The sequence below is a fragment of the Strongylocentrotus purpuratus genome, unplaced genomic scaffold, assembly GCF_000002235.5.
Source record: "Strongylocentrotus purpuratus isolate Spur 01 unplaced genomic scaffold, Spur_5.0 spur5_scaffold_5, whole genome shotgun sequence".
Lineage (NCBI taxonomy): Eukaryota > Metazoa > Echinodermata > Echinoidea > Camarodonta > Strongylocentrotidae > Strongylocentrotus > Strongylocentrotus purpuratus.
The window spans coordinates 41467413-41611591 of NW_022145611.1; the positions used below are offsets into that span (position 1 = coordinate 41467413).

At 36.2% G+C, this 144179-nt stretch overlaps 4 protein-coding genes and 1 long non-coding RNA gene across 7 annotated transcripts in view; 3 read left to right on the forward strand and 2 right to left on the reverse strand.

Annotated features, from left to right (window-relative positions):
• Window positions 1–6813, forward strand: part of LOC115919079 (RNA-binding protein Nova-2-like) — a gene marked incomplete at its 5' end in the record, with an annotated part of 18091 nt that extends 11278 nt beyond the window's left edge. The window contains one exon of the mRNA XM_030999215.1: window positions 1–6813. This exon is cut by the window's left edge and continues 7 nt beyond it. Within this exon, the coding sequence (XP_030855075.1) occupies window positions 1–1157 (1157 nt within the window).
• A 31703-nt stretch (window positions 6814–38516) lies between these two features.
• Window positions 38517–65066, reverse strand: LOC585773 (vacuolar protein sorting-associated protein 54). The gene is made up of 26 exons (XM_030998517.1): window positions 64201–65066; window positions 62948–63225; window positions 62364–62457; window positions 61391–61422; window positions 60731–60838; window positions 59889–60031; window positions 58491–58590; window positions 57987–58129; window positions 57431–57554; window positions 56991–57098; window positions 56309–56367; window positions 56070–56166; window positions 53772–53971; window positions 53316–53448; window positions 52551–52682; window positions 50959–51008; window positions 50546–50625; window positions 50004–50042; window positions 49548–49614; window positions 49137–49242; window positions 48627–48714; window positions 42317–42438; window positions 41319–41399; window positions 40742–40849; window positions 39412–39506; window positions 38517–39001 (listed from the first exon to the last, which is right to left on the reverse strand). The coding sequence occupies exons 1-26, from the start codon at window positions 64841–64843 to the stop codon at window positions 38899–38901; spliced, it is 3333 nt and encodes a 1110-aa protein (XP_030854377.1). The 5' UTR covers window positions 64844–65066; the 3' UTR covers window positions 38517–38898.
• On the forward strand, window positions 43585–45304 carry LOC105439140. The gene is made up of 3 exons (XM_030998518.1): window positions 43585–44240; window positions 44719–45001; window positions 45259–45304. Exons 1-2 carry the CDS (start codon window positions 43928–43930, stop codon window positions 44973–44975), a joined length of 570 nt encoding a protein of 189 aa, XP_030854378.1. The 5' UTR covers window positions 43585–43927; the 3' UTR covers window positions 44976–45001; window positions 45259–45304.
• Window positions 65067–70220: 5154 nt separating the features above from the next.
• On the reverse strand, window positions 70221–85116 carry LOC115929730. 3 transcript variants are annotated; one of them, XR_004066700.1, is made up of 4 exons: window positions 85060–85116; window positions 84716–84941; window positions 71568–71618; window positions 70221–71123 (listed from the first exon to the last, which is right to left on the reverse strand). It is a non-coding gene; the product is annotated as an uncharacterized LOC115929730 (long non-coding RNA). The 3 variants fall into 3 exon arrangements; XR_004066701.1 differs by lacking the exon at window positions 71568–71618; XR_004066699.1 differs by having other exon boundaries at window positions 70221–71618.
• Window positions 85117–106860: 21744 nt separating this feature from the next.
• LOC578821 (cytochrome P450 3A24) lies at window positions 106861–118985 on the forward strand. The gene is made up of 13 exons (XM_030999507.1): window positions 106861–107114; window positions 110037–110130; window positions 110689–110741; window positions 111328–111424; window positions 112076–112192; window positions 112661–112743; window positions 114000–114148; window positions 114422–114552; window positions 114968–115147; window positions 115555–115775; window positions 116269–116406; window positions 116791–116953; window positions 117533–118985. Exons 1-13 carry the CDS (start codon window positions 107044–107046, stop codon window positions 117608–117610), a joined length of 1575 nt encoding a protein of 524 aa, XP_030855367.1. The 5' UTR covers window positions 106861–107043; the 3' UTR covers window positions 117611–118985.
• Window positions 118986–144179: the final 25194 nt, after the last annotated feature.

A 144179-nucleotide genomic window follows, 5' to 3' on the forward strand; every position in this document is an offset into this window, starting at 1 on the left:
TAGTTGTACCCAACAGTACAGCAGGGCTTATAATAGGTAAGGGTGGAGCCATGATCAAATCCATAATGGAACAAAGTGGTTCCAGAGTGCAGATCTCACAGAAGTCTGATGGCATCACCCTGTCAGAGAGAGTCATCACAATATCTGGAGAGAGTGATAACAACAGGAAGGCGATGTCTTTCATAGTCAACAAGATCCAGGAGGATCCCCAGAGTGGTAGCTGTAATAACCTCAGTTATGCCACTATTACAGGTCCTGTAGCCAATGCTAATCCCACCGGTTCTCCTTTTGCAGAGGGGGTCTCACCTACAGTGGCTAACAACATGGCCGCTGCAGCAGCAGCAGCAGCAGCAATGGGCAAACCACAGGTCTCAGTGGCTGGCCAGACCTTATCAGCAACTGCCCTTCCTCATCCCATCGGTGGTGGGCTGACCATTCCTTCCATGATGCTCAGCTCGAGGATTCCCACCAGTCTAGCAGCTCCTGTCCCCAGCCAAACAGATACCTCCAATTTATGCAGTGCCATGAGCAACTTTGCAGCATACAACTATCCAGGTCTATCCTCCATTGGCAATTTTCAAGGTCCCTTTGGTGCCACAAGCCCATTATTAGGTGCCACAGCTCCAATCCAGGCAGCCCCTCAGATGTTCTCATCAGGATTGCTAGGATCCTACCAAGTAGCTACCACCATGAGTCCTTCCAGCAAAACAACTCTGTCCAGTCCATCTCCCACCAGTACCGCCGATTCACCCTACTCAACCAATGGTAGTACAATGGGTATTTCCATCCCCAGTGCCCCTGAGACCATGGTGCCTGGACTTCCAATGATGCCACTTGGTGCCACCATGGCTGGCTTCCCTTCTATGGGTGGAATCACGATGGCAGCCGACCCACAGAAGGAATCAATCCTGGAGAGCGAGGTGCCGGAGACCCTAGTTGGTGCTATTTTAGGGAAGGGAGGTAAAACGCTAGTGGAATTCCAGAATCTCACCGGGGCCAAAATCCAAATCTCCAAGAAGAATGAATATGTTCCAGGCACACGCAACAGACGGGTAACGATAACTGGTCCAGTCACAGCAGCTCAGAACGCACACTTCCTGATAATGCAGCGGTTGGCCCAAGAGGAGCAGAATAGAGCCTTGAAGGGTACTACCTAAAAATCAATTTAGTGAAGAGTCGTGCCTCACTCTCACTCACTAGAAATCTTTCTTATTCACCAAAGCATCTTGGATGACCAAGATTTACCATAGTAATTATATAACAAGGAAAGTGTGCCTTGTGTGTGGAAGACATTTACAGATAGGCAGGATGATCATAGTCATGAAATCACTCATTTTTATGAGAAAAAGAGATAAGAAGGAAATCCAAATCAGGAAATTGAGATCTTTCTTTCAATCTTTCAGTTCGATCAGTGAGATTTTGAACTCATGGAACAATTCTAGAGACTTACCAATTGCATATGTGAGAAAGAAATTAAGAATGATTTGAAGAAATTTTCTCAATTCCTTGAGGACAGCAATTGTGTCTTTGATTAATTTTTGTTGCCTTGTTAGTCTCTACACATTGTGATTTCACTCTAATCATGGCGTTTTGTGCTGCTCGAGCGAGGACCCGCCCGCCCGCTGGTTATATTTTTGGATGTGCAGTTGATTTACGAAGGGGAGAGTGCATAGACAAGTAGTAGTGTAAGTATTCATATGTTGTATATTGAATATCTGATTGATGCTTCCTCCATTACTGAGAAAGAAAACAGATTATTTTGTGATTGTGTTCTTTGTACTTTGATTCTTCTCTGATCAGAAATTCTTCCCAGAGAATCTTTCTTCTTTGGTCGATGATAGACCTAGAGACCATCGATCACTACTGGGACTAAGCAATATGGTGCTGGATTTGATTATTGTAGTTGTTAGATTTGGGGGATGGGTTTTTTGAAATTCTTGTTAATGATCAACGATGATTTGATTTCTTTTCTCATTTGTCTACCAATTAATTTATTGATTTATGTTGTCATCCTTCATTTTATTTTAGTTCAACCATGTGTATTTGCAACTCTTTCATGTAGACTTTAGTAAACAGAAGCAAAAGCCTTTTGTTTGTATTTTTATCCATAAGAATTTGTTTCCTGGGGGAATTCTTTAAATCTTGAGGGAGTGTCTAGGGTTGATATTCATTGGGAAAATACCAAGAAATGGAGAAAAGAAATGTTAACGATGAACGCTTCCAAACGACCCAGCCTTCACAAAGCAACATCTCTCACATGTGCTCACAAATCCTCAACTCCAAACTTCAACTTCAGACTGTATTAACAACATGTATGCATGCTGCATTCCTTGTGGGAATAAACAATTCCTGACTCATTTACGTTGTACATCTTGTCCGTGTACGACTTGCTACGTACAGAGACGAAAACGTCGTTCTTCTACACCTTTATTTTTCTCCAGACATTATTACCTTTGACATTTCAAAACATCTTGTATTTGTTAAGCACCTTTTATTTCAAGACTGTAAACACTTCCTTTGAAACTAAGCATCAATATGATTCTTGTAAACAGTCTGATCATTATTCATCTGTAATGCTTTATTCTTCAAATCACTTGGCTCTCCAACTTTTAAGGATTTAGATCTCTATTTTCTACCGAATGTATTTGTGTGTTACTGATCCAGCAATTATAATCCCACCTATGTTTATTTTCTTCATTACGAAATCAAACTCATTTTGGGTCTAAACTTGTCTATTTTTTCTGCTTTCACTTTTAGTGTCATGTGATAAATTTTGCATTAATCTTGGTAATTTTATGCATTCACAAAGCATGTACTATACAAGGCCAAACCTTTGCATCTTCTATTCAATTATGATTTGGGTGCTCACTACATTATTGTTTACATTGAGACAAATGCATATTGTCTTCTGAATAAAGAGGAAAATGTTTTAAATGAGTACAGTTCAAAAATGGCTTTTCATTCAAAGGTATGTACCTTAGGAAGAGTGCTTTTGTGGAATAGCTGTCTCTAACGATCGAAAGACCTTGTCCAAATTGAGCTCCCTTCCTGTATGGTGAGACCCAGTGTTAGTTTGGCCAAGGTGCTATGTTTAAAGCAAGGTCTTGTTATACATGCGTTGTGAATGCAGGTTTATGTAATAACATCTCGGTAAATATATGCTGCATTTGATTAGACCATGATTCAAACCTTTGTGGAAGTAGTACTAAGACTTAGTAAAATATCATTTTGTATGTGACCGGAAGGTATTGGTATGTGCATTCTAACAGGATATCTGACTCAATCGTGTCATTGGACTCAACATGTCACCCTTGCTACTTAACCAAGTTTCATAGCTTAAAAATTGCTTTTCACTTTGTTTTTTCAGTGTTTCACTCTCTTTCAAAATACTTTCATAATCTATACCAAACATATTTCAGTCACTTTCAGGGGGCATATGACCAATAGAGTATAATATATATCTATATATATATCTATTAATGCATTTTGTTGCTTTTGTCGTCCATGTATAGTGAGATAATTTTCTATGAATAAATCTAGACAAGATAACTTCAAACATTACATGCATGTTGTTGACTTTGTATATTCATTTTATTTAATCATGGAATCACTCTGTCACACTTGCTTTATATGCACACAACAGAATTTAACCTACACCTTTTTGCTTCTGTTAGGATGAGTTCAAAGAGATTGTTTCCCCCCTGTCCTTACCCAGTCATTTCCAATAGCCTTTCAGTATTGGGGACAATGATTGTCAAATAGGTGCTTTTACACTCATGGTCATCTGCACTTACCATACCATCAGGGCTACTACACATACGTTGCATAAAAAGTCATTCAAATAGTCATTACTATGTTCTAATATTTCCCCTCCCATGATTATGTTGATCATGTAGAGTAGATAATTTGCTTCCCTTGTATAATACTTCGTTCATACACAATGTTACATTTTCTTGTACTCAGTATTTTAGCAGTTTGCTTTAGTCATTATCCTTCAATTGAAGTGCATGGTTGTTCAATCTTGCCCAAATTTGTTTATACTCTTAATATAAATTTAGGAACAACAAACCTTGGGTCTTTTAGTGAAGTCAAGCGATGTTAAATATGGCTTTGATATTTTCTGCCAAAATAAGAAGAAAAAAGAATAGACACTTTTAATGAGTGATTTATTCTTACTTAATAACCTATTGGTGCTGACACATCATTTTTTTTTTTTTTTTTTTGGGGGGGGGGGAGAGGTTGTATCCATTTATCATCAACTCATTTTGGAACTAGAATTGAACATCCACATCACATCATTGGAAGGTAATCGACCATGAAAATACATGTATTGACATTGTTGCTTGGTGATTTGCTACCCTTAATGGTATTTTTATCATGAAGTCTGGTTAGTTTGTTGCTTCAGATGGTATAAAAAAAAGAAAGAGGACAAGATTGCACATATGGAAAAACAGGCAACAGACTTTGACCATACTTTGGGTAACAGATAATGATGTTGACTGACTGATAGAGTATATTTAATAACACTGGGAATGGTTGAAGATTAACATAGACCTTGTTAATCATTAACTTCTATTGTCAACAATCACTAACCAAGCCATATGAGTGTGTGGTATCCATTCTCTTAATGTATATGTCTATTATTTCATGCTTTCCCACCCAAACCTTATAGATCTTAGAGCATAAAATTCAACTTATTTGTGTACATGTTGTGTAATGTGTTATCATGCCAATGTATACATGATTTGTTTTTTTTTCTTTCAAAGCCTTGTCACCATGCACATACTAACCCTCCCAATCATTTCAGGTGTACTTTGTATTATCATATTTGTTATGCATTTTGTTTCAAGCATTCAATCATGTTCAAGTATACATGGATATACCAAAGTTGTCAGGAGCACTGACAAATCTTCCAGAGCTTCTTTTAAAACAAATGTATGCTCTATTTGAAAGTTGTGTTTTTATTTTATGTGAAACAGAAAAAGAGAGTATATATCTTCCAGTAAGCATCTTGACAAAAAAGAGCATTATCTTATCATAAACACCTTTTTATAATTTAGGTTTCTTTCCTTGATTGATCACTTTTAAGAAAGAACTGTAGGCCATGAATTTAGATGCGGCAAAGTTTGTTCATTTTCTTTCACTCAGAAAATGTATTGTTTGTGTAACTTTGATTTATACTTTGTATATTTCAGACAATTATTACATCTTGACTATCCCACCAATTTTTTCTTAGTGTGGAAAATATGACAACTCATCTTGTTTCTTTGTCTTAAGAATAGAAAATTATATTTTTATGATGAAAGAAGTATATTTAAGCAAATGAATTAATATAAAGTATTTGTTTTAGGATAAATTTGATGAAGGAAATTCATTTTGTCGTATCCAGTATATTGTGTGTTATAATCATTTCAACTGCATGGTAAGTGTAAAATCATTTCCACTGCCATAAGAAAATGCAAAAGTTTATGATAAGTTTCTTACAAATTCATGATTATTTTAAGGTTAACGACTCGAAACAAATCATGACGATACATTATTTCAGATACTGCTTTAAGATTTGTCCCTTTTTATCTTCCTTTTACAGCAATTTCGTGCAGATATATAATCTCCAAGAATATTTTGTATTGTGCTTTTTCAAAAAACGACTTCTTCTGCTTTAAATTACTTATATTCTCAGAAAGGGAATAATCCAAATTTGTACAACTTCTATTTGAATGATAAGTGCCTGAGCAAAACTTTTTTTTTTGACAGGGGTGCATTGATTATGTCCCAAACCCCTTTTGTGGCTTCCCTATTATTAAAAGGGGGTTATTATATATGAAGAAAGAATCATTTGCTTTTGCAGTGCATATCATTACTATGTATTTGTGAATCTGTCAACATCATCATAAAGCATGATTGGTGCAAGTTTGTAGCTCATTTTATATCGGTTAAAATCCACCGAAAAATAGTTGATATCGAACGAGATGATTAGATAAATCTTCTGTTTTGTTGTATTTACGTATACATGTATAGATCTATATACATATAAATATATATATATTTCTGATGACAGTTTTTTTCTGTGTAGGTTTAAGATGGATTTTGTAATTTATGATTGTACAATGGTAAATTTTTGAGATTTTATCATTTGTATCTTTTATGGAAGCAAGACAACTTTCGTCCAGGGGCGACTTGGAGACTTTTCCCAAGAAAATAGAGTGGGAGAGTTGGGTGAATAAGGGTGCTATGATATAGTAATATTTTGAAAATAATGGGATATTTTCGGATATGATGATTTGTTGTTTGTATGCGTGTGATAGATTTCTTATTTAGTGGGATTATGAATGTTTTTCTTTTTTACGTAAGATAGTAGTAGTATTGTAAAGATGTAAGCTCTGTGGTTAAATGTTTTAAGTCTCATGGCCACTTTATGAAGAAAAAAAGAAAAAAAAGTCTTGAAGGTTTTATGTAGGTCTTTCCTAAGTTATTTTTATGTTTTCTCTTTCAGTTGTGTAGTCTTAGGAGAGCACATGAAGCTCTGTTTAAATATTGTTTAGCTATTGTATATTCTGAGGAAACGTGGCAAAATATTTCTACTTCCAAGACCACATATTAATACTTAATTGTTTTCATTTAGGTAAGCACAGTTTCTAGCATTTCAACTGCTAGGCAATCACTCATTGTTTAATTTTTCTCCTGTTTTTGTTTTTCTCTGATTTTTTTTTCCTGAGCACTTGTACATGAGCCATTTACCCATCATCTACATATGTTCTTTAAACCACATTGCATTTATAAAACATTGTTGCTCTCTTTTTTTCCTCAAATCCATCATCATTGTGTCTATGTGTTTCATTTTGACCTCTTCTTGCTGAGATGTGTACATTCTAGGCATTGCATGATATTTAAACAAGGTTGACTTGTCTTATATTTTCTCTCTTTCTATCTTTCTATCCTGACTTTTTAAACTCACATGTCACATCAATAAAACACAACTCAAATGCTCTGACTAAACTACAAACCCAAACCAAAGAAAAAAGGAAATAAATTGCAACTCATACTGTTAACGTTTTATTTTACTCATTATTCCTTTTTATACATCAGCTTCCAACCATTTTTTCCAATCTAATACGGTGAAGGTGTGTTTTGCATAGTGGATAGTCAACATGTAATAACTTGATCTTTTCAGCATTCCAGGGAAGGAACACTTCTTTCCTGATTTAAGTTGGTCTTTATCATGTTTCTTCTACTATTTTTTTCTTCAGTTACCAGACACTAACTTCATTGGTTATCAACCCCATCCCCCTTTTTTTTGCTGCTTGATGTGCACTTGTTCATGCCCCATCCCCCACTTGTGTTCTCTCATCTCATCCAGTTTAAAGTTAGTGCTTGTGCTTGCCCCCTAGTCCTTGATCTATTTCACAAGCCCCATATAAAGACAGTATGGTGGAGCGAGGTTAAAGTGCCCATATATTTACTTGCTCTTTACACAGGGAAATGTTTGGAGAGGGGAACCAACACTCGTCATATTCATTTCTTGTGAAAACACCCGCTAGGTGCTCTTCACAAGACCTCAGTCTATGAAGGGATCTATGTAGACCCTGTTTACACTAAATTCATCCTAGATGTTATCCCATCTAGGCATTTAGTGACTGGAGCTATCAACGCATTGATTTCTGGTTTCGATTTCTGTCTCAAGTTCCTGATGCCTTTTTAAGTCATTAATTCCCTTTTCTGGACTCCCTAATCAAACACCCTCTTCAAATTCCTCTCGCTTGCAATCCCTTATTGAGACCAATGGTGAGCCAATATCAAATTCTGTTCTGGGTCCATCCATCCATCCGTCTTGGGCAACAATTGAAATGTAATCTGAAGAAAATAGAACCTAATGAGCCCCAGCATCTGGGTTGATGATTACGGAGACTCATTTTCTACTCAGTCCACATGACATTGCTTGTTCAACCTCCATACCACATACCTTACTTACAAGGAATGGTGATGCCCACGTGCGTCCGATCTCTCTTACGGTTGTCACAAGGACATAAGTATACGGTGAGGGCTAGATGGGTCTTAATACCTGGGACCTTCTCAACCCCCCCCCCCCCCTGTATTACAGATGTTAATTTTAAAATATATTGAACACAAGTGGGTTTTGGGAAGTCCTCGGACAACAATGTCAAAATTGTCAAATTGTTCTTTATTACTGTTAATAGGAAATCAGAATTCAGAATTCAGTTTCATTTATCTTCCTAAAGAAAAAGGCAAGAAAGGGGATTTGTTTTTCCTTTGAAGAAATGTCCTCTATCAATGTCTGGTTTGTAATATTGCTATTTGAATATCTAGAATAACCCAGATACATTTAAATTACTTCAGAAAGTTGATATGCATTGTTCAGATTCAATATTTCATACACAAGATTCAAGAGGCAGAACAAATGAATGATCATGGGTTTTCATATAATACATTATCACACAGGGAAATTGCCAATTTACTACACAACATACAAATTTCTTTTCTTCATGCTTTCTCCATCACATCGTGTTCTTATCAGTTCCTTCTATAATATTTTCTAGAATATTTATGATTTAATTTGCTTGCTCCACAGAACATTGTAAGCAGATGATTGGTATAATGCTAGAAGACAATATTGTGTAGAGTATTATGTTGAGCATTATGTTACATGGATGTCACAGGATGATCTAAAAACATCATTTACAACTCATACACACATTGGATGTTCATAGAGCACTACATCAATGTCATGAGGGAATTGAAGAACCTACCTGTTCCCTGGTTGTTTGCTGAAAATTAAAATTGTATCCATATCGCCATGTTAGACATATATATATATCAATTCCATAGAACATCAGCTAATGACATTCTTTTTAAAAGGCGATCTCTGTGTTTGTAAAAAATACACTTAACAATGAGAATCGATCTAACCTGGTGTTGGTTTTAAAACATTCAGCCTTTTCCTCGTTACATCACTGATGCAATAGTCCTCATGGTTATATTTTTTCTCCTTATGTACTCTTGAAAATCTTAATTAACCAATGGGATCTGCTTGTCATCGTTGTTTTGTGCCTAACCCAAGCCGTATATTCACCATTAATGCATGCCGGAATGAATGGTCACAACAGTCGTCACTCTCGCTCGCTGTATCAACTCTGGAGAAAAACCACCGCCACCACCGAAAAAAAAAAAGTTCATAAAAATTCACCTGTACCAATATCCTATTTTCCCTGTATTAGTACTGCATTCACATCCAGATGCACACTATTCATCTTAGTTGAGGCAAAATTATACATCTCACCATCTTAATTTTACTTTCAAACATCGGTATGTTATGTATGTCTGTTGGAATGACTGTATGTATGGATGAATGTTAAAGATAGTGGAGGAGAAAAGAAGAACAAAAGAAAATGGACAGAAATGCCACTTCAAAAAATCATTTTAAATCAAAGTTGGCTATCTTTGGTATTATGGGCTAATTTGGATGGGATCATGAGAACCAAAATGATATATATCTTGTATTAACAGATTTTTTATACTTCTATCATTGCGAGAGTGAGAAGATGTGAGACGGATAAAAAGTGAAGTATTTGAAGAGGACATCTGGTCATGTATATGATTTTGTTTGTAACATGCATCGATGTTAATATATTTTGTTATATTATAGTCTCCGCACCAACATAATGGCAGTTTGCATGGTGTGACATTGTAGCCTCACAAACTGTAATTAGTCCATTCGCATCTTATATGTGTGGCTTATTTCCCCCTTTTCCCAACTGTCAATGTTTTAGCTACATTTAAAGGTAAAATAAAAGGTAGCTTTGTTATCATACTTCATTTGGAAGTTTTAAGCACAGTTGGGACATGCACTAATGTATTCAAATGTATCATTATGAACGTTGTACCCTCGCTACCCAAATGCCTAGAGGATGTAATGTTAGCTAATTAGATACAGTGATGGTTAGTATTTGAGATTTACAGCAGGGCTATTAAAAAAGTAACTTTGCAAATTGAATTCAAGAGATTTTTCAACAGATACCGGTAACCAATTATTATTATAGTGCATCAATATGCAATTATACATCATTGTTTGTCTATGTAAGAAAATAGCCTAGAACTTTGAATTATGAAGCATATTGCGAATATGATACCATTATTTGAATACATTAGTAACTTGAACTGTAGCTTTGAAAAAAGTAAAATAGTTTAGGAGAACATTCATTAGAACATTATTAATGATGGGACTTGCAGCTCACGAACACTTCACCATGTTGTACATGTATGTACCTCTACTTGTGCTCTAGGCCCTTCAATGGGTTATATGCAATCTGCCTTTAATACTAAGATACATTTCTAATCCTAATTCATCTTGCCAATCAAACAACAACAACAACAACCGCTATCAGTCCAACCTCTTTTCTCTCAAATCATCCCTGTTTTTCAGTTATTATTTTATTGGTTTTATTGTCAGAAGGGTGTTATGATGCTGTGATGAAACCAGTTGGGCATCCTTAACACCCTTCTGTCTCTAAAGCTGATTTATGACTTTTTACTTTTCTTCCCTATCAGCACCCATAAGTTGGAGATTAATGCATGGTTCTATGGATTTATATCAAACATCAAGCCAATAATTGACCCACATACACTCCAATCTTCAAATTTTCATGTACAGCTCAAATTCCGTCCATTATTACTGCATGAACTCTCCATTTTAAGCCCAAAAGCTGTGGTATCTTACATTAGTTATCCTTCCCCTTGCTTCCTCATCTCACTTATACAAATTGTCTTCCATGGTAATTGTTTATTTGGGGAAACCCACGGACTGCCATAACTTTGTTTTATCCATGATAAAGAACCCAGAATGAACATTACAGTGAATGGGCACACTAACAAACTATGCACTTATATATGCTTCTATATCTGGGAAAGAACAAAAATTTATTGTGATATAATGTTGAAGTGAGATGTAAATATTTTTATAGAGAGTATATATCTATTTTTATAGGATAACAGTGTCCTTTATAAAATGAATCGGACAGAAGTGAGATGTGCAATAAATTATTTATTTTTTATATGAAATTGATGCCAAAAGAAAACAGTATTCTAGACAGAGTCAGTGTGTATTTTGTTAAAGCTTTTCTTCACTTGATTTTTCTCCTTGTTTTTTGAAGTATTTTTTATGCAAGTGATTAATGTGATTCACCAGGGTTTCTACTGTCAGCATAATTTTTTTTTTAATCGAAACGTCGTTTATAGATGCTCCCTCGTACTCCTTTTTGATGTTAAATTGAACTTGAAATTTCATATTTGTTAAATTACAAGTTTGATTGGAGAACATTTTTTCAAGAACTGTATCTGAGCTCCTTTATAGAACCAACCTACAAGAGAGGCAGTTATTTATGTATATGAGTATGACCTACGTCATGATTAAGCAATATTGGCATGGTGAAAATCACACCCAGACAAGATGATCATTGAGACTTCAATACCTGTAATATTCTTTATAGTGTTATTCGAAGTCCCTAAATGATTAAACAATGATCAGAATATTATAATATCGGGCAATTCCACTTGAAAGAATTCTCATGAAACTAGGTGGGTGTTTTTAATGAAAAAGCCTCTCTGAAAATTAGTTTTCTGTAAAACAAATGTCTTCATCACAAAGAGAAGTATACAATCTTTTGAGAAAAAATTGTAGCTTAAGTTTTAGCAGAGAAATTCATTAGATTTTGTTTTTATTGCAAATTGAAACTGTTATTCCATTACTGATAAACTTCGTTTGACCTTCCAAAGTTCCATGTGCATAATATTATATCTTGTAACGATTATGTTTGTGAACTGCATCATCTGAACCTATGATGAAAGGCCTACTACTCGCAAGAAACATCAACATTTACAAACGATGCAAATGCCCCCCCCCAAAAAAAAAAAAAGGTGATATGTACATGCAATTATGTTCCTGCCCATTATGTTATAGCTCACATAGTATTTTTTTTTAACCACACCGAGACAAAATGGTAATAAAGAATTCAATACCTTAAACATTTTCAAATAGTGTTATTTAAAGACCCCAAAATAATGATTGAACAATCATCAAGAGCATGATATAAGCGTTCACATTTTTAAAAAGTCAATATTATACTCTCTGTGAAAATTTGTTTTCCATATAGCAAACGTCTTTATCACAAAGAGAAGAAGAACAATTTTTTTTTGTTAGCTTGTTAAAGATAAACTCCAGTTCTGGTAAAAAAAAAGAAAATTAATTCTCACAGAATCAAACGAAACTTACACTGAATGTTCAAGATTACAAATAAATGACATGTGCCAAACAATTTTGGAAGAAAATGTATTCTAGCTGAGTAATGAGCATAGAAAGACAAGGAAATCAAGGTAGTACTAGCCCCGACACCATGTGTGTTGTCCCATATATAGCTTTCTGTGTAGTGTGTACAGTGCTTGTTACTTAACCAAGACTCGGTAAAATTTATTATGATTTTGATGACTCCAGAACCTTGCAGTGCACACCAATACTTACATGCTACATGATCAACTGTTTCTGATCCTTTCCCCACCTTTTCTTTCACAATGCAATCGCATTACCAGTACTAAAGTTTATCTTTAAGTTTGAGCAGAGCGATTCATTGATATTTTTTTTTCTTCAGGTTGAAACATACATTATGCAAATTCTCTGTAATTCCATTACATATTTTAACGTTTGTGTTTGTGATAGTAATTGAACCTATGATGATAATATACCACTCAGCAGAAACATGTGCATTTACATACGATGCAAATCCCCCCCCCCCCCTCCCCCGCTCTTCCTCCCGTGAAAAAGTGATATGTACATGACTACATGTATTCTTTTCCAGGCAAATTCCAGACCATATGTACTAGCCCACATACAAAATGTAGGCCTATATTTGTTCAAAGTTATTGAAATCTTAAGTAAGATTTGTCAGTTTTTGCTGTCACGTATAAAAAACAGCATTTTCATATGAATAAATTACAACAGATTTCTGCTTGCACTCTTGCAGATTTATAAAAACAGACATTATATGCCTGCATAACCGTGCTTTCCTCTGAACATAAAATCTGGTTATCATGTACAAAGCAAGATGTCCCACTTGAAAATAAAAGGTTGCCTAATGAAATAAAACCACTCGATTTCCCAAATATGGTTGGCCATCAACCACACTGGCAGCCAATTGGAACTCACTAAATGCAGAAAATATCTCTATATATATTTTATCATGTATTTATATTTGATGCTGCTGTGATGACCGCAAGTGCTTGCTGGAGGTTGATCTAATAAATCAAAAATATTTGAAATAGGAACACCAAGTTACATTACTGCAGGAATAACAACTTATGAGAAACATGCAGCTGCTGAGCACAATGTCAACATCATTCTATGGTGTCCTTCATGTTAATATTAATTGCCGAATATGGCGAAGATAATGAGTAGACAAGTTCAAGAATTATAAATGTTCTGTGTATTCCAATTGTTAACCTTTATGTGAGGCAAGCCCTACAACAAAAACTAACATTATTAATTACTTGCACAATAACGTTAATTTATTCAAATTTAAATGAAAGCCTTAAATCAGTGAGAAGGCTGATGTGCCCCTTTTAAAGTTATCTATAATTCCATATATTTGTATCATTAAGTGATTATGTTAAATAGCTGTAGTGATTTCTACTAACTTGAAAACGAACACACACATCAACATAGTCTTCAATGCCCATGGTGATTTTTTGAAAGTAAAGTAATGGTAATTGTGATTTGTCAACAAACTTGTGATTTTTAAATTGCATATCACATACATATTATGATATGCATTTAACAAGGAATTTCAAGAGAGATTACCAAAGATAAAATTGTTTTGTTTTGTATGCAAGAGATTATTTTAATCATGCTTGAATGCAATTTTTGGTAGAAAATATATATTTAGTAACAAGGTTTTCTTACAAAAATAGAACACTTGATACAAATTGAAAAAAGGACAAGAGAACAGATTGTAAAACAATATATACATTATTGACCTATATATATATATATATACATAAGTCTTCGATATCATTGTATTAGTCATCAAATTGTGGTGCACTGTAGGCAACATACGTGATAGAAAAGATTTGGGCTAAAATGTGAGTGCAGTGCTCGCCACCTCCATACACTGATCTGTACAATAAACAGTACAACTAGTATATAGTTCAGTGCCTTCAGTTTCAGTTTTATTTTCATTTCCAACAGAACAGTAATTTTGACAAGAAATCAGATATACAATTCACTATTCAATAATATAATATATTTTACATGGGTTAAAATTGTAAAATAGAGTATACATAAATATCCAGTATAATAGTGCTTTGTTTTAATCTGTGAAAATGGAGGGATCCACTGTAAAGTAGAGCTTGTAAAATGTGGAACCCTCTAAATAATGACAATACCCCCTCCCCCCCCCCCCCCCCCCTCTATAGAAATATAACATCGAAATATAATGAAAGCGAGTACACTGCCTAAACTTCCCAGTTTCGAAAAAAAATTATTACATATAAATGCTAACAAATAACAAAATCTTTGAATGAAATTTAAAAAGTATTGAAGACGTACTCTATATTATGACGCAGTATAAATTTATTGAAAAATATAAGTACATGTATGTATTCATTTCATATATATTTTTTATCAAATTCAAGAACGAAATGAGTACTATATACAACTCAACTATGTAAGCAATCTCTGTTGGCACGCAACATCTGTTATTACACTTTTTACGGATCTGTTTGGATGACTCTTTCATTTTTAAAATGTTTCGAAACATTCCAACAGTTTGCAAAGTCACTAAATGGTGAGGAAGTGGCAAGTTTACGTCGACAATGTAAAATAACTTGGGGAACGAATCGATTATGCTTTCAAAACGAAAATAAAACTAAACAAGCGGGAAGAACGACATAAAAAGAACGATGACAAAAGAAATAAAGAACTTATATAAGATGATAATGATCAATGGCGTAGATGCACTTGGCACAAGCCCCTTACCCCATTTCGCAAATATTTAAAATGAAAAGTTCATGGAGGGGGGAAAAGAGAGAAAGATAGAGAAGAGGAAAATAACGGGAAAGATGATGAAACACCCTGCCCCTTCCTCACTCACTTGCTTTGCCCTCTCGCATGTAACCTACTCAACAAGACCAGCGCTCCGGCAACTACTAGTAGTGCCTTTTTTAAAGTCTATCTGCACTAGTTTGGCCAGGAGGGATTAGACCTCCCTGCGTGGCCCTCAAAAAGGGGATCATGGGGACCAACGGGTAACGCTTCGTCATTGTTTGCTATATAGAGGGCGCAAGTTACTACAAGAAGTGCTGTTTTAACGGCGGGACCCACGCTACGTCATGTATTTTCCTCTCGGCATGATAACGTGTGCGTGAGAAAGACCATTTATAACATGTATTTCATGCTCATAAAATTTGGGGCAATTCGTGATATTTATTGCTAATAAATTACCATTTGTTTTATTGCAGCATGACAAACCCTCCAGAATATTGCAAATCTTGCAAATTTTAAACGATGATAAATCATGTTTGTTTCCCAGGGATAATCGACCTTTCATCCTTACATGTTGGTACATGTATGCCTATAATATTCAATAAACTCTAGTATAGTCTTTCCATAAAACGACAACCAAATAGGCTTATAACATAGACAATTAACCCCCAAAAATATTTAAATACAGTTATAGGAACGTATGATATGCATGCATGTACTTTTGAGATATTGTTTCTGTACCAGAGACTAATGATTGGTTATGATAAAAGTAATCGAGAAAAGCAAGTGGACTCATGGAAAACGACTCATAAGGAAGGTTTTCTGCCTCTTTCTAGTTTCTACACTGTTTTCCATTCAAAATTTGACATGATGTGTTGTAATCACGTACATTTATTTTGATGGTATCGGATCAATTTACATTATCATAATATTATCAAGCCTACTTTGGCATGCAAGGAGCTCCGGTGCATCATGACTTACAAACTTTTTGACACGCCTTATTGAATAATGCCACTGTATTGACATAATATTATCAACAGTATTATGGCTCGATAATATGAGATATTCAATTAAGTAGGTCAATATTATCAGCATGTCTTAAATGGAAAAGGGTAATAGTACAATTATCGTTCAGGTCGTAGGAATTTTTCTTTATAAACTAAGTATTTGGATAAAATGGTGGAAATTCTATAGACGGGCATTTTGAGGTTAATTTCTTTTAGATTTGAAAACGAAGATTTTATTAAGGTTTTAACCCTCCCAGCAGACTGTTAAGGAGCCAGTTAGATTGATTAATTTTTCATTTTCGAGAAAAGTCTTTTACCTTTCCCAATATTTGTCTTACTCTCAGTCCCGCCCCCTCCCCCATTTGCTCACTTTTCAAATCCATGCGACGTCACTAAGACGGAAAGGGACAGCAAACCAAGGAAGAAATAGAACAATCAACAGTTTATTATGTAATATGATAGCTACATTAGCGTGAAATAAAGGATATTCCTGGCCCTGATGGCTATAGCTATCTCCGCGTCCAGGAAGAGTGTACGACTTCCGCCTTGGAGGTGCTTGGACTAGCTAAATCCGGAAACTACAGCTGCAGGAGGAAGAACTTGTTGGTGTGCTTGACCACTGGAAGTGACCACCAGGTTGAGTTATCTCATTATGAAGTGACTTCTATAATTGGATATTGATTCTAACTCAGGCGTGTAATAAAGATATACCACTCATATTATAATGCCTTCGATGGGAGTCGCTGATACCATGGACCCTACCCATACTGGTACAATTTGACGGGGGGGGGGGGTATCTTGTTAAACGAGAGATGGACATGAGGGAAGGGAGGAGAGAAGAACGAAAGGGATGGGGGAGTGGGAGAGAGAGAGAGAGAAAGGGGAGAGGCCCTAAAATTAAGGATACAAACAAAATCAACATTTTCAGAGAGCTGAGAGAGAAAAAAAATGAACCCATCCATTCCTAGCGACGCCCTTGAATGTAAGCCTGGGGTGTTTCACAAAGATCCTAAGTTGAATTTATCTCAAAGTTGGACTTAAATTAATTTAATAATTATGGAAAGCCGTTAGCATCTTTGAAAATATTTTGTAAATGTTATTTTAAAAGGTATAAAATGTTGATTCAAATCATTCAAATTTTCTATTATTATGAGAGATTTCATGTTCTTGATGTGGAATTTATGAAAAGTCTAAAATACTTGAATTTTTGCTTTTGAATATATTTCATTATAACGCTGCAAATGGCTCTCCATAATATCTAAGTCCAACTTAGAATTGATTTCGACTTAAAATCTTTGTGAAACACCCCCTGGACTTCGAGACGGGATGAATGTTAGTTTGATGGGAGTATGTCCCAAATTTTCGAGAGCAGAAAAATATAAATAACTCTACCATTCAACACTCGTCACTTCTATTGATGCACACACACATTAAATCAAATTTATCTCTCTTGCTGTAAATCTGCATACATGAATACAGATGAGGGTGTGACTGAACATTCAAATGCTTCCACATACCTTGACCCCATGTAAAATCATGTGCTATATAATAAACGACCTTCGTTATGAAATATTTTCCAAAGTTTTAATGTGTGTTTTTTCCTTGTAATAATGAAAATAAAGAAAGTTCAAATATTCTAAAAGTACAAATTCGAACGTGAATTCAAGGGAATTTGTACTTCCTGCGTCGTTCATCTGTCAGGTTTATAAATGACATTAATTTCCGAAAGGTAAAATAAATCGCCCATTAGGTTTGTAAATTGTGTTAAAGTAGCTCATGAACAATCATACCTAGATAATGTTATGGGTTGACATGGTTAAAGGGGGAGTCTATCCTGATAATTAGCTGGTATTTAATAAAAGCAGAAAACCAAGAGAAATTAATTAGTGAAAGTTTGAGCAATATATGATTAAAAGTAAGAAGACAGTAATGGTTGAAGGTATCATCAGTGAAATACAAATTAGCTAGCCTCAAATCGTCCGTCCCTAAATTAGGATATATACCAATCGATACGGGTTCTACCGTTTATTTACATTTGCAACTAAGCCTATACTAAATATGTAGTATCATAGTAATTGTATTTCAATCATTATATCTCATTTGAAATAATATATGGCCGAAAAAGAAGACAGTGCGCAATAAATTCAGTTTTGTAGCATAACCTTACAAAGTTTATCCTGTTGAATTCTTATCAAGCTCGTGATAGAAACAGAAGAGATGAAACAAATCGAGTCTATTTCATTGTCTCACCAAAAGTAGAACATCGAACGTGTTTCCACTCTAACATCCGAATTCATTCATATGTTAATGAACCATATTGGGGGGCAATACAACGCCATAACACAACAGTGGTTTGTTTCCTAATTCTAAGCCCCAATATTTGTTAACAAAATTACGTTGGAAAGAATAATAATCCGCGATAGTTCTTCGGTTTCAATTCTCTGTCGTTTGAAAGAGAGGTATTGTTGTCTGGTGGATTTTAAAGGCACTGTATACCAGGATGTATCAACTTGGTATGAACCTTATCACAAACACAAAAGTACTAATGAACTTGTTATGACATGTGATAGTAGGAAGAGAGAGGGAGATGGAGAGAAGAAGAAGAAGAAGAAGAGAGAGAGAGAGAATAAGTGGAAATGAAAACTTGACAGATGAGAGAAGGCCAGAGAGGGTGAGAAAAATGAAAAGGGGGCGTTTTCTGGGATTATTGCGGAAGAGACATGAAGGCAACAATACATCTAGAGGAAAGAAAGGTGTAAAATGATAAACATGTGCATATTTTTTTTTTTATCTTTATGAAATTATGAACCTACGAGATAGTGATTAACAACGATTAGCAACATATCAGTTTGAATGAGCTATAATTTATCCGTTCATTCCTAATCAGTAATATCTGGGCAAACACTTGGGGTCAAAAGGTTACCAGCTGAACTCTGGACTGAACATAAGCTTTGTTTTCCAAGGGCTGCTCAAAGTACAATAAACTCTAATAAAAAAAAAATTAAAAAAATTAAAATCGTTTCACTGAACAGAAAACAAGGGGCAATTGCACGTGATTGACATGAAATAGTGAAACTAAAGCTGGATTTACTATCAAAACGAAACAAAACGGATAAAAAACATTGATGCCGATTATTCAAGATGGTATGTTCAAAAGTTCAAACAATTCTGGTTAACTTTGTTTATTATTTAATAGACAAAATAAAGTAGTAAATAATATTTTGATACAACTTTAGTTCCAATTCATCAAAATCCGTGACAAGGGCAAATGTGAAATGCTAAAAGGCAATGCCCGTGTCGGTAGCGTATATAGACCTACAGATATAAGATTCATTATCAGTATAAGTTATTTTTGGGGGAATACACATTTGTAATGAGAACAAAATGACAACAAAAACCAACAGGACCAATAACAAACCAACACTTAAAATACACAAACAAATAGAACAAACGAAATCAAAATTAGATTGCATAATCTGATATTCAAAGCAGGGAAACTCGAATCAGAGTGGATATCATGACAAAAATTACTTCCTCTGATCTGTCACTTTAAAATCCCAGGTAACCTGAAATTAGTCGCCAAGTTATCTCCCAATCCAATTAAATAATTGGTGGGTTCAATAAAAACAAAGCTCAATGTCACATTATCTTCCGGCATTTGTAGTAAGGTCGGAAAAAGATGCATCCTGCAATTTAGAAAAAGCTGCCGTTATTTTTCCTGACAAGTTTATCATAGTTGTATTAACAGATGAAAAGTGGAGGCCGTTACTAATCGCAGATCATAATTAACTTGAGCACTGTAATGAGGCGTTTTGCCTGTTAACATAAGCAATGAACTTTGTAGGCAATTTGATGATTGTACAATAATATTACATGATGAGAAGTAAGTTAAGAAGAGTATAGCTCCTTGTCGATCATCACGACTGTTGTTGACTTAAAACGAAGGGCATATTTTGTATGCATCTGCGCAAAGCATGATTAGATAATTAATTCAAACTATTTTTGTTATTGTAATTGCTAACGCCGATGCTGCTTAGCATCAATTACAATGTGCTCAACTCCGCGACATTCAAACTCAAATTTACAGTCATGTCTGCAGACTATGTCTATATTTAGACTATGTCTCTCCCAAGATTCTGAAGATCCTCTTCTATAATTAATGTTACCCTAGTTTCTTTTTGTTTTTTGATGATAAGGTCCCCCACATGACGTCAGCCGATAGGGACTAATACTTTTTTTGTGTGCATAGCTTTGGGGCTCCTTATAATATGAGGCTGCTCATATGGGGCTAACAAACTCAGGCCATTAATTTATTCTGATTTTCAGGAGATTTATTTTATTCTTCTCAGCAAAATCTGGCAAAATCTCGTTTAACTCGTTGGTCTAGGCTATAACATATAGAATACCTGCCCAATGCTTCTTTATCTCCCACAATAGGTAATATGCTTTGAATATCAGATTGCGCAATCTAATTATGATTTTCGAGTTTGCTTTTATGACGATCGCTGTTTTGAAGAGCTCTTATTTTTGCCAGGCATGTACGCTAAGGGGGAGGGGCGTAAAAAAGAGAAGGGAGAGAGAGAGAGAGAGAGAGAGAGAGAGGGGGAGAGAGAGAGTGTGTGTGGGTGTGGGTGTGTGTGTTGGTGAGCAGAAAATGGCAAGGCTCTGCGGGATAATAGGATGCTTCTCACTGATACCCATCACAAATGATTTGAATTCGCATAAAATACGCTCGATATTGGTGAAGTCATTTTAATCGACGGATACAAATAATTTTTCCTGAATATCGGCTACTATGAAACAAAATAAAAATGGCGGATTTGGCTTATAAGACATGTCTATCTCTACACCTGTTTTTCACTACAGGTGCCTAAATATACCATCACTCATTTCATATGACCTTATGAAACTGAGATCTAAAAGGGTGGGGGGGGGGTATCTACTGCTATCGGGATCTACTGCTGTTGGAAACCACCATTATACATACCGTATATCGGAAAGAGTTATCAAGTTGACAATTAGCGACTCTGCGTCTTACAATACACATCCAATCAGGTAGCGCTAAATCTACTAAGATTATTTCGCGAACTTGTTATTTAAATCTGAATTATTTTGACTGTCGAAATTCGGCAACCCGACATTTGCTCCTGGGACGTGACGAATACTTAGAGCTTTATTTCGTCAAAGGTATAGAGGTAGGGTTGCAAATGAGTTGTAATATAGGGTTAGGGTTAGGGTTAGGGATAGGTAAAGTTTTTGGTCAAAGGTTGAAGTTACGACTTTGGGTAAGTGTGCGAAATTGACGCGAAGAAAGTGTGGTATATAAAGGAAGGTCCGTGGTCGTACAGCCCGACAGTCTGACGCAGAACTGTGATCTACCGAAAGGACTAGCTGAAACACTTTCATCCATAACACCCAACCATGGAGAATATAGGATGACTACAGCATGTAAATAACGTATATGGCTGGAACATTAAATGTCCCGAAGGGTATACAACTGAGATGGAGCATCGCTATAAAAGTTTAAATGGAGTGTTGAAGAAGGCATGGTAGTTGGAGAACATATTTTGCCTACATGGGGGGGGGGGGGGGGGGGGGGGAGGGGGAGCAGGAACCAGATTTAGAAAGGATATTAAGTGTACAAATTAAGCGACAAAATAGAATTTGCTAATTAAATGTTATTATATTGTGATGATATCCACACTTTCCTCGGGCAGCACCCCGAAGCGCGTAGGAAAATCATGAGAACACACTCAGCACTGTCGTACAGAACGATGTCTAGGCGAACACATAATTATATGACATAGAAATCAGCAATTAGAAATCGTATAATATTTATTTTTGTAGACACAATGAACTGTCCAATCAGAAGGATATTGGTGGATTTCAAGATAATGTTTAATCGTGAATTTAACCGAAACTTGGCCAAACTCCAAGTTAGTAGACTCTTAGTCGTCTTCGGTTGGATTCCAAAAACTAAGAACCAAGAAACTTAAGACGGAGAACACAAACTATTTATAATTGATGCTCACCCCTCAATCAATTTTAGATCTCTGAGCTAATAATAACGTCTACATGATCTATTCCATGCAATATATCAAGTTCAAAACCGAGCAGAGTTCACGTGAGGTCGATTCCAGTTATAAGGCCAAAGGTCAGGAGAGGTCTGAATTTACGTCAATACTCACAATCAAAATGGATCGAATACTGAACGTAGTATTATTTGCAGGTACATGTTTAGAATCATTTTCACACCACCCCCTCCCGGCAGCATTACTATGGTTACCAAAGTTTTTCCTCTACTCCAGATTGTTGAGGACGAATACCCACATTCTCAAAATACCCCTCCCCATCTCTCTCTTTTTCTGTCTCTCTGTCTGTCTGTCTCTCCCCCTTCTCTCCTCCCCCTTTCTCTTCTCTCTCTCTCTCTCCTTCTCTCTCACTCTCCTCACACTCTCTCTCTTCCATTCTCTCCTTCCCCTTTCTCTTCTCTCTCTATCCCTCTCTCTCCCTCTCCCTCTCTCTCCCCCTCACCCTCCCTCGTTCTCTCTCTGTCTCTTTCTCTCATGCTGTGTGTTATTATTTTGTCTCCATTGTACATGGACAAGCACCAGACAATCTCAGCAGTAATGTGTAATTCAATGATGTAATTTTATCTCAACTATTTCAAGCTCTGCATGCCTGACAAGTTCACGACGATCTACCAAATAAGGAAGCACATATTTACGATCCTCAACCCCCCCCCCCCCCCCCTTCAGTCGGCTATTTTCATACTTCTCAATTTTTCTTCATACCGGTAAATATAGATGAAAGGGCCGGGGAGAGAGAATGAATTACTCCCAATAAAAGTTCACTGTGGCGGCATGATTTAGAAGACAAATAGGGGAGAATTGTGACATACCTGAGAGGTTAATGGTCGTGACAGTTTCATCCTAGATTGGGGGTCAAAGTTACACCCCAAGTCCCCAACTTCACCCGTTCATATGAAAAATACACGCTTGCCTTTAGGCCAGTGTGTTTGGTTAACCTAATGACCTTGAATCCATTACGTGTATTAATTTGAACTGCAGCTTCAAAAGCCCAATACTCAAAGAGAACCTTACTAACATAATGTACATGAAATCAAGGAAACATCATTACGATGAACATTACCACCACCACCACCACCATCATTATCACCATCACCATCATCATCATCATCGTCGTCGTCGCCATCATCATCAGCCTAATCATCACCACCATCATCATCATTATCATCATCGTTCTCCATCATCAGTACAATACTGAGTCAATTTCATGAATATGTCGAAGATCCAACGATGGAAATGACCGTTCTTTCTCATTTTAATTCCTTGCACGAAGATGCATGGGCCACCACCGAAGCTCTCCAGACAGTCTATTTCTGTATTTCACTCCCCATTTACCAGGCCATTAATGTCGACTGAAATGAGTATTTCGTGACGAATGTGGAAAACCACAGTCAAATAATATCATGACCCCCTCCGAATCCTCCTGCCCACTTCCTCCCCAAGATTAAAGGGAAGTGATAGAAACGACAAGCGAATAAAACAAATCATTTATCATTCCTTATAAGGCGGTCTATTTTAGTACAACGAGTAGACATACTTATTATAGTAACAATTAACATCTTGATATATTCATAATTAGACGTATTCTGGATAAGGCTAACTCTCTCCTCCCCCAAATAAGAATTTTTAGTTTCCTACCCCGAGGCAATGAATGATCTGTCAGTACAACTTATACGATACAAGAAACAGATTAACCTTTTCTTGTCAGAGTAAAATTATATTACTGTGATAAATTAACCGAACAATTATTACTCCATATTTTCCCGTTTGTATTAAACAAAGAGATTCAAATTTTACAGCTTGTTGTAATAATTGAAAAGACCCACTGCATGTCAAAAGCAGACAAATCAGGCGAATTACTATCTATGCATGAAGGGGTGACCCCAAAAAAGAAAAGAATATGAGAATAACAGCATAAACAAAGAAATAAAATATTGTCTGCGAAATAAATCGATGTCCACATCATTTGCGGGTATGGGTTACTCATGGCTTCTTTACAATGGAAAGGAACATAAAATGACGCACAAAGTCTGAGATATAAAGACGTCATAAGGCTTTGTACCTTTTTGATAATATGAATATATAGTATGTTATGGTTTAGAGACATTCTCTGCTTTAGATTGCGAGAATTAGTATTCTATTTTTATAGATGGTTTCTCTTCGTTGGGCAGAATAGAAATATAGCAGCTTATATGGCTTCTTTTACGTAAAACACGCACCAACCCCCCCCCCCCCCATTATGACCAGTTTTATGGTGTTTCTTGTACATCTTCGCTGCTTGTTTCTTAATAATATTCGATGAGGATAATATCGAAGGGGTGGTGAAGGGGGGGGGGGGAGGGGGTTGGACGAACTGCATAACCTATAATGATTTCATTTTCTTTAGACCATATTATATAGGGCAGATTGCATGTATGTATTGTTAATCTGACCTAGGACTCCCTGAAACTTCAAATCATGATTATTATTTGATATGTCGGACGAACAGGCCATGGTCCCCTTTGTCTATCTTATATACTTACTGTGCCTTTGACACTCATTTATTGATTCAAATGCACAACATTCATCACATGCTTAGAAAATATCAAACATAGGCCGACTTGAAGTTAATGAAGTAAATGCACAAACATTAAAATTCCAATTTTGACAATGCATACAAAAGCAAAGAGCATGCTATATTTTTACTCTAAAATTTCGGTTTAAACTTTACCATCTACCTATTTCGAATAGCAAATGGAGAAACACAAGTTTAAGCCATGTGGAAATTTGACATTATTCCTCGCAAAAACATTAAACGAAATCTCATTTTCATTATTTAGTTTGTTATTTTACTAGTGGTTTGAAATGTCGGTTATTAGTTATGATAACCGTATATACTAAAACATACAAGCCTACTTGATTAAGTTGATTGATTTAAATTTTCTATTATTTTTTGTGTTGCTTATAATTTATTATGAGCTGTACTTGCTCATTTAGCTCCATAGTCAAGTGGTTTCAGGAAACACCTCTTTTCATTGTATCACAAACTGGAGTAAAATGAACGGTAGAAGAGTTACGTCTTGTCACTTGAACTAAACCTTGAGTAAGGCTGTTGCTTATAATATGTGGGTGTCAGCGGGGGTGTGGGCAGTCACACCATTACGATGTGGCTGCCACTGCGTTCAGCACCTTCTGACATACCCTGTGCTCCTTATCGCAGCATGCGCGTTCAAGTCAGGTTCAAGTCCGTTGAGACAGAAACGTGCAGAGTGCCTTACCTCCGCGCACCATGACAACGCATACGAAAGATTCGACGGATTTTGCGACGGTCGTCTGCAAGATGTGTGCCTGAGAGAGATGGCGGGAAGAAATAAGACTTTTGTCATGAACGAATGAATTTCAAGCCTCTCGTCATTAATCATCTTGTCTTTTCTGTAATATGTACATTTTTTTTTAATTAAAGTGCTGTCTCCCTAAAGTATTTCATTTTCATTTACACAAGGAGCCATGGTAACGTATGTTACATTATGCGTCGAAGGAGTATAAGAGACGCTAAAAAAAGTAACGTGTACGTTAATAGGCAATGGGGAAATGTTTAACTATCAAAATATTTTTACAATACAAAATGACGGTAAAGTAGCAGTTAATCGTAACAAATCATACAATTCTACTTCTACTTCTACTACTTCTACTACTTCTACTTCTTCTACTAATTCTACTTCTACTTCTACTACTTCTACTACTTCTACTTCTTCTAATAATTCTACTTCTACTTCTACTACTTTTACTACTTTTACTTCTACTTCCACTTCTACTTCCACTTCTATTTTTACTTCTACTTCTACTACTTCTACTACTTTTACTACTTCTACTTCTACCACTACTTCTACCACTATACTCCAACTACTCCTACTACTACTACATGTATTTCTATTACTGTTGCTGTTTCTGATACTATTATTCTAGTAAAGTAGAGTTTGTAACAATATTCCTTCAGCCTTCAACGATTTTTATTCTCCCTCTCTACAGTAAATGAGCTTCAGAATACTAAATCCCTTTACTCAATAGCTTTAGCATAATGTTCTGTAGTCACGTAACGTTGCAGGATATTATTGGAACCAAGGTGCGAGCGAAAGGGTAATAAATTTGAGCATGACTGCCGAAGAATAAATCTTAAAATATCGCGAGCAATTTATTTTGTTTATTTGCATTAATAGCATGTCATAAATAATGCCATGGAATTATGATGAAAGACGTGACATATCATCAATTCAGATGGAACTTCATGATCATACAATAGGGATATTAGAAAAGCTATTTTACTTCATTATTTCCTCTCATCAAATAAGTTCTGTATTATTTGTAATATCTGAAAACAAAACTGTATAGATGATTCTCTTAAAATTTCACAAAATAATGTGAAACCAAATGACAATCATTATCATTAATATGGTAATACCTCTGCTGACAGTGATATCGTCATTATCCATCGCAGTAAATGCAATACCCAACACACCCAAAGTGGGGATACGAATCAACCTATTTACGAAAAATTGCAGACGGATAATTGTGACTCGAGCATGACATAAATGTAATTTTCCCGTTTGAAATGTCATGAACGTGGGAGGAGTATAGTGTGATGGGTATGGTTTTCTATGCATCTTCAAATCATTTGTGATGGGTATCGGTGAGAAGCATCCTATTATCCTGCAGAGCCTTGCCATTTTCTGCTCACGAACATACACACCCACACCCACACACACACTCTCTCCTTCTCTCTCTCTCTCTCTCTCTCTCTCTCTCTCTCTCTCTCTCTCTCTCTCTCTCCTTCTCTTTGTTACGCCCCCCCCCCTTAGCGTACATGCCTGGCAAAAATAAGAGCTCTTCAAAACGGCGATCGTCATAAATGCAAACTTTTTACAATGTTTGCAGAGCACTTCTTATGTGGCTGTATTCCTCCCTCCGTATTAATTTCTTTCGTAGGCTGCCTCGTATCTGTTGTAGGGGAAATCAATTACTAAATCGTGGTGAAACTATAAAGATTGCCCTGATCTTGATGTTTAATCGGATTGATGTCTGTCCTGGTAATAACCGGCGTGGACTGGGAATATAGAAACTTGAGGGGATAATGAAGGGAAACTGTCAGGAATGATATGAGAACGGCGAATGTGTTTGAGGAAAGGATTATTTCGCTAAGACATTGAGTACATGGAAGGGTGACCCTGTATGAAAATAGGGGTAGAGGAAGACAACTAATGATTAATGAGAATGTTTATGACAAGCTCATAAAAGCTTGGAGATGAGAATAAACAGAGAAATACTTCAAATTATATTGCTATATGGGTGACGATTATGCAGACGACACAAAACGTAATGTTCAATCCGTATACGTAAGTGATTGTCTTACAGCAGTAGAAAGAGGCTTACAACAAAAAAAGCAAAATAAAAGTTGAAGATCTTATACATTGGAATTGTAATAGGCCTACTCGAAATTATTTTTCTAAAAAGAGGAAGAATTATTCTCTCTTGCATTATTTGCATACAGATATTTTTAATTAATCACAATTTCACCATTGCAATATCATAATCTTAGATGTAAAGGGAATATCACGATTTAATCAGAGCCTTGCATGGAGATGGAGAATCAAAGCGTAGATTGTAAAAATATAAAAAGGCGGGAAAGTATTTCTATCGCCTGCTCACGAATGTGATGTTCATGTCGCCTTTCTGTAGCGCGAATGTTATCGAAGGAGAGAGATACTGGAGCTCATCCATGCAACGCCATGTTTATGTTAGGAGTTGATGACCTTCTGTTGTATCGTGATGTTTACAGGAGATATCTACATCCATCTAGGCACGAATCGAGATAAGAAGGAGATAGGCAAAGGAACTATCTTCAGTGGCTTCTCTACAGACATAAGCACTGCAGGCCGGGGCGTCGGTACCGAGGGATGGGGGCACTGCATGGGGACGGTATTCCTTCTCCGATTACTGCATTTTGATGACATATCATAATGTAGTGTACTTCCTGAAATCATGAAAATTGATTATACAACGTTATAAATATTTCTTGTTTTGCTTTGAATAAATATATTTTCAATGTTGGTAGGTAAATGTTGAATTTAAATGTTGAGAAGGAAGTATGAACAAATGAATTAGCGCTCTCTGTATGTACTTTTGGTAGACTATCAATATACCTATCCATATCTATCCCTCATCTATCTATATATTTATATACCTATCTTTCTATCTATCTATCTATTTATTTATCTATATATATATCTATAATCTACCTCTTCACAGTGAACAAACTTCACGACTTTTCGAATTTATAACGCGTCTTCGATGTAATTCTCCTATTCGGATTTGAAAATCACTGCTTCAATAACTCTATTTCCAACGTCAATAATCGGTTGAACTGGGGCTTGATAAATCTTTTGCCAATCGATAGTGGCATAATACTATTATTGAGGGAAGTGCGTAAAGGGGGACTGCAAAGGAGGTAGCAGAGAGAGAATAAGACCGTTACTCTACTCTTTTGATTGCTATTATACACAGAGGAAGTCATCCAGCGGCTATGGGTTTCCTTCTGATTTCGGTTGTCATGAGCAACAGGCAACATGAAGCTGGATTGCCTCCGCGATTGTATACCCCTTTCTCCAACGAACGTCGTTTTCTTCTTCTTCTTCTTCTTCTTCTTCTTCTTCTTCTTCTTCTTCTTCTTCTTCTTCTTCTCCTCCTCCTCCTCCTCCTCCTCCTTCTTCTTCTTCTTCTTCTTCTTCTTCTTCTTCTTCTCCTTCTTCTTTTCCACCCCTCCTCCTCTTCCTCTTCCTCTTCCTCCTCTTCCTCCTTCGTCGTTTCTCTTCCTCCTCCTCCTCCTCCTCCTCTTCCTCCTCCTTCTTCTTTTCCTTTTTCTTCTTCATAACCATTACATTGTCATCATCTTCTTCTCCTTCTTCTTCCATTTACATCCTGGAGCTCATTAGAAGCAGATCATTTGTCGGTGCTTCTCCTCTATGTCATGTTGTATTTGTTTGTGCATTTGGCATGCTCTATTTTCGGCTGAGGAGGGAAACCATCATTTTTAAAATTGAAATGGAAAATCATCTCCAACTGACTGATCTGGGGATTAGAACGGAATACTGTATACATTATGATGCTATACGTCTAGCTCTTGAAAACGACAATTCTCAATGGCATGAACAAAGTAATGGCGGACAAGTTTATATATTGTGAGATTTTCACGATATTCTTATTCTAAAATACAGACCTGCTCTCTTTTATCACTCAAATAATATGCTCTTGTCTACCATGCGATATCCATGCATCAATGATAAATACTAGTATGTTGAAGAAAAATGAAAGATGCAAGAATTATGCCCGTACGAATGGATAGTTATGATAAAAGGGTTGATAATTATGATTCAAATAATAATAACAGACAAGATAATGTTGATTCCCCAATAAAATGTTGATGGTTAATTACTACCGTTCCATCCAAGCATGGGGTGCTGGCAAGCAAACGGAATAGCCCATAGACCCCCCCCCCCCCCATATTCATATTGGATGAGCTGGCTACGCCTCTGAGCAGCGGCAGCACAAGACATGAAACTCATTACCGAGACAGCGTCCCAATCAGAGAGGTCTCGGCCCTGCCTGCCTGCTAGGTAACGTTCTCTAAAGTGTTGACCGAGTACTGTGAGTAAACCTTGGTTAAACTTTAACTCGATCCCAGTGTACCTTTAGCCATCAGAGTACACAAAAACAGCCTTTTAGACGGCCATTAAAAGGACTTAAGCAAATTAATTCACGATAATGATTCACCCCTTCTTTTCATTACTCTACGAGTGTAATAAATAGGGTCTAGTTGCGATTCATCTAACACAAGGCGGCCGCCGTGCACATAGTGGTGTGAATGTAGTATCGGATGTGGAGCACAAACAGAATTATTTTTATAGTCTATTATTAAAGCTCGTATTCACGTTTTATTGTGTTTGGAGAAGTGGTTGTGTTTCTGCAAACAGCTTTTAATGAAAACAACCACACAATGCGAGAGCTGGAAAACCAAAAACACAAACAGGAGAACAAACTTCCATCATGTTTCCCATTGACATAACAAATAAGTTGCAAAAGAGCCTTATTTTGAATTAAAATGTTCCCATCTTGATAGGTCATTTCATGGTCCTACTATTCAAATTCACCTCAATATATATATATATATGATCTTTTAATTAGATAATCAGATAATTTTAAATTACATTGTGAAGGCCAACTAGCAAACCTGAAAAAAATTGAGTAAGATATCGCTTTTTCCAGTTATCTATAGAGGCTCGTCGAGTAGCATTTGAATCTGAAATAATACGACTAAACGCTCCATCGTGGAGTAAGACGAGTCTAAAAAAGGTGAATTTAGTCCGAAAACTAAATTTAATTATTTTCTAGATCACACACAAGACAGCGCGACCCATTTCCAGTGGGTCGGATATTCTTAAATGAACCTTACAATCGAGATAATACTATTCAAACCTGGATCATGTTACAAACTACAAATGTTACACTAGGCTGGTAGTTAAGAACATGATATCATTTTTCTAGAACCGTATGTTTATCGCGTTCTGTTCCTCAATTGCCAGTGCTTCAATCGGCCATCTTCAAATTACACATCCTCTTGTGGAGTGGTGAAACATTTGATATAGAAATCATAGGGACGAGAATTTTCTAAAAATAGGACAACCAGACATTTAATTCTAATTTCTTCCGAAAAGGTGTATTACATTTCACCTTGCTTGCATGCTGCATGGCGGCTAAAACGAAGCTGACCGATTTTGCTCAAGTTGGTTTAAATTTGAGTGAAGAAGTATGGATTGTTGATCTAAATTATTGTCTCATTTCCATATTCCATATGATATATTATAACGGATGTGTAAAGTGAAAAGAGGCACTCGCTTTGATGTTTCATATCGAGCCACCTTTGAATACATCCGTAAGTATGAATGTAGGCTACGCGATCAATAACTGCTTTTTATTCTCTCTCTCTCTCTCTCTCTCTCTCTCTCTCTCTCTCTCTCTCGCTCTTTTCTCCCCGGTTCTTTCTCTTGTCACATGACCTTTCAATGGCAAAAAACATCCTATAGAAACAGATTCACTGATTTCATCATGTTCATGATGATTTTGAAGAAAAAAAAATTACCTGTTCGGGTTATTTTTAAAGGTTTTTTTTTCTTCTTCACCTTCAATTCTTCAACACCACTAACGAGTTTTGGGGAACTATCCAATTTTCTAACCCTAATCTTTTTCATGAATATGGAAATGAAAATCGATCAGGAAATACATTTTCTCGCCTATTTTGTGGTCATGGTGGTGGCGTGGATCAAAACGAGAAATGAGATGTGACCGCGCTATTTAATTATTATGGTCGATGCATTTATAATTGTTTGTATATACGCTCAAATATTATTGTTTGCTTATACGTGCTATGTTTTCGTCCTATCACCACCGTCATCACTATGAGAAAACAAGAAGAACGAATCTTTAGGGAAGGAATGAATAACAAAATATGGAGACTTCATTGATCGTATTATAGGTGTCAATATTATCATGTCATTACATCTATGAAAAATGAAATACAGATTTAGTTCACATCCGGTTAGATTATCTTTCCAGTATATTGTATATGATATCAAATAAGCAATATGAGATAAGGATTTAGGAGTTGAAACGTCTAGCATAATTTTCATAAATCCCTATAAAAACCTATCAAAATGAATTGGGGATTATTACATGTCATTTTACGACCACAGACTACGGGATCATATTATTAAACAACATAAATCCATACTCATAGTAAAAATAATCAGACGATGATGGCAAGAGTATAATGTTGAAAATTACTAAGCAATAGTTATTGTAATGATGATGATGATGATAATGATGATAATGATGATGATGATAATGAAATGTGGTGATACTAATGATGATGATGATGAAGGAGGAAGAGAAGAAGAAGAAGAAAAAGATAACGATGACGAGATGCTGGATGCTGCTGCTATACTGATGGAAGAGATGATGACCAGGGGGAAGAATTAATTTAAGAAGGAGGAGGTGAAAGATGAGGAGAAGGAGGGGAAAGAGGAGGAGCGGTATGGATTCAAAAGAGGGCGCTAGTGCATTCATCGTAATGGTCCACGCTATATTCGTGATAAAAGGATTATTTTAAGGTTTCTATCACATTTAAAATCTCCGCTCTTTGTCTTCATTATGCTGAATTACTGATCAATTTTTTTGTAAAACGGCCCTCTGTCCACCGATGATATTGTTACGTAATGATAAGATCCATATATTCATCAATAATATTCAAACAATGCCTCTACAAGAAGTAAGCCAGAGTTCATTCTTCTTCTTTTGTCTCATCTTCTTCCTCTTCTGTTGATCCTCATAATGGATATGCAGCCTATCACGAGCATCTGTATTTGTTTAAAAACTATTTTAAAAAGAAAAAGAGAAGGATGACTAATGCAACTTTTAAGTAAACGTCATAACGCAGTGGTCAGTTTTCAGATAATACACCGTAGTACCCAGTAAAAAATTATTACGTACTTCTGGTCATTAATATTTGGTCAAGGACTCAATTATTCCAAAATAGGGTTTATTCATTATAAAAAGTGGTTCACTTCGAACTCCAGTCAGAAGAGGTCAGAGAACTATCTGTTCTCATCATCACACTTGCTTGAGGCTCAAGTTCATACTTGATTCATCATCATATCTTCAACTGTATTACTTAATATTTGTGAATAAATGCTATAGTTTTCCAACCTTTTGATTTACTTTGTATCAACCCTTAATTAATTTTACTCACCGATTCTCAAGAAAGCAAACTGTACAAAATAGAGAAGATTCCCCATACAACGATAATGATAAATGGTGCAGAAATTATAATCACGTTTTATGGACTTATTTTCATTTGTATCTCCCTGATTTAAATATAGTTTGTATCTACTGTATCGTTAATTTTCCTAAAATATCAAATGTCCGTACACTTAACTAAGAGAAAGAAACAAAAGTTTAATAGTCTAGGATACCATTCTGTCACCAACACGATCAAAACATACTTTAATACAAATCAACTTGGGCAACTTGCGTCATCCGAACATGATTTCTATATAATTATACAATAGGTTTCGAAATGGCCATTGATTTCTTGAAAGTCTTTGCGATTGTGTTTACCTTATATGGATAATAATGATAACTGGTAATATGGTATCATAGATCCGAAAATATCATCGACAACTTCCACCCCAATACCCCAAGAAAATTATAAAATTATAAAATTAAGCGGAGAATATATTCAAGATGTAGAGGTGAGCATATTTATAACATGTAATTATAACCACGTAGGACGTAGAAGAGGGCGTTTGGATCAAGGGGTTGTAATGGTTAACGTACTGCATGCATGGCGTGTTTAGAGTTCAGGTTTTCACACATCAGGAAGCAGCAAGAGGAAGTTTTTCTCCCACTGATAAGGATCGAAACTTTGAGCCACCCTAGAACCTGATAATCACCCACATGCCCCCGATGATTTCCCCCTGCTACTCCTGATTGTTGATGATATGATCCAACACATGGAGAAAGGACAGAGAGGAAGTTGGAAGGGAAAGGGGACACATGGAGTAAGACTGGATGGGGTTTTGAGAGCTAAGATGACGTAAATTGAGGGGGGGGGGGCTCTTTTATCTTATAAGAAGGGCTAGAAAAGGGATGAGGGGGTACATGGTGTGCAAGGTCATTCAATGCCATACGATGCTTATATCTGGTATGATTAACGTTTACAACTCTATGAAAAATACAGTTTAAAGAAAAGTCTGTTGGCCGTTGTCTGGCATCATAGAATGCATGACAACAACCTACGTAACTATCAGCAACTAAATTATGAAAGTTTACGGGCAAATATATCAGTAATGAAAGGCGAATGCTATTTTGCATGAATTGAATCAACACAAACAGATTAAATCAATAACATCCTTATTTACACACTACGCCTGTTTAGTGTACTAGAGAATTTTGTTGTAGTATTTGCCTCATAATCATGACTTAATAATAGCGCATTTTGCACTCATAAAAGGCGCCAACATCAGGTACATCAGGAATATAGGCTTGCTTCATGAACAACGTATCCTGACAGAGTGTAAAAAGCTCTGTATATATCGCAAGCTGGATAATTTGACGATAAAATGAACCGAAGATTATCAGTGAACAATCATTTTAAGCGGAACTAAGACTTCCCTATTGTGATCTGATAAAGTTAGGTTAGTAAGCATTTCCGGACCGACAGAAAACTATTGTGATTGTACTATCATGGACCTACTAATAGATCTTATCCACATCATACCACATACGATGAACTCATTCATGTATCGCCTGTTTGAAGCCAGAAGGGCGTTAACTCTGTGTAAAATGATATGACGTAACACTCTTTTTGGCTCCAAACATACGATTTGACGTATCTAAAATTGTATCACAAATACAAGCAGGTCAAACACAAAACTGATTTAGATTCATGTTATTATAGTGCCCCTGCATATCCAATTAAGGCAGAGATGATTGTAATGTCAGTTTCATATCATGTGTCACTTACGCATTCACATATGTAATATATCTATGAAACATAATACTACTGTGTAGCTCAAACGAGTAACAGCATTTCCCCCTGTATATGTCTTTCATTTATTTTCCTTTGAATATATTTGCATTGATAGAAGCCACCAAAGAGGAAATGGCAGAAAAAAAAGAAATATAAATATTCTGCGCTTGTATCTAATGAAAGGGCGCTTTATAAATGTGATATTATTATAATAAATGTATTATTATTATTATACAATGTTGCTGACTTAACTTTCCAATTTTTTTAATGGGACCTCGATCCTTCAGACTACTAATGTAACCCAATATATACAACGGAACTCAATAAATCATTCCCAAGCCCATTCGTACTAGTATTAATCATCACTTTACACGTACATTCAGACAAATTTCTCAGTTTGATTATAGTTTAGCATATATATATATATATATATATATATATGAAACTGTATATTAAATTGATAAATAGGTTGCCTTTAACCCTGCATCAACGGACACAAGAATAATTAATAGAAAATTATACACTAGCAATATCTATTCCCCCCCCCCCCCCCTTCTCTCTTTTTTTTCTCTTTCTCTCCATCTGTCTCTCTAGCACGATTCCCCTAACTGTATAGAGAGATAGAATTGATTTTCAAAGGGATACATATATTGTGCAAGGTTTACACAAGAAACACACAATAGTACCTAGAGTGAAGGAAATCTGATTTAATTGATTGCACATAATTCATTTATTCTTGATCATAATATAAACATCACATATTACAATGTATAACTAATAATGATGTTAGAAGAAAATCCCAAACATTCAAATTGTTTATGCCTACCATATAATTTTCATGAAAATAATAATCAACAATCAACATATTGGCATGCCATTATATGGATTATTTGAAGCAATGGGCAGTTGGCTATAAAATAAGCAAGATGCATTCATCCCAAACATAGGTAAATAGTAACACAATAATAAGTTAGACATTTATGGGAATGGCAACTACCTGAAATTGTTATTTCATGTTTGAAGCCTACAAAATAACAAGTATTCCCACTTTCTACTTCACTATAATGGAGGAATGTATGTGAAATAAAAGATGGAAACATTTATCAGTTTACCATGATGTGAATATTGATTGAGTATACTGCCTTTAAAGCCATGTTGAACAGAACAGAAGGCTAGACAAACTCACAAGGGAGAGCACTATTCATGGCTCCATAGTTTTGACATATGGCAGCTCTTGTATACGCACGTTTGCACTTGTCACAACTATATCTATCAATATGCTATGTGTTGACCCCTTTTAAGGTTACGGGAACATCCCTCATTCGACAGTAGATAGTCCTACCAGACCATCTGAGCAAACAATTCTGATGGATACATCAAATCTTAATAAATTGTAGATGTACTAAATCTCTTTTAAGCAAAGATATAATAGCATCCTTAAGAAACATACTAGACATTCCAAGTCATTCTTTGAATTTGCTACTTCTATAGCTCCTCGCATTGTTCAGTACGCTATATCAAAATATATCAAAAATAAAGTCTCCATGCTACACTATTGGTCATCATTATAAAATCATCCCTCTTTCATTCTCACTCAATCTCTTCATATATGTCTATCTTGAAAAGTAATTAGATGTACGTATAAAAGCAGGAAAATATGAAGGATATAGAGGTGTGTGATGGAATAGAAGCCAGTGCGAGGAGGCTTGATAATCTACCAGTCACTATGGCCCATGTTCCAATGTTGTAAGGATACATAGGCACATTCTACAATTATGAAGGAAAATTGTACCATCAGCTTGATAAAATCTTTAATCCACCAAAGGTTTCGCCTTAAATTGGCAACATTATATACTTTTTCCTTTTTCCCGTTGAATTAATTTTAAATAATGAAATGCACCTACACTTAATTTTAAAGAAATATTTATTTAAAAAATGCAGCATTATATAGCAATTTGAGAGATAATATTCTGTACTTGATCAACTGCTTCTTATTTAAATGTTAGACTGCCCATCTACAAACAAATGATCTAGTCAACAAATGCATTCCACACTGCAATATACACTGTGCAATGAGTTTTGTTCTTCCTGCCATGTTTGTTTTGAAATGTGTAGCATTCTTAAATATAATCAAGTACTAAAACACAGATAAGTGTCTTTTTGCACTGATGAGCAATAGGTAGTATATTTTATTTGCCTTGGTGTTCACACAGATTCACTGCATTTTGCTATAATTTCTGAAAATTCATAAGCAAAATACATAAAACCTCCTAGAAATGATCCTTGATTTTCTTAGCAGAACAATTAATTTAATTAATTTTACTCATCTAGAAAACATATCAAAAGGATTGCATCACGTGTATTGGAAAAACTATCTTTTAACCGTCGGGTCTAAAGCTCTCGAAAGTCACAGGAAAATAGAAACCTAAAATAATATAAAAGAAGTCATTCTTATTGCTAAATATTCCATTAAATCACAGACCTTTACAAAATCAAACATGAATATTGTACCTAGAAAAGAAAAGAATGAAATAGATCAGTTTACTAATGTATCTATATAATTTGCACTCTTTAAAGACAAAAGTTGCTCTTTTTATGAACTGCAAGTTTGATTAAGGTTTGCCCAACATAGTAACAATTAATTATGAAAGGCGAATTCCATTCGCTGATGATGATATTGTGTATAGCACGTTAATTACATAGTTCAAGAAGGGAATTCTTGGTAAGAGTATACATGAATTTGAATTATCAGTAGACTGATCTATGACATAACACTTTTCTATAAAATTCTTTTTCTAGTTCTGTTAATCGTGGTACAATATTTCAAGATGCCCATACAACATCAAAATATGATGTACTTCAATACTTTCTTTTCATATCACATCCAATATACATATTACCTTATTTGCACATTATAATGTGGATTATATACTATACAATATAAATATTATCTATCTACATATATGTAATTGATCTTAACCCTAAGTGGAGATAAATAAGCTGTGAAGGTGAACTGAAAATTAAATCCATGGATGACAGCTCTTTGTCACGTACCTGTAACATCATCTAATTTGGATCTGCATTTTATCGTCATGGGGACAATCACTACACCAATCACTGTTCCATCTTATTGGCAGAAGATTGAAGGTATTCTTGCTATCATTTCAGTAATGTTCCCATTTTCAAAATCGTCAGGAATTCTTCTTTATCTGTTAAATATGATTTCATTTTGGTGTAACACATACTTTCCAAAGACTCATTCCGGAAATATCTATGGCCTCGTATTAAACAGGCTCAATGTTAAAGGGATAGTTGAGTTCTGTTTTCAGACTGCAAATGCCTTCAAAGTGCATGGTTATTGCTCTTATTCTTATCTATGACATTTCTAGTGCCCTTTTAGAACCTAAAATTGCTATGAAGGTAATTTTAGACTCCAAAATGTGTGAAATTTAGCCAATAAGAGCATACCAATTCAGCTCCACTTAAAAAAAAACACGGTGACCGTTAAATAATTATTTAATTAAAAATAACAATACATGGGCCGGCTGGTTGTGCGTAACATAAGCAACACAAAAATGCCAACAAAAAAACGAACATCGGCATTGGCTGAAATACGCCGACATAAAAGGCGTTAATTCATTTCTTTCAACGTTTTTTTCAAATTTTTCAAATATCTAATATTTGTGGTGGTACACAAGTATTAGAAATCGTTATATTTCAGCCGTCTCTGAACCGATTTTGATCAAACAAAGATGATTTTGTCATTTAAATATTATGTTCTTTCAAATTTGACACTCAGTTTTTCATTATCTCACACAAAAATTCTTTTGCAACAGAACTCAACTATCCCTTTAATAGGTTTCCAATAGGGACTTGTCAGAGGCTGTTTCATCGGGTGCCAAAATCTACATAAAATACAACATGCACTTGGTAATCAAGACATACTGGTCAATTGGTCATCAAACTGAATTGCTCTTTCCTACTGTTTACTGTTACATGTCACACATACAGGTTTTAAATCACCACGACCGTTACATGGCTATGATCAGTCCACTTACAGAAACATATATCAATAGTTTACTTTAGAAGAAATGCCCAGGATATGGGAGATGGTTTACAAGGCGGCCGTGATGACTGGAAGTGCTACCTCCACGACCATATATCATTCATATTATCCACTATCTCTCCAAGACCATCCAATGATTGGATGAACTCTGTGTAGAATACAAGGTCAGAGGTCACCAACCTGAACATGGAAGAAAGAGAAGGAAAAGAAAAATTTAGAAAAAACAAAACAAATGGAAGGTGAAAATGGTGAAAGGGAGAGTGGATGTGCAAAGCAGAACTCGTCTTTTAAAGCTTTCATACTTCATAGGGCAAAATTGTACACATTCTTTGAGGACGAATACATGCATAACATGAAAGTCTTCATTCAAACATGTTTTATAAAATGAAGTGAAGAAATGATGGGATATACATCAGATACAGTTTAATGAAGCTGCAAACTGTTAATAGATCATTAAAAGATAGTATGAGATAAATAAGTGATATCCTCTATTTAGAAAGTGAAGAACAAAACAACCTGTGATTTCCACTATTACATTCCGCTACTGACGTAATAAAGAAATGTCTTTAAACATATGCATGTATATTCACCCCTGCTTTGGCCCTCCATCATTCTGAACATTGAGATGAAAAAGCTGCTCTTTGAGTCTGGTCTTGAATGATGCATTGAGTCTAGTGAACAACACCTGCAGAAAAGGTCACAGTGAAACATACTTCATCAAACGCAACACTACAATAATGACTTCAACTGAATTGCAGAAATGGCTAATTTGGCTTGAAGGATGAAGGAAAAAAATAAACCGCAGCATTGGTTAAGTTCTTGAATTTCATTAGAAATGCATGTCTTGGTGCATTTCTAACACCACCAAATTAATCAATCTCTTTGAAATGCCAACCCCATTACTTGTGGTTATTTTTTCTCAAAGAATTGATTCTGTGGGTAATCAAGGCAGCTAAGTCCTTGTAGATTTTCTTTGAAAATCAAGAATTACAAAAGAGTCAATAATCTCTTCCGAAATGTTTGTGTTTTACAGATACACCCATGAGAACAAATGATCTTTGAAGAGATTTATATGCCTTTAAACTCTTTCTTCATCTGAATAACGAATACCACAGAGATTACAGTCTGCATTACTATGTGTACTTGTATAATTGGAAATTTGTAATCTAACAATTCCCCCCTCCCTCACCTGTTATTTACCCAAACTGTTTTATCTTGAAACTAATCTTGCTTATTATATCTTAAAAAGAGAAAAATATATATGTATTGCTACAATCTGAAGAATTATTACATGTACGTAATTATCAATTAAAAATAAAACATAGCACAACATTATATTTCCAGTAAATCTAAACTTTTTATGTAACAAACCACTATAACTAATCAAGTATTACATGTATAACTCTTTCACAGAACTAATACTAAAACATCTTCCAACAAGGAGGGGACATTAGTCCACTGATGCGTTGTATATTTTATGTATGTTTCATTTTTTTTATACTTTATTTCCTTCGTACAATCTATGTTTATAACATTACTGTAAACACCCATTTGTATATATTGTAATATCCTAATTGTAAATTGACCACTTCAGCCTGTACTTCGAGTTAGTTTAATAAATAATTCGGATTGAAGCAGTTTATCAATGTTTACTTTAGCTGGTCTCTCTTTCTCTTTCCCTGTCCGGATAACCCCACTCCTACACACCCAGATGGCTACCAAGATGACAGGGAATAATTTTCCTCAAATATTTTGATTAGCAATTTCAGCTGATGGATAAATATTTCAAATGAAATTCTGTACATTTCTATGGAAGAAAACTGCTACACAAACAATATTTTGTATAGCAGTCATGCAAAAATGCATAGCAAATTGCGATGCGATACCAGGAAAATTATTCCCTGACTGATGGCTACCTACCTTGACTTGTTCTGATGGTAGAAGATCAGCAATGGCTTCATACAGCTTCCTGATCCGTTTACAGATCTCTCTGAAACACGACGAGGGTACAGGAGCTTTCACTTCCCACTATATAATAAAGAAGAATACAAATAATTTGGATGTGAGAGAAATCTTATCAAATTGCTTCAAACATGCAACATCAAATATAACCTACTAATAATGATACTTCTTCAAAATTAATATTATGACTTGAACTATTAATTGCAAATAATCTCATCATAAAACAGTAATGTCAAATATGTTAAAATTACATAAATGGATACAAAAAGTTGAAAGAATAGAGATTGATATAAAATATTTGGAGGAGCTATGCATCTTACTCTATCGCAAATTCAGTTCTGCAAGTAGCATATACCAACAAAAATGCAAACACATGAAACTAGATATCTAATACAAGTTCCAAAGTGTGCAGGGGATCAATTATATATGAGGGAGTTTGACTAACCACAATGCCACCAATATTTTTTGCAACTTTCAGCACCCAAACTAATGCTTTTACATTGTATCATTAGAAGAGCTCTGACTATCTACTGACCTGTGAGAGACATGATCTGAAGGAATCGTCCATGATGGCTACAAGCTTGCTCGAGATCTCCTGAACATGGTCATTGTAATCCTGATGATAATAAACAGGATAAAAATTACTTCAGTAAATTACTACTACTTAATGTATTCATCACTGCACAATGACTGTCTATTAAAGGTTTAATACAAAGTTTTGGTATGGGGTCATGAATTTTGTTCAAATGAACATATTGGAAGCATCTGCGATCCTACAATATTCAGTGATCGTTGTCGGGGTTGAAATCAAGTCTAAAGTTATGAAATTGTAAATAATAAACTTTTTATCTTGTATAGCTCCCTCTCAAGGTCAAGATATTAATTAAGCTACAGAACAACGTTTCTTGACTAAAATCGACCGATTAGCTATTCCCGTTTGGAAATTATATATCACAACTACATATTCTGAGATTTTCATGGTGACAGCTACCATTGTACGGCTGTAGGCGCTATTTGAAATTTATCAAAATTTACTGGGAGCACCGGTAAATTTTTATATTCAATTTTTTTCGAAAGCAGAAGTGTTTAAGGGGCTAAATTTTCTAGTGCTTATAATACATACACAGGGGTATCAAAATATATCAACATTGTAAAGAAATTTCCCAAAACTTTGTATTACCTTTAATATCTGTGTAGATGATAAATAATTTCTGTCATTTTAACCATCACACATGCATCTTCAACATTTGCTGACCATAATTTTCTTGGATGAGTATCTTTGTAGATTTTCTGAATTTGACTCTAATATCTTATAACAAAAATGTGTATTGTCCTGATTAAAATTTGGCATCCATGTCAACTAAAACACAGAAATCATTGCATTGGTTTTCACGTTAATAAGCCTAGCCCAATTAAATAGTGCACAAACTCAAAGCTTGATCTCAAACCGCTGACTTTCTCTTGTATTTCAATCTTTACCCCCTTTTGAATCCATCACAAGAGGGTTCAAAGGTGCAAATAAGCAAATAATACCTTGAGTATTTTGTCAAAGCTCTTGAGAAGGTTCTGCTGCTTCACTGAAAGCCGTTCTGTAAAGAATTCCTTGACGATTGGAATGTATAATGCCACCAGCTGCAAACATCGAGATGTAAGAGCTGTGCAAACAAGGAAACAAAACACAGGTTTGATTAATATTCATAGCAGACATATTGAACAAAGAAGGAAACACATGTTGGATAATATTCATAGCACACATATTGTGCAAAGAAGAATAGAAAAGCATCATACAAATTCTTTCTCAGGTATATGCATTTGTATTAAAAGAGGGTTGTCATTTTGGTTAAGAATCAACATGTCTGTTCGGAGCAAGAAAGGCATCAACTCTATGGAAATTGATATGATTTAAAAAGGAGGCATATATCGTAATAGGCTACTTTCGTAATGTAACCAAATTTAATGCATACAGTGTGTAAGTCTTTGTAAAGTGCCTCAATACAAATTATTTTATTCACCTGATAAGAATAATAGTATTTCAATAGACAGAATCCGAACTGCATACATTAGTTGTTGCCAGGTTGGACAAACATTATGGCTTGACCTACCTAGCAACACTTAATATATGCAATTGCATTCTGACTATTATTCTTATCAGGTGAATGAAATAATTTGTATTGAGGCACTTCACAAAGACGTATGCATTCAATTTGGTTACATTACGAAACTGGCCTATTAGGTGTGATTTGGGCAATTAATTTTTTTTTTTTTTAGCTCACTGAAAGAAGGAATGTCTGAAATGCCATAATCTAAATTTTCATGTTGAATAAAGCACTACAAGTTTGTTCAATTCAAGTTCAAAGGCAAGTATTCCATGGTAATTAATGACCTTGCATGCTTCCTTCATAAGAAAATCGCACTCAATAAGTCTTCATCTACTAAAAAAATCATTAAAAATAAAATTCTAAACCAAACTATAACAAATATGGTAGTATGACCAAAGTTCGCTATCTCAAAAAATCAGTAAGATTTTGAAAATCTGATTTCACCAATGGAAAGAGGAACATAAAATAATGCAGAAACAAAATTTTCTTTGGAATTGGGTGCGAAATTGTGAAAATATTGACAAAAGATCTGCAAATTTTGCATCATTTCCGAAAAATTATCAACTTACCGAAAAAACTGAAAATCTTCAATTTGAGAGCAGATTTCATCGAAATTGTAAGTAAAAAGTGGTACCAACTGATTGTATGATATCTTGCCTTGCAAATTACGATAATATCTTATTCTTGATGGATTGTAATTTTTAATAAATCAGCTGTAAACCCCCGTGCATGAACTTAGGTCTCGTTGTTTTCATGACTTTTTAGGTGCAACGCGCAAGCCGATCCGGAATCCTTTGACGATAATTTTTTTTTAGTTTGACCAATTTGTAGTTAAAAACTTTGCCGTCAATTTGGTAATAATTTTAATAAATAAAATTGTGTAGAATATGAGAAATAATGGATCGAATACCACATTTTATAATATTGTCAAAATCTGCGCCAACTTCGGTCACCCCTTCATAATGTATCAGCAGAAAGTGGATAACAAGGGCTGATTGCCTAGACTAGTTTTGTGCTTGTGTTATGCTGCCATCTAGTGGCCAAGATGGGAATAAAGTTTTACTACTCTGCTTGCTTGGTGTCTATTGTCAACCCTAGTCTCAACTCACTGAAAATGCCTCGCAAAACTCCAAAATATGTGAGGAAGAGGAAGGTGTTCAAAGGAGTGCAATACCAGGTATTACAGAAGAGGAAAATGAATGCTGGAGAGGTGCCAGAAGAAATAACAGCTTCAGAGAGGAAGCTTTCCCTGAATACTGGTCCCACATGTGAAGATCCGCGTCAGCTAGAGGGCTTTTACATCATTAGTGGCCCACAACTTGCAACTGCTTTGCAAAAGGCTCACGTGTGTCTGGGAGGTATGTACTTGCTATCAAACAATATCTTTGATAATTCATAGTTTGCAAACTGAAACTTTGAGATTGTATTGCAAGCTCAAGGGGTGAATGGCTCATATTCATAAGGCCAAATTAAAAGATTGATGATGAATCGCAGTAGACATGTAAAAAATAAGGATGGATGAAAGTGCAAGTTTGCCAATAGGGGTCTATATGATATTTGCACCTTGCTTGATGTCATTGTTCTTACCTGATTGTTGGGTTTGGGAATATATGAATGTCCTGATTAATTTTGCGGTAGACTCTAGATTGTAGAGACAAGTCAGAACAAAAATGAAACCTAGACACAAGCTAAATAAATCTTGTGAATTTAGTCTTGTTGATACCGTGAATAATTGTGTAATGTACTATGTCATAACCAGCACTATGTTATAATTTGGTAATCGTGCTTTTCAAAATATTTCCCTGTTCCATAAACTGTATTGGATATATTTTTTAGGGCATCTCATTCCTCTGGAGAATACCTCAAAGAAGGATGGGTTGAACTGCGCTATGGTCCTACGCTGCTCCATTTGCAAGAAGGAAGAGACATTCTTTTCATCAGAAAATGCATGCGAAGGACGTGGAGAGTCTGCAGAAATAAACCGCAGAGCTACTCTGGCAGCAACAGAGGTTGGTTTGGCACAGGAAAGCTTGTGCGACTTGCTGACCATCCTCGGAACAGCCCCACCAGTCAAAGCTACAACAGGCACATAGCCACTTTATCTTCCTTATCCCAAGAGGTTAGTCACCAGCCTGGTGTTTTCTTCATTAAATTATCTTAACTGTACCTACATTTACTCCAAACAGATTAATATTTGTTAGTTGTGGTCGATAGACACTATAATACATGTACATCAATATCCCTTCTTGTCAAATCAAGGGATGAAAATTAATCAAATCTAAACATTTGTAATAGGGTCTAATGGGTGAGAGGCCTGAGGGGACTTGACATTTACTTTTTATTTATTACATACTCTTGTTTTTTTTTATTTTGCAGACCAGTGAGGACGAGGCAAGTTGGCTCAGTCGGTAAAGCGTCGGCCTGTCGAACCAAAGATCCCGGGTTCGACTCCCACCCAGGCGGATGACTGAAGCCTGCGTTGTGTGTTAACGTGCCCCTTCCCTTGTTCATAGACTCAGGCTATGTTAAGTGGAAAACACTCCATCCCTTGAATAGGACGTTAAATGGAGGCCTGTGTAGAGAAGAGTCACTACCTTTGCACGTTAAGAACCCACTGCACTATTCGTATAAGAGTAGGGGGAAACCCCGGTGTAGTGATCCACCTGCACACCCCCCAGTATAGTACGATAATACTCTGTAAAGAGGTATGTACTCAAAATGGAAGAAGAAGCAGAACAAGAAGAAGGTGGCAGCATGCCTACGACAAAGGACCATGGACAAGGACTCGACCATCAGAGATGATGACTATGTGGACGTGGTTGTGTCCTACTATGGTACATGGCATAGGCAAGGTTACACATCGAATCATGGGGTGGGGTGGTAATATCAGTAGATACAGGGGGGGTTTTGGACACGGAGGTTCTATCAAAATCATGTAAACAGTGTGAGTATAGGAAGGGTTGGGATAAGAGTAGTGATAAATATAGGGATTGGGAAGCGAGTCATAAGGATGTATGTTTAGAGAATCATAAAGGGAGAAGTGGGAGTAGTGAAGTGTGACGTCATCAAAGTTCTATTTTTAGAATTTCTCAATTTTTTTTTCTTCATTTTCCGAAAGAGCATAAAAAATAATGTCCAAATGTCCAAAAACCAATTGAATATGTTAAGTATTGGCTGAGATATGACCATCTAAACAAATATATTTCCAATAGGAACTCAGTGTTATATGCTCTGGCTCCTAACCATTAGGAGCCAGAGCATATAACACCGAGTTCCTATAGGGAATATATTCATTCAGATGGTCATATCTCAGCCAATACTTAACATATTCAATATTTAGAATGAAGGGAAGGTGCAGAATGCTCAAATCTGGTGTGTAATATATCAGTGATATGTCTGCTACAAGTCTATTGGAACAGTTACAGGAAATCTTGTTTTGTTTTTTAATTGGTGACGTATGAATACATAATTAGGCTATCTTGCATGGATTGACAGGATTGGACTTTTCCAGATATTTTACGATATAATTTGAATAAGAAAGATATGAAAATGATGTGTATACAAAAAGGACTGTCAGACTTTTATCAAAATCTTCTTGTTGCATGGTCAGAATTTAAATATCGAGGTTTAGTTGATGTAACAGAAAAAACATGTAAAAACAGCCATATTAGATTAAAAAATTCTACATTATTGTTTTCAAAGTGGTACGTAGCTGGAATTTCTAAAGTAAAGCATGTGATTACAAATGGTATTTGGAAAGACTTGATTATGTTGAATAGTAAAGTTGGTATTCATCAATTATTATATGAGTTTGAATATGCAAAATTGAAGAAATGTTTCCCATGCTATTGGTTGAATAAATTATACATTCTAAAGAATGTTGAATTAATTAATTAATTCAAATTTAATTAAGGTAGCTACAGGAGATTTTGTTGATATATCTAGTTTCAAGACGAAACATTATTATTTATCCCTCCTGAAACAAAATCTTCAAAAACCAAATGTTACACGTTACTGGGAATATTACTTGAACTTACATGTTTCTTTTAAATGGCAGAATGTATTCAATTTTATATTAATTTCAACAAATGGGAAATAATATGATAAAGCAAGTTAATTTTAAAATATTGCATAATATATTTCCATCAAAACATAATTTATGCAGAGGGCATATAATGGAAAATGACCAGTGTGATATATGGTAAGAAACAGAAACTACTTTTCATGTCTTGTTAAAATGAAACAAGGTTAGAGTTTTTTTGGAAATTATTGAAAACTTATATTATAATTACTTTCATGAACAAATAAATATTAATGAAAAAGCATTAGTCATGGCGAAAACTTGTCGTTTAAAATTGAAACCCCCATTTGACTTTCACCACTCCTAGAGCTAAGCCTGAAGTAAACACTAGCGCTATACAATGTAATCTCCTTGCCGAGACCTTGATGGGATGATAGAGATAAGCATGACAGAGGGAGAGAGGAAGGGAGAAAGGGTGCTAATTTTCACAATTAAAATTGTTGTTATATCGCCAATTCTGGGTCTTTTTGCTTCGTTCTAACTTTCATTATGGTCTTCATCTAAATTATAAGTGACTTTTGGGCATGAAAATATCTTAAAACAAGTAAAATATATATTTCCTACTTCTCATTTCCTTTCAGGCAGAGCCCCAGTAAGAGTTTGTTTACACTATTACTTAAGATTATGAAGAGTACAGCTGCCATCTCTCATGCAGAGCTACAAGGCTCTGTCCAAGTTTTAACGAGAGAATTTAAATTGGACTTCTGATAACCCACCAGATTTACAATGGTGCCTGTGTTATAGTGGTGGGGTATAAGTGGCTCTGTCAAAGTTTAAGAGAGAGAAACGAAAGTGGGGTAGTAATACCTCACCTGATTTACATTGGTTACTGTTTTAACGAATGCTTTTCGTAATTTATAGGTTATTTTATTGAAAAAAGGGGAAAATTTGTGATAAACTTCTTGTTAATCTTAGGACAATACATAATAGACATAATGTATATTAAACTTCGGTGTGATGGAAAAGAGTACAATAGTAAAAGTCTGTTCATTAATTTCAAATTAAAACTACAATATTACCTAGCAAATAAACAAAGTTTTTTTTTGACGAAATACAAAGAAATTTTTCAAGAAATGTTAAGGTTATAACTATTTATTTAAATACTTTTGCCTTTTTTTTATTATGTTAAAATGTAAATTGATGTAAATATATATATATGAAATGTGAAATATGTAAAATAAAACACCTCAGTAAGAGGACAAGAGAAAAAAAATCTTGCATGGAATTTGTCGTATAAAAATTCATGAAAAATAAAAAGAGGGGATAAAAAAAAAAGCTCCATTACATTGGTTTATATACATCCATAGAACTAACACACAAAGTCTCAAAGCAATGAGATGAGTAGTTAGCCCTAAAGCTTGAGGGACCTGAATACTTATGTTTGTCTTATATGCAAATTAGGGATTAGTTCAACAATTTTTGTATGCACGTAAAATTACATGTTTAGGCATATACTATGAAAATGTAAAGATTTTACTGCGGTGAATGCCACGGCAAAGTAACAAAATGCACTGAAGCATAAATCTACCACATGTTCTTCTGGCTACAAACAGACAATAATACTATTCATAATGAAAGAATACAAGCACAAAAAAAATTGAATTACAGCACAAGAAAATATAAATGTAACAACTCGTAAAATAATGAGTGTACATGTATTTACCAAGATTTTTCGTAGTAATGGTCTTGAGTCCTACAAGCTGAAGGGCCCCGGCACCCAGGATGAGTTGGCAAGAACGGGAGTTGAACATCTGAAGAAAAACATCAATAACAATTATGATGCATTAGTACTTTCATTTATAAAAAAAAGATTAATAAAACACTTAACATTTGATATGATTTGGCTTAAAATTAAAAGGGACATTTACTCACTTGTGAGATATGTGAGTGAGAAGGAAAGAAAAAAGACCAAAGGAGTTTCTGTAATTCAATTCATGCAATAAGGCATATCATATTTTTATTCACTGTGCCATACAAACTTCTGTCACATTTAAAAACTTGTTTAATACATGGTAATGCCATAACACAATTCTATGATGTGAACGGCAACAAATTTGTCTTCACAAATACCATTACAATATGTTCACTGTTACTACTACCGTACATGCCTTTTTTGCAGATATAGAAAACAAATTCCCTGTTGCTTTAGTCCAGATTAAGATAGAAGTTTTACCTGTAAGAGTTCCATGAGTCTTGTTAGAAGATCCATGGTAGCTGTAGGCATGTCTTTCACACACTGACAATACTCAGCTACCATCTTCAAGAGTAACATTACGGTCCTGAAGTTAAAAAAAAATATATATTAATATTAATGTTTAGAAAGTGCATTTTCTTCCAAATAATAATATTTAAAGAAATGAACAAGGTTTAACATTAAATATATTTTCACCCACCTTTTCTCCCTGATTTTCTCATGCAGTACAAATAATCATGTTTTTTCTTGATCTATTATGGATTGAAATTACTGAAAATTAATACTTGGTAAAACAAAAGTATCTTAATGTGAACACTGAAAATGTGTTTGGAAATTTGTCATGCATCATTTAATAAATTGAAAATATAAAGACTAAATGAATGTACATACCCAACAACAGCGTATTTGCTTCCATTGACTTCTACACAGTCTAGAGGTTTCCTTTCTCCTCCATTTCCTGTAATAAAGACCAGAGTGAATGGGTTTAGACTTTAGAATGTAATCATATTGACAGACATTCTTCCTTAGATTCTTGTAGTGTGAAAGAAGGAGATATCAATAAACATCAATACATTTCTAAACTAATTTCATCTTTAATATTTTGCATAAACTCACAATTTCAAAATGAAAATATTCTTTTGGTTTATAGTAAATGTTCATCACAAGTTAATCAGATCTCTGCATCCAGTACACTTTGTTACATTTGCTAATCAAGGTCTACTTTCATAATGAACAAGACATAATCACTCCATGATCCAAACATTTTTTCTGAGAATCATAAAAATATTATTTACTAAAAATCAGAAATATATATTCTAAAATGGAAGAAGAAGGATGCAATCTTACCCATATCTGTCTTGGCTAAGAGATCCAGAGATATTGTACCTGTGTCAAGAAATTGGTACAAAAGTTTGAGTCAAGTCATTTCAATTACCGGTACGGTTTAACCACAGTAAGGATATGATAATCACAGACTGAGAAGATTGATTAGCAATACATACAAGGATATTAATCTTCTCTTCAGACGGGCAAATGTGTATAAACCAGGGTAAATTTTTTGTGGTGGTTAAGTCCTCATGAGAGCTTACATAATGAGCTACCACCATCTTGGAATTTTTTCTTCTTTTATTCTTTGATCTTCATGGTGAACCAGGTTTAATTTCAATATGAAATGGTTTTATTTACTAATTTAGTAACCAAAATGTTGGTAATATTGAGGGGATGAAAGTTGACACTTGATGCTCCATACATAAGTGGACTAGCTTTTTCACATTCGGTTGGGGTTTTGGCCTGGATGAAAGTTATTGCACACCTACCATAAACATATGTAAAGGATGTGGACATTATATTACGCTATCATCAAAGAAAGAAATCAAAACAATTCATACCATCTGAGAATGCACTGAGTAGATCTTGAAGTTCAGCTGGGACCTCTGCCTGTTTCCATCTCTCACTATCCAGAATCAAACTGTTAAATCATCAAATAAAAATCAATAAACCAAATATCATAACTTGACTCAATACCAACACTGCATGAATCAATGAGAGAGACAACTAATTCTAACTAATGCAAAACAAAATACATGTATGGTAAAATTGTATTCATACAAATAAATGTTAACTTTGTCATCTTTCTTTGGCATGTGACTTTATCTGCATATATAATAAAGAGATAAAAGCTGAATATAGAATGGGTTGAAGTATACTTGGTTCAATTATCAATTGCATTTTGTTATCTACATGTCCCAATATCCCTTTCATACCCGACAAGATAACATCATATTTTCCACACTTTACTTACCTAAGCTTATTCTTCCTCTCATCATGAAATCTACTGACAAACTTTACCGCCTAAAAACAAGATATACATAAAGAGAAAGGTGTAAATCTAAATGTATTATAAACATCTGTAACTCTAATTTTATAATTCAAATATTCTTAAATCACATATCAAAAGTGTGTTCATAGAAGTAACTGCTGCTTTGCATGTAACACGTCCAAGACAATAGAAGAATACTAAAGGGGCAATGGCTTTAGTTACACATACTGAGCAAGAATGTGATTGTGAAACATTAGATATGTAAACAAAGATGCATACACTAAACAAACTCTATGAGAAAATGTCCTTTTGTTTGAATACATTTTGACAGATATTTTGCAACAAAATTTGTTTGTCTTTTACATCTGTTGTTCCCTAATGTTCTCCTACATAATCATGCAACAATATACTTTCACATATATTATATCAAAATGATCTTGTTTGACACTTATAAATAAGAATGGGAAACATGCAGAAACAGGTATCCAGCTAACAGAAGAATGATCTCTATAGCTTGGTAAGTCCAAGGTATTTTGTCTAATACATCATCGTTTTCATCAAATATTATGATATACCTGGGTCCCGTCCTATATATAGAGTTGATATTAAAGAGAAGGTTGAGTTCTGGGAAGAGGTGAAAAATAATTTGTGAGCATTACTCATTCTTATTATGCAAGTGTGGAAGAACATCAGTTAAGACATGTTTCCTGAAAAGCATGGCTCTTCAAATGCCTTCATATTCTAAATATGCATGTAACATTGTAAAAATCGGGGGCCGGCTTTTTACGCCACGTGTTCGTGTAGTCCCATATACATCTTTCTGTGCAAGTGTTTGTAACTTTACCAAGACTTGGCCAAATTTCTTATCATTTTGATGATTCCAGAACCTTGCAATACACACACATTCTTATATGCTAGATGATCAACCTTTTCTGGTCGGTTCCACACCGTTTCTTTCATAATGCAATCGCATGACCGCAACTCAACTTCATCTTTAAAGATAAACTTGAGTTCTGGTAAAAAAAGAAAATGAATTCTCACAGAATCTAACGAAACTTACAATGAATGTTCAAGATTACAAATAAATGTCATGTGCCAAACAATTTTGGAAGAAAATATATACTGGCTGAGTAATGAGCATAGAAAGATGAGGAAATCAGGGTAGTACTAGCCCCAACACCATGTGTGTTGTCCCATATACATCTTTCTGTGTAAGTGATTGTTACTTTACAAAGACTGCCAAATTTATGATGATTTTGAAGACTCCAGAACCTTGCATTACACACCATTACTTACATGCTATATGATCAACTTTTCTGATCCATTCCACGCCTTTTCTTTCACAATGCAATCGCATTACCAGAACTCAAGTTTATCTTTAAACGCAACTTATTTGTGATTGATTGGAGGACTTTCGATTGGTTTGGATTAATGACAATCACAACTCTTTATAAGACGAGGTCCTGATGAATATATCAAGGAAAATGTCACTTGAACCCAACGACCAAATACATTGGACCTGCCCAGCTTTATTTTGTTGAATCTGATCATTCTTCTAATCTCTCCTCCCTCACCTGATTCTGTAGACCTCCAATGAGTGAAGTACTCCTCCTGCCACAGATCTCATCACAGTTACTCACAAAGACCTTGATAGTCCTGGAGAGTGTTAGGAACTCACTGGAACTCAGCCGCTCCAGGAAACCATCCTGAGAAAGAAAGCGAGAAATATAGTATTAGAGTGCAAACTATGAATACCTTGAAAGACATTACCTTTGTTTTGCAAATTGAGTTAACTTGTCGCTTATGTACATACTTTATGCACTTGAATTAAAAAAAAAAATTAAAAAATATCACATGTGATAAAAGGTTAACCTTTAAATCTCAACCAAAGAAAATACAAATATATGTCTACAAATATACGTCTACACATATAAATCAGAAAGGGTAAAATTAAAAAGAAAAAACCCATAAATTTCAAAATTGAATGATTTGTCAAATAAGTATACAAACATGTATGGGTGTCTTTTTTTAATATATTGCTTCGAAACAATCTAGATAATATATTTTACAATCTTTCAGTCCAAATGAAATCAAAATTTGAAAGCATGGCTAAGTTGTAATTACATACCATCTTACTACAATTCTTTTGCTATTCATCACTCTGCTCTATGAAGATTGTACAGAAAGATCATCTCATACTTGATATTTTAACTATACAACATTTTACTACATGATATTAAACTCCAGATTCAGCATTATTTCATGACAATCATATAAAACCTTCATAAGAGTAATCATACCCTGTACAAGCTATCAATTGACAAGACATAGATACATACCTTTCCTCTAGCTATGAGTAGTTTGAGACAGCGGTCATGCATGTAGTCACAGACCGATCCCATCAGATCAAATAAACCAGCGGTCAATCTCTGATGTTCATTAGGTGCAATCAGAAAGTCACCTTGGGGCAGTCTGGATGGAGTCAGAATCAATACATGATATTTGAAGTGTACGTGCTAAGAAAAGGTAAATATAACAGCTCCATAGTTCTCTACATTATTGATACAGCAGAATATATTTCAAACCATATTAATTTCAAAAGATTGTGATACAATTTGAAGAAATGATATTACAATTTTGGCAAACTTGGGTATAATAACAAACTAGGGCACAATCCCAAACAAGGAATTTTACCCTTAAAAAATTCTCTCTCAGTGCGATATTGCATGCTCAATGTTTAAACACCACAGACAAACACATTTTGTTGGATGACAAATTCTTAAAAGACGACTCACATTGCCTCAGCCTCCATACATTCTTCAATCTCTGCAAGTCTCTCATCATCACTAGTCTGTTCTTCAGATTGTACAGGACTCGATCTTATACCATTCATCCCTGTATGACCCTCACCGGAACCATTCTCAACCTTCTTCACTTCATCGTTGGTCTTGCCGGCAGCCATGTTGACCAGCTTCTGCATTATGCTGTGTGTGTACTACAGTGAGAGAGAGAGAGAGAGAGAGAGAGAGAGAGAGAGAGTGTGTGAGAGAGAGTGAGAGAGAGGGGGTGAGAGAGAGAGAAAAAGAGAGAGTGAGAGAGAGGGTGTGAGAGAGAGGGTGTGAGAGAGAGAGGGAGAGAGAGAGAGAGGGGAATTTGGAGATGTTAACATTCTATTGAATTTTACAGTATTTATCCTACTCTGCAATATCTAAATAGTACAACTTCATCATCATCATCAACTTCAGGTGGCGCTTTAAAGCGCTGCTGTGGCCTTCACGTGAGCACGCCATGCAACTCTTTCATCTGCCATTTGTGTTGCACCTTTCATTCCTTGTCCAGACACTTTTTTAATATCATCAGTCCAAGATATTGGTGGACGATCTCTACCCCGTTTTCCTTCGACTGCTCCTTGCAGTATTTGCTTCTCAATACCTTTAGATCTCCTAACAATGTGCCCAAAATAGTTAAGTTTTCTTTCCATGATTCTCCTTCTGATGGTCAAGTCTTGTCCAATCTTTTCCAGGACCCACACATTTGTTTTCTTATCTTTCCATGACACCTGCAACAGCCTCCTGTAGCACCACATTTCAAAGGCATCAACTACTTCAATGGCACATTAATACTAGTACAGAAAAAAGCTAACTTGCAATATCCCTAAGTGAAAGCATGAGCAGCTAAATTACTAAAATATTTCACCAACTATGAACGCTATCATCTACTTCAAAGAGCTAATTTACGATTGTTCAAAATGCACAAAACATAGGCCTTGTTGCTGTACTTCATTAAACGAAAGAAGAAAACTAGATGGAACTGAAGAAATTTTTCAAATTGAAGTTCGATTGTAATCCATTGCCAGGTTCTCAGAATATCGTGATTAAAAGCCATTTCTCATATACATGTATGACCCTTTGATCTTTGTCCTCATGACCCCAAAATCTACTCAGTTCATTGGCTCTACAAGATACATACATGTCCTGAGTTTCATGGTAATCTGTCCATCTGTTCTAATGATAATGTGATCACAAGCTATTTTTGCATACATAATGAGCCCTGTTACCTTTGACCTATGACCTTGTGACTTCAAAATCTAATCAATTACAGTAATTGGCTCTGCAAGATACACACATGACCTTAGTTTGGCAGGAATCCATCAATCAGTTATTGCGATAACGTGATCACAAGCTATTTTTGCAGACATAATGAGCCCTGTGACCTTTGACCTGGTGACCCCAAAATCTAATCAATTCATTGGCTCTGCAAGTTACATACATGACCAAAGTTTGGTAGGAATCAATCACGAGAACGTATGGACAGAGCTTCCAACCTTGTGCGACCAAAAAAAGGAATCATGATGGCAAAAAAAAGGAATTTCAAGCCAAAAAAAGGAATTCATAAAAAGAACCTTACAACCACGCGCGACACACTTCCAATGCAGAAATGTTCATTCATCATGCTGTTTTTTCCATACAAGCAGGTAATTTTTTTGTGGTTATTTTGGTATTATCGGCATTTATTTTCTTTTGAGAATATTTTTCTCTTCAAGTATGTTTTAAAATAAGTTTTCTATTGAATTTGTGATAAAATCACCATTAAAGGGCAGTTGTTTGACGTGTGGTATGTAAAAAAAAAAAAAAAATAAAAAAAAAAATAAATAAATAAATAAATAAAATAAATTTAAAAAAAAAAAATTAAAAAATTATTAAAAAACGTATTTTATGAAGAAAAAACGTAGTACCGTAATTTGGAGGAAAAAACGGAGTAATTCCGGCAAAAACGGAATGGTTGGCAGCTCTGTATGGACGTACGGACGGATGGACGGACGGACATACGGACAACCCGAAAACATAATGCCTCCGGCTACTTCGTAACCGAGGCATAAAAATGTAATCTGCATACAGCTTTCTACAACTGTAATTTGACACTGCTCAATTTTGAACGTTTATTGATGATTAAATGCTATATCAGAGATGCCACGACCAGAACCTCTGATGTTGCTCATGATAAGAAAACTTTTAAAGACTCTAATTCCGACTGCAAGTTCATGAGTTGGAATAAGTGGAAATATAGTACAGAGAAGGAATGTGCAGTATTACCTCTATTCTTGTAAGCAGTATCATGAGGTTCATGAAGACTTTGTTGAAGAGATCCAGCCATTGTGAGAAGTTGAGAAGTCTCATCTGTTCCGACAAACTGCAAGAAAAAGATTTTAAGATATTGAAAATATCAATCAAGCAAACAAAGGACAAACTGCAGAAGTAGCTTACTTTATAGCAAACAACAACATGGCAATAGGTTATAATCCAGAAGTTATTAGATGTTACATTTTTCTTACCTGGATGGGGTTAGTTCATTCTCAGCATTATCAGCCTCAGCTACAGATTCTACAACAGTCTGGATAGAACACAGGAAATTAAAAATAATAATAAAAAACATTAACATTTAATTCTCAGTGTTTGTAAAGAGAATTTAACTACCGGTACTTACTGAGGCTTTCCTTTGCACTGTAACTAGTATAATCATATCATACACAGTTTCTTTGAAAAATTGAGTAAATTTGATAAAAAAGTAACAAAAATCAGCAGTAGCACAAAATGTACTACTATTTTTTAAATTTAGTACCAACCAAAGTGATTATCAACACATTGCATTTATTCAACATAAATCTACTGCTGCCTCACTAGTGATTCTAAAAGTTCTGAGTGTAATTTTTTAATTTGTGAGATTTTAACATTGATAAATTGTTTACTGAGAGCCAGAAGAGTGCTAAACCAACACCCTTCTGGATCTCAGTAGACCAGAATAATTGATTCATTCAATAGCATATTTCTACAGTTTTCCAATACGCATGAAATTTAAAAAACGAAGAAGACACGATTTCCCAATATCTAACAAAATTAAAAGTAGTTTAGCACACTCAAGTCAATATCTTATAATCATCAACATCTGACTACATAAGAACAGCTGTAATGGTTGATCGATTCACAACGCTAATAAACAGATGTTGAGATAATTACCTGTTTGATAGCTGCCTTGATTGCACCATTAGTTTCCTCTTTATAAGCATCCAGAAAGATGAATTTCCTTTGTCGCATCATGCCCAAAACAACCGATGACAACTTGTCCTTATATTCAACAAGAAGATAGGAGCAAAAGAGCAGGAATAAGCATAAAATAAGAGCAAGGATTTTTTTCTTCAATGGAAAATGACTAGTAAAAGTATGTAGTTTACATTAGTGATGCTTTTTTATCAGTATAACTTACTAACTCAAACAAAAAGGCTTTTCGAGTAGCATGTATTTCATAAAAGTTCATGTTAAGAGATATAAAAAGGAACAGAGGTGAAATAAATAAACAACAGAATCAGAGAAAATTACTTCTATAAAAGTAGCAAACATTTTATCATAGTCCTTAATCACATAGTATTTTAAATAGTACAGACGCAGGAATCACATACTTCTTGAGTTGGTGTGGGGTCATCTAGAGGTCGATTAAGGTCTTGACAGGTGAACCTTGTGAACTCCTCAGATAGCATCTTATCGATCAGCTTCTCCATCTCTATCAGCTGAGAACTCAGATGCCTACAAACAAGACGGATGATTCCAATGAAAACTGTAAAAAATTCTACCATTACTACCTCCTATGGCTTATGCCTCAATTAAAACAATTTTTTCTCCATATAATACTCCAATGTTCTTAATCACCTAAACATAAAAAATGCATTAAAGTTCCGGAAGCAATACTCGTGCAGCTCTTCATGAACCATCCAAAACTTTTGTTACAACTTTTGTTTTTTAATCAGAATATCTTTTATGAACAAATTATTTGAGTCTAGATTTCCCATAAACCAGCTTGATCATATTCTACACATTGTTCACATTAGGTATAGCACACAATTCCTCTCCGATCAACTAAATCGTTAACAGTGCAAGATTTGCTTAATCCTTTATTCGTAGGATGAAAGATCATACAGCAATGCATGAAATAGATGAATAAATGAATGAGTCTCTAACCTGAAGCTCTGAATCCCTGCTAACTCCTGAGTTAAGATCTCATGAGTGGTGGAGATGAGATCGAGGGCTCCTACAAACTCAGAGTTAGACAGCAGCAGTTGAATGGTGGGCTGAGTTTGATGGACAGTGGCCATCAGCTTCAGCTACAAAAAGAAGAGTACATATATATACAAATAGAAAGCATAAATAATATTATATTTTCCATTCTCAAAGGTAAAATCATCAAAACTATCAAGCAAGTATATTTTCAATGAATAAACATAAAAAGAGAGTAATGCTTGTTGTTGGTTTTAATGGCGTTTTCCATTGTCGTTGGATGATTTTCGCAAAAAAAAAAGAAAGATAAACCCTGAACGATATTTTTTGCATGACAAACCAATCTCTTTTGGCTGGTTTTTCCTCAAAGTGTACAGTTTCTTTAACAGCAATTAAGATTATATTTAATGCTAGTGTGTGTGGGTAAATCCAGAAATGATAGAGTTATGGCACTGGCCAGCTGCTTACCTTGTTGTATACTTTCACATAGTTGACTCTAGATATCTTTAACCTCAAAACTTCTAGTGATCCTTTAGCTAATACTTGGTCTATGTTGTTGAGTTTTTCCCTGTGAATGAGACACCGAGTGAAAGAAAAAGAGGGGCAGAAGAACATTAATTCCATTTCTTTCTCTTCTCACATGATACACATAAAATCTGGATGCCAAAATGTAGAAATGAAAATGGCAATGTGAACAGTTAACTTCTTCCATTCTACAATATGTAGAAACAAGAAAATACACTACATACATCTTGTACATTAAAAACAGAGGATGTTATTAAACTGATAGTCAGAAAGTCATTACCAGGTCATACAATGAAACTAGGTCTATCATGATATGCGATATGCGAATATCCCGTATCCGTCGTAGTTGAATAAACAACAAACCAGACTGCTGACTCTATATTATCCTGAGTTATCTACCTTACTAAGACTCTCAAACTCATCAGTCTACTCTACTTTATTTAATTCTATTCATGTGTAAATGAAAAACCTTATATCCAAATCTCCAATAAATATTTCTAAATCAAGACATAAATGGAATGATTAGAGAGCTTCAAACTTGAATGAGACATTGGGATACTTTATGGTATAGGAGCTATTTGGTAGCTTAAACAAAAATATAATATTGTTTGCAAAAAGTAACTGAGTTCAGGAAATATCCATCAGTGATATCTATCTTTAATTTGAAAATAAATATTCATGAGTCTATACTATGAGCCAGTTATCAATACAAAGTAATGTTCTTACAATAACCTCTCTTGACCCATGTACTGACAACCTGTTTTAAAATGGTAAAATCACCTGAAAATGTATTTAACAGCAAAATTAAAAACAAATTGATTGTAAGTGAATGGAAACATGCAAAGTGGTTGGGGTAACATAAAAACTGTTCTCCTTACTGATGTGTGTGCTACCGTATGCATGTACATGTATGTGATTTACAAATCTCATTTTTTTCAGTGGTTGATTTTATTTATAGATGGTTTACATCACATGCCTGGTGGTAACATATGTTGTGGTCACTACTACATGTACATGTAGGTCAGGGTCAAATTGAACGAATATCCAGGATCTGGTAAAAAGTGAAATTCCTCACAATGCCTTGTATACTGCAAGATATCATGCTAGGATAACAAAGAACATTAACAGACCTCACCACACTATACTAAAGAAACCAGACAGTTTTATGAGCATCAAAACCTTCAAAAATGTTGAGAGTGGTCCATGCTGCAAAATAATTGATTTACAACACTGAAATTTTGCAGTGAAATTCAACAAAGTTTCTTGCAGCAAAAATAGGTGTCAGCAACAATTTGAGTTCTATGTCAAGACATCTTATATTTCTGCAGTGATTCTACCTACCTGAGTTCTTGTACTGCTTTTGTGGTTGCTACTAGGTCCTCTTGGAGTTTGTCATGAGATGCCATTGCACTGAAGAAGGCATTGGAACGCATGGAGATCTGACGAGCTATCTGAACCTCTACTATGTCAAGATAGTGGCTTAGCTGTGAATTTATGAAAATGACAGCTGAATTTAAGAACAATGCAATAATATTCATCTGACCACACTAAACCTTTGGACGAAATGACAATTATAATTGTTCAATCATAAAAGACATTGGTTGATCAATTTGAAAAGGTGGTTTTCAAAACTTGGTGCATTATGTGATCAAGATGACCTTTCAATTATGTCCTCTTAATTATCAAAACATCCTAAAATGTAAATGAATTCACACATACATAGTTCACTGCTACTGTATCAAAAGAGAGGTGAAAAGTGAAAACCCTTAACTACATCCGTTGTGTATATGTTTATTATGATAATATCAAGGACAACCACAACACATTATAACAATAAATAATAAATAATAAAAACGTTACTTATAAAGCGCTTACCACCGAAGTCTCTATGCGCTATTTAAAAAAAATTGTTATATCTACACTGTACAGGGAATAATTTTCCTGGTATCGCATCGCAATTTGCTATGCATTTTTGCACGACTGCTATACAAAATATCTTTTGTGTAGCAGTTTTCTTCCATAGAAATGTACAGAATTTCATTTGAAATATTTATCCATCGGCTGAAATTGCTAATCAAAAAATTTGAGGAAAATTATTCCCTGCTGTATACACAACAAAATCCATCAGATTTAATCATCACGATTTGATCATGTACCGCTTCTGAATGTTACTTTCTGATTACCTTTTCTTGTAGGAGCTTTGAAGACTGCTGACCTTTGAACTGTGACCATGGTAACACAGCTTCAAATGTGTCTTGATTTTCAAGGGCAAAATCGCTCCTGAAAAACATCTGAAATAAAAAGATAAAACATATACATGGATTTGATACTGTAATCATGATTTATAAAACACTTGAGATTGTCCTAAAGTACTTTTTCATACATCTGTCTATTCCTCTCTTCAAATTTTATATGGGTTTGTTCAATTATACCCACAATGTCTATGGCTAGCCATAGGCAGGAAATGGGTAATTAATTTGCTGTAATGATGCTAGCTTTTCATCATAACAGTCATTCCTTTTTATCTTTATTACTCTTGATACAATGTATTCAGAAATCTTTGTAACAGATAACCTGCATTTGTACCCATGCAAAATTCAGTTGGCTAAGTTTAATCACTTTAATGATCAAGAATCAATCTTCCACTTTAATTAATTGTCAATCATTCAAGCAGGTTTCATTAACACTTGAGCAAGGCATTTATAAGGGAATGTGTAATAATGATCATTTACTGCATCATTTTGTATGAATACACAGCATTAAACATTTCACGTTTCAAGACAAGATTTATAACAGTAAAAGGATTATAACAGTAAAGGAAAATGTTTTTATTTCTCTCTTACCTTTGGCACTTGCTGTAATTCAGGCGTTGAGTCTGTTTAATATGCAAAGGAAATTAGAATGAAATCAGCTACAACTAATAAATATAACTGATGACTGCGTGACAACCGTCATTTGACTTGCTCCAAGTTTGCGAGTGTGGGCAAAATGTTTGCAAATACTGTGAATGCAGTGTACTAATGGAAATATTCATGCCATTCCTGTGTAAAGTTACCATCATATACTTGGAGTCAATAAGCAATGCCTTGTAAAGAGCAGAAATTTCATGATAATAATCTAAAATGCCTTCTTGTATTAAACTATTTTAGTATGCAATTTCTATTAAACAGAAAAAACAACGTTGGTTATTTAGTGCTAGGAATCATGCAAAGTATATAAAATCATGAGACATTATGTAACAATAAAGGTAAAGAAAATAATTAAAATACACTGAAAATTTGTTGTATGATAATTAAGAGTGATATAAATATATAAAATTTGCAGTACATTTCTGAATTTTCCTTAGGTTGTGATGATCAACATCTATCACTAAACTATAACATTGGTAAGTTTGCATATTGTGATTATAGTTGTATACATGTAGCTGTACTTCTACAAATAGACTATTTGCATACTATTTCTGATTACCTAAAAAAAAAATCAGTATTTGTTTTATTGAGTCATCTTTATCCATTTTACAGTCTTATTTACGTGTCATAACTTGAAATTTTCCCTGGGTCATACCGGTATATAAAACTCAATCTTTGACAGGTTATGTGACATCTCAATGACACATAATTTTTTTATGGAGTTTATCATATTGTAAACAAATGCAGAATTAAGAACTTTGAACTTCACTGGAATTGATTTCTTATATAATTCTTTAATCATGCTGAATGAGATTACATTCAATGTATTTTATTTCGCAGTTACTACAAGCATAGACTACAATACAATCATTAATGTGCAGAATGGTGATCGATTGTTTTTGCTAACCTCTACTTCCAGTGGCAAGACTTGAGCTCTGATTATCATCGTCGCTTTGTGATGAGGTGCTGATTGCAGACGCTCTTCTATGTTGATGAAGTTTCTATATCATATAAAAGGTCATCAAATGAAATAAAAATAAAAAGAAGACATCAAAACACATACAAATATTCCAGTTTCATCACAAATGAGAAGTAAAAGCAAAGGTGAAATCTTTAAATTGGACCACAAGAATAATTTATGTGTAAAATGAATTATTAGGTTTTATGAATTATTTAATCAAAGGTACTGGTACTCGACTTGGAACATACATGTACATGTTGGCAAACATGTTGAGCAAGAAAGATACTTATAAAATTAAATAAATTACAAAAAATAATTCAAGGCATATTATGCTTAATGATAATCTAACTCCATGTAGTTACGTGTGCTATAAAAAGATGGCCTCTTTAACATCTGATTCTGTAAGACAACTTCCATCTTTCTTTAGGCCCAAGAAACCTACAACTTTTTACAGTGAATATTCTTACTAATTTCATGCAATTTACATTCACACAATAGTCAAATAGGGTGATTAACAAAGAAATACTCACACATGCCACCTGCCTGAGATACTTCTCAAAGTGGATTCTAGAAATGCGAGGGACGTATGGAGAGGAAGGAATTTCACTGTGGTCCACAAAGCCCTCGCCCCAGGTCTTAGTGAAGAAATCTGTTTCTCGTCTGACCTTTCTGGGGTCATTCAGGACGGCAGGTAAGTTGACCACCGAGGACAGGGGCGTCCATTTTTGTTGAACACTGACTACTGATGGAGCTGTTGACGTAGGAAGAGTGTCACTACGAGCTGCAGATTTTAATTTACTAGCAAAAGCTAGAGAGATATAAAAGATGGAGAAAAAAAAGAGCAGGAAGTCATCAAGTTTACTATTTTGTCAATTAAACGTCCACGTTACATGAATATATCTGGAATTGGCTATAAACTGTACATGCAAGTGTTACAATTGGAAAATTATCTAGCCACTAGCAATAAAAAAGAAAGACAAAAATAATTATAGAACAGTAACTAATCAACTTAGTTTTAATCCCTTAATTGCTACTTTAATCATTCTTCGAAATCTGCATTTGAAAGTTATAAAGTAGGAATCATTGGAATAAACTATTTAGAGAGTCCCAACTCCCAACTATTTAAATGACATACCATGACGCTGTGTGTATGGACAGAATGTGTATCGGTTGATTTGATTTGGTTGACAGTTGATTTTAAAACAGTAATTTAAAAAAGTTTACAAGCAATATTTCATACATCTTTTAATTTTTTTTAATCAATTTACAATCATTATGAAGAACAGCATTACGTTTCTAACGATTGCAAATTAAGAATTGCAAATTAAGAGTTGGAAATTTGAATACACGATGTCTCTTATCAGAGAAATTTTTTCCCTCCAGCATTAAATCTCCTCAAATCATGTACATACTAAATGTAAGAATAAAATGTAAACACATATGAAAACTGACATCGACCTAAAAATTAAAACAACACACCTTTCTTTAGTTTACTCGGCCTTGCATAGGGCCAATACTAACCATTATTACAACATATTTTTTATATAGACCCTATTTTGAACAAGTATATTTTCTCAATTTTTTTATTTCTGCAATCTTCCTCTACAACTACAAGTAGTCTATTTCATTAAAAGGGCATGTTCTCAATGACATTGGTTGATGGTTGATGCTTCCGCAGTTGAGTGACTTGACGGATCAGCCTCTGCAGAATTATTTCCTCTATACTTGCTTGGTAGCCAAGGCCAAGTCACTCCCAAGGACCCAAGTTGACGTAATATTTTACCTTCATCCATCATATGATCCTTCGCAACATGATATTCATAGTCAATGTCACTCACTCCATCCACAGGCAGGGTCGGGCATACACCATGAAGTCCATAACGACAAACGAATGATCCACCCTCTTTTGCACAATGTTTATCCCGTAAATGTTTGAGAAAGTCTGTTTGAGTTCTCATCGCAATACTACACAATGCGCACTTCCGCCATGGTGTTATCATTGGACTTTTACTTGTTCTTCCACGGATCATGGTTCTTTCATTTGCTTGACTTCCTTGACCTAAACGTTCATGTTTTTGCAGCTCTGCAGAATTGAACGAAGCTTGATTTTCATGATGAAGTTTTGATATGGAATGGTCCCTTGATGATCTACTCGATATATCCGAGGTCATGGCATTAACTGATAATTTCTCATTGATATTATCACACACTTGCTCAATTTCATTATTTCTAACACCTGATGGCAAATATTGCTCTGTTGACAAGCCTGCTTGCCGTTTGGTTCTTGTGCCGGTAGCCTCCTTTCCTCTCCCCTGCGCTTCCCCATCGCTAGTGGACGAGTGCGACCCTAGCGAGTAGCCGTGGGTAGCCGTAGTGAATGACGGATGTGATCTGGACGAAGGAATCGAGCGACGTCCCGTGCTCATTTTAATTGAAGTACACCGGCCGAGACTGTATGAAAATATGAGGCATGCCAAATATGATTTTCACCACTCTAGATCCATAACATACGCTGTATAATAATTGTTCGTATATAATAAAAGCATTTTCACTGGCATATCTATACTCAAGCGCCTAGCGGCGACGTAAAAGTCCACGTAACAGCTGTCTATGGCAATTTACACACAGAGAAAACACCTAGAGATGATACTTTAAATCAAATTGGCAATATGGACTCGACTAGACTCGAATTGAATTAATTTGTGTATATCAATAAAATAACTTTGAAAAATTCGTTTAAAAAAAATTCTGAAATTAAAATTTGTTTAATAAGTTTATTTGATATTTGTGGACAGAAAAATAAGTTATTATGACTAAATATTTTTGATCAGTAAAAAATAAATAATCACTAATTTCATTCTACTGTATCTTCAAAGCGAAATCATGAATCGTTTTGTTGGCTATGTATTTAATCCACCTCAAACATAATTATTATATAATTATATGGAAATCAGGTAAAAATGAAACGTTTGTTCAAGACAAAGTTCAAACATACCTACATCGGTTAAATGAATGGTTTAAATACTGGGGAATTTCAATATCTCATGAAAAAACAGTTTCGCTTCTATTTACAAATAGTAATAAAAAATGTGAACTGAATCTTGAAGGAGTACCCTTGCCTTTTGTACAGGAGCACAAATTCCTAGGCTTAATGTTTGATAAAAAATTAAGTTGGAGACCACATATTCAGGATATAGTAAAAAGATGTAAAATAAAATTGAATATTTTGAAGAAAATAACTGGTATATCATGGGGAAATGACTCCCACTCTATGCTTATTGTATATAAAGCATTAATACGTTCACTATTTGACTATGGATGTGAAGCATACGATTCAGCTTCAAACTTAGTAAAGAATACGTTGAACTCAGTACAATATCAGGCTTTAAAAATTATAACTGGTGGCCCTATTGGAACTTCATTACAATCCCTGCTTAAAGAAACAGGAGAAGAACCACTAGATATAAGGAGAAAAATGCTGACGAATAGATATTATTTTAAAGTGAAATCTACTCCCGAACACCCAGTCCGAAAATGTACAATCAACTGTTGGCAGTATGAAAATCTTAAAAAAAAGAAAGGAAAAAAGCCCTTTGGTTTTAGAATTCTAAACGAGAAAATAGTTCAAGAATCGGATGAAGTTGAAGAAAACAGACCAATACCATTTCCACCATGGCATTACATTCCACCCACCATCTCCACTGAATTACATACTTTAATCAGCAAGAATGACAACCCACACTATCAAAAAGCCAAATCTTTAGAAGTAATAAACACTAGATATAAAACACACCTACATATATACACAGACGGATCTAAAGATCCTAAAAGAGGCAACGCAGCAGCAGGCTTCTACGTACCAGCGATGAAAATTCATGAACAGAAACGATTACACAATGACACATCGTCATACAGGGCAGAACAAGTAGCCATTATTATGGCATTAGATTGGATTGAAAACTTGAATATTTATGTTGGTATAGTTATTCTTTCAGACTCTCTGAGTACAATAAATGCAATAGAATCGCAGATAAAAGAAAATTTCGTAATAGAAATACTGATAAAAAATAACACATCTTCATTATAGAGGTATAAACATAACGCTAAAATGGATCCCATCTCACTGTGGACTAGTAGGGAATGAAGTAGTAGATAGTTTTGCTAAGAGAGCATTAAAGAAAAACATAGAAATTAACAATGATCTTAATGTACAAGAACTGAAATCAATACTGAGTAAAAGAGTACGAGAAATTGGGGAAGAAAGATGGAAAACGATAGAATCACCTTTAAAACGATTTGAGAATCATTCATGTATATCAATCAAGGTAAACAGATACAGTGAAGTAATATTACATAGATTGAGAATGGGTGTTCTTCAACTGAACCAACAAAAGGCTAAAGTGGGTTTAAGTGAAACAGAATATTGTGATTATTGTAACATCAGTGAAACAGAAGAACATTTTATATTTTATTGTAATAAGTATATCATTGAACGAGCAATGCTTTTCTCAGATTTAGGCACCAAAACAATAGAAGAAACAAAAAGAATACTTTTCAAGTTTTCACAGAAGGCTCAATATGCCATCCTACTATATATCCATAGAACAGGTCGCTTCAAATAAAACAAGAGACCTAATAAGTTTACCTACAAGTAAAGTAAAATAAGCCAAAAGTACTTCTTTCCCCTATCGCTTCTTTAGGAGATTCTCATAAAGAGAATAAAAGGAGGAATAAATAAAGAAATATAATGTATGTAGGTATGTAATATATAGGCCTATATAGGCCATATATAATATTAAATAAAGACGTTAATTTTTCAATTGTTCTATTTTTATGCATTGATACTAACAAAGAGCCCACTTAAATGTTTGCTTACAAATAGTGATAATGTGATAAGATTTGTATATCAATTTACTTGAATGGATTGGAAATTCGGTTCCAGGAGCGCCACTGTACGATGTGTCTCAATTTATAGTGTTTCTGTGTTTCTGAGTGGTCTAGGCACCGTGCGTTATAAAATTAAAAGATCACTGCGCACGCACGCCGAGTAGCCGAGAAGCCTGTTTCACATCGGGCAAAGCTAGTTTTCCATGCCATCGAAACCGGGCTGACCAGATTAAACTTTAAAAAAAAGCAGAAACACGAAGTTGCAAACCATCCAGAGACTCCTAAAAAATTGCGTTACTTTTTAATTAGGCGAGGCGTCAAAAATATCGATACCAGCAGGCTGCCGCCTCACGTATTGGCGCATCGAGGCTGCAATTACGGCCGAAGCCTGGCTGGGGCAATTATTTTTCACTTATTAGCCCAGCCGGCTTGCGCCAGGCTGGGATCTGAGGCTCGGTTTCCTTTAGAAAGGCGGCAGCCGGCGCATGCTTTTGTTCGGAGACCATTATGATGACATCATGAGTTAATTGAGGGTCCTACCGCCAGCGGTAGCCGGCTGAGCTAATTTAAAAAATGCAGCCAAGACGCACAAGTGCAGTTAGCTGCCGCTGGCTGGTATATTTATTTTTGACGCCTCGCCTTATATCATTACAAATCTTTATCCTCAGTTTTCTTATTTATAACTGATTTTCCTTATAAAATTAAAAATAATTATGGCGTATATATTCAACATTGAATGAACGCCAATAAACAATTACCCAACAACAACAACATAATTATTAATACACCACCCAACTTTCAGCACTCTGAAGTTCATTTGCCCTTGCAATTTTGCAAAGGCCTGCGCGATCGTTGATGGGCACTTGGTTCTTTCAATGACTCACCATGTAATTACTTTATCCAAAGATTTTACAGTTCTCTGTGGCTATATCATACAAATTCAATAAAGGTGACATTTCGTAAGCAAGGCCGGTTGCGCCCCGGGAACTTTTGTTGTTGAAGGAACGGGGTGGGGGCCGGGGGTGGGGGCCGGGGGTGAATGGGGGGTTGAAATGATAAACACACTTTCAATGGCATAAACAGGGGGGCTGTGTCATTTACTAGCTTATAGGGTCACCAGCTGAACACTGATCGATCTAAACACCTTCCTAAAGAAAATAATTGAAGGTATTTTCTACGATCTGAGGCAACTGCATTCACCAAAGATAATATGGTCGAACAGGACCGCGGACTGTTTTTACGATACATTAACGGTTTAGGAAATTGCCCCGCATCTTGCATTGTAGGCCTAATGAGGAGATGAAAATGATATTTCACTTACAGTACAAAGCATCTATTCATAATCCAATCAAATTAATTTAATAGTTTGAAGGGTTTTGTCTTAGAATATAATTCGAGTATGACAAGCATATTGCATTATGTTCAAGACATACACATTCCCACCGCAACAATTTGTAACATTATATAGCGCAGCAACTACTCACCTCGTCTCTAGCCCTCCCACGACCATAGATGGTTACAATTTTCACTCTTGGGATTCCAAACCGGGGGGGGGGGGTGAGTTCATGCAAAACTCAATCTTAGCCTGTACCTTAACTTCATAACTTCAACCCCAACCTCCCCCCCCCCCCCAGAAGCAACCAGGCCCGGCAAATTTTAAAATGTTTCGGTGCTTTCTCAGATAAATTTTGTGCATTCCGATAAGAATATTGATGCAAGAGAATCATATAGATCGGCCAGGCGGGGAGGGCGGGGCGTGCCTATGGCTACATCTCAAGGGCTTAGGGCACCTAGCACAAAATATCACTTTAGATAAGAACAAAGAGACCCATTTTAGGAGCTTTAGGAGATTTAAATACTCATGGGCCTACCATAGCTGCATGTTCGCTTTGAGTTTAATTGTGATAGCTTAGAATAAGGTCGGACACTCCGGTTTTTAAGGGATCTATTTTACTTTCCTCATTTCCACCGCCACTATCATACACATCAGACATAAAAACCGACACAAAATAATCCTCTCTAAATTTATTCCCTTCATTTCGAGCAATTTAATTAAAAGAAAACTACAGCGAGAAATTTTCGATAAACAAGATCTTAGTGAATATGCAGACGGTATACCGCCCTCGTTCTTTCCACAATTTATTCCTGAAGGAATTTTGCTGACCCAAAGTTTAAAATCCTAAACATTTAAAATACATGCCGTTGTACTTAAAAAAATAGGGCATTGGCCTACATAATATTGGAGTTCGGGGGGGGGTGGGGCGGGAGCACACCCGTACATCTCCTCTAGCAATTTATAATAGGACCCTCTTCAGAACAACATCTATTTTGCAGAGTGTAACTGAAATACTATTATCATTATCTTAATTTTATCAATTCTGAGAATTCATTCAAATTGTACCATCACAATACACCATAAATCACTTACACCTCTGATAACTCTAAACATTCTTTCGAACATAAAATTCCCACATAATCATCTTTTCACTATACATCTTGAGACAAAAAGAAAGAGACTGAATAATTTTTTTTTTTTTTTGGGGGGGGGGGGGGGAGGGAGGGGGATATTTTAATTTTTCTTACACGGATTTAAGGGGGGAAATCGTATTTCCAGACTAAATCTCACCTAACAGAATAATATAAATAATAGTATTGTATACCCAGGGAAGCCTCATCAGCTTCAATGCTGTTCTCCCTGAGGGTCCTACAATTAGTATTACCCAAGCGATTGCCAGGTACCCATTTAAACCTGGGTGGAGAGTGACAAAGTGGATTAACGTCTTGCCAAACGACATTAGTGCCGGGCTGAGATTCGAATTCTCAAACCTTGGATTGAGAGACAATTAATGAACCACTATTCCACGACACCTCGGATACTATACTGACATAAAAATACAATTATGTTCCAAATATTTTAAGGAATTTACCATTTAAATTAAACTGTAATGGACACAGAGCTGATTGATAAAATAACATGCTGTAACAATGTAAATATTAATAATAAACATATTAAGTAAATGAAATGAGGCCTACATCTTTGTCGTGAGACTACGAGGGCACCGGAGACAACTCGGTAGTTCATTATGTTAGTTGTGTGTATAATGATCCATACTAACATTCAAGCCTATACTTTCAAGATTACTTTTCATTTTGATAACAAGTGTGTATACAAGGGAGCTCTATACCCTATATAATAGACACAGTCATGGTTTCTCTGGAGAACGAGGAATCGACAGCGTTGCCAGTTTTAGTATCATAATGCCGTTCCTGCTGATCTCCACTTCTTAAAAATGGAAGCCGTCTATGATTTGCTTTGTCAAATTTGTCCACATTATTATCAAACTAACTGCCATTGATTTGACCAATCATCATCGTTATTAGAATAAATACGATATAGGTTCATAATATATGTAAACAATACATTCTGCTGTTTTTTTTTTCATTCAATAGTTTTTTAAAGAATGACGATAACATTACGATACATTTATATTACAACTGCTTATACCAATCTAGTTACCTTTATTAATAGTTCAAAATAGTTTTGTACATACAAAATTGGAAAATTTCCCACCATACATCACGAAAGAATAAGAATGGAGATTTCCCTCGATTCTAATGTCCTCAACTCTAATGCCCATCTTTCTTATTGCAAGCACATTTTTTTTCTTGAATTTCCGATGAATTCCCTGTGATTTCTTTTACTAGCTCCTACCAATCCAAAGCAGTACATGTAGGCTCAATACACTTGGTGTTACCGTCCAACGATCTCCTTTGACACTGAAGTAGTGAATTTTTTATCCTTGCAAGAAAGATGTCTATCTGTAAGAATAAAAGAATACCATAAAAACACATGAAATGTCATTTTAACGTGAACATTAGACAACAAAATGTTATTAGCAGACCCACAGGAATGCAAAGTAAAAAACTGTATATCATATGAATTCTTGTTTTAATTTCACTTTTAAACATTACAAGTTAATCTAGAGATATCGTTGATTTAAAACGCCCATGTACTATTCAACGCAAAGCATTTCAGACATTACTCTGAATGGCCGGAAGAGGAAGACGAAGAAATTTAAACAGTACTATATTGTTACAATACTTACAATTTTCGAACGCACTTGATCAACATGTTGATAATTGTCGAATTATAATTGACCAGTATCCAAAGAATCATTTTGCTTTGTAACAAAATGTACATCTCACATAAACCGCTAACAATTCTACTTACCCGCAGTGTAAGAACGTAAAAACATACATTACCCGACTGATGTGGCTGTCCTTCGAGAAATGTACATGATTTGAAATACTACTCTAGAAAAAATAAAAATAAATGAAAACTGTAAAAATTAAACTGCATTTTTTGATGACATACACCGTTATACACATTGTTTCATAATTCTTGTTTCATACTTTTAGATGTTCTTCTCCTACTCTTTATAACAACATTAATGAAATGAGAATCGTTCTGGATAGAAAATTTGAAAACGTTAGTGTAGTTCATTTTAAAACTATCATGACTTTTCCAAAATTACCTTGTGTTGATAACCCCTGCTAACGCCCTCACTTATGTGTATTATTGTATACTATCGACTGCTAAATTTGGGATCCTAGTGAAAGGTTTCGACAATGATCAGGGTATAAAGACAGAAATGATGACCGAATTAAAGAAAATAGATTAAGGAGGGTGATTCCATGATGTTTCAAATTTATAAATTTTTGATAAATGACCAAAGCCATCCTAAAACAGACTGGCAAGGTATTTATAGGCTCTGTTGAGCAAGCATTCGCAAGATAAATTCATTTCAGACTTTTTGATCCATTCTCTGTAAAAATATTCATCCACAATTATTATTAATCTAAAATATTTTTTTATAGCATTGACAGACTAGAAGTGCCAATATTTATCATAAATATGCTTCAACCACAAAAAGTCAATAATGTGGATTGAAACAAGATAAAAATTAGATCCTTATTTGGACGTGAAATTTGATGAAAATCAATAAAGCACACGCACTAAATTATGTCTGCCTAAAACGTAATACTACTAGGTCGAGCGTACTCGAACCGATTTTACAAGCTTTTCCATTCAGTTCTATCCTCCATGATTTTGAGAGTTCTTTTGAGTGTCCTTTGAGTGTTTTTTTTTTACTACCTGGTCTGTGTAAGTCATTGCTGGGCGCCCTCTAGTGCGTTTGCCCCTTGAGGGCTCCCAGAGGAGCATATTTTGTGAAATGATTTCACTCTTACTCCTCCAGCAATGACCACTGGAACGGAGGCGGCGGTCTCTCAGTCTGTCTGAGATCGGTGTAATGTCCACATATAATATACAACTCTATATTTGTCATTATGGTCCTTCCAGTTGACATTTAGTGCTGCTCTCAAGAGTCGTGTACAGTTTCAGTTTCAGTACAGTACAGTTTCCACTGAAGCCCTTAAGAAACGGACTTTCAGTTGTCTACTGAGGTTTTATTTCCAAATGGCTGTCAGCTTGTTCAAAGCGGTCCAGGCTTTCGCCTTTCGAATATTCAGATCTTATTTTGACTGATCAACCTATGAGCCAAGGTACTGAAAGTCTTGGACCTGCTTCAACTTTTGTCCTGTCAGCAGTACAAATCTCGCCTTCACGAAGGTTGTACATCATGAATTATGTCTTAGTACTGTTTATTTGTAGACCGACTTGGCTTGCTGCAGACTTTACTTGTCCAGATTGTCTGAAATTAGTGCAATATCATCAGCACAGTCGGTATCTGTGATCATTACAGCAGGATATCTGCTACTTTTCCTTTCCTCTAGGGTGAAGCCTAGATCCTCGAACCCTTTAGTAGCCATTCTTAGAGCATAATCCAATGCTATGATGAATAGGCATGGTGCTAAGGTATCTTCTTGGAGCATTTCTGCTAAGATGGTAAAGGAGACATTCTCTCCATCTGGTGAACGTATTTGAGCTGTGGTATCTTTGTACATCACCCCTACACTGCTGTAACTATTGTGTGTGGTATTCCGTAGGCTCTTAAGATCTCTAACATCTTCTGCCTATTGATTGAATCGAAGGCCTTCTTAAAATCCACGAAAGTAAGCACTGCTGTCAGATACTTGCTTTAATACCTCCCACCAGTTTTCGCAAAGTTAGAATTTGCGCTAAGTTCCACTGGTTTAGTCTCTCTTAGGGTGTTTTACCTCTAAGCTGATCCACTGGGGTCGAGGCCTTTCCAGTGATCTCTTTCACAATATTCCATACTTTCCTAGTCTGCTGTTGGACTGCACCAATCTCGATCTCAGTGCACTTTTGAGCTATGTAATTTTACTGCTCTTCACCGTATGCATCCTGGAGATCTTTCTTGGCTTTGTCAAGTGTTTCTGCATGTTCGGCAGTTGGTGCGCCATTTCTTTTATTGTATGTTAGGCATTTCCGTTTCTCCCTGATCTTTTCGTTGTCCCAAGACACTCATTTCATATTGCCCTTTCTCTTTGGTACGTATATCGTGGCTGCTTCTTCAACAGTATTAGAATAGAATCGGAGATGGATTCACTATATCATTTTTTTTTAAATTGAAATAGTTGTAATGTTAACAATATTGCATCCAAGACCGTCTCCTTGGGGATTCCAACATCTCCGGTAATCTAGAGACCCTATCATTACCAGGCTCCGTTCTTGAATAAGTTTGGGGACTGGGGGTTGTGGGTCATGTTCTACATGTGCTCCATTATTCATTTATAACCAAGATTTGTCTGGAGCGGGGTTTGAATCATCATTATCTAGTCTTAAGTATCATTTGGTGCTGAACAACTTAATGCATTCAAGGACCTAGGGAATATCTACTTCACAAGTTTAAAAAGAAACCTATTTGTTATGAGGTATGAATCATAACTATTCATACGGCCTCGTTTCAGTTCAATGGTGTAACTTTCAAGATGGCTACTTTTAATCATCATCACTCACTTAACAGAATGTAGCCCCATATCATTATAGAGAATATGTATATTGGATGGCTGAGAAAATATTAGAATAATTTAATGTACCAAGTAAAAAAAAAAAAAAAACGTGTACGCATTGCTAGGCTACATGGGTCAAAACAAGTTCCTAGCTTGGAAACTGCAAAATACACCGACATAACATATATACAATACGGAAGGAAATGTGAAAGTAATGGTTGGGTTTTCTCATACTTTTTTGTATACACAATGCACCTTTCTTATACACTTTAAAACAAAATTGTTTAATAGTAATTTTGTTTTATTCCTTCAAGTGTGTAATACAAACAAAAACATACAATTGAATAAATTTACGTTTTCAATAATGATTGCTTATACATAAACATACTTAAACAGAAACTCATTTTAAGTATATAACTTAGCAACAAAGAAAACTTACAAGTACCTAAACATAATTTATATGTCAATTGTAAATATTATTCACTTATAAAAAAAACAAATCTAGAGGTTATTTTACCGGTACAATTCCTGCTCCTCCCTGCCCCCCTCCCTAAAACAACACCCCCCCCCCCACACACACACACACACACTCAGTGGATGTCTGCTAACATTCTCAACTCAAGAAAAATATACTAAATAAGTTAACAAGGCCGCAAAATTGAGTTACACTTTAACAAGCTTACACACATTCACACAAACAAATACACACACGCTCACAAAAACATACACATACATATTTATATATAGGCCTATAATGGTTCTTTTTAAACAATTGAAATGAAAATTCTTGAGAGTTCACTTCTTCACTATGACCGGTTTCAATTGGACCCGGTCATAGTGATGAAGTGAACTCTCAAGCAATTTTATTTAAAGTGTTTATATCATCAGTTCTATATCACCGTGATGGAGGATTATCAAAATGTGATTGTTATATCATTATAAACAAATAAACAACTTAAATTAAAATAAAAGAAAATGAATAAACATACAAATCTAAAAAAGTTTTAGAAAAACATGCTTTCTGCTCTCAGCAGAAAAAAAGCCAAACATGATTTCTTCTGACAGCAGAAAAAAGGTTAAACATACCTCTGTATTTATAACCTTAAATCAAAGAACACCGCATCACACATAATTGTAATAATCATATACGTTGTTATGGCAACATGACTTAGTTATCTTGCAAGGATTTTTGCATCAGGACGGAAATTCCGTCCCATCGCACCAATAAATTAAGTTGTCACAGGAACATAACGGTCTTCATTCCTATTCGGTTGTGGTCTCGTCATTTGACGTGATATTATGAAGTACATACAAGGAAAAATAGACCCACATTTTGGAGTTTTCATTCTATTCAGGGGGGGGGGGGGATGTGCCCCCTTTCCCCGCCACTGTTCGTAATAATATTACTGTTATTCTGTAAATGAGCGTGATGGAAACTATACAGTAAGACAAAAAGCAGCTTATAGCGAATGCTTAATAACAAAGAGAGAATTAATTTCGAAAAACAAATAACAAAAGATATCAAATATCTTAAAGTTAAATCTAGGTAAGAATACCCAAATACATTATATATGTATACATGGTTGTTATATTATGGAATTGAGGGAAACCTAGGCTAGGCCCTACAAGAGAAGAAAAGAAAAGAAGAGAGAAAAATCTACACCTGACTGGGCGTGCCGTTCTCCTACAATTTAAGGATCAAGGGCCCCGTAGGCTCATCATTCACAGGTCACCATCTCCCAGCCAGGCGATTACCTACACTTAAAGGCCCACTGCACTACTGGTAGCTACTTGCGCCCTCTATATAACAAACAATGCATAATTGGTGACCATTGGTCCCCCATGATCCTCTTTTTCTTATGTTAACTGAGAGCTGAGTTGATGAGATAACCACCTGTCCAGTGACCTTGCAGAGCGGTCTAATCCCTCATGTAAACTACGGCAGATAAGCTTTAATACAAATACCACCAGAATATATTTTAAAAAAATATACACCCTAAAACTACAACTAAAAATATACACAAAAGCCACACAAAAGCATAAAGCGAAATCTATTATCTTCAAAATGATTCATCTTGAATACTATCGCTACTATCACTACTACTACTATACTACTACCACTACTACTACCAGGCCTACTACTATTACTACTACTATTATAGGACTTCTATACAATGAAACAGTAACAATGAAAATAGCAAAACAAAATGATACAGAATGCTGTCAATTGTTTGGCGTTATGATCATAAATGTAGTCAATAATCCCTTACGTTGTTATGGCAACATGACTTAATCATCTAGCAAAGATGTCAAGTTCGGCCCATTGCACCAATAAATTAAATTGTCATAGCAACACAATAGTTATTATTCCTATTAGGTTGTGGTTTCGTTATTATTAAGTACATGCAAAGAAACAATCGACACACAGGTTTGGAGTTGTCATTCTGTTCAGAGGGAAGGGGGATGTGCCCCCTATCCCTACCACTGTTCGTGGTAATATTACTGCTATTCTACAAATGAGCGTGATGGAAACTATACAGTAAGATGAAAAGCAGCTTATAACAAATGCTCAATAACTAAGAAAGAGATATTCTCGAAATACAAAAATATATCATATAAATAAAGTTAAAGCTTGGTATGAATACCCAAATACATTATATACCTGGTGGTAATATTATGGAACTAAGGGAAAACTCATAAGCCCTACAAGAGAAGAAAAGAAAAAAAGAAAAGAAAAGAAGAAGGAAAAAAAATCAACACCTGACTAGGCGTGCCGTTCTCCAACAATTTAAGGGCCAAGACCCCGTAGGCTCATCATTCACAGGTCACCATCTACCAGCCAGGCGATAACCTACACTTAATACAAATACCATCAGAATACATAGGTAAATATAAACAAAACAACTACAATCTATGATAAAAATATGCACAAAAGCCAAAAAAAACATAAAGCGAAATCAAATATCTTCAAAATGATTCATCTTAAATACTATCGCTACTATCACAACCACTACTACTACTACTACTACTACTACTACTACTACTTCTACTACTACTACTACACTTCGGCTACTCCCACTACTCCTAAGAGGCCTACTACTATAACTACTAGGCCCACTACTAATGTTAATTAAAACAATTAAAAGAACAAAACAAAAAGATACAGAATGATGTCATTGGTTTGGCGGTATAATCATATATGTAGCTTAGGCTTCTACCAATTTTAAGAGTTAAGTATGCAAGCTTTCATCCACTCCTGTGACTTTCTCAAGCGATGTTATGATTTTTTCACACCGCAAGAAATTATGTGAAGAATCACTTGGCTTGAAGTCCACATGGAAGAAATGCTGTCTACCATATTGTAAGGTTGGTAGAAGCCTTAACTACGTGTAACCAAAATAAAAATAGAAAAATATAATAAAAAATCAGAGGACACCGCATCATACATAATTTCAATAATCTTATACGTTGTTATGGTAACATGACTTAATTATCTAGCAAATATTTCTGCATTAGGACGAAAATTCCGTCCCATTGCACCAACAAATTAAGTTGTCATAGCAACTAAATGGTTATCATTCGTATTTGGTTGCGGTCTCGTTATTTGACGTGATATTATTAAGTACATGCAAAGAAACAATCGACACACAGGTTTGGAGTTGTCATTCTGTTCATAGGAGAGGGGGATGTGCCCCCTATCCCCGCCACTTTTCGTAGTAATATTACTTTTATTTTATATAAATTATGAGCGAGATGGAAACCATACAGTTAAATAAAAAAAGGCAGCTTATAACAAATGCTCAATAACAAAGAAAGAGATAATCTCGAAATACAAATACCAACAAATAACTTTAGGCTGATGCTAGGTATGAATACCCAAATACATATATATATCTGGTGGTTATGGAATCAAAGGAAACATAATTATGCTAGGCCCTACAAGAGAAGAAAAGAAAAGAAAAGAAGAGAGAAAAATCTACACCTGACTGGGCGTGCCGTTCTCCTACAGTTTAAGGGCCAAGGCCCCGTAGGCTCATCATTCACAGGTCACCATCTCCCAGCCAGGCGATAACCTACACTTAATACAAATACCACCAGCATAAATAAATAAATATAAACAGAACAACTACAATCTATGATAAAAATATACACAAAAGCCACACAAACATAAAGCGAAATCAAATATCTTCAAAATGATTCATCTTACCGATAAATACTATAATCGCTACTATCACAACCACTACTACTACTACTACTACTATATTACTACTACTTCTACTACTACTTCTACTACTACTACTACTATACTACTACTACTATACTACTACTTCTACTACTACTACTACTACTACTACTACTACCACTACTATCGAAATTAAATATCTTTAGAATGATTCATCTTAAATAATATCGCTACTATCACTACTACTACTGAAACGAAGTAGCCTTTTACATTGTAGGTTTCAACGTCCTAAGAAGAGTCGTATTATATGTCAAACAAGGCCTTTAAATAATATAATCATTCACAGACGACCATCTGCCTACCAGGAACTGAACGCCAAGACCATCAAAAAATGAAAATATCCTTTAAAACATCTTAGTATAAAAAAATACTATGTAAACAACATCGAGTACAAACAAGTCCCAATACCAAAATGTTCATCCTATATAACAAAATCATCCTCTGTGTGTGTGTGTGTGTGTGTGTGTGTGAATTACATGCCACATGATAGCAAAAGACTTTCGAAAAATCAACCCAAGGCAATTTCTTTACCCTTGTTTATCTTGAATGTGGGAACATGACAATTACGTTATTGAGTAATCCGCATATTAAATATATCTGCATTACAGTATAGGGTATTGAAATTGCACTTGAGTTGATTTCTCGAAAGTCTTTGCGATCATGTTGTGCTAGTATAATATGATGTTCGACATAACCACATCCAAATAGACCGACAGCCCCTGAAATAAACATTTCCAAGTGGTCTATGAGATCGAAAGCCCACGACAAGGATTAAAAATCGACCCCCCCCCCCCCGAAAAAAAAACATGGAACGGTAGTAAGATATAGGTCTCGTGGGCTATCGGTCTCTCAAACCCTTTGAAATATGGATGTCCCTATCAACAACAAAAATTTCACCACATACGCATAAAATAAATGTTATAACGCATTTTAAATCACTCTACCCCCACAAAAAAGAAGTGGTTTAAGGTTTTGTGCTTAAATTCATTGTTTTGAAAATGAATTGTAAAGGATCTGATAAATTCATCATTGACATGAAAAGGGGATGCAAAAGTTTTAACATTTTGTGAAGAAAGAGATGATCATAAAGTGCAAATACAAAACTAACATGACATACATACTTTAGAAATATATAATATTTACACATAAAAAAATACTTAATACACGGTATATCTGGTGTTCATTGAATCTAGGATACCTATGCTAAGCAATACCAGGAAAGAAATGAAAAAAAAGAGAGGAACAGATAGAGAGAGAGAAAAAAACTACACCTGACTGGGCGTGCCGTTCACCCATAGTTTAAGGGCTACTTCACAGGTCACCATCTCCCAGCCAGGCATTAAGCTAAACGTCAAGACCATCAGAAAATAAGAATGAATTGACAATTGACTTAAGATATTAGAAAAATGCTTTCACTGTTGTCTTGAATAAACCCATATTTAGATTTTATGTGGAAAACTGATGATGTGACATGCAGAGTTCCTTGACCAGTTTGTCCTTGGATCGTTCAAGTTGAGATGAAGTTCACTTCTTAACCGATGAATCTGCACACAGTGTGGCTAACAGCTAGACGTATTGCGAATCATATTGCGCTCATATACAATTAGGAGCCTCACACCATAGGGTATCAGCCATGTCGATAGTTAGACGAGGGGGAAACAGACGGGTAAAATACCACGAAGTGATGCGACGTTCCTCGCGAGACTCAAGGGGCCACTATCGAATGTTCTTCAATCTTTAGCATGTTTATTAAGCGAAGCGGAATACTCTGTTCTGTAGTTCAACCCCTAACATCAAAGATGCGCCATACCAGATTAAATGAGGATGTATACCATAATAGGCTGGATGTATCTGCCCAGTGTAGAGAGACACAGACAGTTCTCCTACAGTTTAAGGGCCAAGGCCCCGTAGGCTCATCATTCACAGGTCACCATCTCCCAGCCAGGCGATAACCTACACTTAATACAAATACCACCAGCATAAATAAATAAATATAAACAGAACAACTACAATCTATGATAAAAATATACACAAAAGCCACACAAACATAAAGCGAAATCAAATATCTTCAAAATGATTCATCTTACCGATAAATACTATAATCGCTACTATCACAACCACTACTACTACTACTACTACTATATTACTACTACTTCTACTACTACTTCTACTACTACTACTATACTACTACTACTATACTACTACTTCTACTACTACTACTACTACTACTACTACCACCACTACTATCGAAATTAAATATCTTTAGAATGATTCATCTTAAATAATATCGCTACTATCACTACTACTACTGAAACGAAGTAGCCTTTTACATTGTAGGTTTCAACGTCCTAAGAAGAGTCGTATTATATGTCAAACAAGGCCTTTAAATAATATAATCATTCACAGACGACCATCTGCCTACCAGGAACTGAACGCCAAGACCATCAAAAAATGAAAATATCCTTTAAAACATCTTAGTATAAAAAAATACTATGTAAACAACATCGAGTACAAACAAGTCCCAATACCAAAATGTTCATCCTATATAACAAAATCATCCTCTGTGTGTGTGTGTGTGTGTGTGTGTGTGTGTGTGTGAATTACATGCCACATGATAGCAAAAGACTTTCGAAAAATCAACCCAAGGCAATTTCTTTACCCTTGTTTATCTTGAATGTGGGAACATGACAATTACGTTATTGAGTAATCCGCATATTAAATATATCTGCATTACAGTATAGGGTATTGAAATTGCACTTGAGTTGATTTCTCGAAAGTCTTTGCGATCATGTTGTGCTAGTATAATATGATGTTCGACATAACCACATCCAAATAGACCGACAGCCCCTGAAATAAACATTTCCAAGTGGTCTATGAGATCGAAAGCCCACGACAAGGATTAAAAATCGACCCCCCCCCCGAAAAAAAAACATGGAACGGTAGTAAGATATAGGTCTCGTGGGCTATCGGTCTCTCAAACCCTTTGAAATATGGATGTCCCTATCAACAACAAAAATTTCACCACATACGCATAAAATAAATGTTATAACGCATTTTAAATCACTCTACCCCCACAAAAAAGAAGTGGTTTAAGGTTTTGTGCTTAAATTCATTGTTTTGAAAATGAATTGTAAAGGATCTGATAAATTCATCATTGACATGAAAAGGGGATGCAAAAGTTTTAACATTTTGTGAAGAAAGAGATGATCATAAAGTGCAAATACAAAACTAACATGACATACATACTTTAGAAATATATAATATTTACACATAAAAAAATACTTAATACACGGTATATCTGGTGTTCATTGAATCTAGGATACCTATGCTAAGCAATACCAGGAAAGAAATGAAAAAAAAGAGAGGAACAGATAGAGAGAGAGAAAAAAACTACACCTGACTGGGCGTGCCGTTCACCCATAGTTTAAGGGCTACTTCACAGGTCACCATCTCCCAGCCAGGCATTAAGCTAAACGTCAAGACCATCAGAAAATAAGAATGAATTGACAATTGACTTAAGATATTAGAAAAATGCTTTCACTGTTGTCTTGAATAAACCCATATTTAGATTTTATGTGGAAAACTGATGATGTGACATGCAGAGTTCCTTGACCAGTTTGTCCTTGGATCGTTCAAGTTGAGATGAAGTTCACTTCTTAACCGATGAATCTGCACACAGTGTGGCTAACAGCTAGACGTATTGCGAATCATATTGCGCTCATATACAATTAGGAGCCTCACACCATAGGGTATCAGCCATGTCGATAGTTAGACGAGGGGGAAACAGACGGGTAAAATACCACGAAGTGATGCGACGTTCCTCGCGAGACTCAAGGGGCCACTATCGAATGTTCTTCAATCTTTAGCATGTTTATTAAGCGAAGCGGAATACTCTGTTCTGTAGTTCAACCCCTAACATCAAAGATGCGCCATACCAGATTAAATGAGGATGTATACCATAATAGGCTGGATGTATCTGCCCAGTGTAGAGAGACACAGACAGTTACAACGAACGCAACGACTTTCGAAATATCAATTCAAGGAAATTTTCATACCCCATTGTACATCCCATACAAACAAAACTTTCGGATCACAAAATCCGTCATTGTCTTGTTCGCACATAAAGGTGATTGCCAAGGCTATTGAAATTGCCTTAATAGGTTGACTTTTTGAAAGTCTCTGCGACAGTGTTCAGTGTCTTTCAGTCAACGATACATGAAATTATCTGAGACATGGGCGGTGTTTAAGAGATGTTACTCGGATCGGTTTTACTGCTTATACCCTGTAGTAATTCAATTGTCCATGAAAAAGATGAGGATGATTTGGTTTCGTTTCCCGCTAATAATCAATTCATCTGTTTGACAAGCATTGAATATGACACACCAGTTGTTGGCCCAAACTTGAATTATGTTCAAGGTTATCATAACCATTTGAAGAAAAAAAAAATATAAACACACACACACATTTTAACACAACAAAAACAACAATAACACACCGACATTGACATGAGGTCTCGACTTGAAAATAATGGATTACAAAAAATCACACTCCTTAAACTTCGCTCATCAAACAATAAGTAAATGAAAGGCCCGTATTCTGATAGCAGGTTTAAGTTAACCATGGGTTAAATAACTATACTTCAACCTCACTTTGGTCTAAGTGTAGTTTAAGTCACTTTCGTATTCTGTTAACCCCAGATTTAAATCTGGTTTAAAGCATAGATGGGATAAGGTAAGCCTGGCTATCAGAAAACAGCCTAAGGCCATCGAGCCCTTTTACATTCCCCTTGCAATTGGGACTTATAACATTTACAAAGTGAAATTTAAAAAAAAATACGAAATTGGGTCACTTAGCCCATCTAGTTACACCATTGATCTGAAATAGAGCCATATATGGAAATCTGAAACAGGCAGGCAGGTATGATATGATACTGGCAGAATCATAATCATACCACAGATGTGATTGTGCAGATAGCTACATCAACAAATTCGAGAAAAAATTGTATTCTCGGACTTTAAAATCTAATACACTAAACCGGAAATATTAAGAGAGGCTATAAAACTAAATGTAAGTTCAATGGGGCCTACCATTTTGCGGAGAATTGAGAGTTTGAGAAAAGTATAGTGAAATCTAAAGTTGGCAAAGGCAATTTTTGAGGAAAAGGACTAATCTTAAAGACGGAGCTCACCATCCTGGGCTCTTATTTCTGTTAAAGAATTACATGTCGTAACCCTGAAAACTTTACCTTGACGAAAATGAATTGGGCTCTTGAGTTAAAAAATTGGCCTCTTATCATTTTTTTCAAACTCGGCTGAATTATGAACACAGAAACACATGGTCCATAAAAAGTGATGTAGGATTGCCAGATTAGCAATCAATGATAACTGAAGCACAATTAGAAATTTTTAGAAAATTAGAAAATTTCTACGTCGATACTTGACATGATCCATAAGTCAGGATATAACGCCAACGTTACTGGGTTTGCAGGTGGACCACTACACCGGGGTTTCCCCCTACTCTTATACGAATAGTGCAGTCGGTTCTTAACTTGCAAGGGTGGTGACTCTCCTGTACACGAAACCTCAATTTAACGTCCTATCCGAGGGACTGAGTGTCTTCCACTTAACACAGCCTGCGTCTATGAAACAAGGCACGTTAACACACAACACAGGCTTAAGTCATCCGCCTCGGTGGGATTAGATCACGAGATCTTTTTGGTTCGACAGGCAGACGCTTTACCGACTGAGCCAACTCGCCTCCTATTTATACAAAATCTTGAGATATTACCAATTCATAATTCAAGACCATTTCAGAAATTTGATATCTTAATTGTTTCAGCTAGATTATGTAGTGGAGTGTTTGTATTCGTCACGCATTCGCATGATTTAGCTGCAATATTTAATTAAATTTTAAGTTAATTCTATCCATAAAAGTCATACGTGCAAGCAACACATTTTAACGTTATGAATTTGAGAATATCGGCCAAATGCCTAATAGTGTTACATTTCATGAGCATTATGAGCATTATGTAGTATGAAATTTCAACCAGCTGATTTCAATTTGAGCACATGAGCAAATCTTCTTCATCAACACTTAGTCTATTATGATTGAGTTTTGTACTCGGCTTCACCAATTCAAACTAATGTATACATACATAAAATACACACCGTGAGGAGTGACATTTACCTCTCTAGTCAATCAAGATATATAAACAAAAATATGTCAACATTACCATTAAGTTTTTGATCCAGTTAACGCTTGTATAAACTCTCGGGGGACGCATCGATCCTTCTTCCAGTACAGGGCCAATATGGCGCCTCCTTTTTAACGCCATGTTTGATGGTCGCCACTCCGTCGCCACTTCTGTCGCGGCGCGGCGCCACGATCGGTGTGTCCCCATTCATACTGGCCGAACACACTTCTGTCCGTTCGGTCTATTCTCGAATATACGCTGCTCTCTGGAAAGTAATGAGAAAACAACTTAATTTAGAATTCAGTTTATTAAAATAATTATATTTGGAAGGCGTTTAGTCACAAATTTGGCATCAAAATACAGCAAAAACTCTCACAATTTACCTTTCTCAACCCAACTTGTACAGCGGCTTGGGCTTTCTCCCGTCCCGCTTAAACATGGCATTTGCGTGCGCGCGGCGCCACGATCGGTTTGTAGCCGTTTTGGAATGCCATTCATACTGGCCGAACACAGATTGCTCTTCACATCAAATGTATTGTTTTGCTGAAAGGGGATAAAGAATGGGAAACTCGTGTAGGCATTCAAAGAAAGGAGTGATTGAAATCGGCTACGCATATGCATTTGTAATTATACAAATAATACACAAGCAAGCGCGGATCAAGGATTTGTTAGGGGGGTGGCGGCCCAAATTTGAAATTATGCAAACCAAATATTGGTACGTAAAGGTGACACCGGCAGAAGCGAAATAAGCAAAAACGTTTGGAGGGGTAGCAACAACAAAAAATCCGCATCACCCCACTCTTACATGCAAGCCCCGCTGAACGCTTCTCTAAGTAGGGGGGGGGGGGGTGGTAGGCATTTAATTACCATCAGATGAGCATATTTTGATACCTTATTTGTGACAATGGCAGGTCACGAATTGGCGTGGAATCCAGGGGGCGGAGTCCCCGAAAACTCAGAGCTTTTGGGCAATAAATAACGGTCAGATGAGCATATTTTGATACCTTATTTGTGACACTGGCAGGACACAAATTGGTGTGGGGTTTAGGGGGCGGAGCCCCAAGAAGCCCAGGGGCTTTATACATTAAATTATCGTCAGATGAGCATATTTTGATACCTTATTTGTGACACTGGCAGGTCACGAATTGGCGTGGGGTCCAGGGGGCGGAGCCCCGGAAGTTCATTGGTTTTGGGCAATAAATTACGGTCAGATGGGCATATTTTGATACCATATTTGTGACACTGGCAGGTCACAAATTGACGTGGGATCAAGGGGGCGGAGCCTCTGGAGGCTCAGGGGTTTTAGGCAATATATTGCGGTCAGATGGGCACCCAGGGGCCCCCCTTAGGGCCATTGGTTGGGTTGTGGTGGCAGAGCCCCGGAAGCTCAGAGGTTTAGGCAACTAATTACGGTCAGATGAGCATAATGAAACCTTATTTGTGACACTGGCAGGACACTAATTGGCGTGGGGTCCAGGGGACGGAGCCCCCAGTAGCTCAGGGGTTTTAGGCATTTAATTACGGTCAGATGAACATATTTTGATACCTTATTCGTGACAATGACAGAACAAAAATTGGTGTGGGGTCCAGGGGGCGGAGCCCCCAGAATTTCAGAGGTTTTATATATTAAATTACCGTCAGATGAACATATCAATTTTGATACCTTATTTGTGACACTGGAAGGTCATAAATTGGCGTGGGGTCCAGGGGGCGGAGCCCCCGGAGGCTCAGGGGTTTTAGGCAATAGATTGTGGTCAGATGAGCATCTGGCCCCCCCCCCCCCTTAGGGCCATTGGTTGGGTTCTGGGGGCAAGCCCCGGAAGCTCATGGGTTTAGGCATTTAATTACGGTCAGATGAGCATAATGATACCTTATTTGTGACACTGGCGGGTCACTAATTTGCGTGGGGTCCAGGGGCGGAGCCCCCAGAAGCTCAGGTTTTTTTTGTATTTTATAATGGTCAGACAAGCATGCGGGGGTCCGCCTAGGGGCCCCCTGTTAGGGTCGAGTGGGCCGAGCCCTGGAAGCTCAGGGGTTTTAGGCATTTAATTACGGTCAGATGAACATTTTTGATACATTATTTGTGACACTGGCAGGACACTAATTGGAGTGAGGTCCAGGGGTCGGAGACCCCAGAAGCTCAGGGGTTTTAAGCATTGAATTACTATCAGATTAGCATCCAGGGGTCAGCCTTAGGGCCCTAGGTGGGGTCCAGGGGGCAGAGCCACCGAAAGTCAAGGGGTTTTAGGCATTTAATCACGATCAGATGAGCATATTTTGATACCTTATTTGTGTCACTGGCAGGTCACTAATTGGTGTGGGGTCCAGGGGGCGGGGAACCCAGAAGCTCAGAGGTTTTAGGCAATAAATTACCTTCAGATGAGCATCCAGGTGCCCGTCTTAGGGCCCTAGTTAGAATCCAAAGGGCAGAGCCCCCGACAGCTCAGGGGTTTTAGGCATTTAATCACGGTTAGATGAGCACATTTTGACACCTCCTTATTTTGTGACAAAGGCAGGTCACTATTCTTTCTTTCTTTCTTTAGGAATTTGCTATTTTCCAACGAACGCATAAAAAAAGTATAATTTACTAAAGATTGAAGAAAAAATCTCAGAAAATTATGTCATTTCAACAACATTTGTAAATCACCGGTATCGAATAAGAGATAAATCACGTTTGAATTGTATTTAAGGGGCGTCTGTCACCTTCCAAGATCCCCCCTCCCTCATCAGTACGCCAGTGCCCCCCCCCCCGCGATCTACACCTTGTTGGCGGAAAAAAAACGCAACTGATCTCCCCTACCTTTCTTCTTTCTCATTTTTTTCTTTCCCTTTCTCTACTATTTTCTTTTCCCTTCCCTTCCTTCTCTCTGTTTTAGGTTTGCTGGCGGGAGGCAAGGGCCTTTCGCCCCCCCCCCCCTCCGATCCACACGTTGTTGGCGGGATTAATTGCAACTGATATCCCCTTCTTTCTCTTTTTCCTTCCCTTTATCTCCTCTTTTCCTTTGTTCTTTCCCTTTCCTTCGTTCTCTCTTATTTTTGGATGGGGGTGGGGGGGGGGGTGGGAGAGCTGACAGCCTGGAGGCAAGGCCCTTTTGCCCCCCCCCCCTCGATCTCCTTCTTTCATCCCTTTTCCTTTCTTCTTCCTCTTCCTTCTTTCCCTTTCTATTCTCTTTTCCTTTTCCTTCTTTTCCTTCTCTCTCTCTCTCTCTCTCTCTCTCTTTTTTTTTGCGGGGGGGGGGGGGCAAGGTCCGCTCGGCTCCTGGATCCGCGCCTGTACACAAGGTACATTTGGAACAGTCTAACACGCCCGAGGAGAAAACCGAGGGTGTTTGGACTGTTTCGAAGGTACCGAGTGTGGGTAATTTTATTAATGCCCGAACATAATGATGGGTATTATTGTTTTATAAATTTCATTTATTTTCACCTTCATATAAAAACAATAGATCATTACAACAATATACATTATATAAAAAATACATGCAATCATACAAGTTAACAGTATCAAAAGACACCAACATTTACTAGACGAAAATGAGAAAAGGGGAACTAAAATAAGGCCAAAGGGCCTTGTAAAATAAGTTCCCTAAAAGTATAAATTATCATTTGGTTTTTCAACTTATTCTGTTACTGAAAGACATGTAAACAAATTAAAAACAAACAGTGAAGATATAAGATGATGTTTTATTTGTTTTGTCAAATTGATGTGTTATAACATGATTTTACTAATGACCGGTCATTAGTAAAATTAGGTGTTAGGCAAAAAAGATGCCTGGTCAACCAATTATTTGATTAGGATCCGCTTCATCATCGTATAAAGTTTGATAACGAGATATAAAAATGGAAAGTTGCGATTTGTTATCATATATTTAATTCGTGTTGAGGTAATGTAACTTCAATATCTTGAAATTTTATGTTAAATCATATATAATTATCATTATTTTATTGCTTTTTGTGCATTGAATGAACAATAAAATATCTTTCAAAACAAACCGAAATATGCTAGAAATTTTCTAAAATTTTCTGAAGACAATAAAAGTTGATGTATTATGTGATTACGATGCACATTTTCGATAAACAAATCTGGAAAGAGAAAAAAAAGAGCCTAAAAAAAGATTGCGATATATATATATATATATATATATTGCTTTGTGTAGAAATACCGCGAGGGAGCGAAGCAACAGAGTGGCGTTTATGTAAGGGGTGAATTTAAGAATTCATAATTTAAGAATGCAAGAAAACCAAATATGTGAATTTCGCTCTCGTGTGCCTCTGTTTCCTTTTGGACATGAAAGCTACCTGGAAAATGTGCGAACCCTTTTATATTTTAATCTTTCTTTGCTTTTCAGAGACTATCCTGACTTGTGATCCCCTGGCGGAAAATCCTAGATTTGCCACTAGATGAGGAGATGATTTCAGCGATCTTTCAGTGTAACGCGAATTGCATTTTATGTATACATGTTTATATACAATTTTCTAGATCGTGTGACGACGCGTGACTCCTTTTTGCTCCAATTTGAATGTTGTGTTTATCTGAAATATCTATTAAAATCCTCATTTTGCGCTTCGTACAAGTTGAAAAAAAATCGACGAAACGGCTAGAATAGCAAAATTACTATTATTTTTCCGATTTAACTGCATTCTGTGCTGTTCATTGAATTTGTAAGTTTTCTTTCGATTAATATTATACAGTATTTCCTAATAAATATGAAGGACTATAGGGAGGGATACTCAATTTTACTCCATTTTACTCCATTCTACTTCGTTCTACTCCATTCCACTTGAACCATACACAAATCACAATACATTATATCGTAATGTCTATATTCATGTTTCTTTCCTGCTCTCTTTCTCTCTCTCTCTTTTTCTCTTTCTCTTTCTCTTTCTCTTTCTTCCTCACTCTCTCATATTCTCGGTAATCAAAGTCCAGGATGTATGTCAAATAGAAAGTTTGCAGAAAAGAAAAGAAAAAGAAGGACGAACTGTTGTTTTCACCTCTGCATCGTTCTGTATGAGTTGTTGCTACGTTGGAAAAGTTTCTGAAATGCATTACAATCGTCTTTAGTAATTATTGTTGTAGGGAAAAAATTAAATGCATTAAGTTTGCTTACGTTTGCATAAATTGATCTATTCTAATACCTGGATGCGACATGACTTTGCAAATGCGCTTGAAAGACATGTGTAATCTTTTCACAATATCCCATTTTCATAATCTATCCAAATCTAATGCATATGTCTATAGCCATGTTCAGACGGGGCTTCCTAGTCGGCGTAAGTTAATCCCTGCAGCAATAAATATTCCATACACAGTAAAAACGCTGTTTAAAAAAGTGATGTTCACTTACAGTTGTACACTATCTTAAACAACAGTTGAACAAATTGTAAACAATGTTGCTCGAAACGAAAGTAATTTTGTTAAACATTCGTTGTTTAAAATTTAATGACTGCTATATTTACTATACGAGAGCTTTTAGACAGTGTTGTTTACATATGACGTCATGTGTCTCGTGCCAGTAAAGTGCGCGCTGGCTAAAAGCTTTATTTCACATTGTTATGTTTAGAAACAGGTTCCTTGAAACTAACATGCAATTGAAATTAACATGCCACTTAGAAATGCAGTGCTGCTGTTCAGGCACAGCTCATTGTTATTCATATTAGATGCATACACACAATGCAAGTATATGCAAGGGTCTTCTGTTGACTACACAGATTGATACATATGTAAAAGCACATGGACATTGAGTCTGGATTAAACTACCAAAGCAACCACACGTGTTTCTGCAGGCTCCATATTGTTTGTCTCTATACTTACATTTATTTAGCTTAATAGTTTTTACTTTCCAACCCACAACACAACACACATCATGGCCGACCAAGCTACCGACGCGCTTCTAAGTGACTGGGGATTCAATGTCTTAATTGAAATCACTTTTCTATTAACCAATTTGAAGTTTTTAACTTATAGCGTAAGTTCACAGTTACAATTTTCAGTATCTGTACGCAAATGTCAGAATAAAGGTAGACTTAAAATCGTCGCGTCATGCAGTGCGGCACTGATCGCGCACTCGTTTATAACGTGTGCTAAATTCCTTGCCATATAGATTGCATGTATCCCTATATATGCAGTTTATACGTGCGTGCATGCGCGCTCATGCAAAATGGGCACTGTTTTGGCGCTAATTCATTAATTGCAGAATTACCCTACCATATTGTAGTCTTGTAGTCTTCATATACCTATATAGAGACCCAGAAGTAGTGGTGCACTTATTCAGAGTATCAAACCCAAATTATACCCCATTATACAACCCTTTTGTTGTAAACAACCCCCACTGAACAACAGCTCCTTTTTAAACAACTTTCTTTAAACAACCCAGTTGGTGTAAACAACCCCCACTGAACAACAGCTCCTTTTTAAACAACTTTCTTTAAACAACCCAGTTGGTGTAAACAATCCCCACTGAACAACAGCTCCTTTTTAAACAACTTTCTTTAAACAACCCAGTTGGTGTAAACAACCCCCACTGAACAACAGCTCCTTTTTAAACAACTTTCTTTAAACAACCCAGTTGGTGTAAACAATCCCCACTGAACAACAGCTCCTTTTTAAACAACTTTCTTTAAACAACCCAGTTGGTGTAAACAATCCCCACTGAACAACAGCTCCTTTTTAAACAACCGTCTTTAAACAACACCAGTTGTTTAAATTGTGATTTTAAACAAGTTGTTCAAAATGTTGATCAACTAAGTGTTTAAACTTTAAACAACTCGAGTTGCTTAACATTTTAAACAACTCTTAGATCAGGTCACCCGTTAATCAAGAGTTGTTTAAACTTTTAAACAACTTGTTCACAAAAATTTTAACTGTGTACACTATTTGACCATACGCTCTTCCACAGCCCAACTTGCCACGACCTTCTTCCGACCAATACTCAGCGTAACTTCTGGAAGTGGTGCCGCACGCACTACTCGATCTCAACCTAACCCAGCTTCCGCATCTAATGCTATATACGTTCACACATAGACGAGTTGGAAGTACGAGTTTGCGAAATCTAATTTTCATTCTCGATTGTAAACTAATAACCCTTATACCCAGATTTCTGCCAAAATGAGAAAAACGAGGGTAAAGTCTGCATTCCTTTCTACAGAATGATCCTATATACACTCAATTCCTTTTCATACAACGAATATAATGATAACTATATTGATGTATACGCTAATAACACTGCTGAATTACAAGAATAGAAATAAAACAACGAATGAAGTCTTTAGATAATAAATAATTTTTTAATAAATATATGATTTCCTTCCAGATTGGCAATATTAATATAATCTAATTTTGCATTTAACATAGAACAGGTAAAAGATATTGTAAGCAATCTGCCTTTTTCTCAGTACACTAGTAAAGATTTAAAGTTTAAGAGCATGTAACATTTCTAATCTTTATTAATTTCATATGGTACACTCTAGTACTATAAGTAAAATTTCACATTTTTATGACAGGCGTATAATATAAGGATTCTAGATGTTTGAAAAAGCTATTCAAAGGTTATGATATTATGTGGGGACGACATGATAAGTCTCAAATAAATCTGTTGTAAAAGGTACATTAAACGATTATCGAATAATTTTTGTGTATGATCCGTCTGCGTCCTTGATGTAGTGTACAGCAGAGAAGAAAAAGAGAGAGAGAGAGAAAGAGAGAGAGAGAGAGAGAGAGAGAGAGAGGGGATGCATGTGTGTCCGTTTCACTTTCAAATGCACAACTCAAAAGGGGCAAAGGGTTTATCCCCTCCCGGCTGGGTCAATCTGTCCCTCAAATTTCGACCAACTTGTACAGTGCTTTTCGACTGGGGCGCTTTTAGATATATTGTAGAATAACGTGAATTTCATGGAAACACCGTATCAGAAGCTGCAAGATGCCCAAATTATATCACTTTGGGTATTTTGATGGGAATGTAACATTTGAGAGATAGTAAAGTGTCTTTTCGGGCAGCGAAATCCATGAATATCGTAATAATTCGGGCAGCAATGCGCGTGAATGTATCCCTTTTTTTTAAATTGTATTTTCATATCGAAATAAAATTTACACCACAACAAACTGTCTTTTCTCCCCTCGTACGTTTTCTCAAAAAATGATAAATCAGGACGATTCCTCTTAATGAGATGACCAAACTCATGATTTAACATTTTATCTAGTGTATATTGATGACCCATCGACATTTTTTTGCCATGAAAAAAGTGTCATTTTTTGGCGCGCTCGCTTCGCTATTTCGCAACATTTGGGATCCGGATTATATATTGTTGGGCACTTAAGAGGCCTTAACTGAAAATGTGCCAGTACGTCTATGGAAACGAGGGATGGAATACAGATCCCTATGTTGGATTTTGGATTGGGTTGACGCGACGCTTTTTAACTCCTTAAAGGGTGCCGTGATTAAAATATGGTTGAAAACGATCTCGTAGACTAAACACTGGATGCACCCCCCCCCCCCCCATGACCGAGTCCACGCTACGCCATAGAGCGCCAGTAATGAGTGATTGCGGTATAGGTGGATCGGGGGAATGCCCCTACTTAGAAGTTCATTAAAGTTAGACATAAACATGTATAATACTAGTATGTAGGCTACAATATGTACACACAATGATTATGTATTTTCTTTTCAGAGCGTATGAGTACAAAACATAAATAACTGATATATAGGCGAATATGCATTGACTTTTATATAAATTATAGTTCACTTGAACATATTGTAAAACACGTCCTGCATTAATATGAGAACACGAATTGTTCGATATTTATTGCAAGTTGACAGCTCCATGATTCTCGCGGGTATGACGTCACAGTAAAGGTTTTCCCCGCGTAACCGAATAGTTTAAAATTAACAAGAATTGGTCAAAGAGCCCGACGGCTAAATAAACTATGCTCATATTATACATGTACTACTTTTACAAAGTTATTGTGATTATAGAGGAATTGCTCTGCAAAGTAAACAACTTTCCCCCTCTTATTTTCTCCTTTTTGTTTCTTTCTGCTTGTATTATTTACTTCACTGTGCCCCCCCCCCCCCCTCAGTGTTATTTAGGGTACGCGTATATGCTTGTTCCCTACCTTTGAAATCACCCCCTAAGTATATACAGTTTCTGGCGATTTTTGATAGGCGTACATTTTAATTTAACAAAAAACTGAAGAAGAACAACAAATACTGGATCCGATATCTTATTCCAAAGAGTCCGGGACAAGATACCCATCATCACCGACTTGTGACCTCCGACATGTGTAAGATTCATCATAATTTATTAGGTTAGGATACGCGTATTCGTGAGAGGATTGAACTTCGTCATTGTCAGAATATCCATCTGGGATGCCTTCAGATGTGTCGAAAGTCGCATGTTTAGCACTCCCTGCCTTTAGATCTGCGCATGCGCCATGATCTGATGTCCCAGCGACGGGGATCCGGTGACCTTCCGGTACCGTCTGGTAACCGACGTCTTGATATCCGGGTTGGATTATGGATTGCAAATTCATTCCTTGGTATCCGTTTGCTCCCCTCGAATCATCGATAATGTACGTTGAATATCGATGGGTTGAGTCGCTGAGGTGGGGAGATCGAGGTACTGCCGTTGAAGGAGGTCTTACTTCAAGACATGAACGAAGAGAAATCGTGATAACGCCAACAGCGATGATGAACAATGTGCCAAGAACTGGAAGTGCAATATAGATGGCAAGATGATATGGACCTAAAAATATAAATGAAGAAAAGTTTTATTAATCTACACTTTAACAATTATCTGGAAGGTTCATACATGCTAACAAATCAAGCTATCTTAAACTAAACAGTTGTAGGTAAGTTTTACATACCTGGGCTTTCCTTGAAAGGAAAATCTGGAATAAAAAGACACAGATAACAGGTATTACCGTTAGTCTACCAAGAACCACAAACTCCATAATCGTAAATTTCAGTTTGTACTTCGGACTTCAATCGTAAAGAACTCTTGAGAAATTATTTTATAGGACAAAACAGAACAGTGGAAGAGATGTCGTATGATTGATATCCGGGGGGGGGGGGGGGGGGGGGGGTACTCACATATTATTAACATACGGGGTGTGCCGCTCTAATGGGTAACTTTTACACAAAAATTCCCTACACATGGGTCCCACTTTGAACAAAAATATCATTAAACATGGGTCCGTTTTTTCAAATTTTCAAAATTTAACACCCGAAAATTGTGGAAAATGGGTCTTTTTCGAGAAAAATGCCCCCTAATAATGGATAGGGGTTTCGAGGCTTGAGCGGCACACCACCGTCGAAACCAAATCTGAGTATTCCCCCCCCCCCCTGACAACGGAAGTCGGTGTTGTCAGAGTCGTCGGGCTCGCGGGCCGCTGGTTTCTTGGGCTATCTTTCGGTCAGTAACGGGATGACCACTTGATAACGATGATATGAATTTTCTTTAAAATGCCCCCCTTAGTTAGGTAGATATATATTATTTCTGTTTTTGGCGTATTTTTGTTCCCGCGGTATGAGCACGATGAATGCATTCTTTAATTTGATTTACCTCCACATCATTTTGATCTGCACTTACCGGGGCACGGACATCGCAAAATTAAAAAAAAAGGATAGAAATCTTACCGTGCATATACACTTGAATAAATCCTTTTCCGCCGCATGTCTTGTACCTGGTCCGGACACCACTGCATGATACTCCACATTTACTATCGCATTCTGTGTCATTCCTCTTGCAGGTAAAACTCCCGCAATAACATGTATCTCCGTGGGACAGTGCTGCAGATTGATAGCTGTCATTTCTGCAACCAATGATGCATTCGTCAATACCCATTACGGTTGAGCGAGTCACACTCTGAAAGCACGTGTGGTTATAACAACCGAGGTACATCATATCTGGAGAAGAAAAAGTTGCGAATATTGCTCTGCTCACTATTTTCTTTTTGAATAAAAGATCTGAAATCAAGCTACGATGGTTACGAAAATGGTAGGGTTATTACTTAAAAAGATAGGTTAATTCGGTTTATGTCACTTTTAACGGTTGGAACACACGTTACACATTCAGTTTCTTTTTTGGCGTGTTTTTGTTACTAAGGTATGAACAAGACGAATGCATCTTTAAACTATTTAGGGGGATCTCAGGATTGATTATTTTATATGAAATTAATAAAGAATGCTATTTTTTCTAATCCAAATGTTCTTTGTCGCTTATTCCTTTACCTCGCATGTGCTTAACATTTTCCTTCATTGTGCTGTCTTTATAGCTTGCCTCCTGAGGCCCATTGCAATAATAGATTTAAAAGATAAGCAAAATACCCATAAAATGGATAAAATGTCGTCTAAATGTCTTTTCACCTCTTTCAAAGTGAGAGAGAGAGAGAGAGATAGAGAGAGAGGGGGAAGCGGGAGTGAGGGAGAAAGATAAAGAGAGAAGTAGAGAGAGAGAGAGAGAGAGATGGAGAGAAAGAGAGGGAGAGAGAGAAGGGGAGGTAGAGAGATAATGGGAGAGAGAGAGTGAGAGAGAGAGAGAGAGAGAAAACAAATAAATAGAGAGTTATGGTCTGCTATATTCTGCTTTAGCGCATGAAGATTTAAGAAAAGTAACTCTTCAAGATGAAAATCTAAAAATCTAAAACACTTCTTACACAACACATAAAATTCAATATAGCGTATAACTACATATAATTTTAAATTATAATTATTAAAATACATTCGTGTGTATGTTTTTTCACATTAAAAATTAAGTCCTTTAAATTTGCGTTTGTACTCAACCTTTTACTAGATGTCATTATTTATATTATATGGTCAAATGACAACTAATGACATTCATACTTCATCATATTATGATTTGACTGTTATTCATCAGGAGTAGCTTACATGAAATAAAATGCAAAGAAGATATTTGTGATATTGAAATGTGTTGTAGTTAAAATTATTATCACTACTGCTATTATTGATATTATCATTATCTTTATATTGGTATCATTATTATTATTATTATTTCCGCCTTTTATTATTATTTCTTGGAAGTAGTAACCATCTTCATTAAATAAAACTAATGTTTCCAATAAACGCAATTTACACTCGATTGCCCTTTTGCTTACATTCTGACGTTCTTGTGGCCCTTTCATCATCGCAGATCGGCTCCGTGGCATATCCCGAGTCCGAATCCACAGCAGCCAGAGGCAGTACCAGACATGCCAGGAATAAGAGGAATCTTTTGACACACCAGTTATCCATTGTCAAAGGCATTGTGATGATACTTAGTGCACGTCGCTTAGTTGGTGCATACAGTTAGAAAGAGAGATGTCTACAAAGTCATGTTCTCGTCCGTGAAAATTACATGTAGATGGCTGCTAATGAGAGTTTGAGAAGAGATATTTTATGATCTCACGGTTCGCACCCCTTCCCTATTATGATGATAATTATTCAAACACCTTCGTGGCAAATCCAATTAACACAATGTGAAACTTGAAGCGAGTACTAAACGTCCAGTTGAGGAAGTAATATGTATAATAAATTAATTCACTTACTATATAAAATATGTCATTACTGAAGACATATGGTTGCGAAGGCGGATCCAGATTTGTCTGAAAAATGGGGGAGGGGGTGGGGTCTGAAGAGCTTGAAAACAATATGATAACCACAAAAGTTTACGGTCTGATAGTAGTTTAACGTGCTATGTTTATAGCATTTTGGTTTCACTCTGGAAGGGGGGGGGTAATTTTTGTGTCTATGATTAGACAATGTGTTGAATGGCAAATACAATGAAACTATATTTTGTGGCGATCTTAAGACTGGCGCATGAACGGCTAGGGGATAAGTGCAGTTTATGAAGAATATGAAACCAGAATCTCAATATGTTATGATCATGATCTCTGCTAAGAGTAAAGTCAACAACAGGCTAGGAGCTGTTTTTCTACACGGGCTAGCAGCTCATGAGAGGTGTATTCCGTCATGATGAGCCTAAAGCTTTGATGTTTCATTAAATTATTAGATTAAGAAGACGATTCGTTGTACCAATCTCGACTCTTAATCCTTGTCTAAATTCAGTTTCTTTTGACGTTTCATTAAATAAGAAGACGTTTCGTTGTACCATTCTCGACTCTTAATCCTTGTCTGAATTCAGTTCCCCCTTCCCATGCGAAGCGCGGAAGCTTTGACATTTCATTAAATTATTAGAGAAAGAAGACGATTCGTTGTACCATTCTCGACTCTTAATCCTTGTCTGAATTCAGTCCCCCCCCCCCCCCCTTCCCGCGCGAAGCGCGGAAGCTTTGACGTTTCATTAAATTATTAGAGAAAGAAGTCGATTTCTTGTACCGTTCTCGACTCTTAATCCTTGTCTAATTTCAGTTTCTTTTGACGTTTCATTAAATTATTAGAGAAGGAGACGATTCGTTGTGCCGTTCTCGACTCTTAATCCTTTTTCTTCCAACGTCCTCTTCATTTCTTTTTTTTTTCTCTCTCTCTCTTTTTTGGCCGGCGTTTTTTTTTTTTTGGGGGGGGGGGGAGGGGGCGACCGCCCCAACCGCCCCCTGCCTTTTTTTGCGCTTCGCGCTTAACATTTAGCTCGTTGCTTTTTAACGCTGCGGCTTTGCATTTGGAACTGCATTTCTACTGTATGATGCTGTTGATTGAATAAATTGAATAAATTGATCAATTCCTGATGAAGCCGTATGAGCGAGAATTCAATTTCTTCTTGTCTCATATACGGTTGTCTCATTTACGAATGTATTATGAAAATGAGATAGCAAAATGTGTATATTTATGGTCATCTTGCGAGTAATAACCATTAACTACTATCATCGGGCCCTCATCATTAATTTTTCTCTTTATTTTTTTTTTGATGGTAAATTTTTTTTTTTGGGGGGGGGGGGGGGATCGATACCCATATTCCAGATACAATCCGAGTAATTATCAAAAATCCTCAACATTTCGAATCTTAAAAGAATCATTGCAGTAATTTACATGATAAATGATTAAATTAGGAAAGGTAGCTGTTAGTGTTAGAACTACAGAATTGTCAAGACATGAAATCGATCATCAAACTCATCGCATTTGTACCAAGCTTTTTCTGACGGGATAGCCTCGAACACTTGTACATCGAGAACTTTGCCGCAATGTCACATTTTTGTTTTTCTTTATTTGGTACTATGTAGGCTACCATTTGCAGGCCAAAGAAACAAAAAAGTTAAATTCCTACGGCTTCTCCCAAAGCAAAAGGGCTTGAACAAGTCTTTATGTGGGAAAATACCGACCGTTAATTAGTTGCCGAATCGAATTTTTCGAGCGCCTTCTTTCTTTCTTGATTTGATTTTGTTTGGCAATCAGTCATAGTTGACATTTGTTGCCACACACTATTTATATATATACATAATTATGTACAATTACATGTCATAAAGGACTATTTTTAGGATTCTATATGTTATGATCATGATCTCTGCTAAGAGTAAAGTCAACAACAGGCTAGGAGCTGTTTTTCTACACGGGCTAGCAGCTCATGAGAGGTGTATTCCGTCATGATGAGCCTAAAGCTTTGATGTTTCATTAAATTATTAGATTAAGAAGACGATTCGTTGTACCAATCTCGACTCTTAATCCTTGTCTAAATTCAGTTTCTTTTGACGTTTCATTAAATAAGAAGACGTTTCGTTGTACCATTCTCGACTCTTAATCCTTGTCTGAATTCAGTTCCCCCTTCCCATGCGAAGCGCGGAAGCTTTGACATTTCATTAAATTATTAGAGAAAGAAGACGATTCGTTGTACCATTCTCGACTCTTAATCCTTGTCTGAATTCAGTCCCCCCCCCCCCTTCCCGCGCGAAGCGCGGAAGCTTTGACGTTTCATTAAATTATTAGAGAAAGAAGTCGATTTCTTGTACCGTTCTCGACTCTTAATCCTTGTCTAATTTCAGTTTCTTTTGACGTTTCATTAAATTATTAGAGAAGGAGACGATTCGTTGTGCCGTTCTCGACTCTTAATCCTTTTTCTTCCAACGTCCTCTTCATTTCTTTTTTTTTTCTCTCTCTCTCTTTTTTGGCCGGCGTTTTTTTTTTTGGGGGGGGGGGGGAGGGGGCGACCGCCCCAACCGCCCCCTGCCTTTTTTTGCGCTTCGCGCTTAACATTTAGCTCGTTGCTTTTTAACGCTGCGGCTTTGCATTTGGAACTGCATTTCTACTGTATGATGCTGTTGATTGAATAAATTGAATAAATTGATCAATTCCTGATGAAGCCGTATGAGCGAGAATTCAATTTCTTCTTGTCTCATATACGGTTGTCTCATTTACGAATGTATTATGAAAATGAGATAGCAAAATGTGTATATTTATGGTCATCTTGCGAGTAATAACCATTAACTACTATCATCGGGCCCTCATCATTAATTTTTCTCTTTATTTTTTTTTTGATGGTAAATTTTTTTTTTTTTTGGGGGGGGGGGATCGATACCCATATTCCAGATACAATCCGAGTAATTATCAAAAATCCTCAACATTTCGAATCTTAAAAGAATCATTGCAGTAATTTACATGATAAATGATTAAATTAGGAAAGGTAGCTGTTAGTGTTAGAACTACAGAATTGTCAAGACATGAAATCGATCATCAAACTCATCGCATTTGTACCAAGCTTTTTCTGACGGGATAGCCTCGAACACTTGTACATCGAGAACTTTGCCGCAATGTCACATTTTTGTTTTTCTTTATTTGGTACTATGTAGGCTACCATTTGCAGGCCAAAGAAACAAAAAAGTTAAATTCCTACGGCTTCTCCCAAAGCAAAAGGGCTTGAACAAGTCTTTATGTGGGAAAATACCGACCGTTAATTAGTTGCCGAATCGAATTTTTCGAGCGCCTTCTTTCTTTCTTGATTTGATTTTGTTTGGCAATCAGTCATAGTTGACATTTGTTGCCACACACTATTTATATATATACATAATTATGTACAATTACATGTCATAAAGGACTATTTTTAGGATTCTATATGTTATGATCATGATCTCTGCTAAGAGTAAAGTCACAACAGGCTAGGAGCTGTTTTTCTACACGGGCTAGCAGCTCATGAGAGGTGTATTCCGTCATGATGAGCCTAAAGCTTTGATGTTTCATTAAATTATTAGATTAAGAAGACGATTCGTTGTACCAATCTCGACTCTTAATCCTTGTCTAAATTCAGTTTCTTTTGACGTTTCATTAAATAAGAAGACGTTTCGTTGTACCATTCTCGACTCTTAATCCTTGTCTGAATTCAGTTCCCCCTTCCCATGCGAAGCGCGGAAGCTTTGACATTTCATTAAATTATTAGAGAAAGAAGACGATTCGTTGTACCATTCTCGACTCTTAATCCTTGTCTGAATTCAGTCCCCCCCCCCCCCCCTTCCCGCGCGAAGCGCGGAAGCTTTGACGTTTCATTAAATTATTAGAGAAAGAAGTCGATTTCTTGTACCGTTCTCGACTCTTAATCCTTGTCTAATTTCAGTTTCTTTTGACGTTTCATTAAATTATTAGAGAAGGAGACGATTCGTTGTGCCGTTCTCGACTCTTAATCCTTTTTCTTCCAACGTCCTCTTCCTTTCTTTTTTTTCTCTCTCTCTCTCTTTTTTGGCCGGCGTTTTTTTTTTTTTTTTTTGGGGGGGGGGGGGGGGAGGGGGCGACCGCCCCAACCGCCCCCTGCCTTTTTTTGCGCTTCGCGCTTAACATTTAGCTCGTTGCTTTTTAACGCTGCGGCTTTGCATTTGGAACTGCATTTCTACTGTATGATGCTGTTGATTGAATAAATTGAATAAATTGATCAATTCCTGATGAAGCCGTATGAGCGAGAATTCAATTTCTTCTTGTCTCATATACGGTTGTCTCATTTACGAATGTATTATGAAAATGAGATAGCAAAATGTGTATATTTATGGTCATCTTGCGAGTAATAACCATTAACTACTATCATCGGGCCCTCATCATTAATTTTTCTCTTTATTTTTTTTTTGATGGTAAATTTTTTTTTTTTTTTGGGGGGGGGGATCGATACCCATATTCCAGATACAATCCGAGTAATTATCAAAAATCCTCAACATTTCGAATCTTAAAAGAATCATTGCAGTAATTTACATGATAAATGATTAAATTAGGAAAGGTAGCTGTTAGTGTTAGAACTACAGAATTGTCAAGACATGAAATCGATCATCAAACTCATCGCATTTGTACCAAGCTTTTTCTGACGGGATAGCCTCGAACACTTGTACATCGAGAACTTTGCCGCAATGTCACATTTTTGTTTTTCTTTATTTGGTACTATGTAGGCTACCATTTGCAGGCCAAAGAAACAAAAAAGTTAAATTCCTACGGCTTCTCCCAAAGCAAAAGGGCTTGAACAAGTCTTTATGTGGGAAAATACCGACCGTTAATTAGTTGCCGAATCGAATTTTTCGAGCGCCTTCTTTCTTTCTTGATTTGATTTTGTTTGGCAATCAGTCATAGTTGACATTTGTTGCCACACACTATTTATATATATACATAATTATGTACAATTACATGTCATAAAGGACTATTTTTAGGATTCTATATGTTATGATCATGATCTCTGCTAAGAGTAAAGTCAACAACAGGCTAGGAGCTGTTTTTTCTACACGGGCTAGCAGCTCATGAGAGGTGTATTCCGTCATGATGAGCCTAAAGCTTTGATGTTTCATTAAATTATTAGATTAAGAAGACGATTCGTTGTACCAATCTCGACTCTTAATCCTTGTCTAAATTCAGTTTCTTTTGACGTTTCATTAAATAAGAAGACGTTTCGTTGTACCATTCTCGACTCTTAATCCTTGTCTGAATTCAGTTCCCCCTTCCCATGCGAAGCGCGGAAGCTTTGACATTTCATTAAATTATTAGAGAAAGAAGACGATTCGTTGTACCATTCTCGACTCTTAATCCTTGTCTGAATTCAGTCCCCCCCCCCCTTCCCGCGCGAAGCGCGGAAGCTTTGACGTTTCATTAAATTATTAGAGAAAGAAGTCGATTTCTTGTACCGTTCTCGACTCTTAATCCTTGTCTAATTTCAGTTTCTTTTGACGTTTCATTAAATTATTAGAGAAGGAGACGATTCGTTGTGCCGTTCTCGACTCTTAATCCTTTTTCTTCCAACGTCCTCTTCCTTTCTTTTTTTTCTCTCTCTCTCTCTTTTTGTGCCGGCGTTTTTTTTTTTTTTTTTTTGGGGGGGGGGGGGAGGGGGCGACCGCCCCAACCGCCCCCTGCCTTTTTTTGCGCTTCGCGCTTAACATTTAGCTCGTTGCTTTTTAACGCTGCGGCTTTGCATTTGGAACTGCATTTCTACTGTATGATGCTGTTGATTGAATAAATTGAATAAATTGATCAATTCCTGATGAAGCCGTATGAGCGAGAATTCAATTTCTTCTTGTCTCATATACGGTTGTCTCATTTACGAATGTATTATGAAAATGAGATAGCAAAATGTGTATATTTATGGTCATCTTGCGAGTAATAACCATTAACTACTATCATCGGGCCCTCATCATTAATTTTTCTCTTTATTTTTTTTTTGATGGTAAATTTTTTTTTTTTTTTTGGGGGGGGATCGATACCCATATTCCAGATACAATCCGAGTAATTATCAAAAATCCTCAACATTTCGAATCTTAAAAGAATCATTGCAGTAATTTACATGATAAATGATTAAATTAGGAAAGGTAGCTGTTAGTGTTAGAACTACAGAATTGTCAAGACATGAAATCGATCATCAAACTCATCGCATTTGTACCAAGCTTTTTCTGACGGGATAGCCTCGAACACTTGTACATCGAGAACTTTGCCGCAATGTCACATTTTTGTTTTTCTTTATTTGGTACTATGTAGGCTACCATTTGCAGGCCAAAGAAACAAAAAAGTTAAATTCCTACGGCTTCTCCCAAAGCAAAAGGGCTTGAACAAGTCTTTATGTGGGAAAATACCGACCGTTAATTAGTTGCCGAATCGAATTTTTCGAGCGCCTTCTTTCTTTCTTGATTTGATTTTGTTTGGCAATCAGTCATAGTTGACATTTGTTGCCACACACTATTTATATATATATATACATAATTATGTACAATTACATGTCATAAAGGACTATTTTTAGGATTCTTTCTCTTTCCTGTCGTTCAATCAAATCGTACGTACGTACGTATGTTTTGTGCTGCGCAAAAATTGAATCAGGTTAATTTTGGCCATTACAAGAAGTGAGTTATTGATGTAAACTAGGTGCGTACACAGGGGGGGTTGGGGTTGAACCCCCCCCCCCCCCCCAATTTTGATTTTTTTTTTTTTTTTTTTGGTTTTTTTTTTGGTTTTTTTTTTTTTTTGGTTTTGTTTTGTTTTGTTTTTTGTTTTAATTATCAAAACAAACAAAAACAAAAAAACAAAAAATTATGCCAATGGGTGACCGAAAAAAGGTGACCTTACCCCCCCCCCCCAGCGAATTTTTTTTTCAAATTTTCAAATTTCGAGACCCCCCCCCCCCCCCCCCCCCCCCCCCCCAACAACAAAAAAAGTCTCCATAATTTAAGTACTAGGACACTGCTATCATTTATATTTCACATATAGGACATACGTGACATATTCATAATTCCTTCAAAGTTCTACATAATTTGGCATTGGCTGCAAAAGGGATGCACTACCTTTAAAATCTCTACGTAAGCAACGCAGTTGACCCACTGATCTGTACGGAACCCCCCCCCCCCCCCCCCCCCACCCACGTACAGATCAGTGATCAAGTTGACCCAGTACGCTTTACAAGATTTTATTTGGTGGAATAGAAATGTAAGATTGCAATATAGAACACATTTTTTCTATCCAGTTTGGTATGAAAGGGGTATTCATTCCATTTTTCAATTACATAATGGTTTTGGTAACCCCAAAACATTTGAAGACCTCGTAATTGAGTTTGACATTCCTATTAGAGACCAAAGAAAATATGACTCCCTCATGAATGGCATATTTTTGGAGTGGTTTGATAATTCTCTTAATGTGGATGAGAATATATTTAATCAAATTTTTAAAGATCTATTAAGTCAAAAGAAAATGTCTAAGTATACATAAAATATTTTGCTAAAGAAATATAGTTGTACTAATGCCAAAAGGGAGAGTAAATGGGAGGAACTCTTTGGCCATCAACCCAAAGAGAAGGATTGGTCGATTATTCATACGAGTAACTTTTGTTGCACAATTGAGACTCAGTTAAGGAGTTTTTATTTCAAAATTGTCCATAATGCTATTGGTTTTAATGCATTTTTGTTCAAGATTGGGAGAAAGGAGTCTGCTAATTGTTATTTTTGTTCAGATTTTCCAGAAACTTTAGATCACTTGTTTTGTGACTGTAGGAGAGTTGTACCACTGTGGGAAAAATTGGTGGATAAGATTAACACTGGCACTGATCACAGTTATAATCTGACTCTGTCAAAATTTAATTTTTTGTTTGGGATACAGTCAAGGGACAAATACGCCTCTTGTATAAATTTTCTCTGTTTATGTTTAAAATATTACATTTACTCATGTAGGTTTCAGGGAAAAGAACTTATTTTCGAAGCATTTGTTTCAATGGTAAAGTTCAAACAAAAAATAGAATATAAAATTGCCCAAAAGAAAAATAAGTTACAAGTCCATTTTAAGAAATGGTCTATCAAGTTTAACTGAAATTTAGGAGTAGTCTTGCAAAGCTCTGTTGTCATTAACATCTTCAATGGCTTTTTGAATTGTAAACTTGCCCTCTGGGAAAGTATATGAGTGTGAGTGTGTGTGTGTGTGTGTGTGTGTGTGTGCGTGTTTATGGGTGCATGAGTGCGTGCCTGTTTTGTAGTTTTAAGATGATATTATATTTTATATTGCTGCTTTTACTCTGTTAATTTTTCAGAAAAAACAATAAAAACAGAAAAAAAAGAAAAAAAAAGTTGACCCAGTACGCAATCACCTCGAGCTCTTACGTAACATTTGAATACTCAGAAGTGTATCTCTAAACAAATTTAATGAATGATTAGAAATTAATGCAGATCTACTTGTAATGCTCTCTATAAATGATGCAATATTTGCGAAACATGGTTTACGCGATGTGTGTAAGCTGGAGGGAGTACAATGTGATATCAATTGCGTTTTACTTTTAAGGGATATGAATATCGAGTTCTTCGGAGGACATACTATGTATGATCGAATCTCTTTGGATCTCATGAGAAATTCATTTATCGCTCAATCCAGGCATAGGGTACATTCTCAATCATTATTCCCAAACATAACGGACATGTATCATACATGATGATAAAAAGACCGGGTCATGCATAGAATTCAACATTATGACAGATGAGTCGTGGCGAAGTCCAGTGGCGGATCGAGCCGGCGGGAAGAGGGGGGCCCAATCCGTGAGAAAATATTAGTTGCGACTCAACCACCGGTGAATAAGCGGGGGGGGGGGGGGGGGGGGGGGGGGGGGGGGGGGGATAGGTGGTACTTTTTTTGTGCAATTTTTCAGGAAATATTTTAATTCGACTCAGCCAGCCGGTAAATAAGCGGGGGGGGAGGGGGTGGGTAAGACCACTTTTTTTGTTTTTTGGCCTTCTTCGTGAGAATTTTTTTTTTTTTTAAATAATTAAAAAAAAAAATTAAAAAAAAAAATTGCTGTTGTTGGCCAGTCAGCCCCCCCCCGTGGATCCGCGCCTGCAGAGGATCCATCCGGCGACAAGGGGGGGGGGGATTCAAATCTTAATACAACATTTAGCGTCGACTCAGCCGGCCGGCGAATAAGTCGGGGGGGGGGGGAGAGCACCTTTCTTCTTTCCCTTTTTTGATCGAGTTTTGGAGGAAAAATTTAGCGCCGACTCAGCCGGTCGGTGAATCAATTATTATTATTATTATTATTATTTTTTTTTTTTTTTTTTTTATATATTTTTTTTTAATTTTTTAATTTTTTAATTTTTTAATTTTTTTTTTATTTTTTTTTTTTTGGGGGGGGGCGCTTTTGTTTTGTGTTTTGAAAAAGGTTTACTTCACGTTATTATCCTATTTTTTTATCGCTTTGAGGGGCTAGGGGGGCCGGGCCGGAAAAATCGCTACGTGGATCCGCCCCTGGCGAAGTCGTACGAATATGCCTCTGTTTTGCGACCCCTTTTTATCCGTCACTAAGGCACCTTGTTGACTAAGCTTACGCAACAGCTCATTCTCATTGAGTAACTCAAACTGCATAAAACCATAGACCTACCACCACAAGCAACACACGGTTTATATCAGCAAGCTCCCTGGTAGTCTATGTGCCGGTCATATACATGAAGCAATGACTACTGTAACCGGTGAATGTGTTTAAATACTATCTGTTTGAAATCGTGTGTTTCCTGAACAAAAATGTCTTTCTCGATATTTGGATTCAATGTTTCACTGCCCCTGGTCGGAGCGATAGTTGCTATATTGGTGGGGTAAGTAGACTTTTCTTCTGACGAGCAATCAGGCACATTATTTTGCCTGTCGCCGACTTGGAAAATATATAATTATGATAAGCATAACAAGCCGGGAATCCCAGAATACGTTTATTTTCCAACAATATATATTTACCTTCTTAATTCAAAATATGATTAATGTAAACATTACACTGTTGTTATACAAAAGTCGCGAGACATTTTCCGCATTTCCCTGATAATTATCTAGCCCCGACGGGATACTAACCATAACACATTCACAAACCATCTACAGTACATAGTCAGAGAAATCGATAGCACTGCTGTTATCCCATCGAATTGAACGTTCCACCCAGGCGCGGATCCAGGATTTCTTAGGGGAGGGGGCCCAACTTTTTTTTTTTTTTGCTCCCGAAAATTTGAAAATCGCACCGGCCGAAAAGTCGCTCAGTGGGGGGGGGGGGGGGGGGGGGGGGGGGGGGGGGGGGGGGGGGGGTAAAGAGCACAATTTTTTTTTTTTTTTTTTTTTTTTTTGCTGCCGAAAATTTGAAAAACGCGCCGGCCAAAAATTCGCTCAGTGTGGGGGGGGGGGGGGGGGGGGGGGGGTAGTGAGCACATTTTTTTTTTTTTTTGATCCTCAAAAAAAAATTCTATTTGCACCCCCCCCTTGAGCGCCAGGGGGGGGGGCCCAACCCCAAAAAAAGGTAAAAATCACGTGATTTTACATGATTTTTTTCTCAAGGGGGGGGGGGGCCCGGGCCCCCCGGGCCCCCCCCCCCCTGGATCCGCCACTGGTTCCACCATAGACGTAATACAAATTACGTCTATGGTTCCACGCACAGCATTGACGTTCCACGTTTAATTCGGGTATATAAGCGCCCTTTAGAAATTTGGATCAATGAAGAGAATGTCGTGAAAGGAAAAAGAATCTCCTGATCTGTGAACAACAGTCAACAACTTGTGGGTCAAATGTCAGACATTGGGCAATGAATAGTTCACTTTTTAGATGGTTCTCATTGCATTCTGTTATTAAATATATCGACTACAGATTAAATGTACCTACACTCTTAGAAAAAAGGGTGCAAAAAAGGGTGCAAAATAAGAGTTTGCACCCTTTACATAAAAATGAACCCTATTGAAGGAAAATGGGTTAAAAAAAGGGTGCAATATAAGATTTTGCACCCTTCCCACAAAAATAAACCCTATCGACCAAAAAAGGGTGCAAAATAAAAGTTTGCATATTGCATGCAAATTCATGATTACTTTCCACGTGTTCACATAAAAATACATTTATCATGATTTTTTAAGCAAATTATGACAATGCACATAGATTTTGTGATTTTGTATTTTCCTTTGGCAATCACTAACCAATAGATTATTTTGTCTGATCATGTTACAATTACATTCACGTTTTAGCAATATATATATTGATTATATGATTACTAACCAAAACACATCATGCATGTTTAATATGTATTTGTGTACGAGCAAATTTTACCAGTATTCCTCGATGATGGGTGCAGGATTGCACCTTTTAAAGGGTGCAGGATTGAACCCCTAAAGGTGCTGCTATTGCATCGGTTTGCACCCCTAATGGAGCAGGATTGAACCATTAAGGGTACTAACATGTCTCCTAAAAGGTGCAATCTGGCACCCTCTTAAAGCGTGCAGGATTGAACCCATAAATGTGCTGCTAATGTTGTATCGGTTTGCATCCCTAAATGTGCAGGAACGAACCATAAAGGGTACTATTTCCCCTAAAAGGTTCAATCTGGCACCCTTTTAAAGGGTGCAGGATTGCATCTTTAAAAAGGGTGCAAGATTTAACCCCTAAAGGTGCTGCTATTGCATCGGTTTGCACCCCTAAAGGTGCTTACTTGCACCATTTTTTCTTAGTGTGTATATAGACACCCCCCCCCCGATTTTGTTAATGAAATTGCGTCAGAAATCATAAGCATTGTACATGTCCATGTACAACCTGTCTTAATAGATGGGAGGAGAGAGAACTAACCATGAATGTTCGCAAAGGGGTGTCTTAATGTTTATACAACAAATTACCGTAATTTGCATATTTCTAATCAGAAAGGTAAATATGAACCAGAATGACTTTATACTCTGAGTCCAAACTCTATGGCCCGAATTCTCGTACGTCATATGACGCGTTTTACGCGTTTTTTACAAACCTGGTTTGTAAAGAACAAAAGGAGGTTTGGCGAAACAAAAGGAGGTTTGAGCTCAAACCTTGCTTTGTGAATTCGGGCCTCTATGATGTACCAAGACTTTGAAGGATAAAAAATCTCAGGCAATTTAGCCTTTTCCATCAACTATTAAAATATGCGAATATTACGATGAAGTATTACATAATCAGAGTTTTGAAGTTGCTCTTCAGTTGATTTCTGGAAAGCCTTTGCGATCATGTTAATCAAGGGATGATCTAGCCACACTTCCATGTCGCCTAGTTCTTTCAATTAAAATAAAACTGTACAACATCATTCCATTCAATTTAGGTAATATCATATTCATGTAATTCATATTCATTGTTTTTACAAAAGTGTTTTTGTTTGTTTAATTTCAATTTTTATTGCTTTACTGTCATGTCCAAGTGCTTAACAAACCCGTCACATAAAAAGATTTGTTTAGGGGAGGCGGGAGGGGGCGACTAGTTAACTTAAATATCATACAAAGGCATTATACATCTATTTAGACAGTTTTCATCAGTTATTACCTTAAGAAAGGCCTTGAAAACACTTTTTTGGGGGCAGTTCGTAGTTGTAAGATTGTTTTTCTTATTACATGTATTTATGTTATTGTCATTATTTTACTGTAAGCGGTTTGGGCCTAGTGGGAAAAGTGCGGTATAAGTAATAATAATAGTAATAGTAATAATGATAATAATAATAACAATGAACATATTCTTAATGATACACTATTCTATCTCACCAGCCGCGAGCTATGGAACCTGACATACTTCTGGAGAAGAGGAATAAAATGCTCTAGACCCTTACCATTACTTGGCAATATTTTATCCTGCACAAAGGTACAGTCAAACCTGCTTTAGTGACCACCTGTCTACAAAGACCACATTTTTTGTTTCCCTTGAAAATAGTTTCTCATTGAAATATGTCATAAAAGGAACTGTACGTAAAGACCACCTGGCTATAAAAACACTTTTCTTGTCTCCCTTGCGTGGTCCTTATAGACAGGTTTCACTGTATATTGCTATTGAAGAAACTTGATCAGAAAATTAAAGAGATGGCGGATGGGAGGTGAACAATAAAAACAAGTGTTCCAAGAATGTATTTTTTAATGACATCACTTCCTTTCAATCTTTGAAACAAAATTAACAAAATAAAACATTCATGAAATTCAAAGTTCTGCTTCAAGAAGATGTGAGTTAACATTGCTGAATAGATAACATGAAGAAACAAAAACTTCTGCATAAACTTTTTTTTTATCGCTCAGTGATCGTTTAAAATTCTGTTGCATGGTTATTTTAAAATTAAGATCAAAATTAATGATTTCTTCTATAAGTTTAGAGTCCACTCATTTCATTGCTACTAACATTTTATTTTGTTTTGGTTTGGTTTGTTTACAGGGATTTTACTCCTATATCTATACATGCCAACAGAACTACGGTAACATCTTCGGGTGAGTACACAATTCAATTAAAGATGACCGATCTCCCATACTCCCACAAAATATTTATTTTTCAATACTAATTTGAAAGGCTACTCAGAATTTAACTTCTTTTCAACTTATGGGCCCGCATCAGGTCTTCAGAAGTGAGTCTGAACATGGAACATGATTAAAGGCAGTGTATTTTACTGACATCGCTGCCACTACTGTCTTTCAATTTGTTCCATCTTTCGTTGAGGGCGTACATAATAGAGCGATTTCCAGTTTATATGTATACCCAAGCTGGCCAAGGACCATCACGCGCGCTTTATTCATCACTTTGACATTTGTTTTGTGACAAAATAAATGAGCGATTACTCCTATTTTGTAGAAATATACAGAGAAGCATAAAGATAATAAAGCATACATTTCCAATGAAGAAGGTATACAAATTAGACAAAAAGAAGAAGAAGAAAAGAAGAAAAAGAAGAATGAGGAAGAGAAGAAGAAGAAGAAGAAGAAGAAGAAGAAGAAGAAGAAGGGGAAGAGGAAGAGGAAGAGGAAGAAGAAGGGGAGAAGATATAAAGGCTAAAAATTAATTATTTTTTCTTCTTCACAGTCTCTACTTCTTTCGGAGTCCTTTGATAGTTGTTTGTGATCCTGATGTGTTGAGAGATGTACTCGTTAAAAGTTTCTCCAAGTTTTCCAATCATTACGTAAGTAAAATCTCTTATGTATGACAGACATTATTAAGTGGTGGATCCATGATTCTCTGGCAGGCGCGGAACAAGTGAAATAAATCTATGACAATTGGGGAAAAAATGGTGTGTCATCTGGGGTACAAAATTCTCTGAATAAAAAGGTGTGATCATAATTATCATAGTTCTTCTTTTCTTCCTCCCTTTCCCCCTTTTGGCTGTGGGGGGGGGGGGGGAGGGGCACATTACCTTGAGCCCATGTATCCGCCACTTGTTTTGAAGGGGCAACTTTCATGCAATGGGGGAAATTTATAAACATAAAGAGTCTGATGATTATTCATGATTTGAGAACATCTCGTTTAAAAAAAATCCCCAATCTTTGAATGCGTTTTTTAATAATGGAGTCAAACCGTTTCAGAGAAATGAATTAAAACACTGTGAACTGTTGAGTTAAAGTCATTCATTTTCATTGTTGGGATTGTCTTGTTACATTGTATGTATGGAAATAAGCCAATATATAGGTGTTTGTAATATCCTCTACTTTTTGAATAGAAAGCAATCAAAATGAATGAAAGAATGCAAACAATGTAATTTAAAGAAAGCATTAATATTTCCCCTGTTAAGTTTAAAGTTATTAAATTACCCTTGTCTATGATCTCTTTGTTATAGCAATTCTTCCTGAAGAACAGACCATTAGATCAAGGTCTACTGGATCTTCGTGATCAGCGATGGAAGGATGTCAGGAGCGTTATATCTCCAACATTCAGTGCTCTCAAGATGAAACAGGTTTATACGCACAACTTTCTTCTTATCCCACTTATGTACAAGGTGGACAATGAATAGGTTATTTTTCAAACATGTTCGAAATTGTTTGAGAGATGTACAGAATTCAGTAGGATTGGGTTATATGTTTCAGGGAACTATGCGGTTGTTGAAGAACTTTCGTGACTTTTTACAATGCTCTCCCACTGAATCCTTTACATTTGGGACTATATCAAATATAGCGTGTGTATGTTTTTCATCATTATAAACACTAAACTTATACTTTGGTAATTCAACTTTACAAATCTTATAATGATTCACAGATACTCAGTTTGTTAGAAGTCTGTATTGAAGGTTAGTGATATCCTCGACTGAACAATAATATATTTATTATGAATTTTATAATTTTTTTTTTTTTTTTTGGAGGGGGGGGGGGGGGGTGTTTTTTTGCGATGTGATGCATCTAATTTCAAACATTGATTTTCAATTTAGATGTCTCCTGTGATTAATGAATGCTGTGATGTTCTGGTGACCAACTTGAAAAAGAAACAAGGCGAAGACATAAACGTTAACAGGTATACATTCATCAGGGTCATTAATCATTACTACCATAATAATTGCAGTTGTATGAATAAGTCAAGTGCCATTTCACACCCTATATCATATCTCCCATATCAATCACGTTGTAATGATTGTACAATGCAATAGGTGATGGACAAGGCCGTTGGAACTTTCAGTCATATGGTTCATTTTTCGAAAGTCTTTGCGATCGCGCAATGTACATCAAATCATATACAATACTTGATTTGAATCAATCGCAACTTTTTATAAGATGAGGCCCAGATCATTCCTGCTTGTGATAGTACATAGCTGGACTTGGTACTATACTATATGCTAAATTTTCTTTAAATGAAAGATATCGGCAAAGCTACGACAACATCTTTTTACATCCACACCATTCCCTTTTGTTCCTAATTTGTATACCTATATACCTAATTCTCTTTGGGGGGGGGGGGGGCTGTGTCTCTTCTTTTTAAAACCTTAACTATTTATAGATCCTGCGCTAGATAAGGGCATCATTCTGTCAATAGATGGATATCACTAATACCTCCGGCAAACTTTGATTTTAATTTTTTTAATTTTTTAATTTTTTATTCTTCGGCTCATATTTATAAAGGTGGACCTGGTTTAACTTGGTCCTCTGATCTACACATAGTCAAGTTTCGAGCTCTTTTATTTTACTCGGATAGAAATAAAGAACAAAAACGGTAATCTGGTCTTGAGGAGGTTGACATATAGCGATCCAAACACCAATGGACTAACCATACCCACTTGGTCCTAGAATAACGCTTCCCCGCTATTATACCAGCCCTTTTCCCCTGTACTTTTTCGTTTAACTAAGTCACACCGTCAAACAACTCTAAACTGATTAAAAAACCGATCAAGTTATGGCTGTTAGGATGATGCATTATTGGGTTTGGTCTGTTGTCGATCTGGTGTCGGTCTCGTCGGTGTGACTGTGGTATTACTGTGGTATTACGTGGCGATGGCCAATTATACTATTTAATTCCAAATCATACCAACGAGTCCAACACTAGACCGATTACAGACTCCAAAAGAGAAGAAGTAAATTACCCCAGTTGCCTAAAACCAGTCAGTTTGCAGTCGGCGAGGAGTCGGTTTGGTGTTGTGACTGTCATATAAGGCTTGTAATGCCTAGGTTGTCAAGTCTGACGATTGGTTGTGTGCCTCAGTTTGTGTTGGAATTAAATTAAGGAAATGATTCAAAAGCGACTGCTGGTTAATGCATGTTTACACCATTCTTCCACAGCGTATTCGAAGCATTCACAATGGACGGGATTGCTAAGTGTGCCTTTGGACTGCAAGTGGATTCCCAGAATAACCCAGATGATCCATTCGTCAAGCACGCCAAACGGATCATGGACGGTACTGTTGAAAGTCCTGTTGCGATGATAGCAGGTTGGTGCATATCTTTTCTACTGAATCGGGATTTCTTTGAATTCTGAGACCACCTTACAGAACCATGGTAATTGTGAAAGATAATGGCTGACGCGCCTGGTACACATTTCAGAAATTACGGTGATAATTCAACTGTTCATCAGCTTCTGTTTGATGGCCAGCCACATGTGTGTGTTCTCATCAAGAAGGTGACTTGTATCTACAAAAAAGCTTAATCAAATGTATTAAAAGCGTTTTCCACAATTAAAATTCTGGTGTTGTTTTTTTGTGCAGGAGTTTTCCCACCGGCCGCGTATCTGTTTAATGCTCTAGATATCGCCTTGTTTCCTGCCGAAACAAGGAAATTCTTTAGAGATGTTGTTGTGAAAGCAATCGAATTGAAGAAACGCTCTGCTGGCAATGAGGTGGGTTTACAATAATTATTTTTCAACTCTGTTTCATGATGTTAAGAGAAGAAGAAGGGGTAACTCTTCAGAGGAAACAAATTCTGAAGTAAGCCTACTTTGCTGTTCGGACAGGATTCCTTTGTCTTTGAACGATTTGTTCATAATCAAGTAAACAATAGGAGTGGGGCTTATGTTCTTAGATTTCTTTTCATGGATTTGGGAGGGGGCAGCCAATACAGCTTGAATTGTGAATAAAAAAAGAATATTTGAAATCGATTGCATATTAAAACATGTTAATTAATTGGCTTGTAAATCAGTTATTAAAATATAATGATTATAAATTATGTATGTTAGTTTTTAACATAACACTGCTAACTAAATTGGCAAATAACCTAAGATAATTACAGCAACGTACGATGTTCTTGTATTCTAGAGGAGGGATTTTCTGCAGCTGATGATGAATGCCCACAACGATGACGAGCATGACAGCAGGTCAAAGGTCATCAAGGACGACAATGATCTCCATAATCTGATCGAAGACCACCAGGACAAGCATGTCTCCAACGCTCAAAACACCAAAACTCAACTGACCATGGATGAGATATTTGCTCAGGTATATATAAACCAGTGGAAATATGAAATGGTAAAGATGTGGTACTTGTGCACCCGAAGCGCTTATGGCATAGAGTGAGTTCACCCGTGGATGGGGCACTGGAATGATTGGACGAATGGGAAGGGGGCACCGAATTTATAAGGCTATTGACTACTTAGGGACGGGTGCTGGAGGTGGTCCAAGGGTCTTCTTTTCTCGTCTCTATCCTCTTTTCCCTTTTCTTGCCTTTTTTTAGTTCTGTTTTTCACATCACTCGATTGGATGGAGGCACTGGGCCCCGCCCTTAACCCATGTAGGTATACCACTGTCTGTTCCAATATCCCTTTCCACAGTACATTGTTAAAAGCAAGCAATATTATCAGTCTTAGATAGCATTTTTGTACAATTCTTCCATTTAAAAAATCTAGGCTGTATTATTCTTTGTTGCCGGTTACGAGACGACCAACGTCACCCTTGGTTTCCTAGCCTACGCCTTGGCAACCAATCCTGACATCCAGGACCGGCTGATCGAAGAGGTGGATGAAGTGACACCAACCAGAGACTCGGTCGACTACAACTCCATCGCAAAGATGTCTTTACTGGACATGGTGGTCTGTGAGACACTCAGGTTATATCCACCAGCAGTTATGTAAGTCAAGCATTATATTCTTTCTAAATCGATATTCCTTTAACTTGGAGAAGGATGGGTTTGGAGAGAAATTTAATATTTTTGTTTTTATTATCTTGACAGTAAGTGCATCCCACTTTTAATTTAAACGACATCTTATTCAACCTAGGACGGACAAAGAAATTCTAAAATGAAAGAGGAACTTGATTAAAGCCCATTTGCTAGATGTCAAGATGGCAATGATATATATAGAGAATAGAACGTAGACAATTCATCTGTTGGATATATAACTTCTAGTTAGCCGTTTACTTGAAATCTACTGTTTCATGATTCCATATGGTTTTAAAGAGCAAGGAAATCATAATCGTAATTTCTGGTTAAAGTTTAATCCAAACATTACAGCCGTCTCTAATCACATTTGAGTAAAATTCTTCCAAACTGAAATAAAGGGGATTAGAATACCCACAAATTATTTCCACCTTTATCTGATTTCAACTTTCTCTTTAATTGGCAGGGGTGACCGATGCTGTAGTGAAACACACACCGTTAATGGACTGACCATCGAGAAGGGTGTTCAATTCCTCTACTCCATCTACAACATCCAGCGTGATCCCACTCTATGGCCTGAACCGGAGAAATTTGACCCATCAAGGTATGTTTTTTGTAAAAGAATTCTTCTTTTATAATAATGATACCGATGATGAACGTTAGGTACCCTTTAAATGTCACTAAACATGCTAAATCCATTTGTTTATAGAGCGCCCTCTGTCTCTTCATCCACGGAGCATTGGTGCATAATATCACAGATTCTTCAACTTATTTTGTGCATATTTTCGAGATAAATTTTTTTCCGTAATGAAGTTTATGAAAACGGTAGTTTTCTAAATTTGGTGCGGCACTTTTGAGTTTTCAAATTATGATAAAAAGTAAAGAGGATAATAAATATATGATGGTACAAATACACACAAATATTTTAAGAATTGAATATAAAGTGTTCGTTATTCTAGCTAAAATTATAGAAACATCCAACTTCCAGGTTTACCAAAGAGAATCGTGCTAATCGTCACCCGTTTGCTTGGATACCATTCGGTGCCGGACCAAGGAACTGTATCGGGATGCGGTTTGCTCTGATGGAGATCAAGATGGCCGTAGTTCGTATCCTCCAGAAATACCGCTTCGTACCAAGTCCTAAAACAGATGTAAGATGATCAAACAGTTTTTACAATGACAAAGATTCTGGAACAGTTGGACACTTTGACCAGCTGGTATAACTAAGGGATTATGACTCTTTTCTCAGTATAACTAATAGTCATTTAGTAACATCAAGGAGTTACAAACTTCCAAAGTAAGTTCTTGGTAACATTTCTTGGGAATGCAGTAGGGCATCGAGATATTCATAATTAGAGGGCGAAATATATACCTAATATTTTCTCTGTCTATGCTGGGTATGCCACTAACGACAATAAAATGTTGAAGTTCCAGCAAATATTGATTAGCAACATTTAACTAATAACAATTGTAGATTTCCATTAGCATGAGATGAAAGGGATGTGGTGGTTTTGGATCGGGTTCTCATTAGGGATCTGATTTACAACACACAAAGCTATGTTAAGTAGTGGTTATTAAATTGAACTTTAAGAGAAGCCCTCTTGAAACAGTTCTTAGTGTCGAATTTTACAAAACTATTGAAGCTGGTCGGGTATAGATAGAGAAAAAGGGTCATAATTTTCTATTTTGATAGGATTGCTTTTAACAGATTGTTTTTCTCACCTTTCTAGATCCCTGTGAAGTTTGGTACTGGAAACACTCTGAAACCAGATGGCGGTATCTTTCTCCGAGTCGAAGAGCGCCAGTAAATTTCATTACAGGATAAACTTTACGGACACGGAACACAATTAACATGATTGCAAAGATTTTCGAAAATTAAATCAAGGGCAATTTCAAGAAACTTTTGTAATGCAATTAGAAATCATGTAATGTTAAAAAAATGTCATTTGTCAAAAGGTGATGCAGGAGGCTATATTGGAATTGCCTTTTGCTGATTTTTAGAAAGTTCTTACGATCTCTTGACAAATGAACCTGAGCCAATACTATTCGCAGGGTAATACTATTAGTAATTTTCGTAACTTTTGGCATTACATCTATCAAGAACCTGTGGTATGAAGAATGATGTACATGATGTATAATCTCTCATCAACAAAATTAATATGTTATCATTTTCCAAGTATAAATACTTCCATGTAATTATAATATGAGATATATTATACAAGGATGTTCTTATCATAATTTCAGAACAGCGAATCAAATCAAATCAAATCAAGTCTGAAGCTGTGAATGAAATAGCCATAGTGCATTGTGATAGGATTAAACTTTCCCATTCTGTAAAGCATGTAGTCTTCTTCAAGCCGTATATAAACTTCCTCATAATTATTTCGGATTTTAGGGTATGTTCAATGTAGTAGTAGGTAGCTGCGAGATATTTTGTTAGATTTCAAAATGATATTTTTTGCTATTAAAAGGTAATATGTAGATGTTTTCTTTGCCAACTTTTGCACAATGTGTTACATTTTCAATATATTTCCATTTTGTAGCGTTGGTAGTCAATTTTGTAGTTTTATGTGATTTGTATAGCAGAACATGATTTTAATGCAACTTATTGTTAAAAAGACAGGTCTGTGGCCTGGCACAATAAGCCCGTGAGCTAACTGCTTTCATTTTCGATTTTACAAATTCTGATATGTTATGTTTATTTTTTTTGATAGAATCTCATACTCTGTATACAAAATTGTTTTTCAATATGAAATAGAATAGCAATTTGAAAACCTTGCTGTTGAGTGAAATGATTTAGTATTATTGTCGAAGGATGAACTTTATTACTTCCTGATAGAAGTCTTTTGGAAACGTCTTTGAATCTGCGATTGGACAGAAGATTTGCAAGAACAAAAAAATAAATGGAAAACAGAGAATGAAAGTGCATCTATCATGCAGAATCTAAATTAAGAGAATAATGCATATTCTGTAATATGCTATATATTCATAGAGATAGTGAAAGTCTATTAAATTGAAAATATATCAACTAACGGATGTACATCATAAGAACGTGATATATCAATATAGTTATAGATATAAAATATGTAATGCTATGATTTAGACTGTGAATGAACGTGATTGAGATGGATTATTTTCCCCTGCATTAGAAATATAAAAGAATAAATCACTATCTAGAGAAGACATCTATGGCTCAGACTGATGTTTGTTTCGTAAGAGGAGAGAGAATGAGGAAGAGAGAGAAAGAAAGAGAGAGAGAGAGAGAGGGCGGAGAGATAGAGAGAGAGGGGGGGGGGGAGGGGGAGAAGGTAAGAAAAGAGGCGTTACCGATTATTAAAGAGAAGATAAAAGATACAGGAACAGAGAAGGGAAAAATAACGACAGAAAGACATATTTTAGAAAAGAAAAAGATTCATAGAGAAAGATAGAGAATAAGATACAGAGCAATAAAGAGGGAGGGGAAGAATATCAAGTTAAAACTCCCAGTGTTTTAAGGCAACAAAATAAATAGGCTACACGTAATTTGTATTAAACAGGTCTATATTGAGAAGACATGAGGTACTCCAAGATAATCAAGGTTAATTTGCATCGTGAGAGAGCGATATGGGATACCCAAAAGAGAAAGGGAGAGGAATAGTATGAAATGGGGAAAAACAGGTAAATTTAGAAGAAAGTAAAAATGGAATTACTATTAATGAACGCATTGAACATAATTATAGGGCTTATTTTAACGATAAAAATGTCGGCATAAATTTAAATTTCATCCCTCCCATAACATACAAAAATTAGCTAGTCAGCGTATTCACAAAAGCAACTTGGTAAATTAGTTCTTTCTTTACAATCAAAAGAAAACTTATCTGTTTCGGCGATCACTAGCCATGCTGCATCTTCTTCAGACATGAGATGTAGGAAAGTGATTTACAAAAGTAGCTTACCTACTGTATATCCCGCATATAGCTCATCATCCATCACCATCATATTTTATGTCAAAGTTCAGGTTTCGTTTCTAGCTACTTAAATTTTCCATATTTCTTTTTTCTTTTTGAAAAAAACACATACATACTTTTATGTCTGTTTTGTTTTAATGCATACGGGATAGCATCGAGCTCTACAACGGATGGAATACTATCGCAGAATTAAAGTATATCGACAAAAGAGGGCACATGTCTGTTAATTCGAGCTTGCTCTTTGAGTTTCTGTGCTACCCCCTCCCTCGCCACAATTGCCACAGATTTTTTTTAACGGGCACCACATAGAATGAATCACAGAAAATTAGATAAAATAACATAAAGTATACAATTCATTGCAATTTCTATAACGCACTATGAGTGATGGGCAGTGTAGGGGGGGGGGGGGGTGTAGGGGTGCAGAGTGGGGTGTGTCCAGTGGCATAGGCCTATCCAGACTTTGACCCCATGAGGGGCGGACGTCTCAGGTTAATGTGACCTACGGACTCTACTAATAAAAACATTTTTTGAGGGCCCTGGTTTGCGTTACAGTGGGGGGGGGGGGGGGGTCGAAGAAAATGTATGTCTTTATTGAATGTGTTTGCATTTCGTGCGATTTCAAACATGTATATATACCCGGATATAAACTCTCACAGTTATACAAATGATTCCCTAACCTGTTAACTACTCAACGTCTAGTATATACAAAGCGAATGCATTTTGTTCTTGGTCGGATATCTATTAGGAGGGGCAAAGTGCCCCTTACCCCTTCTTCAAATACGCTCGTGGGTGTGTCAGAAGAGTTGGTGAGAGGTGATGCCTTTAGCTTTTATTAAAAACTTAGTAAGATGGGAAGAGACAAAGAAGAGGATAAAATGAAGAGAGAGATAGGGAGAGAGAGAGAGAGAGAGAGAGAGAGAGAAAGGGGGGAATTGGATAGGGGAAGAGAGAGGAAAGATATAAAGTGAATGGTTCTTACTTGGCCAACACGCAACATATTGGTAACATATCGTCCAATTACCGCCCTCGTTTGTCAGTGTGGGCAGTGATGAATGAATGAATGAATGAGAAAGCGTGATCATTGGGTCGCTGCTCATGCCTACCGCGCTAGCTGGGTTTAAACATAATTGTCACAGTCACGATCATATCTTGTCCCGTACGAGGTTTGGGCAACACGGACCATCATCCTACACCCGTCTCCCTCTCTCTCTCTCTATCAGCTCTTCATTAGATCAGCTATTTAGACCCATCACCGAGTCGTCCATCTGGATTTGATTATGTCTTTTTGATTTGCGTATGATGATGAAATGAACTCTGAGTGACATTGGGGCGTAGTGGTTTGTAGTCGACGGATGCCTTTCAGTAGTTCGTTAGAAGCTCTCAGTGAACGGACGTACATCCAGAGCAAAGGATTAGCTACCAGATTTGTCCATATAATAACTTCTTCATCAGTTCGCACACTTCACTTTGATCAGCATGCTTCAGGAGTTCTCTGATCTCTTTACCGTGTTCATCGTCCTCTGATTTGGGAATAATACTTTAAAAACTTTATAGGATTTGTTTTAAAAACTTTTCCAACTATTTCTGAAATTATCATCTAAGGATTGATCGTCGATCTTCTCCTATCTTCTTTCCTGAAGTCGGTCATTAACCCTATTTTATTCGGAAGCATGTACAGATCACGGGAGGCAAAGGTGGAACCTCAGTGAGCTTACCAACTTACCCAGAATCAATACTATTGACAAGTCAGACAGGTGACTACGGCACGTCCACGCTGAAATTAAAATAAATCTCTCCTGGATTTTAGTGAAAATCCATCGAAGCTTGGTCGAATCTGCTGGTTTATGTGGTGAAACGAGACGAAACTCAGTCATTCTTGATAGCAAGCCGTTGGACATTGATTCGTAGTTCTTTATCGAGATGATGTCGAGGTGCTTGTGGGCTGTGGTGGCCCTGTTCGCTGGCTTCCAGCTGGCGACGTCGATGAGGTACCAGACTACGGGTACAACCAGGCAAGCCACATACCGATACGTGTATCCCGCCAACCGTGTTATTACTGGGTGAGTCATGAACACGAGATGCTACCATACCAACCTCATGTTGGTCTCATAATTTTCATAAAAACCTCATCTCAGGCATCATAAAGAATAACCCCAAACCAAAACTGTTTCCTTTCTCTATGATTGACAGGCAATATCGTCATTATAAGCATGATAGAGCAGAGAATTATGATAGCCATGTATGGAGAAGGTGATATTTATTGAGAATAAACTGTTTCTGGTGGTCATGATTTAAATACTAAGGACCTGGGATATAGAGGTGAGAACATTTTATGGAAAGTTCAAATGAGATGACTTATAATGCAATGCAGGAGAGAGACATAAAGTGGGAGAAAGAGACAGAAAAAGGGAGGGAGAGAGAGAGAGAGAGAGAGAGAGGGGAAAGAGAGAGAAGAGAGAGAGAGAGAGAGAGAGAGGGGGGGGGGATGGTATTTCTACTTTTGACAAACTAGAATTCTTAAATTAATTGTACTCGTTGATCTGATTAGTTTTAAAATAATTCATTTTGAGACGAAAAACTGTTGGTCGGACTTCCTTTAGAGATTAATTTAAATCACTCAAAATCAACATCAACCGCCAACATTGAACATGATCTCGGACAAAAATTTGGTATAATTTGGACAACCGAGTTGGGGTGGGGGGGGGGGGGGTAGAGGCATGTAAGCGGGTTCTACCCAAAATACTCATGAAGGATTATTTGGGGATTATTTTGTTCTTTTGTATTCATACTTTACCTGTCGATAGATAAGCTCCATGAAGGTTGTCTCGATAAGGAATATTTTGAAAGCGAAAGGCTGATAAACAAGAGTGGTACTATACCGACGCCAGAACAGTCCCGCTTCTTGTTCTGTCCAGTTTAAAACCAATGAATAATTTGCCAGACTTGCTTGTGGGACAACTCGAGAAGAAATACACAGTGAATGTAGTGACTGCATGTGCACAGTGACGAATTGAACCAAGGAGTTAGAATTTCCTTGATTGAACATTGTTTGCATGGGTTGCTGTATATGGTTTATATATGATAGTAGTCTGGTGATTAGGGTAATATCAGCCCATCACAGCAGACATTAAGCCAATATTTTGCCTTACAATCTGTTGTTAATCGTCTATGTTTCATTTGCAATATCCATGCATAGAAGTGTATAATTATTACGAAGATCATATCTAAGAACGAGCTAATATGATTTAAAAAAAAGTTAAACTATTCGGCCGATCCAGGGTTGTCAGACGGGGCAGGGGTCGAAATATTTGAAAACCGCAACATTTCACCATCCCTGGGAAATATGGTGAATGGCTTTTTAATTTTATTTTAAGGGGTTTACAATTATAGGGTTGGACGCGGGAAAAAGAGTGATTTGTCTATACAACCTCATCTTTTCAATAAGTATCTCGTGTTTACTTAGTGAGATCTGTATAATCTTCTGAGACCTTCAAGATCAGTCAAAATACAATACAGGCAAGAAATAGATAATGTAGGCTTTTAATCTTAAGATGATTCCACTTTGCCGATATTTGGCCGAATACGAATTTGTTTATACAGGATGAATGAGATTCGATGTTTGAGAAAGAAGAAAGACTTCGTTTACATTGACACTTCTTTGAAAAGTTACAAGGGAAGTATCATGCGGCTTTCCCGTTCAGTTTAGGTGTAAAAATACGAGTTTGATTCTTGTGTTGCCTGGTCACGAATCAGTTCCTCACGACTGCGTTTACTTTATATACGAAGCGTTTCTGGTTTCAATTCATCATGACCTTCCTATAATCAGAAAGTAGTAGAAATCATGATTCTCACCGCGATTTGAACTGTATTTGAGGAGGCTTTACCTTAATAAAGAAATCATATCGTCTTTTTTTTTAAACGAAGGTGTTAAGTTTTAAAATATGAATATGAACTTCACTGGGTACGTCAAAACATAAGAGATATTGTCGGCTCAATGCAGAATGGACACTAACGTCATGTACCGTGTCAAATCGAAAAGAAGAGAGAGAGAGAGAGAGAGAGAGAGAGAGAGAGGGGGGGATACAATTTGAATGTTTTCCCTTTAAGCTTGCTAGGTATAGGCATGGTATAGGGAAGGAGGGTGTGGGGGTATTGCTAGGAAGGAAATGGTGGAATGAATGTTTGTTTGGGTTTCATGTGTAGTATGTTATTTGCATTGTGCTTTTCCCCCCAATGGGCCTGAATGGGACTCTTCCAGGGTTGACGCGACAGTTAACATGATTGTCCTCGAAAAAATGTTTACTTGATAATCATTATAAGCTTAAAATCAATCATTCACTATTTATACCGGAATGAAAGAACTGTCGAATTACATTCTCATTCTATCGAACGGAATGTATTTTGAAGATTAGATAGTTGATGAGATTTTAAAGGTTTACCAAGGTATGCAATCATGTATGTTTGAGCTGATGCAGTCAAGCCCGAAAACATGCAGTCCGAAATTATTTTCTGTGGATATATTTTGTTTGATATGACCTTGCCGTCATGTTACCTTTATGGCACGCTACATTAACGTGATAAACAAGATGAGTTACGACTCGCAATATATAATTTTGCACGTATTCGGAAATTTTAGGTCAATGCAGCAGTTAATGGCCCAGTTATTTTTCAGTATAGTTTGTGTGTAGCCTAAATGAGTCATGTTATAATTCTTCTTTATTTCCTTAGGCTATAGCAGACAATCAGAATGTATAAGGAATAAACACACTTTTATGTTTAGTTAAAAAAAGATTGACATAAATTATATGACTCACTCGACATGTCAGTAAATCATTACTTTGAAAGGAAGAATGGTAAATAGGTCATTCTTCTGTCTGATGGTAAAGGCGCAGCCATGTTTAGAATAATTTTATTCTGAATTTCATTTTGTTTTCTTGTTTAATGCAAAGCTAGTCTAGCTTACTTTTTTAACTCTTAATCCCTTGCTGTATCTTAAAATCTGGCGTCTTGAAAAGCCATAGATTTGGCAGTGATAACAGCATTTTCCCATACAGGTCGAGACGTCGAATAATAATATGGTATTACAATATTTGCACTCAGAAAAATTTCTAAAATATTGTCGTGATTTCCTTCAGTTTTTCTTTAATCTTTGTCCGCGTATTTCATATCGGTTGCTGGACAACAAGAGGCGGTTCACTTCAAGAAGAAATTTAGAAGACTGGACCCCCTTCAGCAACATGGTCTAAACAGTCCCACATTGAAGGCCCACACACGAATTTCTTCTCATACCCTTGTCAAATGTGATGTCTTGAATACGCTTGTCCATCTTGTCAACCCTAAGCACCATTCACAAAACTCGTTCGCGAATAAAGAGGTGTTTTTGCGAGGTGGCATTTTCGTCTCCCCCCGAAGAAAAGATCCTTTGAAAAGAAAGTAGCACGATAAACGAGCCAGTCACGCAACAAAAATACAAGTAGCCTAATAAAGAAATCCGATTACCGTATCGTTATATGATTTCAGAGATATTGTCACAATGTTATTGAGAATTGTTGTTGGCCTCTGAGTTATGATATTTGTGCTAATTGAATTGCCTGGGGTATGTCGAGCAGAGAAAAAGATTGCCAAAATATGAAGTGAAACCGCGCTCCAAAATGTATCAATTTCATGTAATCAGGTTGATGTTCAAAACTCGTTAGTATATTGACCTAGGACAAAGCGTCTATATTTGAACCAGAAGGACGTTAACTTACATGTTAAAACACTAAGTTACCGCCTTTCTGGCTCTGAACACACGACCGTGTGGTCATGATTTTTCTTTTCTTTTTCGAATGATGATATTGGGCGGAGGAAGGGTGGTAAGTTGGCGCGAGAGGTTGCTCCTTGTAGTTATACAGGACGAAGGCATTACCATTTTTAGCACTTCATGAAATGCCAGTGAGGAAAACAAGCAAATAACTATTACAGAAATTATCGTAATTTTGGCGGGCACTGATCTTCCTCAAAATTTTTTTTGAGTCGATAAATAAATAATCCTTAAAAGTAAAACAACATAATAATTATCCCATTTTACTGAGGAAGAGTGAATCTATCAGAAAAGTGTGTTGTCCAACAGGTGGCATATTTCCGACAAACAAGATCGAAACCAACAGTTGTAACTGTAACATGCATGCCAGACACAAACGAGGAATGTTTCCATGGAAACGAGAAGCGTTTGGTTTCATCTATGAGTTCTGGCAGCAGACCAAATCACGTTGATGACGTAGAGGAAGCGATTTCGGCTTTTCAGGTGTCTGAAACTTTATGTTGGCTTTGTCAGACCTGATTGCGATTAATTCTTTGTAACAGTGGGCTTCCTTAAAAATGAGCTACTATAGAGGAACAGAGGATACCGTTAAAAGTAATATATTTTCCTCATGGCTTTCTAAAATTGAATCAATAGGCCCATGCAAGTAGTAGGGTGTACTCCAATACAGAGACGAAACGAAGTCGTCCCAAGGAAAAAATTATAATTCATATTCAGTTGGTACAATATTCACGCCTTCTTTCTTTAATGAATTATCCTCCTTTTTAATTCATTCATTTTTGGGCGGTTATTTTGCTTTGAAAAGAAGAACGTGGATGTATTTCAATTTTTTATCACTAAAAAATGTGAAGTTATCATTGTGAGTCAGCGCATATTACCTAACTCGAAGTCTTTACACAATTTGGGCATCGTCCTTGCTTCATTGCACGAAACTTTGTCATCTTCAATCAAGGCTAAAGCCTAATGACAATCCAGACAGCTTCATAATTCATCGTTGTGCCAATAATTATGGACTCAAATAAAGATCATCTTAGAATCATCATCGTATAGCGTAAGACGCATGCAGAAGCGGTGATTTTGATCTAGATTACAAACAGAGAGTTCCGCTTTGGTGACATGTAGACGAACCTGCTACCGAAAGGAAGGTGTGAAAATGATAACAAATGGGCAAGAATTATAATCTAATTGTCTACGTATGACCTTGTCTTTTGAGTGGACAGACAAGCTAAGCAATACTCTTAAGGCACACTGCCATACTTGTACTACTTGCTCCCTCTATATAGAAAACTTAATCGGTGCCTGTTGGTCCCCATGATCCTCTTTTTCTTATGTTAAATGAGAGCTGAGTTAATGAAATAGCCACCTGTCACAGTGACCTCGATGGCTCGCTGTGTGGTCTAATATGTCATGACGGTTTGGTAATATTATGCCTAATTAAATTGCGTAACAGAAAATATGTGAAAGTTAGTGCCATATGTACATCATTAGCAAACCATTCTCTCAATGTCAATCAAAGTATTCTAAAGCTAACGACATTCATTATATGAGCAAGAACTAGCACACAGGTAGCATTGTTATCATGCTTCGATCGTTCAAAATAACCTTATTAAAATGAATCAACTTTTACGTTGTTTTAAGATTGTTGTTTTGAAAAAGCACTTTCATAAAAAGTGTCGTAGATGAATGGTACACGTCATCTATGAATACGTGCCTATTCATGCGCTAGCACGGAATATGAAGGCAAATTATGATACTAAACACTAAAATACTTGTTCCAAGTGCAGACTATTCATTAATTCTTCAACACGTTTCCAAATCATCAAGTAGCCACTTCCTCGAATATTGCACGTATCATAGTCTAGGAATGTTTGAAGTCAAATGATATTTGAGTCTGACCAAAAGCGGCATAACTTCCCAGAAACTTAGTAACCGAATACAACTCCCGTTGGTATAAGCATAACCGACATATAGTTTTTACATGTACTTTCATTTTATTCTTCTGTATGTGCGTGTATATTATCGACACCTGATGACGTAGCCGTAGCCGCTGCAGCTCTGAAATGTGTGACCTTGTTTTAACCCACACATAATCTCAAAAACATAAAATCGGAAACCAGTCCGTTATCATTCATAACTGGAAATCATTTCGTTTTTGAGGTATACCAGGATGTGCTTTGAGGTTCAAGCAAACTAGCTTTATATCAAAGTCTCGTCACGGTGAACTGTATGAACTAAGCTCTAAACCGTCGATCTCATTGCTATATCTGATTTTACAATCAATCTGATTCTATCTCCATTATCTGGGGAAAATAGAAAATTGAAGTCATAATGACAAAAAGAAATGAGTGCTTATTTTAGGGATAGGTCATGAGGCTTGTTCAGGATTTACATTTTAATTGAATATGATGTAAATCTCTTATGTATGCCCACATTTTATATAATTTATGAAGAGTGTGCCCTTTTCTATTTAGATGGAGTATACCTGTAACTACGTTTTTATTTTCACTTGATTTTATATTTTTATAGAAATAAATAGAGAGCTCCAAGAGTTCCCCTTATTTGGGGTAATATTTTTCAGAACTCGATTTTCCAGTCTACATTGTCATCATAATAATCTAAAGCCTAAAGAAAATAAATTCTCACTTTTTGTGTTAATTATACTTATTATGATGAGGATCTTTCCGCCCCCCCCCCCCAAAAAAAAAAAAAAAAAAAAAAAATAGAGGAAGAGTGAAGGAGGAGTGGGTGGCCGATCGGATGTGTGGTAGTTCAGTTGTAAACGAATTGAATGAATTGATCCTCTCTATTTCCAACCTGGATTCTGCACAGCACCAAATATCTAAGCATAAGACTGATAAAACATGGACGTTGCAAACTTTTGACGAAGGCGACTGGACTGAAAACATGTTGTGATTTTATTTTCGTCATTGCAGTATGTTTCCCGTTATCTGATTTGTATAATAGTAGCTACCTGACCTTGTTTGTATTATGGATAGCCACCGAGCAATAATTCGCACAGCGCGCGCCCCAGCTTGATATCGACACGCGTCGTAAGACAGAAGCGCGACATTTTTGTTACTTCCCAGACAATGTTTTGTTATCCGGCTCGTACACCGAACCATGTTTTGCATTTAGTTATTACAAATTTAGGTTAAAAGGAGGTTTCAACGTGGAAAAACATCCTCAGTAATTTTGACAATTAGCCTGTGATTTAATTTGGCCCGCGACAATATTGATACCACATTAAAACTTCCATGCACCCAAAATAACAAAAACATATCGATGAGTACAGGGCATTGTCCCATTTAGACAGACATTTAGACATTTGCACGCTTAAAAATCATGGTTGAAGTTTCATTGAAATGCCCCCTTACTGTTGTGTAAATCACACTATTTATTACCCACATCTAGAAATTGGCTGGTGGATGGGCCTACATTGATTACATATTATTAGACTAATTAAATTACAAAATGAAACCAGGGAGACATGCCCTGATGAAACAGTGGCTGAATAGTACTCCGCAACTCGCCTAATGTGAGGCTTTTTAAAATTTCTTTCATCCTCGCGGCATCCTCGCCATTCTCAGACTGCTCTAGTATCCTTTGTCTTCCATTCTTTACCTTGCTACGTGTATAGTGCTCCTCCCCACCACCCCCACCCCTCCACCCCTCACTCCCTCAACCGAGGAGATACAGGGGAGAATGGACAGATGGAGGTTGCAAAGCTCTCCCTCCCGCCCTCCTCCCTCCGTTCTCCTAACATACCACTTCCGGATCAAATTTCATGTTTCGTCATTCATGACATAGCGACACGTTTGAGAGTGCTGTACAATTCATCATGGGTCTACCGCACTTCAGCGGTACGAGAGAAAAATGGAGTTGTCAGTTTAAAATGTTAGGATTTGTCTTTCTATGAGGCAAGAGTTCTAAAAATTCCTCCAACTCTGACTAAGCAAGCAACAGTGACTAATAACAAGACATGATCAGATGATTTTGTGGTGATGTCATGTATGATCCGTATCAAGAAAGTACCAAACTTCTTGTTTCCGATTGAAATTGAAAATAACAAGTAATTCATTTTTGATACATGATTATGATCGAAAAAGCAGAATAAGGTGACCCCTTTTTCTCATTTTGTTGTTTATTTGAAGCAGTCACTGATCATTCGCCACTGCACCGCCTCCAGTAGTAATCTATTTTGAACATGAAACGTCATCTTATTAAACCACGCATCTGTCTGATTCGATAAAGAAAAACGTCCTTTCTGCACGAGCCAGGGACATTGCCAAGTTGATGAGACAGTTGCTTTCAAATGAGAGGGGTCGATTTCTTTACGTCGTGTTGAAATAATAATGGTCGTAAAATTATGGTTGCATGGCGATGATATATAAAGACATTTATCATCTCAACAGAAAGTAAACACAATAGATCTAGTATTTGAAAATTTATTTAAAAATGTGTTTTCACATTCTTTATTTTGTAAAAGCCATTGTACATTGAGGGTAAATACATTGGAGAGGGATATAGAGGGGATTCAAATATAGTGAAAGCGTAAGTCAGGAATAACATGTATAACGTATTTTTGTCGATGTCGTGTACTGAATGAGTAATTCATTTAGAACATTGTTGTTTTGTTGGAAAGACTTATCTGCGGTTAACTCCCAAGTAATGATGTTTCCTTTAACCGCATATTGTTCAATGCAGCATAACCTTAAAGCAGATTGCTGTGGTGGGCGGTTTATGAAAGATTGCTGTTGAAACGTCATTTTCAACTTTTCTGAAGAAATGCCATGACGATGCGTGGAATCTTGTATTTTCAGCAATATTGTAAGGCATATCAATGAGGGGTTTGCAACGTGTGCACAAATTATAAACCATAAATCAAATCCAAAAGCAAATACTCAATGCACATGCAGTGCATGTTTAAAAAGAGAACGTTGGATGGAAATTATTTTGAAAAGGTTTGTCCCCATTGTCTAAAATAAACTCTTCTATCTAAATTCACAAACAAAAAATTAAGCCACATGAGACAAATATCTGGCCTGTTCTATGAATATTTTGTCACGTGAGCAATAACTATATTATAAAGCTTCTAAAGATTCATTGTTTACACACGTTCTGACGACGATTTAAGAATCATATAAAAGACGAAAATAAATGTCATTTTAAAATCTATACCAATCAATCTAATGAATCGACTATATATATATATATATATATATATATATAAGAGCCAAATTTCTCGCTTAGAATATGGATACGTCGTCGCGTGAGCAACAATGATCAAAAGGATCATGATATTATACGGCTTATAAATACCCCATTCCTTATTTGTCTATTTTCTGACTCCGATTTGGGAATCATCCAGCCATCAGCATTCAGATTTTGTTAGGAATGGATTGTTATACATAAATATGAAATCGATTTGGATGACGCATAGGTCTGTTCGGTGTAGCTGCAAGGAAATGAAGTCACCCCTGAAACGCAAGGGGTATAGCTCCTGATATGATGAAAGAACAGGACAGAGAAGAGAAGGAGAATGGTCTGTCCTCGGATATCAGGGTACTAACAGATTAAACAGCTGTGATCCGAAGACAGCACAGAGCTGGAAGGAATAGACAAACCAGGGAATATTGTCGGTATCTTAGAGTCTGGGAGAGAGACTGGAGAAAAGAGGTATATAAAGAGAGATAAAAAGAAAGAGAAAGAGAAAGAGATAGAGAGAGAGAGAGAGACACATCAATGGAAGGACAGTAAAACCAGGGTAAACACCTCCCTGGTAAAATTATCTTGGGTTCATGAAAAAACAGACAGGCAGACAGAGATAGGGATAAAGGCCGACAGATAGACCAATATTATACTGGTATATTCCTTTATTTGATCGCATACATCATGCAGGGTGTGTGCGGAGAACCTATACATATTTTGACAGACTAAGCAGAATAATGAAAGTATTTAAAACAAATACAGGCAGTTTGGGAGAAATGGACAAAAAGAGAGAGAAAGAGAGAGAGAGAGAGAGAGAGAAGAGGGGGGGGGGAGAGGGATTCGAGAGGAGATCATTATCTAATGAAAAATAATGATTAAGCGCGATTGAAGTATAAGTAAGGGACTACATATTAGTAAAACATAGAAAAAAACTCAATTGATAAAACAAGGCAAGAGATTGAGTAAATGACAGTTCGAGGTGTAAGACTAAGAATGTAGAGAGTATCGAATATAAATAGTTTGCAGACAGACGTTGTCCTGGCAACCGACGACTTTCGCTACGCCCGTTATGGATCGGACGAACAGCTTGACAGAAGTTTGCAAAAACGCGAATCGCGTCAAAGCAAAGTATTGACAAATTTCCCAACTTTGAAAATTCTCCATCAATCATCCGATTCTGTACATCCAGTGAAACTTTGGCAAAGGGTGGAACGAGATGGAAACGCACTAAATAGATGTCTGGAAGAGTCACACTTTAATCTCTTCTAGACGATGTAATTGAGTCAGTGGTTAGAAACGACCTGCGTCAGTGGGTTTCGGAGGAGAGTGTACCTGAATTTTACATCATTTATTACAAAAACTATGCTTCTAACGTGCATGATGACGAGGGATAATATAATGAAGAGTCATTTCCACTTCCAGTGTGCCAGAACTTTGTCAAAAAGTGCTTTAAAGTGTCTCGTTTCCCTCCAGGGAGCGAGATGGAGCTCAGTAACTCTTCAATTTTTCTTGGACTTTAACATTTGTCTTCTATTTTGAGACAAAGTCTGATTATAAAGAAGTGCTCTTAGAGTTCAACGTTAAGCCCACTCGTATGGCTTATATCATAATTGTTTCACATTTTGAAAATCAAACTTGACACCCTAGTTTCAATAGAGTTCAAATGTGTAAAGTTGCAAGCGTTCGCAGTTTACATAAAGTTCAGCCAAACACATTACCCACAACCCTTGAATGTGCTACAAGTCATTGCCCAGTTTCAAATAGTCATGCATTCAGAAATGTAATAGTCTTTTCGTAACTGGTTAAGGTATACAGTTTTGTGTATACTGATTAAAGTGGCATCATTAGAACCTGAATGGATCTCCATTGTTACCAATTAAGACGAGAAAGGGATAATAATGATATATAACATACAAAAGGCAAAATTAGGTATTCGTAATTTCACGAATGTTTGTTTTCAAAATGTATTGGAGAGAGTTTTACGGAGAGTTGCCATCCTACGGGACATTTCCCTTTTGTTGATATGGCGGGTCCACTTCTAGCTGATGGCTGTTATGTAATACTACAAGAGAAATGGTGAGAAATACATCCTTGATTAGGACGGAAAACTGCATTAAATCGTTATAGACTCTGACTTTTCTGCAGACAATGAATGCTAAGAATTGACCACCATAACATGCTGACTCACCCCACACACCTGACACATAACCATCAAAAATAATTCTTTTAGCAGTTAAATGCACATGACACTAAAACAACAGAAACCTTCAAAATATACAATTCCCCGAAGTGCTTATCACGCTTTTATTTTCTTATAGTGAGCGTAGCATAATAATCATGAGTAATAATTATAATATTGAAATTACATGTTTTCTTGTTAAACGAGGGAGGGGTCGTAAGAATGCCTTTGAAGATGCTGAACTAGGCTCTCATGAAGAGGCTAGTTAAGATAATGATAGGCCTATGTGATTTTGTTACACTTTCATGATACAATCCTATGCTATCAGAATTAATTTTGGCAAGGATGTTTGTATTACATTGCAACAAAAATATAGATATTTTATCATACTAATCTCTTTCAATCCATTGAGAACAACTTTCCGGGTAAATTGAATTTCCCCAGAATAATATTATGAAGTTGTGAGGGCGTATGTTTTTAATGATTAATATTTTATATTTTCATAATTTTGCTATAGGCCTAACTGAATTACTTACATTCGCTTTGTTGCCAAAAATCTTTTCAGAAAGTGCCAATAACCGTTGTGAAGTGCCAAAGATACACACATATTCACAGAACTAAATATTAATACCTTTCCCATCAGGAATTCTTTCATTGAAAATACCTTATTTGGCAAGGTTTCAACGTGTCATTCAACAGTCCCTAAACTGTGCTTGTTAGGGGCCAACATCGACATTCAGACACGTTTTAAAGATATTTAGCAGTGGCCTTATTGCATGAGAGTCAGATTGGCGGGGGTGTAAACAAGAAAAGCATGTACAGTCTTAGTGGTGAGCCAATTACAGGCAATTTGTCGCAATTGTTTCCATTTTAATTGGTAATGAAAACAATTTAAAGATTACAATAGCTCGTCTTCTTCTTCCTGATCCCGTTAGCAACTGTGCCACGTCCATTTCTGCATTGCACGTCTGTCCATACAAATTCATTTTTATTTTTCATATTCGTGTACAGTATAGGATAATTAATATATATTTTTAATTCAACCCAACCTAAACAAAATCTTTTAAACCTCAATTCTACGATGATTCAAATTACATTCTTCTATTGCAGTACAGTAATAACATTATTTCAAGTGAAAAAACGACCCTAGAATCGTAATTACATTTGATGATCATTTTGATTTCCTCATCTTTGTATTTATTTTCACATATTTATGGAATAGAATTAATAGGCTTTGAGGCTCTTTTATCTAATACGAGAAGAAGGTAACATGCCTTATATTTTTGGCTTTTCTCATATCATGATAAATCAAATAATATGATAATTATGCCTTTTATTAAAAAAGAAAATAGCTATTTCGTTTGAATGAGACAAATATGCGACCCAGGCATGGCCACAGTCTTCCCTTCCTGTGACCACGTCTTTCAGTATGCCTCATTATCATCAATCTCGCGTTTACGAATTCAAGATTTTCACCTTGAAATATTATCTAATTTCTTTCCATTGGATGATTGACCCATGTATGTTCTCGTAAGTTCAGAAACCCCCAGACTCATTTAGAAATCAATAAACCTGATATAGCTTAAGACAAACGATGATCAGCTGCCGTCGTGAAAGAAGTAATTGAATTATGGAATATATTCGTATTAGTGCTATTTTCCATGTGGATACACTCTAGACATAAATTAATACTCAGATTGAGTTGTGTGTATTTAATTGGCATTATACAAGTTTAAAATAACAATGGTAGCATAGGTTTTAGGACATGTCATATTTCATTCATATTTCTCTTAAAGTCATGTAAATGTTAGGTTTGTACATTTGTCGTATAGGATACGTCGACGGACTGTCGATCTTAAGGTCTGCGGTTCGAGTCCCGCCGCGGCACTAATGTCCTTTGGCAAGACATTGATCTACATTTGCCACACTCAACCCAGGTGATGTAAATGGGTACCTGGCAGGAATTATTTCCTTCGGCAGCGCCAGGAGCGTCACAACGTGATGGACATGTGAGCTATATAAGAAGCCACCATTATTATTATTATTGTTATTACTTGTATGTTTAATTATATGTTACATTAATGGGAACATAATTTTGGAATCGATTACACTGATTTGATAATTAACATTTCTTTTAAAGTCATTTCCATCCTAATCCATTTACATGTCCATCTTACCACCCATAGTCTCGAAATATAAGTGGAAATCAAGTGGTTTATAACCAAGTATTGTTATTTTAAAGTGAAAATAATAGTTCGGAGCTTGTGCATGTATACTGTATAAACGCACTGTACATCATGCTTGGTTTTGCTACTTTCGAAATACACTTTCAAGATGTGTAGGAGCGATGAGAAACACTCGTTGAAAATTTGTTCAAATATTTACCATAAACGAAGACGGAAAAGTAAAACTGAAGTAAAGTATGCATGTGTGCTTGTTAAATGCCCACGTGTCTATAGTGTGTTATATATGAAAGAAATACATAATTGTATAATGTTTCATTATCACGCCTTTAAAATGTATCAAAGCGTTCAATCATTCGAATTCACAGCTCTGTTTACTCAAACACTTGAATCCGATCTTAGATCTATATACATTTGGAATTGTCAAATAACGTCCCTTGATGTCATTCATCTGTCAGGCACAGATCACCACGTTGTTCGAGCTCTGTTAATGGTAAACTTGGATTTTGGTAACGGAATTAACTTTCAAAGGAGAATTTAAAATGTTAAAAACGTTTTAGAAGTCATTCCTCATTATCAATCATGTATTTGAGAAATTATCGTCATATACTATTACCGAGATAATGTTGTTAGTCCTGAAAAGTAATGAAAATATGAAAAGTTACGATAATTTTTTTTATACTACGGATGTACCGTTGATGTGTTTTAGTTCCTTCCAGACTCAGTGTCTTCGATTTCTTGCTCATTACTCAACTACAGTATTCTTTTAAGTTTAGTTCGTTTGGCAGATACATTTAATTATAATCATTGTGATGATATTAAATTCAATTTCTACTTTTGGTATTATCAGAACTCGAGTGCCATCTTCACCTCTCCAAAAAGTGAAATAATTTAAATGTTAAGGTAGTCACATCTTAAATCATTCTTTCGAGCTGCATTACAGAGATAGGATTTATCTTATCCCTTGTCAATCAATTACCCAATGTGTGTCCTCGAATCGTTGCACTTGAGCCGCTAATTATCACACCTAATTCTCTCCACAAATATTTAAGATTTAAATATTTGTCATTCACGCGTTTCTCGGATACCAGTGTATACAAGAAGGGGGAGTCGTATGAAAAAAGGTTATAATCGCTCACTGAAGGTTAAAAGTGACCTTCATCCAGCCCTCGCCATAAGGGGTCTAAAAGGAAAATCCACAATACTTAAGACCAAATAATATGTGAGTGTTTATATTATCAATAATTTGTAAACTTTAATATATGCATACCTAATACGAAATGTTGCCTTTCTCTTATAAATATTTCAGTAAATTTTGCTACTACATGAATTACATTCACCTTCCCGCATAACCGCATTCAAATTATTTCAACGTCTCTGAATTTGGAAAGGGCGCTGAAAAGTATCGATTACACTTTGCAATTTGCATTTTTAATAAAACTTATTGTGAATCTAGAGAAGCAATCTAAATTTTAGATTATCGTGATGGCTGTTATAAAGATGCAATATCTAAGCTTGTCAACACAACTCCCATGCAATATTTAAAATTCAAGCTCAATATATAATACGTAAATGTGATTGTAACCATGGCTATTTGTGTCCACCTGACGACAAAAAGCAAGACGGGGGAGGATAATTATGGCATCACCAAGAAAAATAGCTGAAGAGAGTCGTAGGCGGGAATGAACGTAGGACAAGTCTATGAGGAGCAATAAGTATTATTCCAATAAATTTATAATCCTCCCCTTTGGGATATTTTCTTGTTGACAAAGTGCACGATTATCACGACTTTATCCTTGATACTATTTTGATTGGAATGTGACAAGAGGTGAATTCCTAGTATAACATGGCAAGTCATTTTGTTGAAGTGAGAAAAAGAATATATGCAAATCAGATCATCCTACTGTATATCCAAAGAATAAATAGCTATTCGGTGAGATAAGATAATATAGTGATAATCAGTGTTTATCTATCTACCTGCGTTGACGCTTCTATCATTCATGCCTTGTTTGTTTTATTTACTGCTACTCTTCACTTATATAATTAAGTCGTTAGTGTATGAGAGAATATCTTTCTGATTTGTGTTATCAATTATACCATTTACCATCCATTGCGTCGCGTTCTTACGCTCTGACATCATATCGTTGGAATGCGATCACAAAGTTTTTGTACCTTTAGGAAATATAACATGACACGTGTTGCCGACATGGTCAGGTGTCGTTCTTATAGGAAACTGGAGTGTGGCCCATGTCTTTGACAGCTGTGAGCTAATAATACAAGGAAAAATCTTGTTTGGCATGTCACCTGCTTTTGAGCTTGTTTACTATTTCTTAGGTAAAACAAAGCATTGATTTGTCCCTATCATAATGGCAGGATATAAGACCGGTGAAGAGAGGTTAAAATACTGAAAATATAACCAAAAACCTGAGACAAATAGGAGATAAAGCATGAGACAGGATGGAATGAAGATAAAAACCTTATTGAGTCATGTATTGTTTTATCATGGTAATCTGACTCAGACATTGTTACGAATTGAAAAGAAATGTGATTTGATAGGACATCGGAATCTTTAGAAGTGCAAGCCCACGCACGGAATGTCACAATGCCAAGTTTCACTTCCACCTTCCATTACGATAACGCCTTTAACATCAAGGATTTCAAGTTGAGATTAATCACTTTGATTTGAAATTTTGTCGAGTGATTTTGATCGTTCGACAGAATAAGGTTCAGATGTACTTGTGCATTTCCTTTATTCTGGCTATATCGACATGATGTCTTCAGTTTGTAGCAAATTCCATTTTGATGATCAGTATCATCATCATCATCATTTAAATCACTATGGTAACGTATTTTATTATAACAACAACAGATGATATAGCTACACAATATATCATTATTGTTAAAGAAAATATGTCGGTCGCTCTATTGCAGGCCTATATATAGCCTACCATGGCTATAGGCTTGTTTCAGAGCTTTAAGAACTTTCTTGGTTTCTTATGATTTAATTTAATACAACTGTCACCCTTTCTCCTGTTCCAAGTTTGTTATTGAATTTTCTCGGTTTAGATCCCTCGCTTATAGAGTATATTAAATCAAACAGTTAAATCAGCCAGGCAAAGCAAGATGTTGTCTTCTTGACACTTTTAATTCTATGATAAATATGAAGTAACTTGTAAACCCTTCTTTAAACAATTAAAGCTATAGTATTGCCACGATTTTGTTATGGAATTGACTGCTGTAACCGGATGAAACCGTTAACGTTTTAACAAGTGTTTGCCCTGTCGGGTTAACCAAACTCCGAATGGACCAAATTTTGGAGTAAATTTCGTGGAATGTGGACAATCATGAATGAATTGTAGTTGGTAGGATTGGTTGTAGGGGTTTCTTGATGCAATCGTGCTGATGGAGATGGTGGGAATTGGTGACTCCCATACGAGCCAGAGTTCAACAACTCCAGAATGGAATATCATAAGTTGCCATGTGTCTAATGTAAACAAATGCAAACAAAATACCTCCAGTAAGGTGAAGGTAAATTGAGTTAAAGATGGAGTGGGACTTTGGGTATGGTCGGGAAATTGATAAAGTTAGAATTACCTATTGAATGTTTTTATGAATGACATAAAACCAACGAAATTGTTCTAATTGGACTGAATTGTGATCAACCAAATTTGAAATATTCCTCTCCATAGATTGGAGCGTGGACATGATGGCTGATGCACCGTAGGATGCAATTTTTGCAACCTAACTTCGTGGTGTCTGAGGTGCAAAGCTGCGCCTGGACCCCCTCTCCCATGAAATTAGACTGATACCAACCAAATTATCGACGCTTTTGTCATTATAGGGAATATTCAGTTTCTTTATTTGTTCTGCTTTGTTTCCTCCATGGCAAATATAAGGAAGAACTCATTTGAACTTCACTTGGATAGGCCTTTTGAAAGAAAGAAAAACGCCTTTAAATTTGGGTAAACGCTGGTAGGTGAGAGCAGAGAGCAACATCATCACAAGCCTACCCAAAATGATCATTTAGCATCTGCTATCCATAACTATTAGTGCATGAATCGGGTTTCAACCCTTTAGGTGCCCAACTTGATGTCTCTGAGAAGTTTATACCTGTAACTAGTTTTCAGATAAAGCGATTTAATTTGCCCCAAACTTATTTAGTTATCAGTAAGAATGAAAGTATGTTTATATAGCTCTTGGGGGTAAGACACATTTCTTTCAAAAATGTTAACATCTTTACTAGGTTTTTATTTTAATGTTATGTAGAGAGAGAGAGAGAGATAGAGAGAGAGAGAGAGAGAGAGAGATAGAGAGAGAGAGAGAGAGAGAGAGAGAGAGAGAGATATCACTTGAAATGCATTTAATGACAACTTTTTAATTTATTCCAAATTTTCGGGGACCTTTCCCTTCTCAGGGATAACAATGCTTGCATAATACTTACACAATACATGAATTAATATCTGAATAGCGCGCGCTAAAAAGGAGAGAGGAAAGATGAAATATTGGCAGACAGGTAGATCAATAGCCATTTTAACCTATTAAATCGTAATCCAGTAAAAGAAAGAAAATTGATCAGTCATTCATCCCTGTCAACATCTAAGTACATCGTTCGTATCTTGCCACGAAGAAGAGAAGGTCTTTGAATTAACTACAACTTCTGAAATAATCACCGACAATGGTCGTCATATCCGAAACATGGTTTAACCGTCTAACCTAGCTTCCTAATATATTTTGACGTGAGAAACAAAGTTTTTCCCCTCTTTTAAAGGGAGTCCTTGTCTCTATTTTTTGCAAACTCAGAGTAGGCATATGATTCAATGAAACCTATCGAAACTATAGTCTCTCTAGGGGGACACTTCGGAAAATGTCATACCGCCTATTTAATATCCTTTTCAGATGTTGTTTATATTCTTAAACAAATATCGTAGCGGCTTAAGGCATATTATAATTAAGTTATTATAATTCTACTAAGACTGATTTCGGCATGAGTCTTTGTCAAAATTGCATATTATAATCAATAATTATAGAATAGTGAGATAAATAATTATGTTTCATGTTTTATATGCCTGTGTGGTTTCTGCTCACTATAAAGTGATAAGTTCTTTATGAACTCCTTAAATTATCCATAAACTATTACTAATTGACGTCAAAATCTTTTTTTTTTTGGGGGGGGGGGGTTTCATTCAGATAACAATATTCCAATATTTTCATCATTTTTAATTTTGTGTGATAAAAAAAGATTGAAGTAAAAACAGTACTTTCTCCAAAGATTCATATTTACATTCAAGGCACGAGGTCGTTTTAATTCATTACATATAGTGACGGTGAACACACGCTTTAACAAAAATTAATGACGTCGGACAAGCTCGTCTTGAAATGAGAGATGATAGCATTTCTAATGAATGGCGCTATTTTAATAGAAAATAGAGGGTAAGAGGGTTTTAAAAAAACAAAGGAGAACAAAATAAAAAAAATAAAAAAGGAACATGGATCTCTTTATCCAATGCGAGCTCTCTAAAATGCGTTTAATCAAACAAGTGATCAATGTGAGTGATAGTGATGTTACTGCTAGGCTCTTGTCATTCTTCTCTATTATCACATAACATAAAGACCAGTTGCTGTACATGAATGAATGAATGAATGACACAAAAAAGACTAACGAGCCATTTCCCGGAACTGACAGATTGTAGGAGAGAATCTATGTTCATAAGTGTATCAAAGCTATCGTGATGAATTAAGAAATGTCATTGCCAATTCTCATACATCCGAGCTCAAAATGGCTGCCAAAACCTCCACTAGCCCCGGTTTGTTTGGTTAGATAATAACATAATTATTCTCTAGAATATATAAACGGCGGTGCCCCGGCATCATGCCGTTCCGTGAAAGGTTGCAATGTTACTTCTTTGTCTGTGTTCCCGCCATTTTTAAGTCTAAGAATCGTCGGTGCCAAGAAAAAAGTCACCTACGTATAGTCTACCTGAGATTGAATTATTGATTCCTTCATTGTTGACTTGGCCTAGCTAATCGTCTAATATACCGATAAGCTTTACTTTTTTAGGGGGTAATCCCAGATTAACCTCATACCTTACTAATCGATCACCTCTGTACTGTGATGTCTCACATATACCATATAATAATTTACCCCCTCCCCCCCCCCCAAAAAAGGTGAGGTTGGAGGACCATGAACTTCTATCGTTATGATTGGGCTGTAGTTTAAATGGGTACAACGTTAGAATTAGCTCCAGGTAAGATTGCTTTTCAATAACAGCGGGCATTATCGACAAAACCAATTCAAATCCAAATTCATATTCAAATGTCAATTATTTCCATATATCAAATGTTTTATGATGCAATTTTTATTTTAAACTTCAATTTTTTTTTAAGGAGGACGCCTAAACCGATTATCCAAAATGAATTTTGGCTCACATTGTGTGGATAATTAGTTAACGAACCCAGACTGCAGCTAGCCATATTTCGTATATTTGACCGATAACAATGTCTTATAAGTTTGATATATCGTCATCTTAATGAAAGATGAAAGCAAATAAAGTGTTAATAGGATAAACCACTTTTTACCAACATCAAGCCAAAAATATGATTAACTCAGTGGGCGTTATCAGTCATGTCAAATTAAATTGAACTGGTCCTTTATTCTAACCAACATGGCACGTGCGTAAATCTGTCAGAATCTCGTAATTGCAAGAAGTAACCATGGTAACTAAGTTGGTAACCTAACATCGACCATGGTGCCTCTGGTATGCTGACTTTATTCGCCAGTTAGCATGCAGGGTTACTTTTGACCAATGAGCCTCAAACAGACAGTAACAAGGAGGCTTGTTTCAACAAATCCTGCAAAATAATGTATAGGAAAAATACTGTTTTATTACTTTGTAATCAGTATAATAATTATATACCGGGAATTTTCATAAACGATGCCTGTAAGTCCCACATGCAAGTTATCAAAGTCGTTACTAAAGTGTTAACGTCTGGCAGTTAACACAGAGCAGGGATCTATTTCTGTCCAAGAGATAGAAAGTAATTTGTTGAAGACCTACTTGCATGTGACTTGTCATTTCTTCATCATTTTCTCATGATGACACATGAATATTAGAGCTTAACACCTGAGCTACTAGCCATACATCATCGCAGATTATACTCCCTAATCAGAATCGGAAAGCTCAAGAGAAAAGCAGACTACGTCAACTTTCATTTTTACTTATTACTACTTTCAAAGGCCAAATAAACAAACAATCCTTAACACGTTGACCCGAAACAATTTATGTGTCGATAATACATACCTTCTTGATTACTAGACAGGAAAGAAAGTATCTCTGTCCTTTTGAGGAAATTGAAGAATTTTGACTTTTTAAAATTGGTCACGTTTCAAATCAGACAACCTCTCTTAATTTGATGATACACCGACTTGCTTTGACATGTTATTGAAATAATTATCTTATGTGATAGCTACCCTTTATTATGTTTAGGTTCTGCTTAGGATTAGTGATTCACCCAAAACAGAGAAGGCCGTAATCTGCACTCTCCTTCTAATCGTAATATTTCACTCCTTGGCCGTAGTGAAGGAAAGGATAACAGACAACCTCGTGTCCATGGCGGTTTTGAAGATTCAATAAAATTTATGCTTCATCATTGGAGATGCATGCTGGGGGAAGTCATGTACGAGGTCTGATCAAATGTCACATTTTCTCACATTGAATGATGTTGCGGTCAGATTTGTAACTTGGATTGTAAAAAGGGATTAGTTTCACAGCTCCCTGGAGGGGGTTAACATTTCAGGAGACACTTTTAGAGCACCGTTTTGATTTTATATGTAGATGTTGTATCGTCATGTATAGGTTTGCAGAAAAACGTTCGTCATCCATTTGCGTAAATGAAGATTTGCTATCAAGGTGGAAGCATTAACTCTTTTTTGGCTGGCTATTGGCATATACATGAACTTGATGACCGTGATGACTGTGTACATTTGAGATATACACGTGTGCTATACATTAATTTGTTAATTCAAATCACTATCTTCAACATTCATACTGTTTTGTGTTGTTTTTTCCTTCTAAAGTGATGGCAATAGTGTTACCGATCCTGAAACAGGGCTTCCATTCACCTAAAACATGATCATGAAACTGAATCGCAATTGGCATCAAAAATAGAAATCTTCCTTGACACTTAGTGTCATCCAAGCTCTAGCAGGGCTTTATAAATGTCATTTAATTATCAAGCATACTAGAACCAAAGATGAAGTCTGTAACGTGATATGTGATATAATATATTTGTATTTGCACCAATACAGTCATGTCGTGACTTATTCAATTTCACTATCACAAAGACAAAACAAACGAACTATTCTTATGACTGTAGCTGTTCCTCAACATCAACCTGATATTCTTGGTGTTGCCCCATGAAGCCTGAAGTACCGTTTGCTTTACTATCCAGACTATTTTCCTGATCGTGCCTTCATAACATAATAAAGTTCGTCTGGCGAGACGAATAGAAAGTATACATATGAGCAAGAAAAGTGCAAGTCACACACATTAATGTCATCTCGTTGACGTCCGTCAAAGTGCACATTTGAAATCATGGAGGTAATGATTATCGTTTATATCCTGAAGTGGTAGTACTTAGGACAAATGTTTTCCCACGACGCGTCGCCATCTTCTCATGGATTGGGGGGGGGGGGGGGGGTGAATGGGTGGAAGGATGAGGGGTGGGAAGACTGATTGGCAATCTACTACGCTGTCACCTCTAATGTTATGTATTTCGCATGCAATATATATATATGTGTACGTATGATGACATTCATGTTTATGCATTTAATGCACGTACTGGACAAGAAGACAACACAATTCAGTCACTTACATTGGGTAAGAGTAGGAGTATTCTCACCGAAATCCAGTCATTCCGTAGGTCAGTATACCTGCCTAGGATTTGACCGTTCCTTTCCTAAGAGAGTAGACAAGTCATCAATCATCACAAATAACTACCAAATAACTATGATCAATATCAGTTAACTAATATCTTGATTCGCTTTATGCTTCAAGGTCC

What these genes read in the sequence shown, in the direction of transcription:
- LOC585773 (XM_030998517.1), bottom strand. Translation starts at nt 64,843, where the DNA reads ATGAGCACGGGACGTCGCTCGATTCCTTCGTCCAGATCACATCCGTCA. An exon ending in GCAGGGATTCAGAGCTTCAG is followed by an intron (nt 57,555 to 57,986) that starts GTTAGAGACTCA and finishes TCTTGTTTGTAG; the next exon opens with GCATCTGAGTTCTCAGCTGA. An exon ending in ACTCAGTGCATTCTCAGATG is followed by an intron (nt 50,043 to 50,545) that starts GTATGAATTGTT and finishes TTCTTGACACAG; the next exon opens with GTACAATATCTCTGGATCTC.
- LOC578821 (XM_030999507.1), top strand. Translation starts at nt 107,044, where the DNA reads ATGTCTTTCTCGATATTTGGATTCAATGTTTCACTGCCCCTGGTCGGA. An exon ending in GAAGACATAAACGTTAACAG is followed by an intron (nt 112,744 to 113,999) that starts GTATACATTCAT and finishes ATTCTTCCACAG; the next exon opens with CGTATTCGAAGCATTCACAA. An exon ending in TTATATCCACCAGCAGTTAT is followed by an intron (nt 115,776 to 116,268) that starts GTAAGTCAAGCA and finishes TTTAATTGGCAG; the next exon opens with GGGTGACCGATGCTGTAGTG.
- LOC105439140 (XM_030998518.1), top strand. Translation starts at nt 43,928, where the DNA reads ATGGGAATAAAGTTTTACTACTCTGCTTGCTTGGTGTCTATTGTCAAC. An exon ending in GGCTCACGTGTGTCTGGGAG is followed by an intron (nt 44,241 to 44,718) that starts GTATGTACTTGC and finishes TATATTTTTTAG; the next exon opens with GGCATCTCATTCCTCTGGAG.